Here is a 142356-nt window from a genome sequence, read left to right as displayed (position 1 = left end):
CAACAGTTTCGCCAGTCTCGTGTTCATTTTTGGTGTTGATCAATCAACAAGGGTAGCTAGACTGCCGAGCGAGTTTCAATTTATACTGAAAGCGCGGACGTGATGGAAAACATCCCCTAAAAACATAAAATTGATCTTACCTAGATCATGACCAAAGAAACAACGCGCGGACCTAAAAGAAACACTCACTCACTTTTTTATGCTACCCATTCTTATTCTAAAATTTTTTTCATTAATCACTTCAATAGACTATCCACATACGCAAAGCAATCCAATCTAACCCCAAATATACACCTCAAACACCAAAAAAGACATCATTTTAATCGACTATCCATACCAACGTACATGAGCACTTACAAACACAAACACATACCCTCACATTTTTTAAAAAAGAGTTCGTGTTTATATTCACACTACTCTACTTACACACATTGGCAAATCGATCGTTATTTCTTTTCTAGAGTATTGGGTAGCCCTGAAAAGGGCTGCTTTTTTTGTTTGCTATGGCAGTCTTTTTTTAGTTTCTAAGAATGCGATGTCCTCTGAGGATAGACTTTCTGGCGATAGGTCTGCTTCTTCGGAAAGAGAAGAAGAACTCTTTGGTGTCGATACGACAATCGACAAAGCCTCTGTCAGGTTCAGGTTGCTGCTGCTGTTGTTGTTGTTGTTGCTGCTGTTGTTGTTGCTGCTGCTGCTGCTGTCTCTGAAGTCTGTACTTCTCTGTCCATTCTTCTTTTTCCCTGTTCACTTCTTCTCTGAAGAGCTCTTCTATCAGGTCTTCAGTGACTTTTAGCATTCTCACATTCTCTATCTCTTCTGGCTTCGGTATCAGACTGTATCTGACCCTATGCAAATTCACGTAGGCTTCGTTGAGCTTAGCTAGTTTGGAGCACATCTTCGTAGGAGGATAAGTCGACAGTGGATGGTTAGACTGGAAACAAACCGGTTCTTAAAGTCAAAGCGCGGACGTGAAGGAAAACATCCCCCACACGGTTTTCGAGTCGCAACGTTCAGTGAGTGTTATGGGAGGGATAGTAAGAAATGAAAGAGCATCAATCCAACATTCTTATAGCTAAACAAACCACAAAGGCATTTTTTTTTTCAAAACACAACATTTTTTTATTCAATAATCACTTAACACTAAACAACAACTCTAACATATTTTAAACAATAATCCAACATGATAACATCAAACATTTTTTTCTTCAAAACATCAAACATTTTTCTTCAAATACAGTCTACTTTAAACAGGGCTGACAACGTTGTAAATGAAATTGTGATTTCCACTGTTGGAAATCATTAGGCCATTGATTGACACTACGTTTCCTAGCTTGAGACAAAAGATAAGCATAATGGTCACAAAACCATCGATCTACTTTCACATCATTTCTAGAAGAAGAACGAGGATCAAAATGAGTCACTAAATGTTCTAAGGAATAGCCCAGGCTGCGATGATGCAGAAAATACACACAATATTGTCCACACACCAAGGAATCTGTGCCTTGTAATTTCACATTATTGAATCGGGTGGTCTGAGCATTTCTTCTCATAAAGTCGATGATATCGTCTTCCAAAGGGGGCAATCCATACGAATCGAAATATTCCACACATCCTTCTTTAGGAAAGTAAACGGCTACCCAGTGGGTTCCTGGGAGATGACTGTCGTCCGTGTTGATCACGTAAGCTTGATGGTCTTGAGGTTTGCGATGAGGGAGTTCATCTTTAGCACAGACGACAGGATTCCAAGAAGCCGTATACGAACTGTGGTTCAAAAGGTAATAAAGTTCCCAGGTATCCATTGTTTTGTGTTTTTTTCTTCTTCACAGGTAATAATAAGTCGTCAATTCGATCCTGACTTTTTGCTTGAAAATGTCTGACAAATAACCGTTTCTTCGTTTTGTCTCCTCAGTGTGATTCAGGAGAGCTTCGATACGATGGATCTCTTGAGTGGTTAATGGTGGACAAGAATGTTCACGCAAGTCTTTATACCACTGATGCAACACGTCTTCGTCCGAGATGAGACTCCAAGCTTCGTCCAGATACTCGTCCAATTTTTCTTCTTGACTCAACATCAGGCATTTATCGTGTTGAATTTGACTGGGATGAGCGTTTTGACATCCATAGCAATTTTTCTTGATCAATTCCGTCATCTTTTCGACCAAGTGTTTGGCAAAACAGGAGACTAAATGGGCTTCTTGTTCTGGCCATCTTGACTTCATCATGATCACTTCTTCTTCCACAGTCTCCTTACATTCCATGTCCAAAGTTTCTCCACTAGGTAAAGAGGGATAACAGTCTTCCATAGCTTCTAATAGTCTAGAATGGCTTCTCTCAAACTGTTGATTTCTATCGTATTGTCAAATTCTGCATACAGGATGACGTTCAACGTTGGATAAGCAGGGTCTCGGTTTGCAAACTGAATTTCCATACGAATCTGGCCTGATTTTATAGGGTGGAAATGTCCCTCGTCGCTGCCTTGGTCTGGAGTGAAATCGAAAGCCCACAAAGCATAGCCTCCTGCATAATCCTCGTATGTAATCCAGTGACTGGTCTTGGTCCCTAACTGTCCCGTGGCTTCGTACAGGGACAAGTACGATCTCAAGTAATTGTTCTGGGCAAAGTTAGGCTCAAAGGGTCGGGTACACAAGGTCTTGCCGTCGCGACTGACTTCGATCTTGGACACGCTAGAGTGTCGAAACTCAAAAGGATTTTGATCGTGGGTTCCATTGAAAGCTGAATTCCTGACGATACCAACAATCAAACGTTTGGGTAACTGTCCTTGGAACAGATGATCTTCGATCATGGGTCGCTGTCCAATAGGAATGGTGAACGTTTTCACTTCCACGCGTCGTATGGGATACTTGGCGGTCGTTCTGCTCAACGTCTGACTGACGTCGTTTCCCACTTTAGGTAACACTTCCACACGACGCACGTAGAGTCGGGCTTCTTGGATGACAGTTTTGTAGTCATTGGCATGGGCCATCAAATGGAAAGTGGCACTGCTGCGATTCAATCTCAGACGGATATCCACCCCGTTCAGCAAATACTTTTCTTGTAACCACATGTCCAAATGCAAACGATCCATCAGTTCTAAACTTCGCCCTTGCAGAATTTTCTGTCGTCGAGCTATAAATCCCGCATTGTGAGGATTGTCATCTTCTGGTGCAATAGCTAGGTCGTTAAACGTACCTACACCTGCCGTGTCAGGTTTCCATACCACGCAAGCATCCAGATGAGTATTCTTGGCTTCTTTTCCGTACGTCAAGAGATTTTCCAGGTAGGCGCGATAAGGGTAAGTATCCATGCTGCTTCTGACTAGCTTGTTATTCAAGTACAAGTCCACTTCGCTCAACAAGGAATGCATGAAATTGTTGACAGGAGCTACTCTAGCATCGCCTCCTGGATTGGTGTTGTCCGTTTTGATCACTTTCACTTTCAAGTACAAGTAACTGCTATTCAGATAGATGTAATCTTCGGGCTGTCCTTTGATTTCAAACTCGATGGGAGCGGAATCGGTCAGTGAGGAGACGGGGTGAAATTCCACCCATTGGGATTCTTGCATCGTCATCATGGTGGGGGGCATGGCAAACATATCCAGTTCCGTCTTGGAACAAGCGCAAGACTCTCGGTGCATCATTTTTTTCTGTGTCTCAATAATCGAAAACGTCTAAGTCTCGAACGGTTCTTCTTTTCTTGGCCTTTCTAGCTTGAAGTCCGGTGAAAGGGTGTTTTCTTCGTCGTCTCTTTCTACCATGTCCTTGCTGAATGCCTGACTCGGTAGCGTGCAGGGCATTTATAGGTGTGTCTCGTCGGCCCAAAAGGTCTTTGCCCGTTTGCAGCAAGACATTTTTGCAAATAGTGAGGATGTACAAATTCGCGGTGGACATGGTAAGTGTTTCCACCTTCCTCGTCAGCGTTCGTGGCAGAATCTACTTTGAAAGGAATGACACGCAGTAACGATACGGAGGTGTGTCCCACCACGTTATGCTCCACCACATCGGAATACACGAACATCAAATTCAGTCCTTGGTTCAGTTCTACCGGGGCACGAAATAACTTGCTAAAATACTCGTTGTCGTAAATGACTGGCAATTCGTTTTTCTTGAGCATGGCCATTCTCATGTCCATGTCTCCGCCCAACATGTCAAACAATTCAGGACAAAATGAAATGGACATGACTTTACTCCGTTCAAATTTCATCAAGAAGCGACGAGCTGCTTTGTGGTACTCCATGGTGACACTTTTTTGGGCATGCTCCAAAGCTTTCAGAAACACGACATTAAACCTGGAGCTTATGGTGCTGACCAAATGTTGACCACTAAAATAATAGCCTGGGGGAATAAACAAGTTGTAGGTCCACGTTTGAGATTGGTCATCATAGGTTTTATTGTCATATTTGACATTATTCAAGTACTTTTGCATTTGCTCGTCATGAACTTCCACGTTAAAAAAAATTTTGATTGGGAAGGACATTGAGGACTTGGGTCGGGTGAATGATTTCCACTAAAGCCACTTCCCAATGGGCTTCGTGATCTAACGGGATGGCCTGAGGTAATTTGGCCGTGTAACAGCACAACGTGTTGTGGGGTAACACCTCCATGGAACTGTCACTGGGTAAGGTTAAGTAAAATTGGCTTTGGTGACTCATAATTCCAGAGTTCTGTGGCTGTCCGAGGGGTTATTACTGGACGTCAGAGGTGTGTCTCCGCCCAAAATGGGATTCTGGTTGTGGTTGGACTGGTGACTGGCACTGACACTGGCACTGGACACAAGGTTCCCGTGGTTCCCGTTCGAGGAGAATTTCAGGGAGGGATTGGGAAGCAGGTAACCGATGCAACTGCTCAATAAAATGGTCCACAATTGTTTGTCTCCTTGTTGCAAACTCAAATTCGCAATGGCTGCCCCGATGACACAATACACCACGAAGATTTGGCAGAAAAAGACGATTTGCATTTTAGGCACACGTTCTCCACACCACACCCACAAGGGTTGTTTTTGTAAATCTTGCACAGAAGAACTAGGGGAAGAAGGAGTGGTCGACGTAGCTGCGTCTGATGTGTGAAAGGGCATGATGGTCACTTCTTTTTATAGTCGATGACTTGCGAAGCGTCGATCCAAGAATCAAAACTGGGTGGATATCCTTTCCAACGTACTTTGACTTCTTTGACACGTCGTTTGCCCACTTTATGGGTTCTGCGTTCGAGAATGCTTTCGATGTCATACACGTCGTCTTCTTTTTTGGTGACACGTTGTAACTCGGGCAAATAAAACGTTCCTTTGAGCACTTCTCCGTTCATGTCTTCCAATTTATAGACGGCAGGATGACGGCCATGCACTCGTCCAGTGACGCGAAACAGTTCGGTCGTCCAGTTAGGTAAGTAACCTTTATCGAAAGTGCGTTTGGTTTTGCCAATGCGTACCCAATCTCCTACGGCCAACTCTCCACTTTTCTTGGGACAGCCCTCGTCGGGGACGTACCAAACAGGCGCTCAAACACCAACACTTCGTTGTCGGGAGTCACGTCTTGCGGGGCACGTCCGATGCTTCGATGGTAAGATTGGTTGTACGCTTTCATCAGGTGCGGTAAGATGTCGATGTACTTCAGAGTGTGGTGATGCGTAAAATATTTCCACATGCGTTCTTTCAAAGTGCGTTGAAAACGTTCCACGATACTGGCTTTGGTTTCGGGATTCTCGGTGGTAAAAAAATGAATGTCACGTTTCTTTAATTCTTTTTGGAAAGCTTGGTTCAGAAATTCGGTGCCTTTGTCCGTTTGCCATCGAAGAGGGTGACGACCGCTTTGTTTCAGCACTCGTTGCAGGGCTCGCACTAACTCGCTGCTCGATTTGGAAGTCAAGGGCACGACCCAGGCAAATTTGGAAAAGACGTCGATGACACAAAACAAATATTTGTAGCCACGATTGTAGCTGGCCAAATGAGAGACATCGGCTAAATCGGCTTGCCATTGATGATCGATGCCTTCCACTCGGGTGCGACTTCTGGCAAACTTGCGTCGAATGGGTTTGTGTAAAGTGTAGGTAGCTTGTTCTTGTAACCATCGTTGCACCTGAGGTAAACGGAGACTTTTCAGTCGAGTTTTGGCAGCACGATACAATTTTTGAACTCCTGCGTAACCTGCAGGATGCGAGGGATCGTAGTAAATGCTGTCTAAGACTTTTTCCATTTTTTTTTTTATTTTTTGTGTTGGTTGGTTGGTGTGTTAATAAGGCACCCACTCTTGGAAGAGGCTACTCTTTTTCTCTTGGGGTACTTTCTTGGATTGCAATGCTTTGCGTGTGCGACCGGCAATAGGTGTTGAAGAGGAGGAGGATGTCTGAGCGGGGGATATCGGTTCTTGTTTCACTTCTGTCTTCACTTTCTTTTTCTCTTGTGATGAAGAAGGGGTGGCCATCATCTTTTTAATCCATCCAATTCTGGAGGTAGGTGGTGTTGTTAACTTGCGTACTTTTTCTGGTGGAGTTTGAAACCCTTCTTCTTCTTCTTCTTTTCCTTTTTCTGTCTTGGTCACTGGTACTGGTGGTACTGGTACTGGTACTGGTGATGGTGCTGGACTTTTCATCAAGGTCTTAAAATCTTTCCGAGTGGGTAGAGCTGTTTCGTCTAAAGCTTTCTGGTGAAAGAGTTGCAGTCGTTGCAAAAGTTGACCGTACTTTTGCGATTTTTCTGTTTCGGACAAATCTTGGCGATCCATCAAGGACTGCAATTCGTGTTGTAACTGGGACATCTCGCTCAAATTGGGATTGGGAGGTAAATGCGGGGTGCGTTGTTCTTGCCACCGATGGTATTCCATCCATCGTTTGTAAGGCACTAAAGCTAGTTTTCGTCCTTCCATGGGGTTGTCAGGGGTCGATTCTGAGATCTTGGGACTTCCGATGGCCTTTTTATCTTGCTCCCACCAGTCCTCCCAACATGGTTCCCAAGACTCCTTTCAGTATGGGGCCTAACAAGAGGGGCAAAATGCCTCCACGTTGCACTAACATCTTCTTCTTTTGACGAATGGGAATTTTCTTTCGAACCATTTGGCAGAGAACGTGACGATGTTTGCTTAAGCATTGTTTCTGGTGTTCGGACAAAGGGATCGTGCCTTTCAAGACGTTCAAACAACATTCGCACACGGTATCGATGACCTCTTTGGAGGCTGATTGAATGAGTTTTTTTCGTAGAGGTGAAGAAGCTTTGGACAGGACAGATAACATGTCCCCATGTCTGACTAAACGTGGTGGTAGTCCTTTCCTTTTCTTTCCTTGGGGTTTTCTGGAGGGTGACATCTTTGAGTCTTCAGGAGCACCAAAAAAACACTGATACCCCCGACTTGGTCACACACCTTTTTTATACTGGAACGCGTCGCCACTGATTGTCTTTACGTCGTATCAGTTTGAGGACAGGCATCACACGTCGTGCAGGGGTACGCAACGGACTAAATCGAGCCAGTTCTTGCTTGGACAAATCCAGTAAACTTTGTAACATGCCCGATCTTTCATGGACTTTGATTTTGGGAGAAGGTACTTTGTGATCAGCAGCCACTGCCACTAAATTGGAGGGTCCTGCCACTGGGGAAGTTCTTTTTGGGGTCATCAACGGAGAAGTTCTTGGTGTGATCAACGTCTCCAAGTACTCTTCAGTTCCTGGTGTCATCAACGGAGAAGTGGATAAACATGAGGCTGCCGGAGACACAGTCACCGACGTGGCAGGTCGTGGTTTGCAAGTGTAAGGTTGCGTCCTGGCCGAAGTGCCTCTCTTGCGACTAGTTTTCTTCTGTGGACTTTTCTTTTTCTGGGGACTTTTTCTCTGTTTCTTTTTCTGGGGGCTTCTTTTCTTTTTCCGGGGTGGTATCTGGTAAGAGGAGGGTCCAGCCACTGGAGAAGTTCTCCTTGGGGACCTGGTATTTTTCTTTTTCTTCTTGGGGCTTCGTTGGACTTTTTTCTTGGGGATAACTTTGGGGGCATTAGGATCCCATCTTAAGAGAGAGCGAATGATGACCCCTCCTAGAGTACCACTCCCTCCAGGTTTCAAAATGATTTGTTTTTTGGTTTGAGTGTCGATGCGGGGATCAGCCAGTTGGGCGAAAGCGACTTTGTTTCGATCGAAAAAGCGTTTGGTTTGATGAGGAATCTGAATGATTCCTTGGAGTATTTGACGTGCCGTCACCGTGAACCATCGTAAGACTTCTTTGAGACTAGCTTCTAAGACACGAGCTCGTGTTTGTGGATTTTTTTCTCGACTGATGCCATACAAGGCACGAATCAATTTGACGGGAAGATGCGACTGAAGGGACGTCATGTTCACACTGTGTGTGAGACAGACGAAAAGGGTCTGAGGTTTTTATAGATTTTTTTTATGGGGAGTAAAATGAAGTCGAGGACGGAGACGTGTACAGGACAGGCCCTCCGTCTTGGCACCAGTGGTGAAACAAGTGGGTACGAAATCGCAAATCCTCGGGGGTCGTAGGTTTCAAATCGACGAGTAAATAGGCGTGTGGAGTTTGAGTGGCATCGTCGTACGCCTGAGTCAGCCAAGGCGTTCCTAACTGTTTGGCTAAGACTTGCACTTGCGATTTATCTCGAGGGCTTTTAAACAAGACCACGTAATGCGCATTGAGACTGATGGTGCGATGGGCTTTACTTTGTTGAAACAAATTTTGGGTGATGTAAACGACACTGGCATTACGGTGATGCCCTTTGCGCGTGAACTACAGTTTAATTTCTTCTTCGTCTTCTCCTAACATGTCGTCGAAATTGACCAAATTGGTTTGACGGGAGTCAGAGACGATGCCGTCGTCTTCTTTAGGAATGCCTTCCACAAACACGATGGAATCGCCTTGACTTTCTCGCAAGAGGCTGTACGCCGATTGCCACTCTTTGTAACACCACACGATCCGTTGAGGGGGTAGATCGATCAAATGATGTTTATGTTCGATCAAACGTTTGACGAATTCGGTTTTGCCTGAACCGCTAGGTCCAGCAATGAGCATGTTAAAGGGATGGCGAAGATACAAAGCCTCCCAAGTGGCACGATCTAAGTGTTCATCGATGACTTTGACAGTAGAGGAAGAGGGAGCAAAGACAGCAGAGGTAGCCATAGTGTGAGAAATGTCACTTGTGACACGAAAACAAACAAGACAAGAGTTTATATACTTTTTTCAGAACACGTTTATTGAATGTTTCAAACATGAATACGAAAGACAAAAATACATAAAAGCCAAAGACTTAAGTACAAGAATAAAAGGCACATGATAACCATTAACGTGGAATAAACACAAGTGTCTGTACAACAACATGTTTTGGGTAATGTTCTAACCAGTTCTATAGTAGGGGGTAGTAAGGTCACACAAGTGTCCTCCCGAAAGGGCCTTTCAGGCCTGTCCACGACAGTTCCGTCCTGGGTGACAGGTTCTTCTGGCACCGTCACTAACACGGGTTGAAAAGTAACTTTTTTCCTTGAACAACTCTCGTGCATACTGGGCCACTTCTTGGGTCCAAGCCTCAAAACCCCATTCTTTCCAGGCACGGACATCTGTCCAATGGGGATGTAAGTCACAAGCTACACACACATCGTCATACACGTCTTGGGTCGCTAAAAGTTGACGAATCTTTTTTTCCTGTTGAGGTCGAGATGTATCCAGATGAAACCGCAAGGCTTTGAGCAAAAGGAGTTTTTCGTGACCGTTTAAGGCCATTGAGGTGGTAAGTACTGATCGTAAAGAGTCCACAAAGAATCGGCTGGTAAACGAAATCCCAGGAAACAAGTCACTAAGACACACACCACTTGTCGTCCAAAATTGAATGGATACAGTTCTTGTAATAATCGATGGTAATGATCCACGGTTTGAATATGGTCGTTGAGTTCCTTCCACGGAATCTGTTCAATGACATGTGACATAAGTCGTGGCATGGCAGCCTGTTTTTATATTCTCTTTTTTTCGGATGCAATACACGTACTTTCTAGCCAGAGATCTTCGTTCTCCAGTAGGGAATTTAAATGTTACATACTGTAACCGAAACGTCAGAGTTCGTTTAGAAGTTTCGTCTTCCGCTAAGCAGATTCCACGTAACAAATGTTGGTAATCCTTTAACTCGTCTTCCTCAATAGGTTGCAGTAAGTGAATGTCGAAGTAACCAAATTTATGAACATGTACATCATTGGCGACCTCAAAGTTTTGAACAATGTCTGACCACTGAAACAATTTCTGACGAATCAGTTTTCTTATACCATTCAGGTACCAGTGGTTAAAGATCTGGTGACGTAACAGATGCAATTGTTCTTTACGTTTGACTTGTATTTTGAACAGTTCTCGGTAAATCCTTTCTCTCAACTCCTCAGGCAAGCCCAAAATGTTCTCTTGTAAAGTATCCATAAGTATATACACTGTTTTTGGAATCGTTGGGTGGCCAATAGCCTCGTTTACCTTTGTGCCTGATGTAATATCCACTCATAATCAGTCTTCTTATACTTTGGAACAGAGCATAATTTAAAAACGGTTGAATAACTTTGCGTTTGCGTTTCACTTGTATTTTGATCAGTTCTCGGTAAATGCGTTCTCTCAACTCCACAGGCAAAGCACGAATGTTCTCTAGCAAAGTATCCATGAATAGGTCATACTAAATCCTCTTTGGTCTGACACAAGACATGTACTGTTTGCACAGACATGGTTTCAATTCATTGTCGAATCTAAATCATTTAGTTACTAATTTACACGTTACAATTCGTTCAGAAGTTTCCTCTTTCACCAAGTCGACATTGTGTTCAAGATGTTGGTAATTCGTTCACTCTTCCTCTGGAATTCGATGCAGTACGTTTACAATGTAGTAAATAGAATCGTCCATACCGAACCATTCCTTTTTAAAACCAGGGGGTCGTTGATCAATGTCCAATGGAACACTTTCAACTCAATCAGTCCTTGTATAGCCTGAAGGTACCAGTGGTTCAAACACCGGTGACGTAACGGATGCAATTGTTCTTTACGTTTCACTTGTATTTTCACCAGCTCTCGGTAAATGCGTTCTCTCAACTCCACAGGCAAAGCACGAATCTTCTCTTGTAAAGTATCCATGAACAGATTATGGTAAGTTACTTCAATGTCTCGGTCCCACTAAGGGTAAGTAATGACAATTCGGTGACCATCGAGCATGTTCTACGTAGGCCGAATCTTGCGGTTCCCAGTGGTGAAGTGACACACCGCAACTGAAGCACTTGACTTTATCTCCTTCACCCAAGTAGAAAAATCCGGATCTGGCTAATTCTTCGGGGGTCGGTCCTCCCAGATACTTAGGCCATTTTCCTTTGAACGATTGAAGACGATTTTCAAAGTCACAGTATTCCGACAAATGCACAGGAAACGAATATTCGTCTTTCACAGGTTCGTTTCGATGAGGGTTGGGTGACATGGACAGGAGTTTGCTCAGGGCTGGATGACATCCATAGGGTGGGAGACGTGAATGTTGACATCCACAGTCACCATGAAACCCAGTAAAGAGTCCACGAGGACGAGCGGCATCACTTTCGCATCCCTCAGGTTTGACACGCGCAGCATCACTTTCCATGATAGGGGTCGTGAGAACAAAGTTCCCATGATGCTTTACGGCATAGCTCAGGTCACAACGTACAGCATCGTACCCATCGCAAGGCTCACAATCGCATTCCACTTCCGAAGCCTCACACTTGAATTGTGCCTTTCTAAACAACTTGTTTTGTGTTTCTCTGAAAGTATTCATCTTGTTTGCTCGGTCTTGGTAGTCCCAATGAAATATCGATCTTGACCATAGCCCCCTTTTTATACTAGTCGCAATGCAGTCTTCAGCTTGTACATCTTTCCTTTTTTACGTTTTTTATGTCCTGTTCTGGAAGGTACCGTCTCTAAGGTACCGTCAACATTGTACCGTAGTGTGATGGGTGGAAAGGCCATAGAAAGGTAAGGGCAATGCGGACACCATCGAGTATGTTCCAGAATAGCTGAATCTTTATAGATACATAGATCCATTCGTAACTTCAGTCCGCAAGCGAAACACTGTACCTCGCATCCCAATCCTGACTCAGGTCCCAAGTAGACAAATCCTGTTCTAGCTAAAACATGCGAAGAAGGTAATCCTTCCCTATCCGTAATCCATTTCTGAAACGTGTCCAATCGACGGGCACAATCACAATAGTCAGGTAAGAAGACTGGAAAATGGTAGGGTTTGAACTTGGAGTCCTCATCGGGTTTCTCACTCGATTCTTGCTGTGGCGAAGTCATCCTTCTAGCGGGTGACTATCCTCTTACAACCAATGTTTTATACCAACATGTCCATACGGCAAAGTAAAGTGGTTGGGCAGTCGCACTCGCTTCTGGTACACGATTTGATAGACGTTTTCCAAGGGCCGACTGACGATGTGATGAGTGGGTAAACGTACAATCTTGTTTGGTTGATAGGTGGTCACTTTAAAGTTTCCATCCTCTCCCGATTGCAAGGCTTCTTTCAATACCCCAAAGTTGACCACTCGACTGGTACAATAATTCAAAGGCAGTCCTTTCACTTTGCACGTCGTGTGCACTTCTCCTTGTTTGTCATGGTATTCGTAGCCGTAATTTTTGGGACCACCACTGACGAAACTTAGAATCTTGTCGTCGGGATGCTCGTCTGTCCAGGCTCCTAAACGGTCTCCTTCGATGTCAGGGTGCTGTTGACTTGGGTGAAGGATGTAAATGCAACTGTCCGTGTCAAAGTACAGGACACGTTCCCCTAACAGTTCTAAAGCTTCGTACAATTTTAAGCGAGCATGAGCTGTCACGTAAGCCGCAATGATGACATTTCCAAAAGGGTCGTCTTGTACAAAGTCCAGATCTTCTTCGTAATTGACCAAGATCAAATTCTCTCCAACGACGTCCACGTATTTCATGTATTTGGTTTTGTCGTGAATCATCTGGAAGTAGCGGGAAGGTTCTGTCAAATATTCCGTCTTGGGTAAACACGGTCGTTGTGCCATTTTACCCCACAAGCAATTTAACATCACTTTGGCAAACGATCGCCTGCCTTCGTTTTTCTCGATGTGGTCTAAAGAGATGCCTTCTTGTTCGTAGTATTTCTCTTTGAATTGTATTTGGTCTTCGGGAGTGTGACACCAGGACGGATAACCGCTGGCTTCTTGCTTCAGTTTCAAAAAGGCATCAACGTAGTCAGCGAAAATGCCTTTCTGACTGGGGTCACCCTTGTGGTATTGTTGTGTCTTGGGAAAGTGGCAAATTTCGTACACTTCTAACAGTTGGTATCCCATGTCCAGAGCTTTGAACAATTCTACGCTGACCCAGGTTCCCGTCAAGGCACGTTTTTCCTGGCTGTGCTGGCAAGGCTGGTCTTGGTTGCACGTTTCGGCACAAGTACGGCACAAGGGAAACATCAGTTTGCCTTGACAATGGTGAGGTAAGACGGGATGGTATAGGTTCGTGGGAGGCAAAACTTTACACTTGATCAAGCCTTCGTATTGTCGAATGTTTTTCAGGTCGATGTGTTCCGTCAACAATTGCGGGTGCCCTACAGGAAAGCGACAATATTTGCACACGTAGGGATACAGCGAACACACGTCCAAGTATTTGATTTCTTCTCCTTTCTCTTCGTCGGCTTGGTACAGCAAACAGGTGGCATTGGTCCTTCCTCCGTACAAACTATCCCTCTGGTTCAGCGGGTCCATGAACTGGTAACTTTCCACGAGACGTTTAAACTCGGGATCGGTTTTCATACTGTGATCGTACTCGTGTTCCCACATTTCCACCACTTGGTATCCTTGGTGTTCTAACTTTAGGCGTCGCTGACAAGTGTCCTGGTACAAGTCTTCCATGGTTCGTTGCAAAAACTGATTTTTAGTGCCACGGTCAGGGTAACAGACGGGACATCCGTGAAATAAGCAACCGTTAAACTCGTACACGATCTTGGGGTTTTCTAAGTCCCAGCCATCGACCGAATACGTTCCGATGGTCTTTTCGCCCCCTCCGTTGCGGGCATGCTGAATCCATTTGTCTTCCTTGTCGCACAAGTAATGTAACCAACGTAGGGCTTTGACCGAGTATTGACGTTTGACATAGTGGGTCGATTGAGGACTGATGACAGCCACGGTCTTTTCTGGCATGAATCGTTGTCGATACACTAAGGAATACGCTTTGGCAATGGTGCAAGCTTCTTTCAAAGGATCGACCCCTCCGTGTTCCATGAACAGTTCTCGAAATTTTCCACAGCAACGCCGTAAAATGTCCACGTCGGAATGACAATACTTTAGCATTTCTTCCTGAAAGTCGAAAGGGTCCGAGGCGTGAGCCTGGTACCAAGCGTAGAAAGCTTCTCGTTGTTCGGTACGCATGTTGTCAGGGTCGTAATAGTGAGCCTCAGGTAAATGGGGTAGAACGGCGTGTTGATTGGCTTCCGTATTGAAAAAGTGTGGAAAGTGCCCTTTAGCCATTTCTGTCATTCCAAACGTTTTAGGCATTCGACTCAAAGGCATGGCCAAGTAACTCATCGAATCTTTAAACTGCACTTGTCCCACTTGCATGAAAATGATTTTGGCTCCGTTCAAAGTAACTTTAGGACGCTCGGTGCCTTGTTCCGTTTAGTATCTCAAAAGAAACTGTCCATCGTATCCGGAGAAATTGTGAGCCATCACCGTGGCATGACGATGACAATCTCCGTAACGTTCGATGTCCTCTTGGCTCCACGTCTTGTCGATGGGGTCTAAGACCCATCGAGCGAAATCGGCTAGAGTGTTCGGTCCCCGAAAGATTTTTTCACGTCCTCCAGGAATCTTGCTGCAGTGAGGGCAATGACTGAAGATAGGTTCTTGAATGCACTTCTCGCACGCTCGATGAGCCACGCAGAAATTAGGAATGTGAATGCCAGTCTCTTGCATGCATTCGAAATCGAAAAATATGAAATTTCCTTTCTTCTTTTCACCGTCCTATTTCTCTGGTGGGGGTTGGTATTTTTGCACGTAGCATTGGTGTTCCAAGTCCACGATGTGGTGACAAATGTGACATTTTTTCTTTCCTCGACATACGTGTGCCTTGGCAGTATTGGTACATATGCCTTGTCCACACGTAGGGCACAATCTCAGGAGTTGACAAGCACATTTCTTCTGTGAACCTTGTTTTTTCAGATGTTGTTGGTAACAGGTAGGGCTGACAAACGTGCGCAGACAAGTTGAACAAGGCACTGGTTCTTCGCTCAGACAGGGTGGAGAGGCCAAACATCCTGAGCATTTCAATCGACAATGCTTGTGTTGCTCTCGATTATTATAACCATAATCACATTTCTCACAATAATAAATATATCCCAGGAATCCGGTGATAGTGGTAATGGTATCGAAATGGTCATCGTGATAATAAACATGAATGTATTTTCCGTCCTTAAAATCTTGGCCTCGAAACAACAGAGGCCCGCGCACTTCTTGAGGGTGCACTTTCAAGGTGTAGCGTGGAGCTAGGACATCTTGCAATTTTTGCATTTCAGGAATGGCACAGGGTGTGTCTTTGGACAGGCCAGCTTGTTGCAACAGGAGTTCTGCTTCGTTTCGTTGTTTGGCTCGGTCCGATTGTCGAATAGTTTTCCAGGCTCTTTTCCATTCTGCCGTGTCGTTCTTGGTTAGTCCCACCACGATGGCTCGAGCTAAACACATCTGGTCCTGAGGGTTGTTAATTTGGACGAGACTCTTTTTGGTGCTGCGAAGGTCGTCCACCAATAACATCTTTTTGCGTCCAGTCCCTTGAGGAGGAGAGACGTGGGTCATGTCCAATGTGGCTTTACCATCGGTGATGTCAAACTGGTCATTAGATTGTTGTACGTGTTGAATCTTGTCCATGACTTTGGAAGCGGTCAATTCTGCAGGGCTGCTAAACTCGATCCAAACAGAGGATTTCAATCGGTCGTGTTGTATGGAAAGTCTCAAGCGATCGTCTTCTTTGGGTTGACATTGTCGCTTGAGTGCAGTGAGCAACGAATCCCACACCCCAGTGATAAACCCTTCTGCTTTCTCTAACGGTACTTCAGCCTTGAAATCTTTAAACTTCACCGTGTATTTGTAAGCCGTGGTTCTAAATTTTCTAGAGGAGCGCTTTTCCGTCTCTCGAATGGAATAGTATTTTTCAGGGTTGACTAAGGGTAGCGAACTTGGTTTAGAGGGTTCAAATTCTGGTTCACTCATGTCCTCTTCAAAATCACTGGCATGAATTTGTGCCAAGATTTCAGCCCTGGTACGAGGCGATAGATCACGTTTCTGCCTCTTACTTTCTTCTTCTTCCTTCTTCTCGAATGAATAGGATCGTTTCATCTTGAGTGCAAAACGTCAAATGACTCAAGTTCAAACACCATAGACTAATTTATAGTCATGGCAGACCAGCGTATATAAAAAGGGTGTGTGTCTTGTCCTTTCACTATTCATTTCACTCTCTAACCGAGCACAACGATGGAAGAGACTAGCCAAATCGAACGTTTCGTCAGAGCTTTGCGAGGGGTCATTAGAAAATTCTCTTCAGACCAGCCCACGGACTACTCTCCTACCTTTCGAGATAAAAGTGAAGATACTTGCTATATCTGTCAGAAGAAAGGACATTGGTCTTCAGAGTGTCCAGACCGTCAAAAAAGATAAAAAACAGGGGCTAAAAAAGACAAAAGTCAAGATACCTGTTATTATTGTAAAGAAAAAGGACATTGGTCTCCAGATTGCCCAATAAAGAAACAAGAGGAGTCAGAAGAAAAGAGAAATTCTTCAGAAAAAGAGAGGGATTCTTCGGAAGAAGAGAGGGATTTTTCAGAGGAAGAAAGCAGACAAGTGAAGAAAAAGAAACAGGAGAAGAAAAGAAGAAGGGAAGAAAGTGAGGAGGAAAAAGAGTGTGACGGTGAAGAAATTTAAAAAACAGAGACACTAAACAAGGAGACAGAAGAAGTCAATGAACTTTTTATTAAAGTGTTCTGTTGTGAATTGTGAATTGGATTGTAACAATGGATAAAAGAATAAATTAATGATATAAGGTAAGTGTCTTTGAGTTATGATTTTAAAATAAGAACGTACACTCACGCACTCATGCACAGAGACGTACTATAGGGGGTAAAATGGGCTGTTTAATATTTTTTTTGAGTTATTGGCAAATTGAAATTGTATATCTTTTCGAGAAATGTGGCTGGCCCTGAAAAGGGCCTTTTTTCTTTTTGGTGTAGGGGTGAGTTTAAGCAATCAACTTTAACTGCCTTAAGCCTTTGCCACGACCAAGGCCTACTTCTGGACTGCGTAATGTTGATAATGATGATGATTGGGTTGAAATGACTAAGGGTGGTACGGTAGGCTTAGTCACAGGGTTGACGTGTGTAGCTCGGGAAGGTCGTATTCTCTTCGGTCGTAATAAAGAAGTCTGATACATTTGTTTCAGACTTCTTAACTCCGCTAAAATGTCCAACAGTACCGTGACCGTTTGATTTTCACCCTCTTGTTTCTTTGCTGCTACTTCTTCTTCTTGCTGTTGTTGCTGTTGTTTTTTTCTTACCTCTTCTTCTTGCTGCTGTTGCTGTAGGAGAAAAGCTTGTTCCGCTTCCTTTTGTCGTTGTATAAATTTCTCCAATTCTTCTTTCTGTCTCTGTCTAAAATTCTCCACTTGCGGTAATGAAGAAGGTAACGAAGGTTCCGGAACAAATTCTTGCGAGGTAAGAAAATCCACAAAATCCCAATTCACCTCTTCTGAAAGTAAGTCCGGGTTCCCTTGGGCAGTCTCCCCTGTTGGTGCACCCCAATGGATCGTTTTCTGAATTTCCGTCATGTTGAATCACTGTCGCATAGATTGACTGTACACAAGCACTAGCGAATCTATATAGACCAAGTGACGTCACAGACTGCTCTCTTCGGATTGGATGTGGGCTGACTGAATTTTGTAACGCGTGTTCGGATTGGTGAATGAACTCAATCCGTTTCAATCCTTCCTCTACCTATAAATAAGCGCAGTTCACTGCATTGATTCACCTGTTCTCGTCGCTTCAAGATGTGGACCACAGTGGAATCATCCACCCTTGTGTCTTCCATGATGTTTAGGACGGACATGCTCATGTATGTCCGGTCCAAGTGGACCGTTGTCCACAGGACAAACACCAGCCTGTGGATACGTAGGATCTACGTTGAAAGACAAGGATGCCTGAAAAGAGTGCTGATTTACGGGCCAACAGTGAGACGCAGCCTAAGGACAAGAAGAAGACCAATGCGGTGCCCTTTATGTTAATGAATACATTAACATAAACCCAAAGGCCCTTTTCAGGGCCACCCATATTTCTCGAAAAGAGAATGACTTTTCAATTGCCTACCCCTTTTTTAAATTTAAAGTTAAATTTAAATTTAAAAATTTTTTAAAAAAAAAATCCCATGTTCAATTCCCCTTGTCTCTAAACAAGCCCAAACTCTATTCCCCATGTTAAATTCCCCTTGAGGCTAAAACGACCCAAGACTATTTCTCCATGTTAAATTCCCCTTGAGGCTAAAACGACCCACGATTTTTCTCCATGTTAAATTTCCATTGAGGCTAAAACGACCCAGGGGTCTCTGTAATGCTAATTCCCATTGAGGCTAAAGTGACCCTATTCACTACTAATGTAGACGTGTTTCGTTGACGCGTACAGCCTTATGCGACGGTATGTATTTCTCACAATGGCAACGACAGAAGTACTTATGCGGCCATTTTCTAAATATTTTCACAAAACGGACAAGTTCTATCAAGAAGTTGTAAACTTTACTGAAGCAATCTTCAGCTGTAGAGATATGTAGAAATAAAAACTATTCTTTCTTCCTGTCCGTTTTAATGGATGGAATGGCCTTATGTACTGAATGTTTCAGAATTATTTTTATCACATAGCGTCATGCTAGGCTAGAATATACTATATTTCATGTTATAGATTATATAGATGAACAGACAAGCTGAATTCAGTTATGTTGTACGCATGAAATGATCAGCAATGTTCGAGATTTCATAATCCATTACAGTTATTCTTGTCGAAGAAAGATTCAGGCACGAACGTAATTCTTACAACAACAAACCGGTACAGTTATTCGTATACAAGAATGTAATGTGCAAGGAAGTTAGCTCGAGAAAACCTGCTTCGTTTTAAATTAATCATAATTATTTTGTTCCTTCATTTGTTTGGCGTTGAACAACAAGTCAGCACATGAAGGGTTATATCACGCCGAGAGAAATGGAGTAAGGGGGCGCTCAACAGTTATTATGTACTTTTGAGAGAGTGACGTATGTAAGATGAAGTTGTTTGCATTTAAACATGCACAATGGAGAGAATGTTGACATACCTCAGAAGTGAAGGGGGACGGTCTAGGGACTAGGGGAGTTCCATGTTAAAAAGGCAATATCCACTCTGGGGACTATGGAAAATTTAACATGGGAGAAAAAAATATCCACTCTGGGGACAAGGAAATTTAACATGGGAGAAAAAATATCCATTCTAGGGACAAGGGGAATTGAACATGGGAGAAAAAAATATCCATTCTAGGGACAAGGGGAATTGAACATGGGAGAAAAAAAATATCCATTCTAGGGACAAGGGGAAATTAACATGGGATTTTTTTTTAAAAAAAAAAAAAAAAAAAAAAAAAGAGGGTTGGCAATTGAAAGTCAATCTCTTTTCGAGACCTATGAATGGCCCTGAAAAGGGCCTTTGGATTTATGTTAATATGCCCTTAACATAAAGGGCATCTGCGGCATCTTCTTGTCCTCAAGCTGCGTCTTACTCGAGGGCCATAAATCAGTGTCCTCTTGAGGCAACCTTGTCTCTCCACGTACACTCTTCGTATCCACAGACTGGTGTCTGACTTGTGGACAACTGTCCACTTGGATCGGACATACATTAGCATGTCCGTTCTAAACATCATTGAAGAAACAAGGGTGGATGATTCCACTGTGGTCCACATCTTGAGGCGCCGAGAATAGGTGAATCAATGCAGTGAACTGCGCTTATTTATAGGGGTAGGAAGGATTGAAATGGATTGAGTTCATTCACCAATCCAAACACGCGTTACAAAATTCAGTCAGTCCACATCCAATCCGAAGAGAACAGTCTGTGACGTCACGTGGTCTATATAGATTCGCTAGCGTCTGTGTACAGTCAATCGATGCGAGACAGTGATTCAACATGACGGAAACTCAGAAAACGATCCTTTCGGGTGCACCAGCAGTGGAGACCGCCCAAGGGAACCCGGACTTACTTTCAGAAGAGGTACATTGGGATTTTGTGGATTTTCTTACCTCGCAAGAATTTGTTCCGGAACCTTCGTCACCTTCATTACCACAATTGGAGAATTTTAGACAGAGACAGAAAGGAGAATTGGAGAAATTTATACAACGACAAAAGGAAGCGGAACAAGCTTTTCTCCTACAGCAACAGCAGCAAGAAGAAGAGGTAAGAAAAAAACAACAACAAGAAGTAGCAGCAAAGAAACAAGAGGGTGAAAATCAAACGGTCACGCTACTGTTGGACATTTTAGCGGAGTTAAGAAATCTGAAACAAATGTATCAGACTTCTTTATTACGACCGAAGAGAATACGACCTTCCCGAGCTAAACACGTCAACCTTTGTGACTAAGCCTACCGTACCACCCTTTGTCATTTCAACCAAATCATCATCATCAACAGTACGCATTCCAGAAGTAGGCCCTGGCCGTGGCAAAGGCTTAAGACAGTTAAAGTTGATTGCTTAAACTCACCCCTACACCAAAAACCAAAGGCCCTTTTCAGGGCCACCCACTTCTCTCGAAAAGAGATAGACTTTCAATTGCCAATAACTCAAAAATCAACACAAAAAAACATTTTACCCCTATAGTACGTGTATATGAGTGCGTGAGTGTAGCTTCTTATTTAACATCAAAACTCAAAGACACTTACCTTATATAATTAATGTATTCTTTTATCAATAGTTACAATCCAATTCACAATTCACAACAGAGCACTTTAAAAAAGTTCATACACTTCTTCTGTCTCATTGTTTACTCTCTCTGTTTTTTTTTAATTTCTTCACCGTCACAGTCTTTTCCTCCTCTTCCTCCTCACTTTCTTCCCTTCTTCTTTTCTTCTCCTGTTTCTTTTTCTTCACCTGTCTGCTTTCTTCCTCTGAAGAATCCCTCTCTTCTTCTGAAGAATCCCTCTTTTCTTCTGACTCCTCTTGTTTCTTTATTGGGCAATCTGGAGACCAATGTCCTTTTTCTTGACAATAATAACAGGTATCTTGACTTTTGTCTTTTCTAGCCCCTGTTTTTCTTTTTCGACGGTCTGGACACTCTGAAGACCAATGCCCTTTCTTCTGACAGATATAGCAAGTATCTTCACTTTTATCTCGAAAGGAAGGAGAGTAGTCTGTCGGCTGGTCTGAAGAAAATTTTCTAATGACCCCTCGCAAGCTCTGATGAAACGTTCGATTTGGCTAGTCTCTTCCATCGTTGTGCTCGGTTAGAGAGTGAAATGAATAGTGAAAGGACAAGACACACGCCCTTTATATACGCTGGTCTGCCATGACTATAAATTAGTCTATGGTGTTCAAACTTGAGTCATTTGACTTTCTGCACTCAAGATGAAACGATCCAATTCATTCGAGAAGAAAGAAGAAGAAAGTAAGAGGCAGAAACGTGATCTATCGCCTCGTACCAGGGCTGAAATCTTGGCACAAATTCATGCCAGTGATTTTGAAGAGGACATGAGTGAACCAGAATCCGAACCCTCTAAACAAAGTTCACCACCCTTAGTCAACCCTGAAAAGTACTATGACATTCGAGAGACGGAAAAGCGCTCCTCTAGAAAATTTAGAACCACGGCTTACAAATACACGGTGAAGTTTAAAGATTTCAAGGCTGAAGTACCGTTAGAGAAAGCAGAAGGGTTCATCACCGGGGTGTGGGATTCTTTGCTCACCACACTCAAGCGACAATGTCAACCCAAAGAAGACGATCGCTTGAGACTTTCCATACAACACGACGGTTTGAAATCCCCTGTTTGGATCGAGTTTAGCACCCCTGCAGAATTGACTGCTTCCAAAGTCATGGACAAGATTCAACACGTACAACAATCCAATGACCAGTTTGACATGACCGATGGAAAAGCCACACTGGACATGACCCACGTCTCTCCTCCTCAAGGGACCGGACAACGCAATAAGGTGTTATTGGTGAACGACCTTCGCATCACCAAAACGAGCCTCGTCCAAATTCACAACCCTCAAGACCAGATGTGCTTAGCCAGGGCTATCGTGGTGGGACGAACCTATGCCAACAAGAACGACGCGGTAGAATGGAAAAGAGCCTGGGAGAACATTCGAAAACCGAACCGACCCAAACAACGAAGTGAAGCAGAACACCTGTTACAACAAGCTGGCCTGTCCAAAGAAGCACCCTGTGGCATTCCTGAGATGCAAAAATTGCAAGATGTCCTAGCTCCACGATACACCTTCAAAGTGTACACTCAAGAAATGCGCAGGCCTCTGTTGTTTCGAGGGAAAGACTTTAAGGACGGAAAATACATTCATGTCTATTATCACGATGAACATTTCGATACCATTACCAGTATCAACGGATTCCTAGGATACAAATATTACTGTGAGAAATGTGACCATGGTTATAATAATCGAGAGCAACACAAACATTGTGGATTGAAATGCTCAGGATGTTTGGCCTCTCCACCCTGTCTGAGCGAAGGTCCAGTGCATTGTTCAACTTGTCTGCGCACGTTTGTCAGAACTGCCTGTTACCAACAACATCTGAAGACGCAAGGTTCACCGCAGAAATGTGCTTGTCAACTGCTGAGATTGTGCCCTACGTGTGGACAAGGCATACGTACCAATAATGCCAAGGCACACGTATGTTCAGGAAAGAAAAAATGTCACATTTGTCACCACATCGTGGACTTGGAACACCAATCCTACGTGCAAAAATACCAACCCCCACCAGAGAAAGAGGATGGACACAAGAAGAAAGGGAATTTCATCTTTTTCGATTTTGAATGCATGCAAGAGACTGGCATTCACATTCCTAATTTCTGCGTGGCTCATCGAGCGTGCGAGAAGTGCATTCAAGAACCTATCTTCAGTCATTGCCCTCACTGCAGCAAGATTCCTGGAGGACGTGAAAAAATCTTTCGGGGACCGAACACTCTAGCCGATTTCGCTCGATGGGTCTTAGACCCCATCGACAAGACGTGGAGCCAAGAGGACATCGAACGTTACGGAGATTGTCATCGTCATGCCACGGTGATGGCTCACAATTTCTCCGGATACGATGGACAGTTTCTTTTGAGATACTAAACGGAACAAGGCACCGAGCGTCCTAAAGTTACTTTGAACGGAGCCAAAATCATTTTCATGTAAGTGGGACAAGTACAGTTTAAAGATTCGATGAGTTACTTGGCCATGCCTTTGAGCCGAATGCCTAAAACGTTTGGAATGACAGAAATGGCTAAAGGGTACTTTCCACACTTTTTCAATACGGAAGCCAATCAACACGCCGTTCTACCCCATTTACCTGAGGCTCACTATTACGACCCTGACAACATGCGTACCGAACAACGAGAGCTTTCTACGCTTGGTACCAGGCTCACGCCTCGGACCCTTTCGACTTTCAGGAAGAAATGTTAAAGTATTGTCGTTCCGACGTGGACATTTTACGACGTTGCTGTGGAAAATTTCGAGAACTGTTCATGGAACACGGAGGGGTCGATCCTTTGAAAGAAGCTTGCACCATTGCCAAAGCGTGTTCCTTAGTGTACCGGCAACGATTCATGCCTGAAAACACCGTAGCTGTCATCAGTCCTCAAACGACCCACTATGTCAAACGTCAATACTCGGTCAAAGCCCTACGCTGGTTACATTACTTGTGCGACAAGGAAGACAAGTGGATTCAGCATGCCCGCAACGGAGGGGGCGAAAAGACCATCGGAACGCATTCCGTCGATGGCTGGGACTTAGAAAACCCCAAGATCGTGTACGAGTTTAACGGTTGCTTATTTCACGGATGTCACGTTTGTTACCCTGACCGTGGCACTAAAAATCAGTTTTTACAACGAACCATGGAAGACTTGTACCAGGCCACTTGTCAGCGACGCCTAAAGTTAGAACACCAAGGATACCAAGTGGTGGAAATGTGGGAACACGAATACGATCACCGTTTGAAAACCGATCCCGAGTTTAAACGCCTCGTGGAAAGTTACCAGTTCATGGACACCCTGAACCCGAGGGATAGTTTGTACGGAGGTAGAACCAATGCCACCTGTTTGCTGTACCAAGCCGACGAAGAGAAAGGAGAAGAAATCAAATACTTGGACGTGTGTTCGCTGTATCCCTACGTGTGCAAATATTGTCACTTTCCTGCAGGGCACCCACAATTGCTGACGGAACACATCGACCTGAAAAACATTCGACAATACGTAGGCTTGATCAAGTGCAAAGTATTGCCTCCCACGAACCTATACCATCCCGTCTTACCTCACCATTGTCAAGGCAAACTGATGTTTCCTTTGTGTCGTACTTGTGCCGAAACGTGCAACCAAGATCAACCTTGTCAGCACACTCAGGAAGAACGGGCTTTGACGGGAACCTGGGTCAGTGTAGAATTGTTCAAAGCTCTGCACATGGGATACCAACTGTTAGAAGTGTCCGAAATTTGCCACTTTCCCAAGACACAACAATACCACAAGGGTGACCCCAGTCAGAAAGGCATTATCGCCGACTACGTGGAGGCCTTTTTGAAAATGAAACAAGAAGCCAGCGGCTATCCTTCTTGGTGTCACACTCCCGAAGACCAAATATAATTCAAAGAGAAATACTATCAACAAGAAGGCATCACTTTAGATCACATCGAGAAAAAGGAAGGCAGGCGATTGTTTGCCAAAGTGATGTTAAATTGCTTGTGGGGTAAAATGGCACAACGACCGTGTTTACCCAAGACGGAATATTTGACAGAACCTTCCCGCTACTTCCAGATGATTCACGACAAAACCAAATACATGACACACGTGGACGTCGTTCGTGAGGATTTGATCTTGGTCAATTACGAAGAAGATCTGGACTTTGTACAAGACGACCCCTTTGGAAATGTCATCATTGCGGCTTACGTGACAGCTCATGCTCGCTTAAAATTGTACGAAGCTTTAGAACTGTTAGGGGAACGCGTCCTGTACTTTGACACGGACAGTTGCATTTACATCCATCACCCGAGTCAACATCACCCTGACATTGAAGGAGACCGTTTAGGAGCCTGGACAGACGAGCATCCCGACGACAAGATTCTAAGTTTCGTCAGTGGCGGTCCAACAAATTACGGCTACGAATACCGGGACCCACAAGGAGAAGTGCACACGCAGTGCAAAGTGAAAGGATTGAATCTGAATTATTGTACCAGTCGAGTGGTCAACTTTGGGGTACTGAAAGAAGCCTTGCAATCCGGAGAGGATGAACACTTTAACGTGACCACCTATCAACCGAACAAGATTGTACGTTTACCCACTCACCACATCGTCAGTCGGCCCTTGGAAAAAGTCTATCAAATCGTGTACCAGAAGCGAGTGCGACTTCCCAATCATTTCACCTTACCGTATGGACACGTCGGTATTGGTCTGTATATAAAAAGGAACTCTAGGCAAGATCGATAGTTCATTGTGACTACCAAGACCAAGCGAACAAGATGAATACTTTCAGAGAAACACAAAACAAGTTTAGAAAGGCACAATTCAAGTGTGGGGTTTCTGAAGTGGAATGCGATTGTGAACCTTGCGATGGGTACGATGCTGTATGTTGTGACCTTAGCGATGCCGTAAAGCATCATGGGAACTTTGTTCTCACTACCCCTATCATGGAAAGTGATGCTGTGTGTGCGAAACCTGAGGGATGCGAAAGCGATGCCGCTCGTCCTCTTGGACATTTTACTGGGTTTCGTTTTAAAGGTGGATGTTCACCTTCACGTCTACCCGCTACGGATGTCATCCAGCCCTGAGCAAACTCCTGTCCATGTCACCCAACCCTCATCGAAACGAACCTGTGAAAGACGAATATTCGTTTCCTGTGCATTTGTCGGAATACTGCGACTTTGAAAATCGTCTTCAATCGTTCAAAGGAAAATGGCCTAAGTATCTGGGAGGACCGACCCCCGAAGAATTAGCCAGAGCCGGATTGTTCTACTTGGGCGAAGGAGATAAAGTCAGGTGCTTCAGTTGCGGTGTGTCACTTCACCACTGGGAACCGCAAGATTCGGCCTACGTAGAACATGCTCGATGGTCACCGAATTGTCATTACTTACCTTTAGTGGGACCGAGACATTGAAGTAACTTACCATGTCGTTGACGAAGAAGAAACGAGATTGGTTAGGAGTCAAATGTTGGACATCACCGAGACCAGTATTTAAACTTCATTTCAAAAACGATATTGAATCATTACCTAAAGAACTGCAAGAGAAGATTTACAAAGAAGTTTGGCAGGGGTTTGCCAGAGTGAAATCTCAATGGGTCACTGTAGAACTTTTGTGCCGAGAAATTCACAAGAGGAAAGTGAAAAAAGTCAACCAGTGTGTTAGATTTCTCTGGGTGAAGTGTGCATTCGTCCTATTATATCACTCTAGACCGTTTACATCAAAAGAGTTCAATGAGATTCTTGGACGTTACCCTGAATGGCAGTAGTCAGAAATTACTTACTATGTGGATTACTTTTGCTCTAGGAGAAGATTGTGAATTGTACGGACTGACCTATTCATGGATACTTTACAAGAGAACATTCGTGCTTTGCCTGTGGAGTTGAGAACTGGTCAAAATACAAGTGAAACGTAAAGAACAGTTGCATCCGTTACGTCACCAGATCTTTAACCACTGGTACCTGAATGGTATAAAAGAACTGATTCGTCAGAAATTGTTTGAGTGGTCAGACCTTGTTAGTGAGTTAGTGAATGAACGAAATGTTCGTCATTTTGGTTACTTCGAGATTCACCTAGAGCAATGCATTGAGGAAGACGAGTTAAAGGATTACCAACATATGTTACGTGGAATCTGCTTAGTGGAAGAGAAAACTTCTAATCGAAGTTTGGACTGTAGGTTACAGTATTCTCGATTTCCAACTGGAGGACGAAGATGTCTGGGTAGAATGTACGTGTATTGATTCCGAAAAAAAGAGAGTATAAAATCAGGAATCCATGCCACGGCTTATGTCACAAGTGATTGAACAGATTCCGTGGAAGGAACTCAATGACCATATTCAAACCGTGGATCATTACCATCAATTATTACAAGAACTGTATCCAATCAATTTGGGACGACGCATAGTGTGTGTCTTAGTGACTTGTTTTCTGGGATTTCGTTTACCAGCCGATTCCTTGTGGACTCTTTACGAACAATACTTACCATCCGAATGGCCTTAAATGGTCACGAAAGACTTCTTTTGCTCAAAGCCTTGCGTTTTCATCTGGATACTTCTCGACCTCTATGGGAAAAAAAGATTCGTCAACTTTTAGCTACCCAAGACGTGTATGACGATGTGTGTGTAGCTTGTGACTTACACCCCCATTGGACAGATGTCCGTGACTGGAAAAATTGGGGTTTTGATGCTTGGACCCAAGAAGTGGCCCAGTATGCACGAGAGTTGTTCAAGGAAAAAAGTTACTTTTCAACCTGTGTTAGTGACAGTGCCAGAAGAACCCTTCACCCAAGACAGGACTGTAGTGGACATGCCTGAAAGACCCAAGAAGTGGCCCATAATGCTAAAGAGTGGTGATCCTACATTCAAGCGTCCAAGGAAAAAAGTCACTCTTAAGCCCGTGTTAGTGACAGTACCAGAAGAACCCGTCACCGAGAACAACCACTCGCTTCAGGACAGGACTGTCATGGACATTCCTGAAAGACCATTCCGGGAGGACACTTGTGTGACAATACCTCATGTAGAGATTGTAAGAACATTACACACTGTCCCTAGGACATCTTGGTTACCCAAAACAATACCTCATGTAGAGACTGTAAGAACATTACACACTGTCCCTAGGACATCTTGGTTACCCAAAACATGTTCTACAGAGACTTGTTTATATTCCACTTTGATCGTTTTGATGTGTTTTTTATTGCTGTACATAACTATTTGGCTTTTATGTATTTTTGTCTTTCGTATTCATGTTTAAAACATTCAATAAGCGTGTCCTGAAAAAAAATTATATAAACTCTTGTCTTGTTTGTTTTCGTGTCACAAGTGACATTCCTAACACTATGGCTACCTCTGCTGTCTCTGCTCCCTCTTCCTCTACTGTCAAAGTCATCGACGAACACTTAGATCGTGCCACTTGGGAGGCTTTGTATCTTCGCCATCCCTTTAACATGCTCATTGCCGGACCTAGCGGTTCAGGCAAAACCGAATTCGTCAAACGTTTGATCGAACATAAACATCATTTGATCGATCGACCACCTCAGCGGATCGTGTGGTGTTACAAAGAGTGGCAATCGGCGTACAGTCTCTTGCGAGAAAGTCAAGGCGATTCCATCGTGTTTGTGGAAGGCATTCCTAAAGAAGACGACGGCATCGTCTCTGACTCCCGTCAAACCAATTTGGTCATTTTCGACGACATGTTAGGAGAAGACGAAGAAGAAATTAAACTGTGGTTCACGCGCAAAGGGCATCACCGTAATGCCAGTGTCGTTTACATCACCCAAAATTTGTTTCAACAAAGTAAAGACAATCGCACCATCAGTCTCAATGCGCATTACGTGGTCTTGTTTAAAAGCACTCGAGATAAATCGCAAGTGCAAGTCTTAGCCAAACAGTTAGGAACGCCTTGGCTGACTCAGGCGTACGACGATGCCACTCAAACGCCACACGCCTATTTACTCGTCGATTTGAAACCTACGACCCCGGATGATTTGCGATTTCGTACCCACTTGTTTCACCACTGGTGCCAAGACGGAGGGCCTGTCCTGTACAAAACTCCGTCCTCGACTTAATTTCACTCCACAAAAAAAATCTATAAAAACCTCAGACCCTTTTAGTCTGTCTCACACACATTTTGAACATGACGTCCCTTCAGTCGCATCTTCCCGTCAAATTGATTCGTGCCTTGTATGGCATCAGTCGAGAAAAAAATCCACGATGGTTCACGGTGACGGCACGTCAATTACTCCAAGGAATCATTCAGATTCCTCATCAAACCAAACGCTTTTTTGATCGAAACAAAGTCGGTTTGACCCAACTGGCCGATCCTCGCATCGACACTCAAACCAAAAAACAAATCATTCTGAAACCTGGAGGGAGCGGTACTCTAGGAGAGATCATCATTCGCTCTCTCTTAAGATGGGGTCCAAATGCCCCCAAACTTGTCCCCAAGAAGAAAGACCAACGAAGCTCCAAGAAGAAGAAGAAAAAGACCAGGTCCCCAAGGAGAACTTCTCCAGTGGCGGGACCCTCCTCTTACCAGACACCACCCCGGAAAAAGAAAAGAAGCCCCCAGAAAAAGAAACAGAGAAAAAGTCCCCAGAAAAAGAAAAGCCCACAGAAGAAAACTAGTCGCAAGAGAGGCACTTCGGCCAGGACGCAACCTTACACTCGCAAACCACGACCTGCCACGGCGGTGACTGCGTCTCCGGCAGCCTCACGTTCATCCACTTCACCGTTGATGACACCAAGAACTGAAGAGTACTTGGAGACGTTGATCACACCAAGAACTTCTCCGTTGATGACCCCAAGAACTTCCCCAATGGCAGGACCTTCCAATTTAGTGGCAGTGGCTGCTGCTCACAAAGTACCTCGTCCCAAAATCAAAGTCCAAGAAAGATCGGGCATGTTACAAAGTTTACTGGATTTGTCCGTTGCGTACCCCTGCACGACGTGTCATGCCTGTCCTGAAGTTGATACGACGTAAAGACAAACAGTGGCGACGTGTTCCAGTATAAAAAAGGCCTGTGACCAAGTCGGGGTATCCGTGTTTTTGGTGCTGAAGACTCAAAGATGTCACCCTCCAGAAAACATCCCTCTTCTAAACAGCCCCAAGGAAAGAAAAGTAAAGGTCTCCCTCCTCGTTTAGTCAAACATGGGGACATGTTATCTGTCCTGTCCAAAGCTTCTCCACCCCTACGAAAAAAACTCATTCAGTCAGCCTCCAAAGAGGTCATCGATACCGTGTGCGAATGCTGTTTGAACGTCTTGAAAGGCACGATCCCTTTGTCCAAACACCAGAAACAATGCTTAGGCAAACATCGTCACGTTCTTCGCCAAATGGTTCAAAAGAAAATTCCCATTCGTCAAAAGAAGAAGATGTTGGTCCAACGTGGAGGCATTTTACCCCTCTTGTTAGGTCCCTTACTGAAAGGAGTCTTGGGAACCATGTTGGGAGGACTGGTGAGAGCAAGATATAAAGGTCCTCGGAAGTCCCAAGATCTCAGAATCGAACCCTGACAACCCCATGGAAGGACGAAAACTAGCTTTAGTGCCTTACAAACGATGGATGGTATAACATCGTTGGCAAGAACAACGCACCCCGCATTTACCTCCCAATCCCCATTTGAGCGAGATGTCCCAGTTACAACACGAATTGCAGTCCTTGATGGATCGCCAAGATTTGTCTGAAACAGAAAAATCGCAAAAGTACGGTCAACTCTTGCAACGACTGCAACTCTTTCACCAGAAAGCTTTAGACGAAACAGCTCTACCCACTCTGAAAGATTTTAAGACCTTGATGAAAAGTCCAGCACCATCATCACTACCACCGCCACTACTACCATCCCCAGGGGTCACCAGAGATGCTACCCCACGAAGACCTGAGGAAGAAGAGATGCGAGAAGTGTTTCAAACACCGTCAGCAGCTCCCATTTCAAGTAAGATCGCAGCATCCTTGTTGACCCAGTCACCCACACCCCAACGAGAAGAAGTGAAAGCTTGGGTTAAAAAGATGATGTCCACTCCTCCTTCGACAGAAGTGAAAAAGAAAGAAGGGAAACCAGAAGTGAAAAAAGAAAAGAAGACCAAAGCCATTCCATTGCCACCTCCACCACTACCTTCGACTTCTACTCCCGTAGCCCATCGGACACGTAAATCCGTTTCCAAACCACCCTTCCGTCCCACCCAAAGTAGCATCACCGAAGAGTGGGTGACTTATTAACACATAAAAAATGGAAAATGTGTTAGCTAGCATTTACTACGATCCCTCGCATCCTGCAGGTTACGCAGGAGTTCAAAAATTGTATCGTGCTGCCAAAACTCGACTGAAAAGTCTCCGTTTACCTCAAGTGCAACGATGGTTACAAGAACAAGCTACCTACACTTTACACAAACCCATTCGACGCAAGTTTGCCAGAAGTCGCACCCGAGTGGAAGGCATCGATCATCAATGGCAAGCCGATTTAGCCGATGTCTCTCATTTGGCCAGCTACAATCGTGGCTACAAATATTTGTTTTGTGTCATCGACGTCTTTTCCAAATTTGCCTGGGTCGTGCCCTTGACTTCCAAATCGAGCAGCGAGTTAGTGCGAGCCCTGCAACGAGTGTTGAAACAAAGCGGTCGTCACCCTCTTCGATGGCAAACGGACAAAGGCACCGAATTTCTGAACCAAGCTTTCCAAAAAGAATTAAAGAAACGTGACATTCATTTTTTTACCACCGAGAATCCCGAAACCAAAGCCAGCATCGTGGAACGTTTTCAACGCACTGTGAAAGAACGCATGTGGAAATATTTTACGCATCACCACACTCTGAAGTACATCGACATCTTACCGCACCTGGTGCAAGCGTACAACCAATCTTACCATCGAAGCATCGGACGTGCCCCGCAAGAAGTGACTCCCGACAACGAAGTGTTGGTGTTTGAGCGCCTGTTTGGTACGTCCCCGACGAGGGCTGTCCCCAAGAAAAGTGGAGACTTGACCGTAGGAGATTGGGTGCGCATTGGCAAAACCAAACGCAGTTTTGACAAGGGTTACTTACCTAACTGGACGACCGAATTGTTTCGTGTCACTGGACGAGTGCATGGCCGTCATCCTGCCGTCTATAAATTGGAAGACATGAACGGAGAAGTGCTCAAAGGAACGTTTTATTTGCCCGAGTTACAACGTGTCACCAAAAAAGAAGACGACGTGTACGACATCGAAAGCATTCTCGAACGCAGAACCCATAAAGTGGGCAAACGACGTGTCAAAGAAGTCAAAGTACGTTGGAAAGGATATCCACCCAGTTTTGATTCTTGGATCGACGCTTCGCAAGTCATCGACTATAAAAAGAAGTGACCATCATGCCCTTTCACACAGACGCAGCTACGTCGACGACTCCTTCACCCAGTTCTTCTCTGCAAGATTTACAAAAACAACCTTTGTGGGTGTGGTGTGGAGAACGTGTGCCTAAAACGCAAATCGTCTTTTTCTGCCAAATCTTCGTGGTGCATTGTGTCATCGGGGCAGCCATCGCCAATTTGAGTTTGCAACAAGGAGACAAACAATTGTGGACCATTTTATTGAGCAGTTGCATCGGTTACCTCCTTCCCAATCCCTCCCTGAAATTCTCCTCGAACGGGAACCACGGAAACCTTGTGTCCAGTGCCAGTGCCAGTCACCACTCCAACAACAACCACAACCAGAACCCCATTTTGAGCGGAGACACGCCTCTGACGTCCAGTAACCCCTCGGACAGCCACAGAACTCTGGAATTATGAGTCACCAAAACCAATTTTACTTAACCTTACCCAGCGACAGTTCCATGGAGGTGTTTCCCCACAACACGTTGTGCTGTTACACGACCAAATTACCTCAGGCCATCCCATTAGATCACGAAGCCCATTGGGAAGTGGCTTTGGTAGAAATGATTCACCCAACACAAATCAAAAACATCACTGAAACTCAAAACACTTTTGACGTCGAATTTCTGGACCCAACAGTGCAGCAAACCATGATGACCACTTCTCAACATAAGTCACTTCCCAAGACCCCAATACCCCGCAGCAGCAGTGACCCATCTCCTCCATTTTACGTTTATCACTTTAAAATTAACTCAGGCCAATATTTTAGTGGTCAACATCTGGTGGAGGTCATCTCTGACAAATTCTATGCAGCATTTGACAAAGTTCTGACCGGACTAAAAAAACGTGTCACCATTGAGTACCATAAGCTGTCTCACCGTCTACTCATCAAATTTGAAAGTGAGGATAGAAGTATACGTATCAAATTTTGCCCTGAATTGTATGACATTTTGGGTGGAGACCTCAATATGGTCACGGATAAGCACTCCAAAAAGATTGAGAAAGCAGAGATTGACAACAACGGGCATTTTGCGAGGTATTTTCGTTTCCCGGTAGAACTGAACCAGGGACTGAATTTGATCTTTGTGTACTCCGATGTGGTGGAGTACAACGTGGTGGGACACACCTCTGTGCCGTAACTGCGTGTCATTCCTTTCAAAGTGGATTCTGCCACGAACACTGACGAGGAAGGTGGAAACACTAACCATGTTCACCGCGAATTTGTACATCCTCACTATTTGCCTGTCAGTAAGTCTTATTTGGACACGGTCAACATTGCTATAAAAGGAGATCTGGGACAAAATATTCCATTCACCAAAGGAAAAGTCACGGTGAAACTCCATTTTCGAAAACGGTTCTCTCACGACTCGTAAGTCATGTATCCAGTGTACCGAGGGGTTGCTCGACAGCGAGGACACAGTTTAGGAGATATGTTAAAATCGGCCTTTCGTTCGGTGGCCCCGGTGTTGAAACCGATGGTGACACGCGGATTGCACGCCTTGAAAGATGCGGCACTGACGCAAGGCAAAGAATTTCTCCAAAATGTCATCATCGACAAACAAAACCCTAAAGAAGCCTTCATGAGGGCAGGCAAAAATGTCTTGCTACAAACGGGTAAAGACCTTTTGGGCCGACGAGACACACCTATAAATGCCCTGCACGCTACCGAGTCAGGCATTCAGCAAGGACAAGGCAGAAAGAGACGACGATGAAAACACCCTTTCACCAGACTTCACACGTCTAAAGCTAGAAAGGCCAAGAAAAGAAGAACAGTCCGAGACTTAGATGTTTTCGATTATTGAGACACAGCAACAACAAAAAATGATGCACCGAGAGTCTTGCGCCTGTTCCAAGTCGGAACTGGATCTGTTTGCCATGCCCCCCACCATGATGACGATGCAAAAATCCCAGTGGGTGAAATTCCATCCCGTCTCCTCATTGACGGATTCCGCTCCCATCGAGTTTGAAATCAAGGGACAGCCCGAAGATTACATCGATCTGAATAGTAGTTACTTGTACTTGAAAGTCAAAGTTCTAGATAAGGGAGGAGATTCTATAAGCGGCGAAGAGAAAGTAGCTCCCGTCAACAATTTCATGCATTCCTTGTTCAGCTCAGTGGACTTGTACTTGAACAACAAACTGGTCAGTAGCAGCATGGATACTTACCCTTACCGTGCCTACCTGGAAAATCTCTTGACGTATGGAATAGATGCCAAGAACACCCATCTCAATGCTTGCCTACTATGGGAACCTGACGAAGCGGGCGATTTTGATAAAACAGGTATTAGTGATGACCCAAAAAAAAGCAGACACCAATGAGGGATTTGTAGAACGAAGAAACAAAATATTAAACGGAAAGAGTTTAGAACTGATGGATCGTTTGCATTTGGACATGTGGTTGCAAGAGAAATATTTGCTGAACAGTGTAAATGTTCGCTTGAGACTGAATCGTAACAGTGCTGCTTTCCATTTGTTCGCTGATGCTGATGCTACTACTGGTGGCAATCCTAAAAGCAAAATCGAGGAGGCCAAACTCTACGTACGACGCGTGGAAGTCTTATCTAGAGTGGGAAACGACATCAGTCAAACGTTGAGCAGAACGACCGCCAAGTATCCCATCCGCCGCGTGGAAGTGAAAACGTTCACCATTCCCCGTAACCATCAAACCATAATCGAAGCTCATCTGTTCCAAGGACAGTTACCCAAGCGTTTAATCCTTGGCATGGTCCTGAATTCAGCCTTCAACGGAGACTTCAATGAAAATCCTTTCAACTTTCAACACTTCAACGTGAAGAAAATCGAAGTCTGTCGCGATGGCAAAACGTTGTGTACCCGACCCTTTGAGCCTAACTTTACCCAGAACAATTACTTGAGATCCTACTTGTCCCTGTACGAAGCCACCGGACAATTAGGAACCAACACCAGTCACGGTATTACGTACGACGATTACGCAGGAGGCTACGCTTTGTGGGCTTTTGATTTCACCCCTGACCAGGGCAGCGACGAGGGACATTTTCACCCTATAAAATCAGGCCAGATTCGTGTGGAACTTCAGTTTGCAGACCCAACCCCTGATGTAACGGTGAACGTCATCCTGTATGCAGAATTCTATAATACCATAGAAATCAACAGTTTGAGAGAAGTCATTCTAGACTATTAGAAGCCATGGAAGACTGTTATCCCTCTTTACCTAGTGGAGAAACTTTGGAGATGGAATGTGAGGAGACCATGGAAGAAGAAGAATCCCAAAACGAAGAAGTTATCATGATGAAGTCAAGATGGCCAGAACAAGAAGCCCATTTAGTCTCCTGTTTTGCTACATTCCTGACAGATGTAATGAAAGAATTGATCAAGGAAGAGTGCTATGGATGTCACAACGATCATCCCAGTCAAATTCAACACGACAAATGTCTGATGTTGAGCCAAGAAGAAAAATTGAACGAATATCTGGACAAAGCTTGGGGTGTCATCGAGATAGAATTCGTGTTGAACGAGTGGTATAAAGGCTTGGATAAACATTCTTCTCCTCCATTAACGTCTCTGGAGTGCCGTCGCATCGAATCTCTCTTTGACCAGAATAAGAAGTCGGAGCCAAACGCCTTTTACTTGTCAGACATTTTCAAGCAAAAAGTCAGGATCGAATTGATGACTTATCATTACCTGTGCAGAAAAAAAAACAACACAAATCAATGGATACCTGCGAACTTTATTACCTTTTGAACCACAGTTCGTACACGGCTTCTTGGAATCCTGTCGTCTGAGCTAAAGATGAACTCCCTCATCGCAAACCTCAAGACCATCTAGCTTATGTGATCAACACGGACGACAGTCATCTCCCAGGAACCCACTGGGTAGCCGTTTACTTTCCTCAAGAAGGATGTGTGGAATATTTCGATTCGTACGGATTGCCTCCTTTGGAAGACGATATCATTGACTTTATGAGAAGAAATGCTGAGACCACCCGGTTCAATAATGTGAAATTACAAGGCACAGATTCCTTGGTGTGTTGACAATATTGTGTGTATTTTCTGCATCATCGCAGCCTGGGCTATTCCTTAGAACATTTAGTGACTCATTTTGATCCTCGTTCTTCTTCTAGAAACGATGTGAAAGTAGATCGATGGTTTTGTGACCATTATGCTTATCTTTTGTCTCAAGCTAGGAAACATAGTGTCCATCAATGGCCTAATGACTTCCAACAATGGAAATCACAATTTCATTCACAACGTTGTCAGCCCTGTTTAAAGTTGAGCGTTAATTGAAAAAAATGTTTGTGATTTGAAAAAAATGTTTGCTGTTATATTGTTGGATTATTGTTAAAAATGTTAGAGTTGTTGTTTAGTGTCAAGTGATTCTGAATTAAAAAAATGTTGTGTTTTGAAAAAAAATGCCTTTGTCATTTGTTTGGCTATAAGAATGTTGATACATGCTCTTTGACTTCTTACTATCTCTCTCATGACACTCATTGAACGTTGCGGCTCGAAAACCGTGGAGGGATGTTTTCCTTCACGTCCGCGCTTTGACTTTAAAGCCGGGGTAGTTTACAGTCTAACCATCCATTGTCGACTCATCCTCCTACGAAGATGTGCTCCAAACTAGCTAAGCTAAACGAAGCCTACGTGAATTTGCATAGGGTCAGACACAGTCTGATACCGAAGCCAGAAGAGATAGAGAATGTGAGAATGTTAAAAGTCACTGAAGACCTGATAGAAGAGCTCTTCAGAGAAGAAGTGAACAGGGAGAAAGAAGAATGGACAGAGAAGTACAGACTTCAGAGACAGCAGCAACAGCAACAACAACAACAGCAGCAGCAGCAGCAACCTGAACCTGACAGAGGCTTTGTCGATTGTCGTATCGACACCAAAGAGTTCTTCTTCTCTTTCCGAAGAAGCAGACCTGTCGTCAGAAAGTCTATCCTCAGAGGACATCGCATTCTTAGAAACTAAAAGATTGCCATAGCAAACAAAAAAACAGCCCTTTTCAGGGCTACCCAATACTCTAGAAAAGAAATAACAATCCATTTGCCAAAGTGTGTAGGTAGAGTAGTGTGAATATAAACACTAACTCTTTTTTATAGTGTGAGTGTATGTGTTTGTGTATAAGATTGTGTGTTTGTAAGTGCTCACGTACGTTGGTGTGGATAGTAGATTAAGATCATGTTTTTGTTTGTTTTTTTTTTGCTGTTTGATGTGTGGGGAGAGTAGATTTGGGGTTTGATTGATTTGCGTATGTGGATAGTATATTGAAGTGATTAATGAAAATTTTTAAATTAGTAATGGGTAGTATAAAAAAGTGAGTGAGTGTTTCTTTTAGGTCCGCGCGTTTGTTTGGTACTGATCTAGGTAATATCAATTTTGTTTTAAGGGGATGTTTTCCATCACGTCCGCGCTTTCACTATAAATTGAAACTCGCTGGGCAGTCTAGCTACCCTGTTCATTCGTTAACAAGACAATGAATACCAGAATAAGCAAACTTCTTGAACTCCAGATACATCTGGAATATGTCAGGCGCCTGTTAAATGAATTGGCCGCGGAGGCCATAGTAGAAGAGGAAAGAATAAAGAAGGAAGAGGAGGAGAGAAGACAGAGGGAAGAGGAGGAAAAGAAAATAGGAGAGAGGATGGCTTACAAGATACCAGAGACAGAGGATTGGGGTGCTGAAGCCAATCATCCTCCCTCTGCGCTCTCAAGAATAAAAGTAAAAGGAGACTGGGGAAGAAGATGTGTGTGTGGTGCCAGGCCTGGAAGGTGCCATCATTAACCAGGTGTCACTGGAGTTCAAAAAAACAAACAGCCCTTTTCAGGGCTACCCAATACTCTAGAAAAGAAATAACAATCCATTTGCCAATGTGTGTATGTAGAGTAGTGTGAATATAAACACTGACTGTTTTTTAATAGTGTGAGTGTTTGTGTTTGTAAGCGCTGACGTAGGTTTGTGTGGATAGTAGATTTGGGTTTCATTTTAATGCTTTGCGTGTGTAAATAGTAGATTAGGGGTTAGTTTATTGATGATTCACGTATGTGGACAGTAGATCATATGAAATGAGAAAAAAGTAGGGATGTTTTCCTTCACGTCCGCGCGTTGTTTGGTTATGATTTAGGTAATATCAATTTTATGTCTTAGGGGGATGTTTTCCATCACGTCCGCGCTTTCACTATAAGAACCCACAGTATTCGTCGTTCAAACCATTCTACAAAGAATAAAAAGAAGATGGCTTCGAACCAGCTTAATAAAATGAAAACATTGCAAGACGTCCTGGACAATTTGGGTATGATGGAGCAAATGTTAGTGAGGTTAAACGAGGATCACTATTCTTATAGCCCCCATCGAGTGAAGATGGAGATTAACAACTTAAGAAAAGTAAAGGAAATGATAAGTGCTGTGATGAAAGAAATAAAGGATGAGAAGGAGGATGAAGAGGAAAGGATAAGGATAAGAGCATGGAATGAAAAAATTGAAAAAGAAGAAGAAAATGAGAAGAGGAAGAAAGAAGAGGAGGAGAAGAAGAAAGAAGAGAAAAAAGGAAGAAAAGAAAGAAAAGAAGAGAAAGCGTGTAGGACAGAAAATAAGAAGTTGGTGGAGAAATAGAAGAAATTAGAAGCAGAAGAAACCCAAAGGCCCTTTTCAGGGCCACCAACGTCTCTTGAAAAGATATTGACTTTCAATTGCCAACCCTCTTTTTTGTTTTTTTATTTTAAAAAAACAAAAAAATAAACAAATCCCATGTTAATTTCCCCTTGTCCCTAGAATGGATATTTTTTTCTCCCATGTTCAATTCCCCTTGTCCCTAGAATGGATATTTTTTCTCCCATGTTCAATTCCCCTTGTCCCTAGAATGGATATTTTTTCTCCCATGTTAAATTCCCTTGTCCCCAGAGTGGATATTTTTTCTCCCATGTTAAATTTTCCATAGTCCCCAGAGTGGATATTGCCTTTTTAACATGGAACTCCCCTAGTCCCTAGACCGTCCCCCTTCACTACTTACCTCTATGTTACATTAAGGTAATGTGGATGATATTTCTTTGGATATTGTACTTTTGGAAATTGTACATCATCTAAGCACACTAACTAAAATGACTGCTCCCTTGTGCTAAAAAATCAGCCTGAATTAGTCTAAAGTACACCATCCATAGCAGCTATTAAAAGAGGGAAAATTAATTTTGCCAAACTAGACAACACCATCTTCTGAAAGTGCAATGAATGAATTACCAAATATATCAAATGTACAAAAGGTTATCGGCTGTTTTTTATACATTTTACCTCTGAAGTTCAGGAAGTGACAATGACCAAGTGGAGCTAGCACGTTTTTGAAAGGTGCACATCTGGAGTAAGGCCAATCTATATACTCTATAACCCATAGTACACCCATCAATCATACACCAAGATAAAGGAAATTAAAGGTTCTTTGAATTATGCCTAAGATATACAAGTTTTTTTTTAAATAGCCAGTATAACTAGTGAGGAAAGCCAGGGAAATTCTTTTTCTTTAAAATTCTAACCCTATGCAAAATACGAAACTGTAGAGCGCTACCGTAAAACACATTTTTTTAAAAAAATATATGCAATTATTTTGTTTTATTTTCATATCATTATGTATGATGCTCTGAATAAAATGGTACATTAATATTGATGCCAAGAATGAAAAAAAACTAATTATACTAATTTTGCTCCTGCTTACATAATTTGCCAAGAAACATGTTTGTGTGAGTAGTGACCTTAATTATGGGGAATATGAAGTCTTATAATATAGGAATAGAGTCAATTTATATTTAAAACTGTTGCAGTAAGAATTAGAACTATATAGTGAAAATGTTTCTTTTCATTTATTTGCAATGAAATAAAAAAATATGATGAGAAAGAAAATTCGATTCTTCCATATTAAACAATAGGCAAATATTTTACACTTTGACCTTTGACCTTTATGAACCAGATCTGTTCCATCCCTTTTCAAACTGTAAAATTTATTGTTGATTTCTCATAAATAATTCTGGCTAGTTTCATGTTCCTTCATTCTGCATAACATTGGTTGCTATGTTTACAAAGTGTAATGTGCATTTTTAAAATAGCTCACTTTTATCGGGTGGGGTGGGTGGGCTGGACTTGTTAGATACTCTGACACTCATAAATATTGTTCTGTGGGGGGAAATAATGGAGAATTATTCAAAAGGACTGTTTTGATGCTTGCGACTTAAATGTTTCAGTCATACAATCAAAATTAAATCATACAATAATAATACCTATGTTCTCTTTAAGGGGGCGCTCACCAGTTATTATATACTTTTGAGAGAGTAACGTATGTAAGGTGAAGTTGTTTGCATTTAAAACATGCACAATGGAGAGAATGTTGACATACCTGTATGCTACATTATGGTAATGTGGATGATATTTCTTTGGATATTGTACTTTTGGAAATTGTACATGATCTAAGCACACTGCTAACTAGAACGACTGCTCCCTTGTGCTAAACAATCAGTCTGAATTAGTCTAAATTACACTATCCATAGCAGCTATTAAAATAGGGAAAATGAATTTTGCCAGACTAGTCAATACCAGCTTCTGAAAGTGCAATGAATGAATTGCCAAATATATGATGTGTAAAAAAAAGTTATCGGCTCTTTTTTTGTACAGTTTATCTCTAAAGTTCAGGAAGTGAAAATGACCAAGTGGAGCTAGCACGTTTTTGAAAGGTGCACATCTCGAGTAAGACCAAACTCTGTACTCTATAACCCATACTACACCCATCAATCATAAGCCAAAATAAAAGGTTCTTTGAATTATACAAGGTTTCCTTTTTTTTAAATGCCAGTATAACCAGTGAGGAAAGCCAGTGAAATTATTTTTCTTTAAAATTCTAACCCTATGCAAAATACGAAAGCGTAGAGCGCCACCTAAAGGACCTGGTTGAGAGCCCGACATGATAGCCTCTAAGCCACCATGGCTCGTAGGTTAAAATCTACGTTAAAGGCGTCTGTGTTTGTCTCAAACGTCCATATTCTCCATAACATGAGCACAGTATGAATATGAACACAGTATGAATATGAAAACAGTATGAATATGAACACAGTAGAATATGAAGGTCAATCCTAAATAAGCACGTCCTACTCAAGATTTAAAGCCGAATGGGAATAAACTGTTGCTACAGAATCCGGACGGAAAGTCTCGATAGTGTCTATGTACTTAAAATTTCAGCTTAAATTTTCTCCCAAGGTTCAGTAATTTCGTTACGAGATTGTCTTGAATCGTTATCTCTAATAATTATATACAGCATGCATCATAAACAATAGTTCCTCCTTCTAGTCATATAGCTATTTCATGACATTTTGCCATTTGCTTTCATTTAAGCCTCTTCTTTGTTATTGATACGTTTGCTTCTCTGTTCCAGAAAGTAATATGTATCGCTTTAATCGTGTCACTTTTATTTTGTGTGTGTATCTGTGCATGTTCTTTATTATCTCTCGATGGAGACTTTCTGTAAGACTTTTTGCTTTAGAACTTTGCTGTTGAACTTTACTGTATGACTTTACAGTGGAATTTTACTATAGGAATTTACTGTATGACTTTGCTATCTATTTATTTAATCTATCTATCTATCTATCTATCTATCTATCTATCTATCTATCTACCTACCTACCTACCTACTTACCTACCTACCTAGACTATTTTGATGAAAATTGTGGTGCATTGTCGGAAATGTACTCGTCTGGAATTGCATAGTATGCAAACCGTACTCTTAATTTCTGTACGACTACATATAACGTGGTGTCTTCCATATTACCAGTTTTAAAGAAATTTGAAAAGTAATCGTCTCTGATCAAATAGCTGTTATCTTCAAACAGAAATAGATAAATTCCCATTATGGCCTTTGGATTCTTTATGTTGACCTGGCTGATACTTTCTGCACGTTGAGCATTTAAGATGTATTTGGTAATTACTTCATTCATTCCTGACCCATACAAGACAGCCCTTTATCTCGTCGGGCAACCTTCATTTCCAATGTGTGGTGAACTTGCAGCATGTCATAGTTAGGTCAATGTCTGCGAAAAATAGCACCATTGTGTACAATTAGCTTATCTCTGACATTGAAGTGCCATTGTATCTGTACTGACTATTTTTGGTCAATCCATTCATAATAAGTTTCTGTAGCTTCTGTTGACTCAGTTTTAGTTGGTGTACAAGTTTGAAATCTCCCTTAATCCTTGCTGGCTAAGCGTAAGCTTGCCAAAGTGTTCTCCCCTAGTCTGCACCAATCTGATTTTGCTACAAATGAAAAAACAAAGCTGGTGAAATCATGCCAGTGGAATTATTTTCATGGTTTGTTTCGAAATAATTATAAGGTTACATAGGAATGGCCATGTGTACGATCTATATGCCGTTGTAAACACCCCCTCTCGCCCTTTATAAAGGATGAGGGTTGATTGTCGGATTGTACCTTTCTTCAAGGTGTCCGCTTTATTCGGTTCTCGTTATCTAGGAGATATCGTCCTCGGTGTTATTGCCCGGATCGAGTAAACTTATAGGCAGAATAAATAGAGATCTGAGCAGATATATAGAACAGAACGACTCTAGCCCCCGTATATAGAAAGTCAAAATTTAATCAATTACATAAACAATGGTGATAACACAATACATTAGGAAGAGACACTTCCTTTTGGAATAAATCTTTCACCGAATTTCAAAACACAAATATATTTATAAAAATAGCTGATCTGTTTTACCGATAGAATTAGTTCATCATACGATCGAATGAACAATCGAAGTCGTCGCCTTGTACAATTGCATAACCTGCTTATCTCTCGTTCACTCCAATTTCACCTGTAGCTGTTCTCTGTCCTTTCCTTCTTTACCTTTTTCTCTCCCAACCTCCCTACTGTCTCGCCTCTTTTCGGTCCTCAGACTTTGTGTGGGTAGGTGGGTACGTAAGCATGTAGATACACATATATGGGATACGTTAGTGCCAAGGTACATCTGAGGATACTTCTGGGAATCCGTCTGAGGAGCTATTTTCCCCTTTTTTGCTTTCGAGCGTTGTTCGTTTATACCGCAAATATTGTGTCCGTCGACCATCCAGACATCCGGTCCCTTGAACAAATGTTTACGAGAGAATTTCTTCCAAATTTACTCTCGGAGTCCCCTGTACCTTTACTCTTGCAGCAAAGCTTAGACTAATTAGATTTTTCGATTGGGGGGGGGGGAGGAATATTTTTTTTTAAACAGCTAGGAAATTTCGTATGGGATACACGCCCCTATTTAGCGTAACCAATCAGAATTAAATATATTTACCGCCTTTTATCTAGGCGCCAAAATAGGTGTCAACTTCACCTAGGTCTTCGAATAACGGTTTCTGGAATAATAAATATTACTTATTTGTGCCTGAAAAACATAAAGTAATATTATATCATGCAATAATTTCCAAACTTAACTCATTTTTACATTGCATGTCTAGCTCAAAAATGAACGGTTCTAATTTTGATAAATGTAAAAGCCTTGCAGCCTCTCCATACTATATATACTTGTTCATAATAATGACGTATTTTGTATCAAATGATGGATAATATAATATATTAAAATTTTACCTCATCGTGAAGAAAAAAGCGAGAACCCGACCGGGTGTACGCACTGTCGGCAAATAAGAAAAGATCTAAATGCACTAGTTGTACGGTCCATCTACCTACAGTATATATCACAACCTCAGTCTCACCGCAAATTAATCATCTTTTTAAAGTATAAATAGAACTCGTGAATGATATATTTAAAATATGTGACAAAAATATAGTTAGTTGAACATGATTAAATCTTCGAAGTTTAGTGCCCGCCCATTTCATTTCATATGGATCGAAAGACAGTTACCTATTTGTATAATTTGGTTCATTTGTCCGACCTCCATTTAAGCCAAATTTAATTTAATTTTAAATTTAAGCCAAATGTAGTTTATTTATAGAAAGCTGAGATGCCTTTCTAGGGTGAGACAGACCAGAAATCACCCCACAGCTAGATTATAATACAAATAAAAATAGACAAATGAAAAGAGAAAAGAGCAGTATGGCTTTAGACATTTTAGAATACACAGGCTGACTTGGGTTTTTGACACTATCACAGACTAAGGTGTATGACACTATCACTAACATGGGTGTTTGATACTATCACTGACTTTTTGTAATTTTTTTTTATATAAAGATTTAAATGAATAATTATGCAATGTTCCATTTTTGCCGACTCTAGAAGTCCGTTATATTAAAACATTCCAATTCTTAAGATGCAAAATGAAAGACTCTTCTTTCATAGTAATGCTTGAAACAAAACATTGAGAGAACAGTGAAGGAAATGATCGTTGATTGCCTGACTTTATTTATGTCGGCTTCAGTTGGAACCGATGTGTAGATAGGACTGTCACCGCGACTTTCTGAAATATCGCGCAACAGCCCAGACCACTACAGCGCTTTGTATCACAATTATAGGTTACTGCATTTGTATGGGAAAATATGAACGAGTTTTTTTTTGGATATAAATACTGCACAACCTTGGGAGTGCAGTATATCCATCTGACAAAACGAGTTCATATTTTCCCATACAAATGCAGTAACCTTTTTTATATGCTCATTTTCTTATTCTACATAATGCTTAATTATATTCAAAAAATACGCTACAAGAAACAAAGTAACTGAATGTATGTCGTATTCCAAACTAAATACACAAGCGCAGATTTATCATTACACAACAGCAACATTATTACTGTGCACATAAATGCGCCCAGATAAATTTGAACTTAGTCGCGCGCTCGACATAACTTTCGAAAGAAAATGGCGTGTCTAGTCAAAATTTAAATTTGGAGTCATATTGTGAATGAATGCGCATTGCAACAACTTTTCCATCTGATTTGGAATGAATAGATTTTGGTAATATTTTCGATTCTACGAAATTTCGTGATTATGGATTGGATTTATATGTGACAATTCCGCATGAAATACATTGGATTGATGAAGTGAGGGAGAAAGCGTGTTTACATATGCAAATGTGTTTCTGTTTCTTTCATTGAATGTTTGAAATCATAATGTGGGAAAAATATGAAGTTTTTCAATTGCAATAGCAATTATCAAAAAGATGCCATGAAATGTAATGCTTATTCCATTTTGAGTGCAGCAAGGAGGATGTAATTGCATTTATATTCGAAATTACAGTACAATTTCTAAATGTATAATCAAGATTGAGAACCTGTGACATGACTCATGTAATTCGGATTTGCAGAACTAAGAAAGTACATTTTGAGGAAATTCAGGATATAAAACTGTAAGTATATTTTTTGCCATTCTTATTACCAGCTAAAGAAGACAGTTTACCCTTGTCACTTGTATGTTATTTGTAAGGGCCCTTTCTGGATTCAACTGTATAGCTAACCTAAATCAAAAATATTGTATCAGAAAGTTCAGGCGAAATGTGCCAAAGCAGTTGGAATGTGGCAGCCCACGAAACATCTGCTTTACTTCATTCAGAAACAAATTTAATCAACCAAAAAGTAAAGCGTCTACTACGCGATTGTACATGATTTTTTTACAAATCAAAAGTGCTTGCGTCTGCGTCTGTTTTTTTTTTACACTAGAAAGTAGTTCCTTTATGCACGTGAATGCAATTTGAAGGTGTGCGATATCTTAAAATATTGAACGATTCTGACAATGTAAAGTTAACGGAGAATAAAATGAGCATATAATAATTTGTGTTACATCTACATCGTGTAATTTGAATATCCCTTTCATGTCTTGGTTCTAGTTGTGTCCTAACAGGAAAGAGTCACGTAAGCATAGCAGCCCCATTCCTGGAGGAACACATTTTTGTCTTCCTTTAAATGCTGCGCTTGCATGTCCACTAGCAGACCATGATATCCTGCATCTGCCATCGTAGATTGTAAGGTGCGAACTGGCACAAATGTTGTATTGACATCACTTTCAATACAAGCCTTTCTGAATCGTAGATGATCTAGTCCTTCTGTTGTAACACCATAGTAAAGACTCCAGTCTTTGCAGTCCCTCTCCATTTGTTTCCTTTCAACCAACATGAGAACTAGTTACTTGAAATGGTCCTCATCTCTAAGGTTCTTTGGTGCAAAATCCACCCCTTTACTGCACTGACTCACGATTTTATGTCATGTGATACTGCAGCACATGACATATCTATGTTCCCCAAGTTCTCGTCGTCTGCTAAATGTCCCATATTTTTTTTATGCAGTTGTCTATTTCCAATCAGACAGGATAAAATATTATGAAGCACGAAGTCGGCATGATGGCACAGGAGAAATAGTAGATCAGTATATTCACCATCCTAGTCGGTTATACCATGAACAGTACATGTCGCTGCAGTCTGCACTATACACTGAACTGCTTCTCCTGCAAAATGGACTGTTTCACATCAATTTTTCTCCATCTTTGGACTCAGCACATATCTGTCAAGTCCCATAATCGGATTAGCTTATAGTCAACATTCATTTAACAACTCGAAGAGAATTAGACGCCTCATTACCCATGATATGCGTTGCAAAAGTGATAATCTCCCAAGAACGTATTGCACTGACTCACGTGGTTGCCCCTCCATAGCACAATCCGCAAGGAACTATATTGCATCAGCAATTGCCGGTTTTGAGACCCTCTCGGGAGACCATATGAGTGAAATTAGAAGTTTGGTCACTGCCTAAGTCAAAGGGAGATACCTTCAACATATCTCTAAATAATCTGTTTGCTGCGACTGCCAGTAGTTGGAGCAGTAACTTGGGATCCACTCAATCGCGTCTCCGTATACATTTACCGCAGTTTTTATATCCAGATTCACTGTCTGTTGATTTTTTTATTTGTTTACATCCTGACCTGTCATGAACTCTAAAACATTCATTTATATTCGGGTCTATCAACGTTTGCAATGGCATCTGCTGTCACTCCCTCTCAATATGGTATTAAAAGGGATCATGTACAAATGGATTCCAATCTCAGAGGAAATCAATTGTCTAAGTACGCTTTTATGATCCCTTTATATTCTTGTTCTCTCGCCCTATTTATGTTGTTTGCATGTCTGTTAGTCAACACCGGTTATTATAGTAGTGCTGACGGCTGATCAGGCCGGCACTATAAACAGCCAGTTTGGATGCAAAGTGTTGATACATATGTGATCGATCACGAGTTGGAGAGGTACAGTTAGAATTCCAGTACTCGATGCATGGGTAATAACATGCCCAACCGTTGCAATCTTAAGGTCAGCATCACGCTCTAATAAAATCGTCTTCAACAAAATTTCTTTACTTTTAGAGGCTTATGCAAGATACTTTTCTACTGGCAATATTTCAGAGTTTTGTTGAAGCGAAAGACTTTACATCACATTTAAACAATTTAGCGGCTATCTTAATGGTGATATTTTCTGCTTTAGAATCTTAATACTTTGGGCGTTGGCAAAAGTCTTACAAAGTGGAAAGCGGTGCTCTTACAATATTAGGCACACCTTTGGCTTCTGTATTAATTGATGATTCGAAATGCTGCTGTCATTTCTTGGTATATCAACTTTGCTATAAGTATCTTCTCTACAGAACGTCATTTTTTCACAAGATCTGAAACTCTGATCTGATCATCATCGATCTCTTCTAGAATCTGAGCAACCTTGAGGAAGTATTCTGGTAGTCTAAAATATTCAGATTTTGAGGCCAAATTTATTTGGACATCGTTTCCCCATTTTAAAATTTGTATCGCAGGACTGGTGGTATATTCTATTAGCAAAACGTCGGTCCTGTACATAATGAAGCCTGCTCATTATTTCATTTGTCCAGTTGTGTCTCGTTCTTTATGAATTAGCCCTATTTTACTTTGGAAATCAATTGATCAAATGGGAAAAAAAATTAAAAACCAATTTTTTTCCCCGCAGGTCTATGTAATTTGGTCACAAAACAAACATTTTTCATTGAAATTGGACTGAAGACTGTGTGCGTTGATTGCTATAAACATTTTTAGCAAATAGGATTTCTTATTTTCTTTTGTCCCACTAAATGACAGTATCATTGAAGTAAAGACGATGTCACTTCTCTTGCAGTAATGGTAAGGGATGAGTCAAAACATTATTTAGACCCTAACGGCCTTTTTCACGTAGACCCTAACGGCCTGGATGGTTATTTGCACGTTGTTTAGGGGCTCATTACGTATAATACAGTTTACCTTTTTCAAACAAATGTACTTGACAGTCAGTAATTCAAGAGCCATTAGAAAACACGATAAAGCATGTAAGGGGAAAACCCGAAAAAAATATGAAAATATTTCACTTTCAAGTGCGCTGATTCTGACAACTCAAGAATAAAAGGTTTTTTTACAGCTGCACGAAATCTGTGGCAAAGAAACATTTAGCATTGTGGCGCTTACTCGTCTCCGGTATGATTAGTTCAAGTGAAAAGGTGTAAAAATAGCGATATTTGGCCATGTACACACCAATATTCTATACACACGTCAGTAGGCACAAATACAAATATGTAACATGTCTTCAACTGTATTTATGCCATCTGGTTGATAAATTTGAAGGAATAAGTTGGGGCTGGGGCTGGAGTTTGATAGGGTTAGTAGGTAACTGACGTTATCATAGAATTTCCGCGAGGGATAAATTCTACTCTGGAGGCAAACATAATCCCACAGCGACTTTTTCCCGTGGGAAATACAGACTTTCACTAGCCGGGGAGGAAAGTCTACTTTAGGTCCAGGCGGTGAAAATCGGCTCAGGTATAAAAATACTTTGCAAGACTTGACTTGTAATTTGTGCTATTTATTTATGACAAATCATATTCTTTTTAAACTTGTTTGAGGCCCAATTCAAAACCAGGACAATGTTTTTAACCTAATCTGTGGAGAGCAAGTTCTCGTTTATAAAACGTTCGCGTTACAGACTCTGTTCCATGTTATTTTTTTACTATTTTTGTACTGCAGTACCTGGCTTTAGGGGAACATCGGCCTCAAGCCAGATTCACGCATGGCTTCGACATTGCTTGTTTCGCTCTGTAGCGCGGTGTTGCTAGACTCCTGTCATGTTACAATACCCTCGACTCCATTTATCATTCCTTTTCCTATAAATCATACATATCTTGAGTTCTTAAACAATAATTTCTTGATTCTGCATCGAGTGGGAGCGTCAAACAGTTAAGATATACAGCCCAGCCGGAAATCAATAAGCATTTCGAAAAGTTTGTATCATTGAAACCTTGATTGCATTATATTACAACTGAGGTAGATACATGCGTCCATACTACCCGGTATGAAATATAGTCTACTATTAACTTACAACTTTAAGACCAACAGTGAATTATTATGTTTGTACACCTTATATTGCAAAGAAACTGCCCGTGCATAATAAATAAAAATAATGATCACTGAAAAATTGTTTTCAGCACTGTCTCTAGTGTATGCAAAAGAACAGAGCACAAAGTTATATCTCTCCCTAATAAAAGATTTGTTCTAGAAAATGTAGCCTGACGCTCAGGGTGGTAAGTGATGAATTTCCGATATAACTAACACCAGATGCAGCTATAGCTTTAAAATTGTATCAAAGAACAACTTAAATTGAGCTTACACGTCAATATTTTCAGTATCAGGATGGACCGTTTTGTTGCTCATGACACATTGCGGGAGCAACTTATGTTTTAGGTAAAATGCATATAGATGTCTGAAATTCATTGCAAAGGCAAAACAACGCTGCAATGATTCCAGCAAAGGCAGGGCAACGCTGCAATGATTCCAGCAGATCTGAATCACAAAATGGTTTCTCTAACCTTACATCAAGCTGAGCCACAACTACAATGGCTGACAACAGAATGAGCATTTGCCCAGTACGCCGACAAAGAAAACGCAAGAAAGATTTACTTCAGTTGAGGATTCTGACTCCGATTATATTGTTACAACGCAATTCAACAAGAATACTTTGAGCAAAACCTTCTTTTGATCATGGAAATTTCACGAAATAGGTTATATCTTCCCTCCAGTGCATGTTCTTTATTAGTGTCTTGAACTATGGGTCACACCTCGAGCTAACATTCATTCAGGTTTAATTTGTGAAGTTTCGAAGGAAACTTCGCAGATACGATTATTCCACCAGTCTTCACTTTGGACACGAATTTGTTAAATTGTGCCAGGCAGTCGAAAGTAAACAAATACAGCGGCAACTAAATTTTAAAGGGAATTCTGCCGAGAAGAGTGGAGGCAATTTCTGACGATGAAAATTAACTGTGTGGACCAACAAGATGATACAACACTTGAAAGCCTTATCAACACACTCAGGTTGAGAGGACAGGCAGAACACCGAATTTTGTGTTGGGGGAACGTAAACCTAAACGTAAACCAACTTGACAATTTCAGAAAGACAAACTGAAACAAGAACTAGTCTAAACAACTACGCGTGGGAATTCAAAATGCAAGCATTTGATTAGTTCAATGACATTTGAAGGTCAGATAATTCTTCCTTAACGAGATTACATTAAAGTAATACTATTTGGATTAATAATTATGTTGACTTCGGTGTTATCGCGATAACACATAAGCACTATACAAGTTTCGTTGGGAATACCTTAGAACACTTTTCGGATTAGTGAGAAATTGATTGTACATTTCTAGGATTATGAGGATTAAATTCTGGGAATTAAAACAATCGTGATATGAATGTCAATCCATAGGAGTAAATAAAATCACATTTCCGACAGACAGAATGTCGACAAATGTTGATCTATCAAATGACCCAGCAAAATATCCAACAACAGCGCCCGAAGGCATTTTAATCCAGAAACGGAATGATTACTGCATTTATCTAAATCAAATAACTCAAATATCACAACTAAATAACTACAGCCAGATGAATGAAAATCGGCATCACTAAATCTCCCACACCTAGACCTTGCAAAATTGCATTGTGTTTGGCGCTTTGCTGTGTTCCAGCCTTTTAGCTCTGGCGCCTTGAATTTGTCGGGTATCGGTTCATCATGGTTATCTTGCTGTATCGCGTTGAGATTTTGTCGTCTTGACGCAATTTTGATTTGTTAAGCTGCCGTTTTGTTTTTGTTTTTTGTTGGTTTATTTGGTTGTTTTTCTGTTGCATCCTCTTTTGTTCATATGCGCATTTGATATCATCCGTAATGGTTAAGCAAAATTAATATTACATTGTATTGCCGTATAGCGAATTGCAAATGACGATCCGAAATTACTTGCCAACCAAACAAATTTTAAGCGCCAACTCAACAAGTTATCACCTTGTCGCCCTTGTTTTGTTGGGTACTTGAAGCATTTGTCGGGTTGTCGCTTCTTCGCAATATTTTGTTTGGTTGTCTCTTTTCTGAAGAGCCACTTTATTGCTTTATTGCCGCGACAATACGACAAAAACAACCCGGCAGAAATCGGCCACCATACGGAGGCACCTTCAATGTACCTCAAAGTTATACGATAACTACCGTATGGACAGTCGGAACAATACAGAAACAAAATTGTGAATTTGTAATGGGCTAAGGTCACAATATTTCATTCAACATTGGATAACATTTTGACTTTGCTTTCTGTATCTCTGATGATGATAAAATCTGTCTCAAATTATACGAAAGATTTGATATTGCAATAATTTAAATTAAGCTGCAGTAGCTGCAGGTGTTAACTTGTTATAGATATAGATGTGATTCATTATGGCCATTAAACATCTCCGAGAGCAGGGTTACCTCGAACTTTCGCTCTCGATTATAAAGCAATGATGATATCTGTTATCACAAGTCTTACTGGTAACAATGAATGACAGTGGTGTCTCTGTTGTAAAGAAACGATGGTATTCTGTGTGTCGTTTTGTGATTATTAAGTTCAGTGCAGTTAAGAGGGAAAATCATGTATTGCATAGTATCACGATAAAGGCTAAAACACCGTTAAAACAATTCAATTTGAGAAATTCATAATGTATAAAACACGTTCTTGTGTGTGTATGGGTGTATGCTTTTGTGTGTGTATGGGTGTATGCTTTTGTTTGTGTATGGGTGTATGCTTTTGTGCGTGTACCTGTGAGCCTGTTGTGGACCTTGCTCATAGAAATCGTTGCACGACAAGCCTCCGCTATCGTTTTCACCGTTATCTGAACCTTGAGTGATAACATGTACAGGGTAAACTCGTTTTTTTTCATGCGTGAAAACAAGATTGTAATTAATCAGATTTTGTTGTTAAAATATTTAAAAACTAAAACAATTTTGAACGTTCACTTGCTACTGTGACCTACATGTATGGATATTTATGAAATAGATCACTTTAAAAAAAAACTTATAGAAAGGAATTGTTTCGCTTTATTACACACAGGAAGCGCCGCAAAGTTAAAAATGAAACCTCAAATGAAACACTCACTTTCACTTCAGAAATGTTTAGGTGAAGGATTAAGTAATATTTAGTGGAGTGTGGAATGTGTATCTTATACATGTCCGCACGTACGTACGTCCGTCCGTCCGTCATGTACGTACGTCAGTCCCGCATCTTGTGCACAAGATATTTCATGGATTTCAGATCTTGGCCAAACTTGTGAACTGGTACTGCATATCGTTGAGTATTCACTTGTGTCGAGTAAATAATTTCTTTGTTTTTGGAAACTGCTTATATTCGATCTCCTAAAGTTAATATGCCTTTGAAACCACTGGATTGGTGATTACTCTTGTTTCGGATCCGTAACTGGGATGAAAATGAAAGCAAATCACTTAATTTTCTTGCTTTTGCTCCATGTTCAGTATCAAAATGTATCATCAATTAACGTAAGTCACTGGTTTCCGAAAACATTATCTTCATATTTTGTGTGTGTGTAGGATAGCATTTGAAATGCATGGTCTGATTATAATTGGGATTCAGTCACGAATATCTGACCCTGTCATTAAAAAAAAAACCACAGAAATGAGTTAGTTACACTTGGCATAAGTGTAATATGCATGTTTAATTATAAGTTTTGCACTTTAGAAAGCAAAACGAACAGTCGTGAAATAATAACACATCACTTTTACGGTGACAATACACGACAATACACGACAAGAAAAGTATCGAGCCCAGCAGTGAGCTTCTTATTTTGCGCTTTAGCGATGACTTCAGCCAAGCTACATTTTGTGTTCTGCAATTGAATCCAGATACGCAGGTCAACAGAAACGTAATAAATTTACGAAATAAGAAAATCAGATCGTAATGGGCTTAACTCGCCATTTTACAGTTTTTCTTCGAAAGGTCGCTAGTTTCTATTCATAAATCTCTTGATCGAACAAGCATAGTTAAGAACCCATTTAAAGATGCACCGAGACTAGGATTCCATTCAATGTGCGTAGTCATTTGTGACTTAGATTGTTTTCATATGGAATAGATTTACGAATATAAAATTAATGTTAGTATATATATATATATATATATATATATATATATATATATATATATATATATATATATATATATATATATATATATATATATATTGCAAGCAATAACTTGTACATTTTTGCATTAATGCAAATCCACGATTCAGAAGTAATACGTGTCTAGAGACCAGACCTCATATACTCTTTTCGGACTTACTTCTGTACGTTTTCCTATAAAAGTTTCCAAATAAAAGAATTAAAGAGAATGCATATAAAATAACAGCAATATTGTAACCAGCTGGGAAGTTACATTCCACGCATAGGTTGATTCCAGTATGAATGATGACAGCCAAGAATTGCGCCTGAAAGAAGAAAGAAACGTACTATTTGGAAGTGCCAACAAAAATAATTAATGGTCGATAAAGTAAGTTGGGGTTGGGGCCGAAGAGGTCCTCATTTTGTATAAGGAAGTAGAGCATCGTTGGGGCTGAATATGCATTCAAACCTGCCGTTAAGTATCGCTTTCAAAAATTGTCCAATATGAGCAGACTGCACTTGTATACATATAAATACATCTGAATATAATTGGAAAGAACACGTATTAAGAGTTTTTAGCTCATGAAAAGCACTTAATTAGTTATAAAACCTGCATACTTTTCCAGTATTATTGTAAATTCGTTTAAACAGAATACATATCATATCATTGATAACATGGCCATATGTTGCAACTAGGTTTATAATAATAATGCAAGCCCACTTATAATTTGAAGGGAGTAATCTGCCAATATATAAGACGTAATATTGCCTGTCCGGCACGTGAACATGAAGATTATTATACATCGGTTTGTCTGATGTTTGCATACTTTACTGGGACAGATTGGTGGGGAGGAGGGTTTCCAGAATTTCCGGACGACCCCCCCCCCACCCATTGTGCTAAACACACACACACACAGAAATTTAGAGCCACTTGTCACTTGAAATTTGAAAATCGTTTTATTCTTGCGCACGTTTGTTGGTTATCATACACACTCTGAGTAAGTAGACACAGACTTTTGCTTTGGTAACCTTCAAGGAAAGTCAGGGCCCTTTTGAAATTTGTTGCTTTCCAACCCCAACACTTGACCTGATCCAGCCCTACCTTATACCCCCAAAATGCACCTTTGGTCAAACAGTCTTTGGAACAGCTTGTATTTGAACCGTAGGAAAGCAAGAAATAGCTCAAGTGAAGCAAGAAATTTGGAATATCATATGAAAGCTATATATGAAACCCACCAGAGCTGCAATTAAAGACAGTATGTTATTATATTTTAGACAAACAACCTAATCTTAATCCAAACGAATACAAAACTGTTCTCCAATTGCTTCTCACTGCTACCACTCGCAGACTTCATGCAGAAACACCTCCTCGAATTTTTCAAGGAATTTGCACAAACTATCAGAATTTATAGAAATGTTAAGCCTTGAACCAGCTATTCTGCAATTTGTATTCAACTTGTATTGCTAACTATTTATATTTCGCCAATTTTCAACGCAAAAATGAATGTAACAAAAATATTTTATTGCCACTTTAGAAAATTACAGAAAAGAGAAAATGTGAATGAAATTGCATGAAACAGAGTGTTCACTGCATGTTCTATCCAAAAGAGTTATTACTTTGTTTTCCATCCATGAAATCAATACAAATTTAAAATAATTCTCTTCTTTCAGGTTTGTAACTTATGCAAATCCGAAGCTCGGTGCAAAAACTGAATCAAAAGGACTTGTTTGCAAATACAAAGAATATAATGATTCGCCGGTACATGGTTGTAAAATGTCGAATTTTGAATAAGTATTAAACCTTAAAGTTGAATAGATTGAGCATTAAAACTTTATCACATTTAATCCAGAAAAGTCTGTGTGAAGGGTCACTTCGACCTTTCTTCTTTTCTCTCCCCCCCCCCCCCATGTCAGTGTTAAATTTGAAAGGCCAGCAGCATCTACGACTCACTGAGATTTGACCGGGGCACCGCAACGCTATCCTGAGAAAGTAAACATTTAAGCTACCAACCACAACCGCTTGATAGGAACCCATGTCAAACAGAAGTCGATATGCAACGTAGTTCAGAGGTCTAGTCGAAAGAAATGATTATCCTGGGAAAATTTAGGAACCGCTGCGTACGATTGGTCAGAGTAAATTAAGGCGTACACTTTGAAAGTAATGTGAATTTAAGGTGAAGACCTTGGTCGAAATTCTTTAGCCCGAAAATTTCTGAGAGAGGTGAAGTTTTGCTCCGAGGGAGCCTAAAAAGAATAGTGCTTTCCTCGTTAAACAAAAAAAGGGGACCAGGTGGCTGTCTTGTAAGAAAAGACAGGTTTTAGTGCTAGGACGCACAATTTCCGAAAGAGAGCAACATTAAGGTTTTAGTGCTAGGACGCACAATTTCCGAAAGAGAACAACATTAAGGTACGCAATTTTAATTTTTCCCGTAATTTTCTATCTTTGATTGTTTGTTTTATGCAAATGCGTTTGATATGACTAGGATTAACATCATGCATCGTTTATTCAGTTTCATGGAAATCTGTTGATGCTAGATTTGTAATGCAATTATGTCTTTAATTTTACAGTTACTTGTTCATTGATAGAATTGACGGATTCCGTGCGATTCAAAATTTTATATGTGTAAGATTTCATAGGATTATATGAAATAATTTCCTTTGTCTGTTAGGACGATACTGATTATCGTGCGTTAACGATAATCGCACATTTATATCTGATTTTTTAATGTTTAAATAATCTTATAGGTTAGGGATTGCTGTGAGCTAGAATTTTGTGAATTTTATGCAACAGTAATCGAGCATGTGGTAACGTAGTTCAAGAGATAAGGTAATGTTAGATATTCCGCTCACGTGTTAATTTATGGTCGGTCGCTGTGAAGCTAGAGTGATGATCTATCGAATAGGTCAGATTTTTTGCAATGTTTGGATAGCTAGTTATGCTTCTGAGTAACGTAAGTGAGAGAATTTTATGTACATATAGGAAGTGATACGTACAGAAATTTTAGGGGTAATTTTGTTATTTAAGGTAACAGCTTTCTGGGAGAGACGGGACAGTACGAAGACGGAAGTCCGGAAGGAGATGACGTGTTCAGAATAAAAGACTAGGAAGTCCAGAAAGTTATGAAGCATTCAAAATAGGAAGACTAGAGAGAATAGGAGAACGTGTGATACACGGGTCAAGAGAGGAAGATGATGCAGTCAGTCGTGGGGGCATTGCGCTCTTTTCACCTCCCGTTATTATGATGAAATAAATCCAAATTAGACACTGCTATTAAATTATGTTAACATAACTTAGGTTGAATTGGAGTTGCCGCTGATAATTGTTATTGATTAAAATTTGTTAGTTTTTCTTGTCTAAGAGGACTCGTATTGCATTATTTCTTCCCAGTAGTCTTGCTCAGTTCTTTGTTGATGTTCTATCTATCCACTCACACCGGGCCATAAAATCGAAGGAAGTCATCCCCTAGATAACGACAGCCAATTCCAATTAACCACCCCTCTTACTAAGAGGGCGAAGTTACAAAGGTCCAGAAACTTAACATTACTTCTTTAGCAAAAACTGGAGGTCATTGCTTGCATAAGTTTATTTTTATGTGTGCTAACTTAAGTGACACGGGTGAATGCAACAATGTCATGGAACTATAATATATGTAAGTAAAATAAAGCTCGATTGAGCATGAAAAGGACATGTCTGTATTTTATTTATCCTTCCCAGACCCCGTTTTATGTATATGGACTTTTGTGTTGGGGTTGGAGTTCAAAGCGAATTTCCTATCGAAAATACGAAAATAGGCGAAACTTCGCGGCAGCCACATAGGTTAGTCGCTTTAAACAGATGATAGAAAAGTTAAGCGACACTGTATTGAATTCTACCTTCGTGATGTTGATAAGTAAATATAGTATTGAATTACACCTGTCTCATGTTTATAAGTAGACGTCATATTGAATCCTGCCTGCCAGATGTCGATAAGTAGACATTCTATTGAATTATACATGTCTCATGTTGATAACTAGTCAAAGAACAGTCAAAACATAAATGCTCACTACAAATACACAACGCAAGAGCATCGTCTGATTCAAATCGAAACACTTATCATTCAAAAGGGTAGGAATGGTCAGTGAGGTCTTTGTGTGTGTGTTTGTCTGTGTGTGTGATTTAAATTTTCAACGTTGCTTTAACAATTTTCCAATCATATCGTTAGGATGTATGCAGTGTGGCAGTTTAAAGTGATGTCTAGTACTGGGGTATCATGCCGCAGACATGTAGCATGATGTCATATTATCCTGACACCAGGTCAACCAGTCCTAACACTATCCTCTTAATGCTGAGCGCCTAGCGAGGCAGCTGTTAGTACCAGTTTTAGAAGTCTTTGGTATGACTCAGCCGGTGTTCTAACCCACCACCTCCCGCATCCGGGGTGGACGCTCAAACCACTAGGCCACCGGAGCGGTCGGAATGGTCAGTGAAATATCGAAATAGAAAATAACATGTAAGACATTTCTACCTGCATATATCCCTTCTGCAGTGGTGATTTCAAATGTGAACACGCTCATCTAATTTTACATATATGCAAACATGTTTGTAATTACTATGACCTACTTTGCTAAAAGTTAGTAATGACAACATATTATTTAGCGATAGGACTGAGAAATGGTAAGTTGTAATTTCGGACCTTCGATAGAATACAATGCAGTCCGATTCAGGTAAGTTGTAATTTAGGACCTTCAATAGAATACAGTGCAGTCCGATTCAGGTAAATTATAATTTCGGACCTTCAGTAGAATACAATGCAGTCCGATTCAGGTAAATTATAATTTCGGACCTTCAGTAGAATACAATGCAGTCCGATTCAGGAAAGTTGTAATTTCGGACCTTCAATAGAATACAATGCAATCCGATTCAGGTAAGTTGTAATTTCGGACCTTCGATAGAATTCAATGCAGTCCGATTCAGATAAATTATAATTTCGGACCTTCGATAGAATATAATGCAGTCCGATTAAGGGAAGTTGTAATTTCGGACCTTCGATAGAATACAATGCAGTCCGATTCAGGTAAGTTGTAATTTCGGACCTTCGATAGAATTCAATGCAGTCCGATTCAGGTAAGTTGTAATTTCGGACCTTCGATAGAATTCAATGCAGTCCGATTCAGATAAATTATAATTTCGGACCTTCGATAGAATATAATGCAGTCCGATTAAGGGAAGTTGTAATTTCGGACCTTCGATAGAATACAATGCAGTCCGATTCAGGTAAGTTGTAATTTCGGACCTTCGATAGAATTCAATGCAGTCCGATTCAGGTAAGTTGTAATTTCGGACCTTCAGTAGAATACAATGCAGTCCGATTCAGGTAAGTTGTAATTTCGGACCTTCAGTAGAATATAATGCAGTCCTATTCAGGTAAGTTGTAATTTCGAACCTTCAGTAGAATACAATACAGTCCGATTCAGGTAAGTTGTAATTTCGGACCTTCGATATAATACAATGCACGCGTATTTTCCCAAATGTTTGCTGCTATCATTATTTTTTTCTCCAACAAATCAGTTTTTAACTCGAACTAATCCTCCTCCATAATCCCCCTTCCTTTGTTTAGTAATTTATATACTGTGTTGGACACATGCGAACAAGCGCTGTAAAATCCATGCTTGATTTTTTGAGGCAAAAAGCGGATAAGATGAATTATCTGAAGCAAAGTATTGTTCTGTTCCACTTAAATCACATATTTTTTAAAGACTGCTGATTTCGACAATTGGTTGAGATGCATGCTAAGAAAGCGAAATGGGGTATATTATAATTCATAAAAACGATTCTTGTCGGGTACACTATCCTCTTTATGTTGTGTGCTTTATAGTTAGCCTTTCTCTTCACACACTCTCTTATTTATATCGTTCGTACTGCATACATCACTCTCCTAGTAGAGCCACCCTTTTTTGCTTGCAACTCATATAGACAGTCTAATAAAGAAATACTGTTTTGTTTCAAGAAATGAAATCAGTGCATAAATAACCACATCTTAATCTCCAATCCACATCTCAAACGAGAAATCAACACGAGACTAACCCCGGGGTCAAACGGTCGGTGCATGCATGGGAGTTGTTTACCTGCCTCACTTGCGAGCAGTTTGAAGAAATACAATATCGTAGAATAAGTTCAGATCGCCTCCTTTCATTTCTTTATGTCTACATGTATGACTTAGAGACCCGCTCCCCGCAAGCTGATATATTTTAAACGGAAAAGCAAAATTTAGTTGTGTTTAAAAATTACGTATACCTTTACCGGTATTGACTAAACGACAACGCCCGTATAACTCTGTTTAACACACACACACACACACACACACACACACATAGGGTTTTCATGCGGCCTAGGAACAAGTCATCGTTCGCACTGACTTTGTTTATGTTACTCTGTTTATCAAATAAATGTGCTTCTTTTGAAGTTTAAGTTTAAGTTTTTAAATATTAACAACATATTAACAACTAAAAAATAATTATGTTATTTAGAAATACCTTTTGGTTTTTACTATTTCAAATATTAATTATGTTACTTAATGAACTATGCGGCCCGCGACAATGTGTAAATTTGTGTATGCGGCACTTGCACTGGAAAGTTTGCCCACCTCTGGCTTAAGGTCACTGTTCATTTCTGACCATCAAACAGTAAATTTAAAACCTCCATTCGAACAAAAAAAAAGAAACAAAACAAACGATATGTAAGATACATACCATCTGCAACCGAGTGAGGTATTTTTTCCACCACAAATATTTCTGCATTTCCGGTCCAGCTGCGGTAAGACCATAGTAGGAATACATAATGATGTGGACAAAAGTGTTCAACATTGCTAGAAACCAAGCTGAAAATAAAAAGCAGACAATAAAATAATGGCGTCATGTTAGGAGTGAGTGTCAATTCACCTTGATCTTTCGAAGAACCTACACAAATAAGACACTATATTTACAGTCACTAGCTGGTCGTCTGGCGCGTCTTGGAAAGGATTGCAATAAAGTTGTACATGTTACTTAGGAAACACTGTGCATCTTAACTCATTGTTGTTTATCAAGGTTTTTGTGGCTCTTTTAACGCACGTCAACTTATTACGTTTATTTAGTGCCGATGAAATTGAGGTAGAACAACAGGAAAACACGACGTTAACCGATATGAGTTGTGAAGTGGGGCACTTTAGCCTCAATGGGAATTAGCATTAAAAACACCCCTGGGTCACTTTAGCCTCAATGGGAAATTTAACATTACGAAAACACCTGGGTCACTTTAGCCTCAAGGGGAATTTAACATGGGAAAATATTTTGGGTCTGTTGAGCCTCAAGGGGAATTGAACATGGAAAATAATCTTGGGTCTGTTGAGCCTCAAGGGGAATTGAACATGGAAAATAATCTTGGGTCTGTTGAGCCTCAAGGGGAATTGAACATAGGGAATAAATCGTGGGACTGTCTAGGGACAAGGGGAATTGAACAGGGGATTTTTTTTAAAAATAAAAAATAATGGGGTAGGCAATTGAAAGTCTATCTCTTTTCGAGAGATGTGGGTGGCCCTGAAAAGGGCCTTTGGGTTTATATATGCCCTTAACATAAAGGGCATCTGTGACTTCTTCTTGTCCTTAGGCTTCGTCTCACTGTAGGACCGTAAATCAGGACTCTTTTGAGGCATCCTTGCCTCTCCACGTAAATCCTACGTATCAATAGGTTGCTGGCGGTCCTATGGACAACTGTCCATTCGGATCGGACATACATCGGTATGTCCGTCCTGAACATCATTGTTGACACAAGGGTGGAAAATTCAACGTCAGTCCACACGCTGAGGCGACGAGAACAGGTAAATCAATGCAGTGAACTGCACTTATTTATAGGTAGAGAAAGGATTGAAACGGATTGAGTTCATTGACCAATCCAAACACGCGTTACAAAATTCAGTCAGCTCGCATCCAATCCGAAGAGAACAGTCTGTGACGTCACGTGGTCTATATAGATTCGCTAGCTCCTGTGCGCTGTCAATCCATGCGACAGTGATTCAACATGACGGAAACTCAGAAAACGATCAATTGGGGTGCACCAGCAGTGGAGACTACACAAGGGAACCCGGACTTACTTTCAGAAGAGGTGAATTGGGATTTTGTGGATTTTCTTACCTCGCAAGAATTTGTTCCGGAACCTTCGTCACCTTCATTACCACACGTGGAGAATTTTAGACAGAGACAGAAAGAAGAATTGGAGAAATTTATACAACGACAAAAGGAAGCGGAACAAGCTTTTCTTTTACAGCAACAACAGAAAGAAGAGGTAAGAAAAAAACAACAAGAAGAAGCAGCAGCAAAGAAACAAGAGGGTGAAAATCAAACGGTCACGGTACTGTTAGACACTTTAGCGGAGTTAAGAAGTCTGAAATAAATGTATCAGACTTCTTTATCACGACCGAAGAGAATACGACCTTCCCGAGCTAAACACGCCAACCCTGTGACTAAGCCTACCGTACCACCCTTAGTGATTTCAACCAAACCATCATCATCAGAAGTAGGCCTCGGCCGTGGCAAAGGCTTAAGGCAGTTAAAGTTGATTGCTTAAACTCACCCCTACACCAAAAACCAAAGGCCCTTTTCAGGGCCACCCACTTCTCTCGAAAAGAGATAGACTTTCAATTGCCAATAACTCAAAATTAAAAAAAAAAACATTTTACCCCTATAGTACGTGTATATGACTGCGTGAGTGTAGCTTCTTATTTAAAATCAAAACTCAAAGACACTTACCTTTTTATACCTAATTTATTCTTTTATAAATAGTTACAATCCAATTCACAATTCACAACAGAGTACTTTAAAAAGTACATTCACTTCTTCTGTCTCACTGTTTAGTCTCTCTGTTTTTTAAATTTCTTCACCGTCACAGTCTTTTCCTCTCTTCCTCCTCACTTTCTTCCTTTCTTCTTTTCTTCTCCTGTTTCTTTTTCTTTGCCTGGCTGCTTTCTTCCTCTGAAGAAACCCTCCTTTGAAGAAGAATCCCTCTTTTCTTCTGACTCCTCTTGTTTCTTTTTTGGGCAATCTGGAGACCAATGTCCTTTTTCTTGACAATAATAACAGGTATCTTGGCTTTTGTCTCTTTTAACCCCTGTTTTTCTTTTTTGACGGTCTGGACACTCTGAAGACCAATGCCCTTTCTACTAACAGATATAGCAAGTATCTTCACTTTTATCTCGAAAAGAAGGAGAGTAGTCCGAAGGCTGGTCTGAAGAGAATTTTCTAATGACCCCTCGCAAAGCTCTGATGAAACGTTCGATTTGGCTAGTCTCTTCTATCGTTGTGCTCGGTTAGAGAGTGAAATGAATAGTGAAAGGACAAGACACACACCCTTTTATATACGCTGGTCTGCCATGACTATAAATTAGTCCATGCTGTTTAAATTTTAGTCATTTGACGTTTTTCACTCAAGATGAAACGATCCAATTCATTTGAAAAGAAAGAAGAAAGTAAGAGGCAGAAACGTGATCTATCGCCTCGTACCAGAGCTCAAGTCTTGGCACAAATTCATGCCAGTGATTTTGAAGAGGACATGAGTGAACCAGAATCCAAACACTCTAAACAAAGTTCACCACCCTTAGTTAACCCTGAAAAGTACTATTCCATTCGAGAGACAGAAAAGCGCTCCTCTAGAAAATTTAGAACCACGGCTTACAAATACACGGTGAAGTTTAAAGATTTCAAGGCCGAAGTACCGTTAGAGAAAGCAGAAGGGTTCATCACCGGGGTGTGGGATTCTTTACTCACCACACTCAAGCGACAATGTCAACCCAAAGAAGACGATCGCTTGAGACTTTCCATACAACACGACGGTTTGAAATCCCCTGTTTGGATCGAGTTTAGCAGCCCTGCAGAATTGACCGCTTCCAAAGTCATGGACAAGATTCAACACGTGCAACAATCCAATGACCAGTTTGACATCACCGATGGAAAAGCCACATTGGACATGACCCACGTCTCTCCTCCTCAAGGGACTGGCTGCAGAAAGATCTTATTGGTGAACGACCTTCGCAGCACCAAAAAGAGTCTTGTCCGAATTAACAACCCTCAAGACCAGATGTGTTTAGCCAGGGCCATCGTGGTGGGACGAACCTATGCTAACAAGAATGACACGGCAGAATGGAAAAGAGCCTGGAAAACTATTCGACAATCGGACTGAGCCAAACAACGAAGTGAAGCAGAACTCCTGTTACAACAAGCCGGACTGTCCAAAGACACAACCTGTGGCATTCCTGAAATGCAAACATTGCAAGATGTCCTAGCTCCACGATACACCTTGAAAGTGCACCCTCAAGAAATGCGTGGGCCTCTGTTGTTTCGAGGGAAAGACTTTAAGGATGGAAAATACATTCATGTCTATTATCACGATGACCATTTCGATACCATTACCAGTATCACCGGATTCCAGGGATATGTTTATGACTGAGAAATGTGACTATGGCTATAACAATCGAGAACAACACAAACATTGTGGATCGAAATGCTCAGGATGTTTGGCCTCTCCACCCTGTCTGAACGATGTGCAAGAACCAGTGCATTGTTCTGCTTGTCTGCGCACGTTTGTCAGCCCTGCCTGTTACCAACAACATTTGAAGACGCAAGGTTCACAGCAGAAATGTGCTTGTCAACTGCTGGGATTGTGCCCTACGTGTGGACAAGGCATACGTACCAATGATGCCAAGGCACACGTATGTTCAGGAAAGAAAAAATGTCACATTTGTCACCACATCGTGGACTTGGAACACCAATGCTACGTGCAAAAATACCAATCCCAACCAGAGAAAGAGGATGGACACTAGAAGAAAGGCAATTTCATCTTTTTCGATTTCGAATGCATGCAAGAGACCGGTATTCACATTCCTAATTTCTGCGTGGCTCATCGAGCGTGCGAGAAGTGCATTCAGGAATCTATCTTCAGTCATTGCCCTCACTGCAGTAAGATTCCCGGAGGGCGTGAAAAAATCTTTCGGGGACCGAACACGCTAGCCGATTTTGCACAATGGGTCTTAGACCCCATCGACAAGACATGGAGCCAAGAGGACATCGAACGTTACGGAGATTGTCATCGTCATGCCACAGTGATGGCTCACAATTTCTCTGGATAGGATGGACAGTTTCTTCTCAGATACTATACGGAACAAGGCACCGAGCGTCCTAAAGTCACTTTGAACGGAGCCAAAATTATTTTCATGCAAGTGGGACAAGTACAGTTTAAAGATTCGATCAGTTACTTGGCCATGCCTTTGAGCCGAATGCCTAAAACATTTGGAATGACAGAAATGGCTAAAGGGTACTATCCACACTTTTTCAATACGGAAGCCAATCAACACGCCGTTCTACCCCAGTTACCTGAGGCTCACTATTACGACCCTGACAACATGCGTACCGAACAACGAGAAGCTTTCTACGCTTGGTACCAGGCTTACGCCTCGGACCCTTTCGACTTTCAGGAAGAAATGTTAAAGTATTGTCGTTCCGACGTGGACATTTTACGACGTTGCTGTGGAAAATTTCGAGAACTGTTCATGGAACACGGAGGGGTCGATCCTTTGAAAGAAGCTTGCACCATTGCCAAAGCGTGTTCCTTAGTGTACCGGCAACGATTCATGCCTGAAAAGACCGTGGCTGTCATCAGTCCTCAAACGACCAACTATGTCAAACGTCAATACTCGGTCAAAGCCCTACGCTGGTTACATTACTTGTGCGACAAGGAAGACAAATGGATTCAGCATGCCCGCAACGGAGGGGGCGAAAAGACCATTGGAACGCATTCGGTCGATGGCTGGGACTTAGAAAACCCCAAGATCGTGTACGAGTTTAACGGTTGCTTATTTCACGGATGTCCCGTCTGTTATCCTGACCGTGGCACTAAAAATCAGTTTTTACAACGAACCATGGAAGACTTGTACCAGGCCACTTGTCAGCGACGCCTAAAGTTAGAACAGGAAGGATACCAAGTGGTGGAAATGTGGGAACACGAATACGATCACCGTTTGAAAACTGATCCCGAATTTAAACGCCTCGTGGAAAGTTACCAGTTCATGGACCCGTTGAACCCGAGGGATAGTTTGTACGGAGGAAGGACCAATGCCACCTGTTTGCTGTACCAAGCCGACGAAGAGAAAGGAGAAGAAATCAAATACTTGGACGTGTGTTCGCTGTATCCCTACGTATGCAAATATTGTCGCTTTCCTGCAGGGCACCCACAATTGTTCACCGAACACATCGACCTGAAAAACATTCGACAATACGAAGGCTTGATCAAGTGCAAGGTTTTGCCTCCCAAGGACTTGTACCATCTCGTGTTACCTCACCATTGCCAAGGCAAACTGATGTTTCCTTTGTGCCGAACTTGTGCCGAAACGTGCAACCAAGATCAACCTTGTCAGCACACCCAGGAAGAACGGGCCTTGACCGGAACCTGGGTCAGCGTAGAATTGTTCAAAGCTCTGGACATGGGATATCAGCTGTTAGAAGTGTACGAAATTTGTCACTTTCCCAAGACACAACAATACCACAAGGGTGACCCCACGCAGAAAGGCATTTTCGCTGACTACGTGGATGCCTTTTTGAAACTGAAACAAGAAGCCAGTGGCTATCCTTCCTGGTGTCAAACTCCCGAAGACCAAAAGACATTCAAAGAGAAATACTGGGCACAAGAAGGCATTACTTTAGATCACATCGAGAAAAACGAAGCCAGGCGATCGTTTGCCAAAGTGATGTAAAATTGCTTGTGGGGTAAAATGGCACAACGTCCGTGTTTACCCAAGACGGAGTATTTGACAGAACCTTCCCGCTACTTTCAGATGATTCACGACAAAAGCAAATTCATGAAACACGTGGACGTCGTTCGCGAGGATTTGATCTTGGTCAATTACGAAGAAGATCTGGACTTTGTACAAGACGACCCTTTTGGAAATGTCATCATTGCGGCTTACGTGATAGCTCATGCTCGCTTAAAATTGTACGAAGCTTTAGAACTGTTAGGGGAACGCGTCCTGTACTTTGACACGGACAGTTGCATTTAGATCGATCACCCGAGTCAACAGCACCCTAACATCGAAGGAGACCGTTTAGGAGCCTGGACAGACGAGCATCCCGACGACAAGATTCTAAGTTTCGTCAGTGGCGGTCCAAAAAATTACGGCTACGAATACCGGGACCCACAAGGAGGAGTACAGACGAAGTGTAAAGTGAAAGGATTGACTCTGAATTATCGTACCAGTCGTGTGGTCAGCTTTGGGGTATTGAAAGAAGCCTTGCAATCTGGAGAGGATGAACACTTTAAAGTGACCACCTATCAACCCAACAAGATTGTACGTTTACCCACTCACCACATCGTCAGTCGACCCTTGGAAAAAGTCTATCAAATTGTGTACCAGAAGGGAGTGCGACTTCCCAATCATTTCACCTTGCCGTATGGACACGCCGGTATTGGTCTGTATATAAAAAGGAACCCTAGGCAAGATCGATAGTTCATTGTGACTACCAAGACCAAGTGAACAAGATGGATACTTTCAGAGAAACACAAAACAAGTTTAGAAAGGCACAATTCAAGTTTGGGGCTTCTGAAGTGGAATGCGATTGTGAGCCTTGCGATGGGAACGATGCTGTACGCTATGACATCAGTGATGTCGTAAAGCATCATGGGAACTTTGTTCTCACTACCCCTATCATGGAAAGTGATGCTGTGCGTGTCAAACCTGTGGGATGCGAAAGCGATGCCGCTCGTCCTCTTGGACACTTTACTGGGTTTCGTTTTAAAGGTGGATGTTCACCTTCACGTTTACCCCCCTACGGAGGTCATCCAGCCCTGAGCAAACTCCTGTCCATGTCACCCAACCCTCATCGAAACGAACCTGTGAAAGACGAATATTCGTTCCCTGTACGTTTGTCGGAATACTGCGACTTTGAAAATCGTCTTCAATCGTTCAAAGGAAAATGGGCTAAGTATCTGAGAGGACCGATCCCCGAAGAATTAGCCAGAGCCGGATTGTTCTACTTGGGCGAAGGAGATAAAGTCAAGTGCTTCAGTTGCGGTGTGTCACTTCACCACTGGGAACCACAAGATTCGGCCTACGTAGAACATGCTCGATGGTCACCGAATTGTCATTACTTACCCTTAGTGGGACCGAGACATTGAAGTAACTTACCATAATCTGTTCATGGATACTTTACAAGAGAACATTCGCACTTTGCCTGTGGAGTTGAGAGAAAGGATTTACCGAGAGCTGATCAAAATACAAGTGAAACGTAAAGAACAATTGCATCCGTTACGTCACCAGATGTTTAATCACTGGTACCTGAATGCTATAAAAGGACTGATTCAGTTGAAAGTGTTCTATTGGACAGACATTGATCAACAACCCCCTGGTTTTAAAAAGGATTCGTTTGCTATTAATGATTCTATCTACTACCATGTAAACTTACTGCATCGAATTCCAGAGGAAGAGTTAACGAATTACCGACATCTTTTACACAATGTCAACTTAGTGAAAGAGGAAACTTCTGAACGAATTGTAATGTGTAAATTAGTGACTAAACGATTTAAATTTGGCACTGAACGGTACATTTCTTGTGTTAGAAAGAGGATTTAGTATGACCTATTCATGGATACTTTGCTAGAGAACATTCGTGCTTTGCCTGTGGAGTTGAGAGAACGCATTTACCGAGAGCTGGTCAAAATACGAGTCAAACGTAAAGAACAGTTGCATCCGTTACGTCACCAGATCTTTAACCACTGGTACCTGAATGGTATAAGAGAACTGATTCGTCAGAAATTGTTTCAGTGGTCAGACCTTGTTCAATACTTCCAGGGCCCCGATGATCCACGTGTTCATCATTTTGGTTACTTCGAGATTCACTTAGTGCAACGCATTGAGGAAGACAAGTTAAAGGATTACCAACATATTTTACGTGGAATCTACTTAGCGGAAGAAGAAACTTCTAAACAAACTCTGACGTTTCGGTTACAGTATGCAAGATTTAGATTCCCCACTGGAGAACGAAGATCTCTGGCTAGAAAGTACGTGTATTGCTTCCGAAACAAAGAGACTATAAAAACAGGCTGCCATGCCACGACTTATGTCACATGTAATTCAACAGATTCCGTGGAAGGAACTCAATGACCATATTCAAACCGTGGATCATTACCATCGATTATTAGAAGAACTGTATCCATTTAATTTGGGTCGACAAGTGGTGTGTGTCTTAGTGACTTGTTTTCTAGGATATCGTTTACCACCCGATTCCTTGTGGACTCTTTACGGTCAGTACTTACCAACCCAATGGCCTTAAATGGTCACGAAAGACTCCTTTTGCTCAAAGCCTTGCGTTTTCATCTGGATACTTCTCGACCTCTACGGGAAAAAAAGATTCGTCAACTTTTAGCTACCCAAGACGTGTATGACGATGTGTGTGTAGCTTGTGACCTACACCCCCATTGGACAGATGTCCGTGCCTGGAAAGAATGGGATTTTGAGGCTTGGACCCAAGAAGTGGCCCAGTATGCACGAGAGTTGTTCAAGGAAAAAAGTCACTTTTCAACCAGTGTTAGTGACGGTGCCAGAAGAACCCATCACCCAGGACAGGACTGTCGTGGACATGCGTGAAAGACCCTTTCGGGAGGACACTTGTGTGACCTTACCCCCTATAGAACTGGTCAGAACATTACCCAAAACATGTTGTACAGACACTTGTTTCCATTCCACGTTGATCGTTTTGATGTGTTTTTTATTCCTGTACATAACTATTTGGCTTTTATGTATTTTTGTCTTTCGTGTTGTTCATATTTGAAACATTCAATAAACGTGTCCTGAAAAAAGTATATAAACTCTCGTCTTGTCTGTTTTCGTGTCACAAGTGACATTCCTAACACTATGGCTACCTCTGCTGTCTCTGCTCCCTCTTCCTCTACTGTCAAAGTCATCGACGAACACTTAGATCGTGCCAGTTGGGAGGCTTTGTATCTTCGCCATCCCTTTAACATGCTCATTGCTGGACCTAGCGGTTCAGGCAAAACCGAATTCGTCAAACGCTTGATCGAACATAAACATCATTTGATCGATCGTCCACCTCAACGCATCGTGTGGTGTTACAAAGAGTGGCAATCGGCGTACAGCCTCTTGCGAGAAAGTCAAGGCGATTCCATCGTGTTTGTGGAAGGCATTCCTAAAGAAGACGAGGCATTGTCTCTGACTCCCGTCAAACCCATTTGGTCATTTTTCACGACATGTTAGGAGAAGACGAAGAAGAAATTAAACTGTGGTTCACGCGCAAAAGGCATCATCGTAATGCCAGTGTCGTTTACATTACTCAAAATTTGTTTCAACAAAGTAAAGCCCATCGCACCATCAGTCTCAATGCGCATTACGTGGTCTTGTTTAAAAGCCCTCGAGATAAATCGCAAGTGCAAGTCTTAGCCAAACAGTTAGCGACACCTTGGCTGACTCAGGCGTACGACGATGCCACTCAAACTCAACACGCCTATTTACGTGTCGATTTGAAACCTACGACCCCCGATAATTTGCGATTTCGTACCCACTTGTTTCACCACTGGCGCCAAGACGGAGGGCCTGTCCTGTACACGTCTCCGTCCTCGACTTAACTTCATTCCACAAAAAAAAAAAATATATATAAAAACCTCAGACACTTTTCGTCTGTCTCACACACATTTTGAACATGACGTCCCTTCAGTCGCATCTTCCCGTCAAATTGATTCGTGCCTTGTATGGCATCAGTCGAGAAAAAAATCCACAAACACGAGCTCGTGTCATAGAAGCTAGTCTCAAAGAAGTCTTACGATGGTTCACGGTGACGGCACGTCATTTACTCCAAGGAATCATTCAGATTCTTCATCAACCCAAACGCTTTGTGATCGAAACAAAGTCGCTTTGACCCAACTGGCCGATCCTCGCATCGACACTCAAACCAAAAAACAAATCATTTTGAAACCTGGAGGGAGCGGTACTCTAGGAGGGGTCATCATTCGCTCTCTCTTAAGATGGGATCCTAATGCTTCCAAACTTCTCCCCAAGAAAAAAGTCAAACGACGCTCCAAGAAGAAGAAAAAGAGACACGGTGGCAAGGCCAAGTCTCCAAGGAGACTCGTGTCTCCAAGAACTTCTCCAGTGGCGGGACCCTCCTCTTACCAGTCACCACCCCGGAAAAAGAAAAGCACCCAGAGAAAGAAACAGAGAAAAAGTCCCCAGAAAAAGAAAAGTCCACAGAAGAAAACCAGTCGCAAGAAAAGCACTTCGGCCAGGACGCAACCTTACACTCACAAACCAAGACCAGAAACGGCGGTGACTGCGTCTCCGGTAGCCTCAGGTTCATTCACTTCTCCGTTGATGTCACCAAGAACTGAAGAGTACTTGGAGACGTTGATCACACCAAGAACTTCTCCGTTGATGACCCCAAGAACTTCTCCAGTGGCAGGACCCTCCAATTTAGTGGCAGTGCCCGCTGCTCACAAAGTACCTTCTCCCAAAATCAAAGTCCAAGAAAGATCGGGCATGTTACAAAGTTTACTGGATTTGTCCAAGCAAGAACTGGCTCGATTTAGTCCATTACGTACCCCTGCACGACGTGGCATGCCTGTCCTGAAGTTGATACGACGTAAAGACAATCAGTGGCGACGCGTTCCAGTATAAAAAAGGCCTGTGACTAAGTAGGGGTATCAGTGTTTTTGGTGCTGAAGACTCAAAGATGTCATCCTCCAGAAAACATCCCTCTTCTAAACAACCCCAAGGAAAGAAAAGGAAAGGACTGCCTCCTCGTTTAGTCAAACATGGGGACATGTTATCTGTCCTGTCCAAAGCTTCTCCACCCCTACGAAAAAACTCATTCAATCAGCCTCCAAAGAGGTCATCGATACCGTGTGCGAATGTTGTTTGAACGTCTTGAAAAGCACGATCCCTTTGTCCAAACACCAGAAACAATGCTTAGGCAAACATCGTCAAGTTCTTCGCCAAATGGTTCAAAAGAAAATCCCCCTTCGTCAAAAGAAGAAGATGTTGGTCCAACGTGGAGGCATTTTACCCCTCTTGTTAGGTCCATTGCTGAAAGGAGTCTTGGGAACCATGTTGGGAGGACTGGTGGGAGCAAGATAAAAAGGCCCTCTGAAGTCCCAAGATCTCAGAATCGACCCCTGACAACCCCATGGAAGGACGAAAACTAGCTTTAGTACCTTACAAACGATGGATGGAATACCATCGTTGGCAAGAACAACGCACCCCGCATTTACCTCCCAATCCCCATTTGAACGAGATGTCCCAGTTACAACACGAATTGCAGTCCTTGATGGATCGCCAAGATTTGTCCGAAACAGAAAAATCGCAAAAGTACGGTCAACTCTTGCAACGACTGCAACTCTTTCACCAGAAAGCCTCAGACGAAACAGCTCTTCCCACTCTGAAAGATTTTAAGATCTTGATGAAAAGTCCAGCACCATCACCAGTACCACCACCACCACTACCAGTGACCAAGACAGAAAAAGGAGAAGAAGAAGAAGAGTTTCAAACTCCACCAGAAGAAGTACGAAAGTTAGCAACACCACCTACCTCCAGAATTGGATGGATTAAAAAGATGATGGCCATCCCTTCTTCATCACAAGAGAAAAAGAAAGTGAAGACAGAAGTGAAGACAGAAGTGAAACAAGAACCGATATCCCCTGTTCCGACATCCTCCTCTGCGACACCTATTACCGGTCGCACACGCAAAGCATTGCAATCCAAGAAAGTACCCCAAGAGAAAAAGAGTAGCATCTTCCAAGAGTGGGTGCCTTATTAACACACAAACAAAAAATGGAAAAAGTGTTAGCCAGCATTTACTACGATCCCTCCCATCCTGCAGGTTACGCAGGAGTTCAAAAATTGTATCGTGCTGCCAAAACTCGACTGAAAAGTCTCCGTTTACCTCAAGTGCAACGATGGTTACAAGAACAAGCTACTTACACTTTACACAAACCCATTCGACGCAAGTTTTCCAGAAGTCGCACCCGAGTGGAAGGCATCGATCATCAATGGCAAGCCGATTTAGCCGATGTCTCTCATTTGGCCAGCTACAATCGCGACTACAAATATTTGTTTTGTGTCATCGACGTTTTTTCCAAATTTGCCTGGGTCGTACCCTTGACTTCCAAATCGAGCAGCGAGCTAGTGCGAGCCCTGCAACGAGTGTTGAAAGAAAGCGGTCGTCACCCTCTTTGATGGCAAACGGACAAAGGCACCGAATTTCTGAACCAAGCTTTCCAAAAAGAATTAAAGAAACGTGACATTCATTTTTTTTACCACCGAGAATCCTGAAACCAAAGCCAGCATCGTGGAACGTTTTCAACGTACTTTGAAAGAACGCATGTGGAAATATTTTACGCATCACCACACTCTGAAGTACATCGACATCCTACCGCACCTGGTGCAAGCGTACAACCAATCTTACCATCGAAGCATTGGACGTGCCCCGCAAGAAGTGACTCCCGAGAACGAACTGCTGGTGTTTGAGCGCCTGTTTGGTACGTCCCCGACGAGGGCTGTCCCCAAGAAAAGTGGAGTGTTGGCCGTAGGAGACTGGGTACGCATTGGCAAAACCAAACGCACTTTCGACAAAGGTTACTTACCTAACTGGACCACCGAATTGTTTCGTGTCACTGGACGAGTGCATGGCTGTCATCCTGCCGTCTATAAATTGGAAGACATGAACGGAGAAGTGCTCAAAGGAACGTTTTATTTGCCCGAGTTACAACGTGTCACCAAAAAAGAAGACGACGTGTACGACATCGAAAGCATTCTTGAACGCAGAACCCGTAAAGTGGGCAAACGACGTGTCAAAGAAGTCAAAGTACGTTGGAAAGGATATCCACCCAGTTTTGATTCTTGGATCGACGCTTCGCAAGTCATCGACTATAAAAAGAAGTGACCATCATGCCCTTTCACACAGACGCAGCTACGTCGACCACTCCTTCACCCAGCTCTTCTCTGAAAGATTTACAGAAACAACCCTTGTGGGTGTGGTGTGGAGAACGTGTGCCTAAAAGGCAAATCGTCTTTTTCTGCCAAATCTTCGTGGTGTATTGTGTCATCGGTGCAGTCATTGCCAATTTGAGTTTGTAACAAGGAGACAAGGGGCCCCGAGTGGCCGAGTGGTCTAAAGCGCTCACCGTTCCGGATCACTGCCATCTCACCTCTGTCTGCGTGGGTTCGAGTCCAAGGCTCGGCTAGCGTGGGTACGTGGGAAAGCCTGCCAGTAGCTTCTCGTGGGTCGGTGGTTCTTCCCTGGGTTTTCCAGGGTTCTTCCTCCACCAGCTATACTGGCCGCCATGTATAGCCTATCTTCTGCTGAAAAATGGCGTTAAACCCTAGATCAACAACAACAACAACAACAACAAGGAGACAAACAATTGTGGACCATTTTATTGAGCAGTTGCATCGGTTATCTGCTTCCCAATCCCTCCCTGAAATTCTCTTCCAACGTGAACAACGGGAGCCTTGTGTAGAGTGCCAGTGTCAGTCACCACTCCAATAACAACAACAACCCTATTTTGGGCGGAGACACGCCTCTGACGTCCAGTAACCCCTCAAACAGCCACAGAACTCTGGAATTATGAGTCACCAAAACCAATTTTACTTAACCTTACCCAGTGACAGTTCCATGGAGGTGTTTCCCAAGAACACGTTGTGCTGTTACACGGCCAAATTACCTCAGACCATCCCATTAGATCACGAAGCCCATTGGGAAGTGGCTTTAGTAGAAATCATTCACCCGACCCAAGTCCTCAATATCCTTCCCAATCAAAATTCTTTTGACGTGGAAGTTTATGACGAGCAAATGCAACAGTACTTGGATACCCATGGCAAATATAACATCAAAACCCCTGGCACACAAAATCAAAAGTACACCACCTATCACTTGTTCGTTCCCCCCAGGCTATTATTTTAGTGGTCAACATTTGGTAAGTACCATAGCCTCCAGGTTTAATGTCGTGTTTCTGAAAGCTTTGGAAAGTGTCAAAAAAAGTGTCACCCTGGAATACCACAAAGCAGCTCGTCGCTTCTTGATGAAATTTGACGGGAGTAAAATCGTGTCCATTTTATTTTGTCCTGAATTGTTTGACATGTTGGGCGGAGACATGGACATGAGAATGGCCATGCTCAAGAAAAACGAATTACCAATCATTTACGACAACGAGTCTTTTAGCAAGTTATTTCGTGCCCCGGTAGAACTGAACCAAGGACTGAATTTGATGTTTGTGTACTCCGATGTGGTGGAGTGCAACGTGGTGGGACACACCTCTGTGCCGTTACTGCGTGTCATTCCTTTCAAAGTGGATTCTGCCACGACCACTGACGAGGAAGGTGGAAACACTAACCACGTTCACCGCGAATTTGTACATCCTCACTATTTGCCTGTGAGTAAGTCTTATTTGGACACGGTCAACATTGCTATAAAAGGAGATCTGGGACAAAATATTCCATTCACCAAAGGGAAAGTCACGGTGAAACTCCATTTTCGAAAACGGTTCTCTCACGACTCGTAAGTCATGTATCCAGCGTACCGAGGGGTTGCTCGACAGCGAGGACACAGTTTAGGAGATATGTTAAAATCGGCCTTTCGTTCGGTGGTCCCGGTGTTGAAACCGATGGTGACACGCGGATTGCACGCCTTGAAAGATGCCGCACTGACACAAGGCAAAGAATTTCTCCAAAATGTCATCATCGACAAACAAAACCCTAAAGAAGCCTTCATCAGGGCAGGCAAAAATGTCTTGCTGCAAACGGGCAAAGACCTTTTGGATCGACGAGAAACACCTATAAATGCCCTGCACGCTACCGAGTCAGGCATTCAGCAAGGACAAGGCAGAATGAGACGACGAAGAAAATACCCTTTCACCAGACTTCACACGTCTAAAGCTAGAAAGGCAAAGAAAAGAAGAACCGTTCGAGACTTAGACGTTTTCGATTATTAAGACACAGAGATAAATGATACACCGAGAGTCTTGCGCTTGTTCCAAGTCGGAACTGGATCTGTTTGCCATGCCCCCCACGACGATGACGATGCAAGAATCTCAGCGGGTGAAATTTCATCCCGTCTCCTCTTTGACGGATTCCGCTCTCATCGAGTTTGAAATCAAAGGACAGCCCGAAGATTACATCGATCTGAATAGCAGTTACCTGTATTTGAAAGTGAAAGTGATCAAAACGGACAACACCAATCCAGGAGGCGATGCTAGAGTAGCTCCTGTCAACAATTTCATGCATTCCTTTTTCAGCGAAGTGGACTTGTACTTGAATAACAAACTGGTCAGCAGCAGCATGGATATTTACCCATATCGTGCCTACCTGGAAAATCTCTTGACGTACGGAAAAGAAGCCAAGAATACTCATCTGGATGTTTGCGTGGTATGGAAACCTGACACGGCAGGTGTAGCCACGTTTAGCGACACAGTCCTGACAGAAGATGACAATCCTCACAATGTGGGGTTTAACGACCGTCGTAAGAAAATTCTGCAAGGGCGAAGTTTAGAACTGATGGATCGTTTGCATTTGGACATGTGGTTACAAGAAAAGTATTTGCTGAACGGGGTGGATATCCGTCTGAGACTGAATCGTAACAGTGCCGCTTTCCATTTGATGGCCCATGCCAATGAATACAAAACTATCATTCAAGAAGCCCGACTTTACGTGCGTCGTGTGGAAGTGTTACCTAAAGTGGGAAACGACGTCAGTCAGACGTTGAGCAGAACGACCGCCAAGTATCCGATACGACGCGTAGAAGTGAAAACGTTCACCATTCCCGCTGGACAGCGATCTATGATCGAAGATCATCTGTTCCAATGACAGTTACCCAAGCGTTTGATTGTTGGTATCGTCAGGAATTCAGCCTTGAACGGAACCCACGATCAAAATCCTTTTGAGTTTCAACATACAATGTGTCCAAGATCGAAGTCAGTCGCGACGGCAAGACCTTGTGTACCCGACCCTTTGAGCCTAACTTTGGTGTCGCGAAGAATTATTTGAGATCGTACTTGTCCCTGTACGAAGCCACCGGTCAGTTAGGAACCAACACCAGTCACAGTATTTCGTACGACGATTATGCAGGAGGCTATGCTTTGTGGGGTTTTGATTTCACTCCAGACCAAGGCAGCGACAAGGGACATTTCCACCCTATAAAATCGGGTCAGATTCGTGTGGAACTTCAGTTTGCAAATCCACCTCCACATCACACAGTGAACGTCCTACTGTATGCAGAATTTGACAATACCATAGCAATCAACAGTTTGAGAGAAATCATTCTAGATTATTAGAAGCCATGGAAGACTGTTATCCCTCTTTACCTAGTGGAGAAACTTTGAAGATGGAATGTGAGGAGACCGTGGAAGAAGAAGAAGAAGAATCCCAAGACGAAGAAGTTATCATGATGAAGTCAAGATGGCCAGAACAAGAAGCCTATTTAGTCTCCTGTTTTGCAACAGTCCTGGCAGATATAATGAAAGAATTGATCAAGGAAGAGTGCTATGGATGTCACAACGATCATCCCAGTCAAATTCAACACGACAAATGTCTGATGTTAAGTCAAGAAGAAAAATTGGACGAATATCTGGACAAAGCTTGGGATCACATCGAGATAGAATTCGTGTTGAACGAGTGGTATAAAGGCTTGGATAAACATTCTTTTCCTCCATTAACGTCTCTGGAGTGCCGTCGCATCGAATCTCTCTTTGACCAGAGTAAGAAGTCGGATCTAAAGGCCTTTTACTTGTCAGACATTTTCAAGCAAAAAGTCAGGATCGAATTGATCACTTATCATTACCTGTGAAGAAGAAAACCACACAAATCAATGGATACCTGGGAACTTTATTACCTTTTGAACCACAGCTCGTACACGGCTTCTTGGAATCCTGTCGTCTGTGCTAAAGATGAACTCCCTCATTGTAAACCTCAAGACCATCTAGCTTATGTGATCAACACGGACGACAGTCATCTCCCAGGAACCCACTGGGTAGCCGTCTACTTTCCTCAAGAAGGATGTGTGGAATATTTCGATTTGTATGGATTGCCCCCTTTGGAAGACGATATCATTGACTTTATGAGAAGAAATGCTCAGACCACCCGATTCAATAATGTGAAATTACAAGGCACAGATTCCTTGGTTTGTGGACAGTACTGTGTGTATTTTCTGCATCATCGCAGCCTGGGCTATTCTTTAGAACATTTAGCGACTCATTTTGATCCTCGTCCTTCTTCTAGAAACGATGTGAAAGTAGATCAATGGTTTTGTGACCATTATGCTTATCTTTTGTCTCAAGCTAGGAAACGTAGTGTCCATCAATGGCCTAATGACTTCCAGCAGTGGAAATCACAATTTTATTCACAACGTTGTCAACCCTGTTTAAAGTAGAGTGATAATTGAAAAAAATGTTTGTAATTAGAAAAAAATGTTTGATGTTATATTGTTGAATTATTATTATTAAAAATGTTATAGTTGTTTGTTAGTATTAAGTGATTTTGAATAAAAAATGTTGTGTTTTGACAAAAATGCCTTTGTCTTTTGTTTGGCTATAAGAGTTTTGATTCATGCTCTTTGACTTCTTACTATCCCTCTCATGGCACTCATTGAAAGTTCCGGCTCGAAAACCGTGTAGGGATGTTTTCCTTCACGTCCGCGCTTTGACTTTAAAGCCGGGGTAGCCTCCAGTCTAACCATCCATTGTCGACTCATCCTCCTATGAAGATGTGCTCCAAACTAGCTAAGCTAAACGAAGCCTACGTGAATTTGCATAGGGTCAGACACAGTCTGATACCGAAGCCAGAAGAGATAGAGAATGTGAGAATGCTAAAAGTCACTGAAGACCTGATAGAAGAGCTCTTCAGAGAAGAAGTGAACAGGGAGAAAGAAGAATGGACAGAGAACTACAGACTTCAGAAACAGCAGAGAGAGCAGCAACAGCAGCAACAGCAGCAGCAACCTGAACCTGACAGAGGCTTTGTCGATTGTCGTATCGACACCAAAGAGTTCTTCTTCTCTTTCCGAAGAAGCAGACCTATCGTCAGAAAGTCTATCGTCAGAGGACATCGCATTCTTAGAAACTAAAAGATTGCCATAGCAAACAAATAAAACAGCCCTTTTCACGGCTACCCAATACTCTAGAAAAGAAATAACAATTGATTTACCAATGTGTGTATGTAGAGTAGTGTGAATATAAACACTGACTCTTTTTTATAGTGTGAGTGTATGTGTTTGTGTATATGATTGTGTGTAAGTGCTCACGTAATTTTGTGTGGATAGTAGATCATGATCATGTTTTTTGTTTGCTGTTTGACGTGTGGGGAGAGTAGATTTGGGGTTTGATTGCATTGCGTATGTGGATAGTATATTGAAGTGATTAATGAAAATTTTTAAATTAGTAATGGGTAGTATAAAAAAGTGAGTGAGTGTTTCTTTTAGGTCGGCGCGTTGTTTGGTCATGATCTAGGTAATATCAATTTTGTTTTAGGGGGATGTTTTCCTTCACGTGCGCGCTTTTAGTATAAATTGAAAATCGCTGGGCAGTCTAGCTACGCTGTTCATTCGTTAACAAGACAATGAATACCAGAACTGTAAAGCTTCTAGAACTCCAGATGCACCTGGAATATGCCAGGCGCATACTAAATGAACTGGCCGCGGAGGCCATTGTCGAAGAGGGAAGGATGAAAGAGGAGGAGGAAAGAAGAAAAAAAGAAGAGGAGGAAAAGGAGAGAGGAAATTTCAGAATCCCAGAGACAGAAAATTGGGATTCTGAAGCCACTTATCCCGCCTCTGCTCTCCCCCAAAAAGGAGTGAAAAGAGACTGGGGAAGAAGATGTGTGTGTGGTGCCAGGCCTGGAAGGTGCCATCATTAACCAGGTGCCATGGAGTTAAAAAACAAACAGCCCTTTTCAGGGCTATCCAAACCTTTGGAAAAGAAATAGTGATCGATTTGCCAATGTGTGTGTATGTAGAGTAGTGTAAATATAAACGCTGACTCTTTTTTATTTGTGTGTGTGTGTGTGTGTGTGTGTGTGTGTGTGTGTGTGTGTTTGTAAGCGATCACGTACGTTTGTGTGGATAGTAGATTATTGGGTTATGTAAGAGCTTAAGTTGGTTTGTGTGATAGTAGATTAGGATTTCATTTTAATGCTTTGCGTTTGTGCATAGTAGATTTGGGGTTAGTTTATTGCTGCTTCACGTATGTGGATAGTAGATAATATGAAATGAGAAAGGTAGGGGATATTTTCCTTCACGTCCGCGCTTTAACTATAAAACTAACAGTGTTTGCCATTGGAGCCCATTCCACGGAAGAAGCAAACAAGAAGATGCCAGCAGCTTCAGCTTTGTATAACAACCTTATGGGAAGTTGGTATTGGATGGTGGATGGATTGAATGTAGCAGAAAGGCTCGAACAGGAATGGAGGCATGCACTGACAAAAGACTTCGTCTCAAGACAAGTAGCCAGCCTCCACTTAGCCATCGATATTGTGAAAGAAATGATAGAGGATGAGGAGAAGAGAATCAGAGGTTTCATTAACCCACCGTATGTGAAAGTGGGCAAGTTGAAAGAAGCAATAGTTTATGTGACGAGTGTAAGGTGTTTATTAGAAGATATTGTAGAATGGACAGATTGGTCTTTTGTGAAGTGGGGCTTAGACAAGCTTAAGAAAGCGGAAGAAGTAATGAGGAAAGTGCTGACCGAAGAGGTCAAGAACATCAAAGAAAAGTGGTCTAAGGAAAGAAAAGAAGAAGAAAATAGAAAGAGAACAGAAAACTTAGACAAACTCAACCATAACTCGATACGAATACAGGAGAAATTCAGAGCGCTAGGCCATCCTGACTGGATGCCAGAGACGAAGGAGAAGAAGAAAGGAATTTTAGGAAAGATAAGGGGATGGTGGAAGAAGTGGCGGAGTTAGAAGAAGAAGAAGAAACCCAAATGCCCTTTTCAGGGCCACCCACATCTCTCGAAAAGAGATAGACTTTCAATTGCCTACCCCATTTTTTTATTTTTAAAAAAATCCCCTGTTCAATTCCTCTTGTCCCTAGACAGTCCCACGATTTATTCCCTATGTTCAATTCCCCTTGAGGCTCAACAGACCCAAGATTATTTTCCATGTTCAATTCCCCTTGAGGCTCAACAGACCCAAAATATTTTCCCATGTTAAATTCCCCTTGAGGCTAAAGTGACCCAGGTGTTTTCGTAATGTTAAATTTCCCATTGAGGCTAAAGTGACCCAGGGGTGTTTTTAATGCTAATTCCCATTAAGGCTAAAGTGCCCCACTTCACTACTGATATATGCTGGTTAATTGACATGATTGATTATTGGTCACCGCTAAAGCTGCTGTAATCATTAGGTTCGATCAAACGGACACTACTACGTTGTACTAACTGTGGCAAGCATAGTCGGAAGTTGCATCAGGTCTACAAGACACTCTAGCCAATTGTTATAGTGCCTTAATGATTAATATTGATATCTGTTTTGCTGCACATCGAACCGGATTTCAAGGTTCAAGTTTTTGTGTAAAAGTTAATATAGATAAACAACCCTTTTCATAATATCTAGGATTTTAATTTATAATATAATATCATGATCCAGTGAGACTCTAGAAGGTCCAAAACATTAAAGAAGACTGAGAGACAAAGAATTAGAAAAGCAAAACACAGGCATCGGAGAAAAGCTAATACTCACATTGTCCCCCTGCTACAAATTTCACTCCTAACCACCAGTTAAAAAGCATGGTAGAGTGGTGGTATACGTGTATGAAACTGATGGGCTTCTTTCTCAGTATAAGAAACACCTTAAAAGCATAATAACACGAAGTTAACAAAATGCACAGCAGATCCTCTCCATCTAAAGTTATTTTCTTGTTCCTGGCATTTTCGGATCTTAATTAAACCCCGAACCTTACAATCTTGGGATTATTTGCAACGATTCTTTTGACGTGGACAGAATAGAATTTTCACGAGAAATAGTCCCAGAGGAGTAAAGTTTGTACACAAGTCACACACACACACACACACACACAGATATATATATATATATATATATATATATATATATATATATATATATATATATATATATATATATATATATATATATATATGTATGTATGTATGTATGTATGTATGTATGTATGTATGTATGTATATATATATATATATATATATATATATATATATATATATATATATATATATATATATATATAGATAGATAGTTTGGACTATTTGGTCTTGTTATATAAGTAACAGAAAAAGCGAAAACTAGCATGTTTCAAATTTTGTAAACTTAAACAAATAATTAATTTCAATAGATTAAAAAAGTGAAGATTTAAAAAGAACTTACAGTATTGTGAATTAATTACCAAATGGTCCTAAAAGTTATAGCATAAGTCCAAACGAATGAAGTTCAAATTGAATTCCAGTGGTATGTATTCCAAATACGTTCCAAAATTAAATATGTTGATGTGCCAGTAGTCTCTAATGAGCCAATGTGCGAGTGGTGGATTGTGTCGATGTGTTAACATCTTCTGATGTATGACAATAATATAATCCAAAACGCTTTTGTCTGAATTCACTATAATTCCAAATTAATGTTTCTTTCGAGGAATATTATTGAGCACTTTATAATTCAAGTGAATAATAATTTGAATAAATAAATCCAGCCAAATTAAAAACTGAACATAACAATACGAATGGAATGTGTATGCTTCATATGTTCAGGCAAGAATGAATAATCCCAGTATAAACCAAATTATATGTCCCTCTACTTAACTTAGGTCACCATTACCTGTTAAGACTCTATCACTTTATAGAAACTTTCCATTCTGGAAGATTCTAAGGTCAGAATCAAGACTGTATCTTTAACTCAGATCGAAATAAACATGTTTACTACTAATAATGATCTGGATATTTTATCAATTATCATAAAGGAATATTAGCTATATATTATATTGTGTACAAAATACAAAGATACGTAGACATATAAGGACAAATACATGCATCCTGAAAATAGAATTACAGATGACTGTATCAATGACATATTAATTAGTAATTCTTTACTACTTGTTATGCCCCTGCATTGTATTTACTCTACGTTCGATGAAATACGGTTAATTTGATCAAATACCCAACAGAAATGTAGGAATAGATTCTACTCACCGTATCAACAAGTTCTATAATTTTGGAGAAGAAATACCACCAACAAACTTTTGCCATCTGGAACAAAGAAATATTTCACTATATGCTACTGCGAAGAACAACAAATATTTTTAGTCTACAGCAAAGTGTTAAGTATATATATATATATATATATATATATATATATATATATATATATATATATATATATATATATATATATATATAATGTGTATTATTTTCACAATAATGGCTTTTGAAAGGAGCAATTAGTTGACGACATTTTTATGTTAATAGCGCATGATAGTAAGTTCGCATAAAGTTCCAAGGTTGAGGTATGTTATAGGTCAGGTAAACATCACGTGAGCTAAATCCAGGACATGAGTGCTGAAAACCCAAGACGACCTAATTTATGATCAGTCGGTGTTCGAACAGCTGATCTGTTTACCGATAGAATGATTTCGAAATACAGAGATAATTCATTCAAGCCTAGTATTGCATTCTCTCTAATGCGTATTGGTATTCTATATTAGAGAATTATTTCATAGAATTAGGCATTTTAAGTAGTACTATCAGTTTTGGAAGAATTATATTGAGAGGATTTTAATTTATTTAATTTAATTATTCGTTGGAATTATGGAATTACAATGCTTTAGTATTTATTTAAAGACTGTTTGGATATATAATCGATGTACCGAATGACAGCAAATTCATTTAAAGACAATATGGAATTATAACAGTAATTTTTCTGTATTGTTCATACAGCTTTACAATACAGACTGTCATCTGGAATACATGTGTCTCTCATTCAGATTACTTGAAACTTTTGGAAATGATAGAACATTTAGGACTTCAGGGTTTCGTCCACCATACTGCAAGTTATTTTTGCTTCTTTCACTTTATATTTGCGGAAAATAAATTAGATCTTCAATTATACAACACTTATTAGTTCTGCTCTTTCGTTTTATTTATTTTAAGACCATAGATTCGTAGCAAGAGAAACAGACCAATATTGTATACAGTTCTTAGTTTGCCTCCACAGAGTTCATCCCCTCTGACACTTCCTATATATGAACCCAGGAGGATCGGTCAAAATAATAAGATTGCTACGCACATCTACAGCCCACTTAAATATTCAAGTTCTTCGTTGTTATGAATCTATCCGAGTACAAAATGAACTCGGACTACTGACTCTAATTTTGAAGGAGAATTTGCAGTGTTTAGTAAAGAAATGCGCATATACGTGCAAATTCACGGACAAGCAGAATATTTCTCTAAAACACTTTTAACCGAAACTATAAAAAGTATGCGATAACACTGACAATACTTCACTGGTCGTTTTAGTTCGCATTAAAAATGTACAGTACAACACAAATTGTATACATGTACACAAAAAGGATATAATAATGACTTCATCACCTGCAACGATGCAAGACCAGTCTAAATGCACATAAAAGAAGAAGAAGAAAAAAAAACGTTGTATTCTTGCAGAATAATGTGACGATTATCATCTACTTCGATATCACTGGTAATTGATGTCTATTATTTTAGAAATCTAGTGAGAACATTCTAAGAGAAGTTACCCTTATGGCGAGTGAATCGGTGGAATAGTCAACAGGCTGGCACACGTAACTATATCCTGCAAGGTATGAACACGTGACCAACTGAAAAGGAAGACATTTGTCTTTTGTAAATTCAGATTCGTATCTTTGTTGTTGTTAATTCGGTCTATTATCGTTATTTGCAAAACAGAACGAGCAAGGTGAAAAAGAAAGGAAAAAGGTGCAAAATCTTAAAAGAAAATCAGCAAGTACAACTAACCGTATCACTGTGCTATATAAACCAATCGACGCCATGTGACAGCTATGGTCTGCCACTGAGAATCACTCCATTGCAGAGTGTAATTAAAATTATACGACCATAAAACAATAGCAAAGGTATTCACTTAAAAATAATCTAATTTATAGATTTCAGTATCGATGGGTTAACGACAATGAGTCAAACACGCATACAAGGCTCTGATGTCAGCATGCTGTCATGCGTGAGTACATGACCAAACATTATGCGCACCCAAATACACACCTCTACAAGAACAACAAAATTGATTATATCACGTGACCTTTAACCTAACAATTGTTTTCAAGCGGGACTGTCGTGTACAGTGAAACGTTACTCACCAAATGGTGTCCGTTCATTAACAAACCAACTAATGGAAAATTGCACGAAATGTTGTTAATGCTAAACAAATCTAACAAATAAATTGTTTTGATCCATGCTAGTATTTAACAAAACTCAAGAGTATGCATTAACTGATGGGGTGTTTTTTTATTACTGTGTTAATCACAATATAATATACAACCTACATACAGACTCACCATCTAGGCACAACAATTATTTCACAGAACACGTTCTGGGCATAAATATAAAACAATATTCACCTCATAGAACATGTATACAGACATAAGGACCAAACCTAAGTTATAGAGCACGAGGAACTCGAACATTTGGAAGGGCTTCTGCTGCTTCATCAGCTTAGGTCCTTGCCAGAGTGTTATCAGGTACATCATGAAGATACTGAAGACGGGCCATGGAGACTCCATTAGAGGCCAGTTTTGAACTCTAGGATCTGTGGAATATAAAAACCGTGTAGTCAAATATATGTCCTAGATCAATGTTCTTTCTACTTCTTTTTATATTTTGGGGTGGGGGGACTCTGGGCTCCTGATGTTTAATCTTTTCGGACCTCACAGATATCATTTTAACAATATTCATTAAAACTGATCTCGAAATGTCTTTCGGTCGAATTCTCTGAAAAACTTGCATTTGTTAGCAATTCAGGTAAATAAATAGATAAATAGACAATCGTGCAAGCAAAGAAACTACAAAGAAGTAGATCCTGGTAGAGACTTGATGCCAGAGGAACGATGTGATATGATTACTTTTGGTTTCAAACATTGTCGAAAATGGGACATGGAGCTGCGGTTAAAATGTATTGATTCAAATGACTTCAAGAACGGACAAAGGCCACAAGCTTTAATAACTTCTTACCATTCTTTTCTCAGTTCAAGTGGACAGCATGTATTCACATCATCCATTGAAGGTAAATGCCTTTGTAATTTTAATATTGTCGCCATGTTGCAGGGTTCACAGATGACAATAGTACGCGAATATTCAAGTAGTCATCCATGCAGGGTCATACCAATGTTTTGCCACACTTCACGAATGACGAAAATTTACATCACGCAAGGATTGAACTCTCTACTATTAATGGAATACATCGTGTCCGCTTGAAGAGGTCAAAACGGTCGAACCGCGTGTAAAAAGAGCTGTCTATAAAAATTTTCAGGACGCTTGTATAAATACATATTTGTATGCAGCACCATTTACCATTCGCGATATCTGACAACAACTACAACGGATTATTTAATGAAGCATTATCATTGCAGGTATACAGGATTATTTGCATGCCAAAGAGAAACGATTGAGTGTGTGTGTGTGTGTGTGTGTGTGTGTGTGTGATTTGGATTTTTAACGTAGCTTTAACAATTTTTCAGTCATATCGCTACGATGTATGCAGTGTGACAGTTTATAGTGATGTCTAGCACTAAGGCATCATGTCGCAGACATCTAGCATAATGTCCCATCCAGTCACATTATTCTGACACTAACCTCTTAATGCTGAGCGCCAAGCGAGGCAGCTGTTAGTACCATTTTGTAAGTCTTTGGTATGACTTGGCCGGGGATCGAACCCATGACCTCCCGCATCCAAGCCGGACGCTGTAACCACTAGGCCACTGGCGCGGTCAATGAATGACTTTTACAATTGACCTTTACAAAGTCAAATTGACGTTTACAATTGTCACCCTGTTTCAGTGCTGTTCTATCGTTTAAAAAAAAACATTATTCAGACACATCCTTGTAGCATAAAATAGTGCAAATTCTGACAAAATTTAAACCTCATCTAATGAATATACGTGCAATGATTATACGTGCACGAAGACCAGATATCACAGATTTTATGAGCTTTAATTGTTTTGTCAATAAGATAAGGGTGCCCTTCTTTTGCTTGTATAATTGTTTTTGTATAACAAAAAGAGATATAATAAAAAGAGATGTGAAGAAAAAGAAAGTAAATTATTGAGCTAATTGAGATGGGGTATATCAAAGTGTTGATCAAAAAATAAACAGAAAAAATAAACAGGAAACGCCATCTATGGCTATTACTGTTTAAATAATCTCTCTCCTTCCCGTCCCCTTCTCTCGTTAAGAATACATGTGCCTCTTTCTTTTTCTCCTGAATCAGCGAATGTCAGTTGAAATTTAAATTTGTAAATAATGATTGACGTCATATTCTTTTTATATAAGATTGCTGCAACATTCTATAATTTCTTATTTTAAACTGAACTTCAATTTTTGAGTTTCATTTATGCTAACCTCTAACAAATAAAAATCAAACTTTTCGTAAAATTAGCATACATTGTAATCCCAGAATTCAATCGCATGTATTGTAAACCAAAACCAACATTACACTTAAAAACTTGTGTGTTTAAAGAAATTCCAAAGCAAGCTGTGAAGTGTCGAATTTTGAATTACAAAAATTTTAAAGTCGAATGCATTTAGCAATTAAAGTCTTATCATAGTTAAGCCAGAGAAATCTTTTGTGAAAGGTCACTTCGAACTTTCGTCGTTCATCTCCCCCCATGTCAGTGTAAACTTCAAAGGAACAATATTTCCGACCCACTGAGACTGACGGGGGTATCTTTAAACGGTCTTTAGAAGCAAACATTTGAGCTACCAACCTTAAACGCTTGGCAGGAACCTATGTCCACTTATCATATTTTCATAGGGAAAATTGTCACGCACTGTCGCTTACAGATTATGAGTTGTCTAAATCTGATGAAAGAAATTATTATTTTTTTTGGAAAGATTAGGGACCCTTGCCTACGATTGGGTAGATAAATTCGGGCATACACTTTAGAACAATCTGGCTTTCAAGTGACGACCCTAGTGTAAATTCTTTAGTCTGAAATTTTCTAGAAGGGGAAACTTAGTCGACTCCGTGGAAGCCTAAAGATTAGTGCTTTCCTCGTGAAACAAGAAAGGGACCAGTTGGTCGTCGCGTAAAAAGAAAGGCATGTTTAGTGCTTGGACACCAAAGTCCTGGAAGAAAAGCAGCGACGAGGTAAACAATTTTAGTTTCACGTAATATTCTATTATTTGATTGCTTGTTTTACGCAAATGTGTTTGCTGTGACTAGGTTTCTATACTATGTATCGTTTATTCAGTTCATGGAAATGTGTTGATGTTAGAGTTGTTATGCAGCTTGCTTTATTCAATTTCATGAAAATATGTTGATGCCAGAGTTATTATGCGATATATTTTATTCAATTTCATTGAAAGTGTTCATGATAGAATTGCTATGCAATTTACCTTTTTTAATTATACAGTTATTAGTTCATTGGTAGAACTGATTGCATGCCATCCAAATGTTCATATGTGTAGGATTTCATATGGATATGAAAAAACTCTTTGTTGTTAGGACGATACAGATCATCGTGAATTAACGATACTTACCTAATTATATCTGATTTTGTAATGCTTGGATAATCTTGTAGTTAAGGAATGCCGTGAGTTACATTTCTTTCGAATTTCATGCAATAGTGATCGAACATGTAGTAGCATATGTATATTAATACGGTAATACTTAGTAGTCGTTCACGTGGTAATTTAAGGCTTGCCGCTGGAAAGCGAGGTCAATGTCCTACCATACTAAGTCAGAATTTACTCGATGTGTGGATAGCCACAGGCTCTGAATAACTTTAAGGGAATTGTATGTACATTTAAATAATAGGTATACAGTATTATGGGGTAAATTTGTCCTTTAATGTACAGCTTTCTGAGAGAAGGACGAGACAGTCCGAAGACAGGAGTACGGAAAAAGAAAGAAAGAAGGGGCGAGGTCAGAATAGAAGGACCAGGAAGTTCGTGAAGGGGCAGAACATAGAGTTCAGGAAGGATGAACTAGGAGACGTTGATATACGGTCAAAGTGAATGAAGGTGATGCAATCAGTCCTGGACATTGCGCTCTCTTCACCTCTCGTTATGATGATGTACAAAATCCAAATTGGACACACCTGTTAAATTCTACTTATATAATCTAACTTGAATTTGAATTACCGTTTTAATTTGTCCTGATTAAATTTGTTATTTTCTTGTCAAAGGGGGCTCGTATTGTTTATTTCTTCTCAGTATTCTCGCTCAGTTCTCTGTTGAAATTCCATTATTCTTTCACTCCCGTCGGGCTATAATATCAAGGGAGGTCATCCTCTGGATAACGCCAGCCAAACCCAATTAATCACCCCACTTTATGAGAGGGCGACGTTACACAAGCCACCTTTATTGGTGCATATGTCGTTCATTGCTAACAAATAATGTGCTTCTCATGTCTACATCTCATTCCATTTTTAAATACAGAATGCACATGCACACATATAAATAAAAATGACGAAAACAGGTTGTATCTACCTCTTCGCAAATAGAGCATTTATTTATAGATACTAATGCGTAAGTATTGTAACAAACGTTTCGTTATAAATTTGTACCTTTGCAACACTAGAGGTGATAAAGCAAGAATAACTAAAGAAGAACCCAAGAATGAAAATGCATGCGATATAAAATTCTAAAAAGGGAAAAGAAACAACAGATTTGTGGACATATGAAATATATTCCTAGTCACGAATACAATTATTCTTTTGTTTACAAATTCAGACATTCTTTGTCTAATCTATCATAAACTTGATAAAACAAATCCACAGAACATCGCCATGTTGTTTTGCTGTTGTTGAAAGTGTATAACACGCCTTCGATATGAGAAAACAACATGCTATATGGTAGCAAAGTTTTAAATTGTAACCCCGTTTTAACAAAATATGTAAATGTTCTGATGTGGAATTCCTCAAAAGTTCAACTTTGTGGACGATACAATATTAGTGAATTTTTGTGTGGTTCTTGTGTATGATTATACGCGTCTAGCCATCCTGTTAAAATTCTTCTACAGGTCTATTGCTACTTCAGTAATGTTAAAAGTCACAAACGGTGTTATACCCTCGCAAACGTAATATAAAAATCTAAATAGACTTCATACCGTCTCCAATAGTTGTAAACGTTAAATAGTTGAGAAGTTTTAAATAACTAACAAATATTGCACCAAAAGAATAAATAATAAATCGCTGATATTTTAGACAAAAATAAATCACACTATTAGAAAAAGGGATCACTTCATAGATTTGAAAAATGTTACGAAAGAAAAGCTCGATATTACTCTCTTGACATTCCTTGGTAGCTCGGCTTTCAGACTATACTAATTATATATTTGATTGATCTTCGTTTAAAATCCATGTTAGCAGTACACTGTTTACTTTGACCCGTTTTTAAAACTAGATGAAGTAGTTTTTATTTGTGATATGATAATTCTTTGCAAATATAAAGACATCCGTTTAAAAAGAAACTAATATTTAAATACTTTTATAACCGTTTGGTGTTCAAAATGAAAGTTGTTAACTTTACAGCTTAAAAAAGAAAAGAAAAAGAAAACAACAACAAAAATAAAAACAGTTCAGATGTGTGTGCGGACAATTATTTGTGCATTTTCTTCATCAACGAAGCTTTGGATTCCCTCTAGCCCATGTAGGAACTTATTCTGCATATGATTTCCAAAGAAAAGATGAAAAAATCTTTTGGTGGTTTATTTGATCATTACGGCTATCTTTTTTGTTTAGATCGACAGCGTAATTTAAGTAAATGGCAAAACAAAATGTCATAGAACTTCGAATATGCAACTCATTAACCAAAGCTGTCAACCATATACATGTATTCACTCTTTAATGGTCATACTGTCTTGCACTTTCTCCGATAATTATATCTCCACTGACAAATACACATTCTACATGTGGTGATGATTGCCTTAGTCTTCAGTTTATGTTATTTATATGTAGATGTAAAAGAAGTACATTAGAGTACTGATTTAGGATTTTGTGATTTTATTTTATTATATTCATTTAAGTCTATGTATATGTCTCTGTCTGTTTGATTGTCAAGAAATGAGACTGATGCATTCCTTGTCTTTGACAAACCTGATTCAATGTTGTAGGTTCGTTCCTAAAATAAGATCAACCTCTTTATCTGTCTGTAAATATATAATCTGAATTTCCACGTACCTTCCAAGTTTTAAATATAGAGAATAAAGGTAGAATCTTACCTCTGAATGTCCATTGTTTTCCCCAGTTCCAATAAATTTATATTACCTATCATTAAGATTAATTGTCCGACTCTCCTTTACGGTTCATTTCCCTAAAGGATTTTACTGTCCCAAACGTAATGTTAAACTCCCGTAACCGCCATTAATTCCAAAAGACCCCTTATTGCCACCATATACTACTTTGATTTCAGGTTAAAAACAACAAATATCTTGTTCTATAGTGCTATATAAGTTGACCACATTTTTAGCAAATATCTGATAAAATTTATGGAGCCGATTTTGTAAATATTTGTACCCTGTGTAATGAACATTTATATCCGGTCAACAAGAAAATCGTGGGATTCTTTCCGATGTGCATATAAATTACTTTACTGTTAATTCTACTGAAATTACTACCTTTAGGATACTGTAAAATAAGGGTAACATGCGCATTAGACAAAACCGGAATCTCTTGAACATAGAACACACGGGGCCTTTTCAAATCATTCGTATTTTTCTAATGATTGTTCAATACCAACTGGAATGACCGTTTATCTAATTTATCCTGTTTTCATTCGGCCTATTTCTTTCCACCTATTTCTTCACTCTGTATTTCCTTCTTCTTTTAGGGATCATTATGTAATACGGTGTTAAATCTTGTTGATTAACCTAAATATTGAAACTTCACAATCGTTTCACTATTGATATGCGCCAGTGCAAAATATAGTCTTAAATTCTTTCCAAAGTAAGCGTATACGATTCATAACCCAAATGTACAGTATCATAAGAATACGGGCATTTCGATTCAGCAGCCAATACACAGTCGTTGGCTAATATAAAGGCGTGTAATAAATTTGCAATGAATCAGATATTCTCCCTAATCTGTGCTCATTCCTAAAATAAAATCTTAAAATGCAGTGGATGTTGTTCAAAATTTTATTTTTAGAAACTCTCTCTTTCTTTTTACATACCTCCTTTTGACATTGCCCACTCAATCAGTTCCTTGCCTATACTCATCATGTTTGTGAATCTCTGGCACATATAACTGACTGAAAAATAAATTAGAGTATAATGACACCAATAAAGAACAGAACTTTATTGATATGACGTATGCAAAAAGCACATAGTCAATATATTATATAACTCATAACCATGACATTGTTACATAAATAAAATGAGGAATGGCGATAGAAACCTGCGTTCACATGAATCATCGATCGATCGAGAGAGAGATCAATAGTATCTTTCTAACAACAGAAACCCAGTTTTTTTTCTTTCTTTCGCAATCGGCTTTATGTTCTCTTTCTTGTTTGTCTTGTCTCACTCTGTTTTGTAATAGCCTTCGACAATGTCGACAATGCTTAGGATAGTTAGTACATACATACATACATACATACATACATACCTACCTACCTAACTACCTACCTACCTACCTACATACATACATACAGACAGACAGACAGACGTGTGTAAGTGTACAATATATTAATGTATGTGAATATAAAACTAGATAATGTCAAAAGATACCAATATTTCCATATAGATACATTCAAGTAGATTAGTGTACGTGTAGAAACTCGTTTATGGACTAAATCGATTTTATTACCCAGGTTTATCGATTGATTGTTATCGACCGATGTACAGATCGTTGTTCTTAAATATCCATTTTGCGCATGAATATATGAGGTGAGTTTGGGCGAGGTCATAATGTGAAATGTTTGCTAAGCTCCAGCTATAATATCATGTATGAGCTATAATCTACTGCCTTGGAAATATTACTGCGGCCATGTGTTTGATGTCTACAGATTACCGTGGGTTAGAGTTAATCCCTTACGCAATGTTACAGTGACCAGCCACAAGTCCGGAATCGTGAGTTGATGAAGCCGACCGCCCCATCATTTGACAACGGAAGCCCGCGGGGTGAACGAGGCGTGTTCTTATCCGTACCCCGTTGACAGACAGCGAGGTGGACATTGTCTGCTGAGTTTGATCTGATTGGTTCACAGCGATATCCAATCAGAAATTGAGATAGAGGGAGTGATTACAATTCGACGCGAATTATACTTTGAGAACTTCTAAATGAATTTAGTTTATCCTAGACATATTGCTGACAATAGGGTTACTCCGAGTAAGCCACTCGTAATTTGGCGGTAAAACTTTGAGGCATATTTTAAGGAAAGAAAAAGCTTCGAAAAAGTCATTAAGTTATTTGCTCGATTTTTGCAGAATATTACGGCATCGTAATTGTAATTATTTGCAGTATGTATACTTAATTACTAGCATAGTTTAGTAAGTAGGATTGTCTTTGTAGTGTTTCATTTACATCCGTATTTGAGTAAATTACGTAGAGATTCGTGTAGGTATTAGCTTGAGGTCAGAATTAATTTTGTAGTTCGGTTTTTGATTACTTCGTAGTAAACCAGTCCCTTTATTAATGTGTTAGGTTAGAATTTACACACGCTTGAATTGTGAATTTGCAAAATGGGTGAAGTATGTAAGATTAGTTACTGGTTGTATGCATCTATCAGAGCATGGATATTTGAATGTTTGTGCACTTTCTATCAGTTTTAATGTAAAGAAATGTATCTTATTATTGTGATATTGTTTAGTATAACAGGATTAAGAATATGTATTGATGAGACAGAATTTATTGATGTGTGTATACGAAGTAATTGATACCGTGCTGTAGTATGAAGTTTGTTTACCATACAAGAATGTATGGGTATCTAAATGTGAATGAATGCGTGACCGAAGAAATGTAATAACCGTGATCTGATGATTTTCTGAGTGTAGTGTGAGATGAGATGGCTATGGAAAAATATTGTACCGTCCTTGCGTTTTCACAGGAAGCCTTTATGGGGACACCGAACTTCGGGTTCAATTGAGTCCCGGGTCTTCAAGAGTTGTAGACGGAAGTGAGACTAGCTGAAACAGTTGGAAGTCTAGTCGGTGGAGAAAAGGTGGAGTAGGAGCAAAAGGGTTCTGGAGGAGAAAGTGGAGGAGGATGAGAAAGTGCATCGAGGAGGAGGAAAAGAATTTGGATAAAGTCGGGTAGGAAGAGGAGAAGGAATTGGGAGAAATAGGAGAAGAATACCACAGATGAGTAGAATAGAAGGACAGGTAGAAATCGATATCACTGATAATCAGGTGATGTAATAGGCTATTAAAGGGTCGAACGGAAGGAGTGCAATTGGGGATTTGAATCATTTGATTATTGAATTGTTGTTAAATTGTTATTCATTGAGTTTCATCCTTTTTGTATATTTAACCATCTAACCATCGGCATTGCTGACTGTGGGCTCGGAGCTTTACATCTATCTTTCACTAGTTTAACTTCCAACCAAAAACGAGCCTGGGTGGGACTTCTATAATAGTTTAAATAAAATATTGGGAGCACCCCACTCCAAACATAAAAATCCTCACAGATAACAACCTCTTGATAACGACATGTAAGGAAAATATTTTTAGTTAACTGCTATATTAAGTCTATAGAATAAAATCAGATTATAATACACTCCGATTTTATTATGCACTCTTATTTGTCTCATTACTAGAAATAGTATTTACTTTGATTTTGTGTCATAATCCATAATTATTATATGCATTGACTTATCCCGTAATTCGAATTTATTACATACTCTAATTCGTCCCATAGACTTGAAATTGACTGTTACTGGCGGTCTTAGAACGTTTTACACCATAATGTCATAGATCTATTCAGGTGCATCATGACATAATGGCGGTCTTAGAATGCTTTACACCATATGTCATGGCTCTATTCAGGTGCGTCATGATATAATGGCGGTCTTAGAACATTTTACACCATAATGTCATGGATCTATTCAGGTGCATTATGAGATAATGGCGGTCTTAGAATGTTTTACACCATAATGTCATGGATCTATTCAGGTGCGTCATGACATAATGGCGGTCTTAGAATGTTTTACACCATAATGTCATGGATCTATTCAGGTGCGTCATGATATAATGGCGGTCTTAGAACGTTTTACACCATAATGTCATGGATCTATTCGGGTGCATTATGACATAATGGCGGTCTTAGAACGTTTTACACCATAATGTCATGGATCTATTCTGGTGCATTATGACATAATGGCGGTCTTAGAATGTTTTACACCATAATGTCATGGATCTATTCAGGCGCGTCATGACATAATGGCGGTCTTAGAACGTTTTACACCATAATGTCATGGATCTATTCAAGCGCGTCATGACATAATGGCGGTCTTAGAACGTTTTACACCATAATGTCATGGATCTATTCAGGTGCGTCATGACATAATGGCGGTCTTAGAACGTTTTACACCATAATGTCATGGATCTATTCTGGTGCATTATGACATAATGGCGGTCTTAGAACGTTTTACACCATAATGTCATGGATCTATTCAGGTGCGTCATGACATAATGGCGGTCTTAGAATGTTTTACACCATAATGTCATGGATCTATTCAGGTGCGTCATGACATAATGGCGGTCTTAGAACGTTTTACACCATAATGTCATGGATCTATTCTGGTGCATCATGACATAATGGCGGTCTTAGAATGTTTTACACCATATGTCATGGATCTATTCAGGTGCATTATGACATAATGGCGGTCTTAGAATGTTTTACACCATAATGTCATGGATCTATTCAGGTGCGTCATGACATAATGGCGGTCTTAGAACGTTTTACACCATAATGTCATGGATCTATTCTGGTGCATTATGACATAATGGCGGTCTTAGAACGTTTTACACCATAATGTCATGGATCTATTTTGGTGCATTATGACATAATGGCGGTCTTACAATGTTTTACACCATAATGTCATGGATCTATTCAGGTGCGTCATGACATAATGGCGGTCTTAGAACGTTTTACACCATAATGTCATGGATCTATTCTGGTGCATTATGACATAATGGCGGTCTTAGAACGTTTTACACCATAATGTCATGGATCTATTCAGGTGCGTCATGACATAATGGCGGTCTTAGAATGTTTTACACCATAATGTCATGGATCTATTCTGGTGCATTATGACATAATGGCGGTCTTAGAATGCTTTACACCATATGTCATGGATCTATTCAGGTGCGTCATGATATAATGGCGGTTTTAGAACGTTTTACACCATAATGTCATGGATCTATTCAGGTGCGTCATGACATAATGGCGGTCTTAGAACGTTTTACACCATAATGTCATGGATCTATTCAGGTGCACTATGACATAATGGCAGTCTTAGAATGTTTTACACCATATGTCATGGATCTATTCAGGTGCGTCATGATATGATGGCGGTCTTAGAACATTTTACACCATAATGTCATGGATCTATTTTGGTGCATTATGACATAATGGCGGTCTTACAATGTTTTACACCATAATGTCATGGATCTATTCAGGTGCATCATGACATAATGGCGGTCTTAGAATGTTTTACACCATAATGTCATGGATCTATTCAGGTGCATTATGACATAATGGCGGTCTTACAATGTTTTACACCATAATGTCATGGATCTATTCAGGTGCATCATGACATAATGGCGGTCTTAGAATGTTTTACACCATAATGTCATGGATCTATTCAGGTGCATCATGACATAATGGCGGTCTTAGAATGTTTTACACCATATGTCATGGATCTATTCAGGTGCATCATGACATAATGGCGGTCTTAGAATGTTTTACACCATAATGTCATGGATCTATTCGGGTACGTCATGACATAATGGCGGTCTTAGAATGTTTTACACCATAATGTCATGGATCTATTCAGGTGCGTCATGACATAATGGCGGTCTTAGAACGTTTTACACCATAATGTCATGGATCTATTCTGGTGCATTATGACATAATGGCGGTCTTAGAATTTTTTACACCATAATGTCATGGATCTATTCAGGTGCGTCATGACATAATGGCGGTCTTAGAATGTTTTACACCATAATGTCATGGATCTATTCGGGTGCGTCATGACATAATGGCGATCTTAGAATGTTTTACACCATAATGTCATGGATCTATACAGGTACAGCATGACATAATGGCGGTCTTAGAACGTTTTACATCATAATGTCGCTGATCTATTCAGGTGCGTCATGCAGTGGCGTCACTAGGGTTGGTGTCACCCAGTGCGATAACTCATGGTCTCACCTCCATGGACTTCCTTCCTGCACAAAAATCTGCCATGATCTAGGGGTTTGGATTTCGGTGCATCCTTTCCTATTAAACTTACCAAAAACTTTGTAACCACCCCCGTCCCCGCACTAGTCTATGCTTACCTTGTGGCTATATGTGGGTATTAAATGTATGGTTTATAATTCGTAGGGTAGGAAATGCATATGCTTGTTGTTGTTGATGAGAGTTTACTATATCGAGAAGTTAACAACTATGGATGTGTATGCATGTTTCAGAAGTCTTTGATAATATTGTTATTGTTATATCGCAATTATTTGTAGAACCAAGCGTGTAAGGAATATTTAGACATGAGTGTGCGAGTTTATCTGATACTGTATTTGCCATTATTCTGATGATAGGTCAGTGAGAGTGTGTTTAATCGTCCCGAGATTAGAGCAAGCAGACTAGATTATACGTCCATTCTAACTAATTCCACAGGAAGCTTTCCAGGTGGGAGCAAGAGGTGACACCCGAGAATCGGAGAGAAGGATGATACTTTGAGAATACGTAGGTCTACTATGACTTTAGCAGTTTGGGCTGGGACGTAGTATCGGACGAGAGTGTGTGGAAGAGAGTTCCGGTAGTGCTAGGAGACCAAGGAGTCGAGAGTACTAAGGTACAAAAGGAGAGAAACAAGAGGCAGACAGATGAGTAACAGAGTCAACACTCAAGGGAAACACACTCTCTTAAGACTTTAATTTCATATGAGGACATTAATTGGCAACTGTGATTAGGTCATTGTTTGCTCTTGTCGAAGAATTACGTGTGAGATATTGTCGATCAAAATAGTTGAATACGTTGATATTTTATTAAATTGTTATACCTTTCACCTTGAGTCTTTGATTCACCTACACCTCTGACATTGCTGACGGGGGGCTCGGAGCTAGATATAATTATCGTAGGAGGCACGTGACAGCCAGCATGGAGCGGTTGCCTCGGTGTGCCTTGTGAAGAGGCGCTAATGGTGGCAGGGGATAGTTTTGTAAATTGGCCCCTGTCAAATATCTTAACTTAAGGCTATTATGTGACTTTTTCAGCTATCATTGTTTACTAATTAAAGCAATGGATAGATCTGTGAAATAGGTGTTTCGGGCTTATGTTGTTCTTGAAACTGATGTCAGACAAGTACACCTTCCATAGTTACCCTGCAGTATGTAGATGGTGAAATACCAATAGTCGGCTAGGAAGAAGAGCTAGCCTCCCATAGCAGTAAACACATGGGTTTGGGGGAAGTAGAATATCTAAAATACGGCTTGGATGACAACTGTTTCCAATTGCATCAGCCTATTTAGTAAACACTGTTTTGCAAAATTATCATCTAGGAAAAGGGCTTGTGTTTGCACTGTGGGCATCACATGGTGTCAAAAATTACGTTCGGTCGTGAAAATTGCAGGTATAAATTTGGAGTTGTGGTGCATAAACTTCTTCTGCTATGAACTGCCATTGACTTCTCTGGTCAAGTGGATAATATTCTCATGCTTTGTTTAAATACAGGTATCCAAAAATATGGACCTTTTTGACCTCACTTGTGCATTTTAATTTTTATGATTTTTTTTAAATACTAGGCCGGTGATTGCAGCTTTAAATTTGTGCATAAAAACTGTCCTCTGCCCCCAAGACGTGCTCATAGTACCGTTAAACAACAATCAAGCATATGCTAAAAGGAACCACGAAACACGGCTAAACAGGAAATGGGAAGGTTGTGAAATATTACATTTCTTACTTCCTACCATAAAGCACATTAATGAAAACAGAACGATAATGGAATGTTCGTGGGTGGAACAAGGCATGAATCTTATTAGCTTTACTCCGATGATCGATAACCTTGTTTACAAAGGGGTGTAGGCATGTGTATTTGATCGATAACACTGTTTACAAGGGGGTGTAGGCGTGTGTATTTGTCGTCCTGATTATGATATTTTGGCAGAGCGATTTCTTTTTTTAAGTGTAGTAGTGTTGAGTGTGAACTAATACGTAGTTAAATGAAATAATATTACATTGCTTTTATTATTCACGTTTATACTTGATATTACTTACACTTTATTTTATTAGTACCTAAGCAACATCTTTCGTTCTTACAATTATTCGTTAACATTTGCGGATATGTACAAATGAGACGGTCTTGGCTAAATAGAAAAGTTAGGAGGAAAGAAAAAGAAAGGAATGATATATAACAATTAAAATAATTTATGATAAAATTATCACAATATAAATTTGGATGTCACGTGTATACAAAGCTGCCATTACGCACTTGAAGTTATCATTTATATGCATGATTTTTCTTTTTGAATACGAGCTGCATGTTGCAAATAACACCCCAGTCATAACAGTACTTACAAATACACCACACAGTCATATCAGTACTTCCAAATACACCGCACAGACATACCAGTACTTCTAAATACACCTCACAGTCATACCAGTACGTGAAACACACACCGGTCATACCTGTACTTGTAAACACACCACAGTCATACCAGTACTTGAAACACACCCCGGTCGTACCAGTACTTCCAAATACACCACACAGTCATACCAGTACTTGAAACACCCACCGGTCATACATGTACTTGTAAGCACACCACACAGTCTTACTAGTACTTGTAAACACACAACACAGTCATAACAGTACTTGTAAACACACACACCACACAACCATATCAGTACTTGTAAACACACCATACAGTCATACCAATACTTGTAAACACCCCAGTCATACTAGTACTTGTAAACACACCACAGTCATACCAGTACTTGTAAATACACCACAGTCATACCAGTACTTAAAACAGCCCCCAGTCATACCAGTACTTGTAAACACACCACACAGTCATACCAGTACTTGTAAATACACCACAGTCATACCAGTACTTAAAACAGCCCCCAGTCATACCAGTACTTGTAAACACACCACACAGTCATACCAGTACTTAAAACACACCCCAAGCAAATCAGTACTTGTAAACCCACCATATAGTCATACCAGTATTTGCAAATGCACTACCCAATCATACCATTTCTTCCAAACACACCACATAGTCATACCAGTATCTGTAAATACATCACAGTCATGTTGGTACTTTAAATAACACTACAGTGATGCCAGTACTACTAAATACGACACACAGTCATACCAGTACTTGAAAATACACCATACAGTCATACCAGTACTTAAAAAACACCTAAGTCATATCAGTACTTGCAAACTCATCATACAGTCATACCAGTACTTGCAAACATACCACACAGTCATATCAGTACTTGCAAACTCATCACACAGTCATATCAGTACTTGCAAACATACCACACAGTCATATCAATACTTGTAAACACACCACACAGTCATACCAATACTTGCATGCATACCACACAGTCATACCATTACTTGCAAACTCACCACACAGTCATACCAGTACTTGCAAACTCACCATACAGACATATCAGTACTTGCAAACTCATCATAGTCATACCATTACTTGCATGCATACCACACAGTCATACCAATACTTGCATGCATACCACACAGTCATACCAGTACTTGCAAACTCACCGTACAGACATATCAGTACTTGCAAACTCATCATAGTCATACCATTACTTGCATGCATACCACACAGTCATACCAATACTTGCATGCATACCACACAGTCATACCAGTACTTGCAAACTCACCGTACAGACATATCAGTACTTGCAAACATACCACAATCATATCAATACTTGTAAACACACCACACAGTCATACCAATACTTGCATGCATACCACACAGTCATACCAGTACTTGCAAACTCACCACACAGTCATACCAGTACTTGCAAACTCACCATACAGCCATCCAATACTCGCATTATACAATATAATTGATCTTCTTACTCCTGTCCTTGTCACTAAATCAAGATCAAAAGACTGCATAATACAGGTGAGAGAAAAAAAAAATCCCAGCAACTACATTTCGCTTACTTCAATTGTCTCTGAAATTTAAAAACTACAGAATGTATTTATGGAGCACGGATGACACACCACAGTGCCTGAACCCTGACCGCCATGCAGAACATAAAGACAATTCACTCTGATGCGCATGTGTAGGTGCAATACAAAACGACAACATATTTTATAACTCATGACAAGATAATATATGCATAAAAACAAACTGTTATCTAATGACGTTGGTAAACAACGCCACTGTTAAACATACGGGTTTAACCGCTGTGTCAGCTTCAATTTAAGTTTTTATTTTAGTAAATTTTGTATTGAAATTTGGTGAATAAAGATGAAAAGTTAACAAGTACAGTGCAAGAGGAGCGGACGCTCAACCTGGACAGCAGTTTGGCATAATGATAAAAAAAAAACTGCAGCAATCAACGGAATTGTTCTTACAACATTCTTTGTGAATAAAATTATATTTATTTTTATTTGCCGCAAAAGTGGCAATTGGCCTGCTTTATTTTCATTATTGATTTTATTGTCAACGATCGCATTGTCTCCTAGAGCCCAAAACATCGGGACGTCACGTTTTCATTTCATTTCGTTACCTCGCCCCCACCCTACCGTACCCCCACCAAAAACTGGTTTGACTTTCCATTTGGTGATACATGCTAACGTCACTACGTCGGCTTACTGTAGTGGGTTTACGAGCCCACTGGTGTATGTTTAGAAAACAAAGGTGTAAAGTATTATTTTATATTTTCGTAACGAACGATAGAAGGAAGAATAAAAATCGAAGATTGCAACAGACTAATGCCACCAGCCATTGACTTTACAATTTGTGCCATGGATAGATAAACCTGGCGATATATTTTTTTTTTCAACCAATTTTGGTGCTGATGACATGGTTTGAGAATTAGAGTTGCCGAAAGGAAGTTGGTTGCACATGACTGAATGATGAATGATGGTGAGAACCATAGGCATGCTATACTGGAAGCGTAAAATATATGGCGGAGGGGGTACAACGTAGACGTAAGCATACACACAGGGCAAGATTTGTAGGTGATTATAATTGATACATGTATGGAAGATATAAACACTTGTATTACCTTTAAATTTATTTTAATACACATTACTGGTGAGAAAGTTATTTACCTTCGATTTTTCTATCGATCGCATATGTGAACATAATAATAATAATAATAATAATAATAATAATAATAATAATAAAACTAAAAAAACATCGTTCACTGTATAAATGGACATTTCACTCAAGCTCTCTATGAAATAGAGAAGAAAATCGTAGACACAGCAATATTATTTCATGTGTCAAAATACCGATTAGCATTAAGAAATGTTTCAGATTTACCCAGAGATGAAATAAAGAGTAAAATTGAACAAAACTTAAATTTATCGCTTATGAATTTAAACATTTGGTAGTGATAGCAAAATTCGTAATGTGCTAGAACATGTCAGTCAGTGATTAGCATAGGTCAGAAGAAATATAAAACATGAAGATGAGTAACGGTAAGCAGAAAGTGCAAATATATCCAGTTTTAATTTTAGAACACCCGAATACTTGCTTAAATTACCCGTTTTAGCTGATCTTGCACGATCTCAAATTTAGAAATTATTCCTTGGTGAAGAAAATAGAAAAAGAGTGTACCTACCTTTCAAAAGCTAGTACAGGTCACCGACTTGTAACTAGGCTGTATCCACGCCACGTGCGGTTTTGTTTACCGTGTATATCACGGGGAGTGTGAACGAATCTGACCACCAAGTTTAACTCGGGTTGTAAGTACTCGTTTCTGTCTTGCATACTACATTGGTACACGTGACGTATTATAGTTGCATAACCTGTTGTTATACAACTAGTATACATCACTACATCACGTGTACCATATATACATGCAAGAGAGAGAGAGAGAGAGAGAGAGAGAGTAATTCACAAGTGTGCCAATTATTATTTATGCACCGACGAAACTCTTTGAAAATAATATTTTTCCAACGCATAAGTGGTACTTAATGAACATGTAAATCAATTGTGGAAGCTGTAATTTCTTACCTAACATAGTTTGTCATTTAGAACGATGGAAAAGACCGCAGTGTAGAACAATTGAAAAGACAATGTGTTGCTCTCATAGTCTGGCTATCATAGTTCTAGTGGGTTCACGGATGACAGTGTGCTCTTAAGCGCTCACAGTCATCTCACCTTTATCTTCACTGGTTCGAGCCTCGGGCTCAGTCATTTTGGGTAAATGAGAAGACTTGCCGGTAGCTTCCCGGGGGTCGGTGGTTCTTACAAGTTTTTCCCCTGGTTCTTCCTCGACCAGTTTTACTGGCCGACGTGTATAGCATATATTACCCTGTGAAACGGCGTTAAACCCAAAACAACAACAACTCATAGGTCTAGAATAACAATAGAAACGGAATCACATTCTTATGCTGAATGTTCCATAACTCTTAAAAATGAAAAGTACAAACCAGAGGTATTTCATTTTTATTAACAAAATTGATCAAATTGTTAAATCTTTTTATTTTTCGCCTTTGATTAACCCACAATCACTATATGACCACCAAAATTATATATATATATATATATATATATATATATATATATATATATATATATATATATATATATATATATATATATATATATATATATATATGTGTGTGTGTGTGTGTGTGTGTGTGTGTGTGTGCGTGTGTGTGTGTGTGTGCTACACTTCACTGACGGACTCAGTCCAACTAATCTATCAGACCTCACACATGTATACACACCAGCAAGATACTTATGCTCCTCTTCTGACAATCGTATACTCATTATTCCCACTACGAAAGCGAAGTCATATGGACAGCGTTCTTTTGCATACCATGGCCCAGCAACGTGGAATGAATTGACCACTGAACTTAGACACAAAGACACAGTGATCCCATTCAAGAGTGCTCTTAAAACTCACTTATTTCGACTGCAAGAACAAACTTAAAGACCTAATAATGTTTCCAACCTTAAATATTTTCAACATGTTTTTATGTTTTCTAATTTCATGGTGTTTATTTTTTGTAATAATATCATTATATTTGTTTTTTTACGTTATAGGCGTTGTCTAATGTTGTAAAGCGCTTAGAGCTTCTAAAGATTAGGCGCTATACAAAGTCCTCATTATTATTATTATTATTATTATTAACTGTAACTGTACAAAACTACACAACATTAACAATTAATGTGAATGGAATATACACAAATTAATATTAGTATTGGATCAGTTGTGCATGATATATCCAGGTGTGTGTGTGTGTGTGTGTGTGTGTGTGTGTGTGTGTTTTAAAGTGTGTTGTCTATGTTCACCGAGTTTACCGAGTTTATTTTTCAAATTTTTCATGTTAACTGTAGTATGACAAACATCATCTAGTGCTGTGATAACATGATCCCTCTCCCACGGTATTTGAAGTGGTCCCTGAAAGTAAAGGTCTAAGTAAGTCCACATTCTTTAAAATAAGTTATATATATATATATATATATATATATATATATATATATATATATATATATATATATATATATATATATATATATATATATATATATATATATATATATATATATATATATATATATATATATATATATATATATATATATATATATGTATGTATGTATGTATGTATGTATGTATGTATGTATGTATGTATGTACCGTTGACATCTACGGTAAGAGAACAAATTCCTCATTTTAAGACTTCTGATTTCCAGTTATTCATGTTTTCAGCCATGGCGCAAAATTTGTGAACATATCTGACACTTCAGTATACATGATCAACATATCTGACAACAACATAGCCATATCATCAGATCTGACCTCTCCATTGACATGATCAACATACATCGTGTCTATGGAGTTTTCAGATATGTTTGATCATGTATATGGACCTGTCAGCTCCAAAGAAATCGAGCTTTACCCTTTGGAATGAAAGTTTGCAAGCTTTCGCACTGTTGAAAGTATTTAGAACAAAAAATGAAACACCGCAGAAGAAACACTTGTCAAGAAAAAAGTGTAATAAAGTTATCGAAATGTTTGCACGCAAAAGTTGATGTAGGACGGAATATTTCAGGCTTAAGCGAAAATCAATCGCGCATGCGTGTAATTTTGACGGGGGAGGGATCGCCCCATCCCAACCCCTTTCCCCAAGGAAAAAGAAGATGGCAGATAGTAAAAATGAGATTTATGTACCAAAACGTTGTTATTCTTAGTTCATGCAATAACTTGCTCTGCCAGCGACAAGATTAAATAACATTTTGTCCCCATAATACGTGTGAATATGTTTTGATCGGTATTCAGTTCTTTAACCAGGGTTGTACACGTCTTCAGTGTCCGTTATATAGTAATGATAAATCTGACTATTCCATAACAAATAACGGCTAATTTATTGACTTGTTCTTGATATAGAGTCCGTAAATTACCTTGATAATGTATGCCCCAAGTTTATTAAGTTTTGTTCGTGAGGGAGATCAAAACTAGATTGCATCGGTTGGTTCATCTATTTCACACATTTGGTTACAGTTCGTAATCATTTAATTCATTAAATTAAAACTCAGTTTAAGTATGCTCTTAGATTATGTAGATTGTTGTTATGGGATTTAACGCCATTTTTCAGCACACGATAGGCTATATATGGCGGCAAGTATTAATGGTGGAGGAAGAACCCGGGAAAACCCCGGAAAGAACCACCGACCCACGAGAAGCTACTGGCATGCTTTCTCACATATCTACATTGGCTGAATCTTGGACTCGAACCGGCGCAGACAGAGGTGAGATGGCAGTGATCCGTAACGGCGAACGCTTTAGACCACTCGGCCACTCGGGGCCCCAGATTATGTAGAAAGGAAGGCTTAAAACATAGAGCAGACACGCTTGCAGATAAATTAAAAACTTTAGACCAACGTGAATTCTGGAAACAAGTTAAAGAAAATACAACAATTTCCAATAGGCTACCAATTTGCATTGACGGAAGCCATGTCCAAAATAGCACATGCAACATGTGGAAAAATCACTTTGAAGCCTTACTCAATATTGCTATGATTGGATTAAGGATTGTGTTCTTTCATCATTCAAGGCCCCTTACTCAGTATGGCTATGATTGGATTAAGGATTGTGTTCTTTCATCATTCAAGGCCCCTTACTCAATATCACTATGATTGGATTAAGGATTGTGTTCTTTCATCATTCAAGGCCCCTTACTCAATATGGCTATGATTGGATTAAGGATTGTGTTCTTTCATCATTCAAGGCCCCTTACTCAATATGGCTATGATTGGATAAAGGATTGTGTTCTTTCATCATTCAAGGCCCCTTACTCAATATGGCTATGATTGGATTAAGAATTGTGTTCTTTCATCATTCAAGGCCCCTGCTAGTTTTATTGAACTAATCAGATTATTTGAGATCCAACGCCCCAAAGCTATACAAAGAGGGTAAATGTCTAGGATCAGATTTTTTCATATGTGGAACATTTTAAATTTCAGAGAGTAGACTTCATGTCATTTTGATGATTGTATTTAATTGTATGTTTGTACATAACTTTGTTCCAGAAGATTTCAGAAACGTTACAGTTATCTCACTACTGAGAAGTAAAATTGGTAACCTCACGGACAGAAAGAATTATAGAACAATATCTCTTGCTTCAATTATTTCAAAAAGATTTGAATATATTATATTACAGTGATGTAAAGTCACAATTTTCGATAATCAATTTGGTTTTGAAAAACAGAATTCAACAGAGTTATGCCTCTATGCCTTTAAGGAAACTGTCAACTATCATGTAGAACTGTGACAGCATGTTTTTAGACGCTAATAAGGCATTTGATGGGGTTAGTCGTTGGGTACTATTTAAAATGTTGCTTAATGGGTGAATTTTCGTGACATCACTAAATCGGAATATTACTTATTTATTTCATCATTTGTGAATCAGTATTGCACATAAGTTACATAAAGAGCCATTCTTTGACAATTTCTAAGAAATTTCCATAAACTTGATTAATATTCAAATACCCGTCTACGTAGTTTATACTCTAGTTAGATGGAATAGCAAACAGTTGTACTGTGTGCGTTGGAGAAGTATAGTATCCAGCTCATTCCATGTAACCTATAGGGAGTAGCAGGTAGGTGTCCTTTCCCCTTTTTTATTTAATATATACAAAGACGAGTTAGACTGTGAACTGGTCATTGTCACGTGGGTTACAGTAGACACCAAATGTTTCATTTCATAACAATTTTATTTTTGCTGTCATTGATAACTCCTTCTATCGCACGTTTAAAGAAATTTTAAAGATATGTGAACAATACGTATATATCATCTATAATACACAAAAATCTATATGCATGGTCTTTCATTAAACTTCTTTCAAATTACAATCTCCTCCCTCTGTACCTCTTTTCGGCCATGGTCTTACATATGTCAACAGTTATACCTATTTGGGTCGTGTTTTAAAATCCAATCGGTCAGATGATGAAGATATGATGAGAAACTGCATATTTTTGTGTACTCAAGCCAACATGCATGTACGTAAATTTAGAAACTGTTCCTTGAATATAAAATATTAAATTATTCAAATCTTATTGCTGCACAATGTATGGCGCTTTTCTGTGGACATATTTTAGTGAATGTATGAAAAGAAAACTAGTTATTGGTTATAATAATAGTCTTTGTTTTCTATTAAGCCTTCCAAGATGGAACAGCGTCTGTAACATGTTTGTAAACTATAATGTATTCAATTTTGAAGAAGTCATAAGAAAGTATTTGTTTTCAATGACGACAAGAATATCGAATAATAAAAATTGTGTTTTAAAATCGCTGTTGAACTATTACTTTCTCAACTGACATATTTGCTTAATTACCAAAAATCAAATGTTAAGCTGTTTCTTATTTCAACATAAAGGTGGCATCTTCAGTCTCTTGCCATTAAAACAGTTCGATATCAATACCGTCACAACCATTAACCTTAAAATATCAAAGTGCCTTTTATCTCATAGATATAAAAGTTCTTTAAGTTTTCTTTCATAATACGATGATGAATTTTTGATGGATTTCGGAGCTCATTTACCAGGAAGTGTCTCAGGTATTGTATGATTCAGCCCCATCATTTCATCCTAGCAAGTTAATGACAATCACTTGGAAATAGGTCATTGTTCCTGGCGCCAGTCCGGTTACGGATGATGTGTGTAGCATTTTACAGCCTCGGTTAGAAACTATCATGACGTTTACGTAAACTTCTATACTATGTGCGGTCCCGCGGAATGGAAACGTTTGCTGAATACCGCCATTGAATTCTGAGGTCCATTTCAAAGTCACACCAGAAGTGGTCACATTTACTACTGAGAGAGTTGACGGATATTGTGGCATCTCTAAAGTATGACAAATGGACATCAAGAAGATAGTTTCGTTAAAGAAACAAGCGACGTGCTGATCATACCAAATACAGCTTACACATAGTAGAGGATGTAACCTTGAGACAATCCCCATTTTAATCTTGGCTTTACAACGCGATGATTAGGGACATATTTCCAACACGATTTCACTCTCGTATACGTATTTGGGTTCTGCAGAAACGTTCGCAAGGTTATTTTTGGTGCCAAACACAATGTCGTGTACAACAGCGAGGCCAAAACAACGATTCAATCTGGCATGATAGTATCCTTGCTCACGGTAAAGTTGTTACGTTTGGCTGCTGACAATGACCACGTTTAACATCTACGATTTCATTCCTCACGATGATCACAGATTCGATACAAAGCAACATTCTGTGAGAACTTTCATACCAAATAAATTCCAAACAAGGTATCAGCGCACGGAATCAAGTGTTTGTGGCATTGCAAACAGAATAATTAAGGCGACCAACAAGAAAGTCTAATGATATTTGCAAAACTGTGTCCAATGTCTCGCTGAGGTTGAACGACCAACAAGAACTTTCCCAAAACATTCTGCTTGACTTCAACATGTATTTTAAAGCAAGCGTAGGAGGGGCTGCCAGTGACGCAGATTATAGATGTATCCCCGTGATTCCCTCTAATAAGACTTTTTGGAGGATTCAAGTAGCGGAATAAGAGTCACGTGGCGCGCTTGTGGAGAACTTGTAGTTGATTTCGCAAACATGTCGTATTTTGAAAACTCGTAGTAGAAACTCTTTCACGTTTTAAATAAAATGTCGCACCGGCGTAAACTTGTCACGTTGATCCAGTGCCAACTCAAAATGATCTCGGCCTCGATGAAAAACACCTGAATTCATTAGAAGCTTTTCTCAGACACGTTATCCAGCTCCTTACAGATGTTGACACCGACACAATTGCTCAAACCAGCCATAACTCAACGTCGCGGAATAATTCGTAACTTGTCCGACATCTTCGCACACAGATAAAGTCATCCGGCACGTCCGCTGAAACTCCGCTTCCCCAATGAAGTATTGTTCTTTTAAAACATTAAAAAGTATATAAAATGCCAAGAAGACAAGGAGACTTCGTACCGCGGAAATGGAGCCTTTATGACGTATCGTCAATCTATTGTTAGAAGTCTTTAATTTTGTTTCGTCTTGTCTATCACATGGTTCAATGGCTGGTGTTTTGTTGTTTATTTTTTCTTTCCATAGCTTGATCTATGTCAAATTATTATCCTTTAAAATCTTACGCACTGGAGCATTATCAGGTCTGTTTAGAAACTGTATAGTCGCTGAGTAGTTAGTTTTACTGGATTATTTAAATTTACAAGTTGGTTATTTAAGTGTAAGTCCTAGTTTATTGATTGACAATATGTTTTTTTTCTAATTTTCTGTTGTTTTCTCCAAAGACTTAAAAGTAAGATCAACCATGACCTCTTAAGAATATCGCGCACCTTATTTGAATATATTGTGTAGGCATTTAGAGGAAATCTATTATTTTCCTTCTTCACCTTTATTGCTGTTGTTTACGACAGCTCTTGCTGTTTGCTTTGCTCATCACATAATAAGAAACACAGTCACCATGGAAAACATTTCCAACATTCAGAGACACTATCAACCAAGAATAATAGTTGCCTGTATAGATCGCTGTTTTGTTTAGATTGTAGTTGTTTATGCAAACTGTGCAATAATTTTTCTAAGTGAGGAGAACTTTAGATATATCCTACACGCATTCAGTATCACTACTTTCTTGCTTGTCTTTATTTACTATCATACATACTTTGACTTTCTTCATGTACGTTTCAAGATTATAGAAACCGTCAAGAATTTTAAGACATTTTTATTTATTTTATATCGTTGATGAAACATAATATATCATTTAGTTCATTTAACATATTGCAATAACCTACATTAAATTCTTTTCTTCGAAATGAACGGGTAGTTTATCATTTCTGTTATAAATTGAATTGATAAAACTGATTTCTCTCTTAGCTTATGTTATCATTGTATAACTTTCTATGCAGCGTAAATTGAAACAGCTGATATTTAAACAGCTATGATTTATCGATTACTGTTTCACCTATATTATTGAAGGTGCTTTATAATACTTGTTACCTCCATTTTCATAACAAACTTGTGTTATAAGGTTCTCCGAAATTTCTTTCTCCTTTAAAGTCTGTTCTAGCTCCTCAATATCTTTACTCCAAATATTCTTCATTTTCTGACTGCATTCTTTATCTCACTGTATATTTTATGCTTAGAAACTAATGCAACTCCTCGTGGTTAATATCATAATCAGCTATCTCCCTGCCTATCGGGTCGACAATAATGTTCAACTTATAGAGCAAACGCTACTAGCTCATCGTGTTTTTTAAACAAATTTGTGAATCTACGTACCTATAAAGCTTTTGTGACAAACTCCAGTAAAGTTCTGCCAGAGCTATTAAATGTCAGACGGATGATAAATCCTGATGTTATTTCTTCGACTCTTAAACATGCAGCTGCTCTCCCATATGCAGCTGTGGCTATGGTGACACCCACGCAGCTCAGAGTTATATATGCTACTTTACATTTATTCCTAATACTTCAGAAATGTTCGATCTTTCTAACCAAATGATCCTAAATTACTATGATATCTTACGCTCTTAAACTAATACCGTTCTCATTGTGCAATGTACGATACAAGGATAGTATAGCTGACTTATCTCACCCACTTATATGCAGGGAATAGATAGATTTAGCAATGGCGATTGTAAAACAAGAATTTATAATAGATTCATCAATCTATCTTAGCGGTTCTTGAATGGTCTTAAATTTAACAGTTTATTTAGGTTTCTTTTCACGATAAAAATGTACTTTTACCAAGGTCAATTAATCTTATTTTGCACCTTGTGCTATTAAATTATAGTGTCTGGTAGGATAGGATCTCACGTTTTATCAAGTAGCCAATTGAAGAATGACTAAATGGAATCGGAATAATCGGTTTTATTATGACTTTTTCGAATTCTAATTACGCTGGTGAACCTATTGACATCACAAATTACTTTTGTATTCATCTTGTAACTGACTATGCAAACTACGTTAAACCGTGTTAAAAATGTTATTGGCCCCACTTACTATGTATTACTGTAAAGCGTCAGAATATTTTATTGAGAATACAATTAGACTGTATCATTGGTAGAATAACTTAGTTAAATGGTTGCTCTTGTACACATCTAGAACAGTCACCATTATTAAACATTAAAGTAGTAAAAAATAACATTTGTTCCGCTGACTAACCAGTAAAGGATAATGTATGTACTTGTTTTAATTTGACTTTCAGCAGCACGTTTGAAGTAATGGGTACTTTTTGTTGCTCTTATCTTATCCTTTTGCTTTCTTTCTTGTAAATGCATGTAAACGATTCCGATACTAATTTTAGCTCAGCGCATAATATTTGTTGTGCAGTTACCTTCTCTGGTAATTTGTCAATCTTAAATACTTCTATATTTTTGTTTCCTTGACCTTCCATTGTTTTCAAGGTGATAAGGTACATGCAGATATGATTTTTTTTTAAAGGTAAGAACAAATTAACATATACTATTTTTAATCTAACTTTTATAACGACTTAAACGCGTCTTAAAGCTATGTTAAATGTAGCCGCAATAAAGTTTGAGTGGTATAAAGTATATTGAAAATAAAAGAAGTGAGATTTAAAAGACAAGCTAAGACAAGTTTTGGAATTGTCAAAGGAGGAAAACATTTGAGTTTAATGGTACTTGATATTCAAAATCGTGCGCGTAGAAGTATTACAAAAATTATATAGAGAAAAAGAGAGTTTCGCATTGAACACATGAATTTAATGAACAGAGCAAAGAAGCCACAATGATACGAATTTCATAGTCATTTACTTTAAAGTATTTAAACAAAGCATTACGTTAACTAGAGCGTTAAAATTACTTTGTAAACCCTTCTGGTATTAGTGATGATGATCGTGTTACTATTTGTGAGATTTCGATTTATATGACCTGGAACAGAAAATGAAATGTTTTTACTGGATGAACATACAATACACGAAGGTTTGTGAAAACATATCTTAACAAAATACTAAATGCCAGTCAAAAAAAAAAAACAGAGAAGGGAGCATTATAGAAACGCCAAGCTTCCAAAGCTGCCAACTTTTTTACTGATGTTATTTACAACAAGAAGTTTAAGTCTGTTTTATCTATAATTTATCGTTCTTTAAAGACTCGACTACATAACAGATAAGCTCTAGTAAAAACAGTTGTTACAAGTGTTGTCAGAGGTACAAATTTAGCAGTTTCCATTACAAATTTATTGAAAACCTTTTTATTGTTTTGTTTCTAATACTAAGTTGACTTTTTAAAAATTCACACTCATACACATTTATTGGTGATAAAGGTAATCTTAATAAAAACCCTGTAAAGTATATAATATAACCTGATGTCATGTATTCTTTTTTAACTCTATGTGTAATTTATTCAAACAATCAATTGGTAGAAATTTCCTTATCAAAGATCTTATTACTAGGAAGACGACATATGATGATAAAACAATTCCATCGGTAGAACATAGATTCTTCACTGGATTTAGAGGCTATTTTGATGCTGTGGCATATGAAATCAGACGTTGTAAATGTAACGTAATAACAAATCGATCGAGGACAAAAGGAATAATTTCAGCAAAGAGAGATATGCTACTAAGCAAGTTAAACTGAAAGAAGAATGCTGAAATCGTAAAAAAACACATTTTAAAAAGATTTGGAGACAAAAATTAGAGACAATGGAGAAAACATAAATTCAAAAGTTACAAATGTTGCCATTTAAAGAAAGGTTGAAACAATTAGTTTGGAGGAAATTTGCGACAACCTTCACTATTATTATCAGTGCAGGTACCGACTCTATATTTCTTCATAACAAACTGGGGAAAATTAAAGAAATAGAGGAGAAACAAGTGATGGTGGTGGTAAATGTTACAAAACGTTATTGCTAGACAAAATTAAACGAAGCATGTAATGCCAGCTATTTATTTCAGTTACCCATAAAGGAAGTAGCAGAATTATTTGGTGTCATTCGAAGATTTAAAACGGAGCGTTTGGAAACGGTTGGAAACTTTTTCTTGGTTCTGAAAATGTCATTCTGCTGCATTCACTGGCTTCTTGTTTTAATTATTTTCATATGTGTAAACACAGAAAGAGAATGGTTATAAATAAGAACCCTTTTAAAAAAAACAAATTAAACAAGCGCCTACAACCATCATCGTCATTAGAAATAATCGTTAGCTTCTATCATGTGCCTCAGTAGATGCATGACAAAGCTAGTTACGCGTATCAAATAAAAAATTAATATTTGATCAATTTGTTGACCTCGTTCCGAAATGTTATCAGTCAGCATCTTAGGCAGCAGACCTGACAACACTAACTAATAATACAAATAAGACAAACACTGCTTTAATATTATTGGTATATATTTTCATGTAAAAATGAAGTTATGTGTTTAAATGTTTTGTTTTTTTTTAAATCCACCACCGACGGCTCCAGAGGATGAAGAGTTAATTCCGTTCATCTCAGATCACAGTCAATGAGTAAACCTAAATTTTGGCCCCTGTTTGATCTACGACTTTATAACCCGTACAGAAGCCATTAAGCAGCAAATTCTACACGAATCTAGCAAGAATACATGAATACATGAAGTGAAGTGTTTAAATCCATACCTATTACCATATATACAACATGCAAACGCATTACGTGTCTCGACGTTAACGTCCGCAACAAAAGGTTGCTAAAAATTAACGTTGCAATCGAGGGTACGATGTTTGCACTTTTAGTTTGCTTTCGTCTTCTTACAGCTCGACATTTGGCCCCACAGTGGCCTCTACAATGGTCATGACACTAACCGACGCAAAGTTCCTGAATCGATATCATTTCAGATCAATATGTCCGTTTGGTGTCTTCCCACAAGCACCTGTGAAGATAGGTGTGCTTTACATGCACTTATAAGTTACTGTATTTGTATAGGAAAATAAGAACGAGCTTTTCGGATGTAAATACTGCACGACCTTGGGAGTGCAGTATATCTATCCGACAAAACGAGTTCATATTTTCCCATACAAACGCAGTAACCTTTTTATTATATGCTCATTTTCTTATTCTACCTAATGCTTAATTACATTAACAAAATACACTACAAGAAACAAAGTAACTGAATGTATGCCGTATTCCAAACTAAATACACAAGCGCAGATTCATCATTAAACAACAACATTATTACTGCGCACATAACTCCGCCCAGATAAATATGAACTTAGTCGCGCTCGACATAACTTATGAAAGACAATGGCGTGTCTAGTTAAAATTGAGTCATATTGTGAATGAATGCGCATTGCAACAACTTTTCCATTTGATCTGGAATGAATAGATTTCGGTATTTTTTTTTGATTCTACGAAATTTCATGAGTGTGGACTGGATTTATTTGTGACAAATCCAAATGAAATACATAGGATTGAAGAAGCGAGGGAGAAGCGTGTTGACATCTGCAAATGTGTTTCTGTTTCTGTCAATGAATGTTTGAAATCATAATGTGGGGAAATATGAATTCTTTCAATTGCAGTTTTCAAAAAGACACTATGGAATTTAATGCTTATTTCATTTTGAGTGCAGTAAGGAGGAAAACAATTGCACTTATATTCGAAATTACAGTACAATTTCGAAATGTGTAATCAAGATTGAGAACCTATGACATGGCTCATGTAATTCTGATTTGCAGAACTATGAAAGAACATTTTGAGGAAATTCAGGATGTAAAACTGTAAGTATATTTTTTCCCATTCTTTTTACCAGCTACAGAAGACAGTATATGACTTGTCACTTGTGAGTCATTTGTAAGGACCCTTTCTTGCGTCTACTGTACAGCTAGCCTAAATCCGAAACATTGTATCAAACAAGTTAACGCGGAATGTGCCAAAGCAGTTGGTTTGTGCCACGAAACATCTGCTTTACTTCATTCAGGAACAAATTTAATCAACCAAAACGTAAAGCGCCTACTACGCGAGTGTGCATGATTTGTTTACAAATCAAAAGTGCTGGCGTCTGCGTAAATTGTTTGTTTACAATAGAATGTAGTTCCTTTATGCACGCGAATGCAATATGAAGGTGTACAATATCGTAAAATACTGAACGATTCTGACAATGTAAAGTCAACGGGAATAAAATGAGCACATAATAATTTCCCTTATATACAACTAATAAGAATTTTCTTCTGGATACATTTTATCCTCGGTTTGCATTCGGAATATTTTCACTTTTTCTATTATAATAAATAGCTATAATAATATCGTGTCAACGAACCAGTGCATTGCAATGAATAATCTGTACCGTGTATTTTGTTTGTTTTAAAAATATGTTTCTGTCTACAATCAAGGCGCACACACGCAATTATATATATATATATATATATATATATATATATATATATATATATATATATATATATATATATATATATATATATATATATATATGTATGTATGTATGTATGTATGTGTGTGTGTGTGTGTGTGTGTGTGTGTGTGTGTGTGTTTCTGCATCAGAATCATCCCTATATTAATACCACATGAAATCATGCATTCTTAACACCTCTGGCATTTACGAATGAGAAAAACGGAAATAAAGTCGAAGGCGTCTTGAATCAAAATTTTACCTCATGGCTAATCATTCGAATGTGTCTTGAATAAAAAATTTACCCCATGGCCAATCATTCAAATGTGTTTTGAATCAAAATTTTACCCCATGGCCAATCATTTCAAACTGCTAAATGCTTCTGCAAGCTCAGTATAAAAGTATCACGTGCCAAGTATTATCTTATGGATTCAGTACACATACGGCTATAATATACTTTTGAATACACACAAAAGCGTTCTTTAATTTTTATATTTCTTTTATTTTAAACTTTTTTCGAATGTTCTCTGAAATATGTAAAATAAAGTTACTAGGAGGAGCATATATTAACCAATGTTCCGTATTTTGTGAATAATAGAATAGAATATTATGAAGCAAAAGAAATATTAAAAGCCACATTGTGGAATACAAACTAAGGACATGTCCGGCATAATCCTTAACACGTTTATATATATGTCAGCTTTAAGAAAGAACACAATGTACATAATAGATACAAAAACACGTGTAATTGACACACATTACTGCTAACATAAAGTATTACAAAAGCCCAAACATCAAAAATACACATAGGTATGATTATTTAATATATACACCACTTTCTTAATTTACTTTTTAACATGACATAATTTCACGTTTAACTTTAAAATTTATTTTCAAATGAATCTTAACCAAAGCGAATCTTCAAGACGTCTACTCGGTGACGCGCTGAAAATAATGTTTGCAAAATTGTCTTTTATTTATGGACTCTCTCGCGGATCTATGCAAAAACGATTTTAAATAGTTGTCCGTAGATCCTTAATCGGTATCCTTTTCTCTGACCGTTGCAACTCTCTCTCTCTCTCTCTCTCTCTCTCTCTCTCTCTCTCTCTCTCTCTCTTCTGATCTTGTCTATATTCTTTTCAGTCTCAGAAATAACCATCAAATTAGGCTTTGCTTCATTTTTCTTGGTCAATCTCTACATACTGTGGCTGATCATCCGAATGTATGTTCATGTAAATCTGAAAAACAGTAAAATATTCAATAAACTTGTGCCCTCCTTGTTGGTTTAATCAATTCTTTTGTATATCAGGTGAGTGTAAACGAGACAGTGAGTACGCATATATTTGTGTGTGCTGCAATATAGTGTCATGTGATTGAACGTAGGAAGTCATAGACGTCAACGTGTAACTTCATAACTCACGATTTATGGACTTCTTGAATTAAATAATAATAAAACGAAAGAAATATTCGTTCTTCATTATGAAAATATTATTTTATCATTTTAAATTTACATTTACATTATTCGATTAATAAATAAAATAACTAAATAAATTTTTCATCAGCATACGTATGCTTATATCTGGAAGGTTTAAGAGTGATCTTTTGACGATATTCTCGTAGATCAATTGATGAAATAAGTACTTATTCATCACAAAAGTTGATTACAATGCATGTGTTTATCGAGTAAGATTGTTATTTTGCCTGATAAATGTCTTGAAAGGTGTCTTTGTGTACATAAAAACAAGGGGAGAAGGGTAGAGAAACACAGCGGCTCCGACTGCAGCAAAGTCAACTGAAATTCTCTGCTTATTGGTAAACTGTATTGCGATGGTAGATGACAAGATAAATGGGTGATTTCATCTGAATCCTTCCCCAGGGTGGAAAGTTAAAATTAACTTATTGTTTCATTGAGTAGGTTCAGTTTCATATGTTACACATTAGCCGACATTCAACTTTTAAGTTAACCATTTAACAACACTAACCCTATGGTCTCCGTGATGCTGAAAAAAAATTTGACGGTAAAACACTACGTACAGAGTCAAAACTGACGCGTCATGGGTGCTCACCACTTCAAAAATGTGCGCATGAACGTGACTTATTATTTTTAAAAAATTATATCAAACTCAAATTTGGTGAGTATTTCACTTTGTCGACTGTTTGAAAACATCTTTGATATAAACAGTTGTATTCATAGTTTAAGATGTTAGCTTCTATCTGATTACATATATTTACGGTTGAGAAGGAAGGTTACAGGGTGTAAAAGCTTTACATAAGTGTTTGTTTTAAACCCATATCGCCGTTAAAAAACTGTAGAATGTAACCTATCTTTTAAAATACCCAATTCAGGAAATCAAGAAGTACAATTCTTTTATATGAAGTCCTGGAACCTTGGAGATCAAACTTACGCTAACCATCAGGTCATCTATCGTTTGAATTCAACGAATCTTGGTAACGTTATGATACCGAAACCGACATCATGAGAACAGGGGGATAACTCATATAAACGAAGTCGTGGTGCTATGATAATCAAACTCATTCAAGGTGTGCAAAATTTTGTCGAAATCCAAAACTCTTATTAAAGTCGGTCTGAGGAAATAAAAGGAGGACATATCATTAGGGACCGCAACTACTTTAACAAAGTAATGGACTGCTGACAATTAAGCGCTTTTGAATCCTTTCAGCAGCAAGCCAAAAATTGGTTAATTCCAATAATTCCCAGTAAAGTTATGTTTCGGAAACCAAACTTTTGACAGACATACGGACAGATGGACAGAAGGATTGACAAAGAAACAAACATATTTGCTATAGGGCTCCACCAACTTGGTCCTAATAATTGGTGTATGTTGTTTACTTCAGCAGAGTATCCAGCTCTGCTGAAAATATTTATTTGGTTATGTCTGTTATTTAATCGTTTTAATACACATCATTAACAAGATTTAACAAATATAGAACGTATACGGCAATGTTTTATGTAGTTATCTACCTGCGAATCCTCCAGCATTCGCTGCAAACGTAAACAAATATCAGCAAAACTTGGGCGACTCTCTGGTCGCTCAATCCAGCACTGAAGCATCATTGCGTACCTGTGAGGGAAGACACGCGATTGCACTCAGATACCCAAGCCAGTCATGAAGTATATAATATTAGTATATCACGTTATGGAATGTGCTTACTTTTAAACTCATGATTACATCATATTATCAAGAAAATAATGGCTGCTAATTTTCATTAAAAGCTTGAGTCATTTCAAAACATATTGGTGGAGAAGTATGCGGGGTCATCACCAGATTAAGTGAGAAAAAAAAATCTTGTCACGTGAAAACATGTTGCAAAAGATTGAAATTATTTTGAAAATTCTAAAATATCATTGTGGAAATGTCAATCAGGCCAAGAATTAAAACTGAAACAACATAGCTATAAAAATCGAAACATTTGTCATTAATGTCACCCTAAATTTGCTGTAACCTTAGCCCATGGCTAATCAAGATATATGTTATGCCTAAAAGAGGAAGTAGTAATCTCAGAGTGTTTCAGTCTTCTTCAGGGTAAGTCAATACTTATTTTAATTCAGTAGGATTTATAATAATTTTGGTTAAATAATATTCATATATTACCTATATAAATTATTTTTGCCGCCATCAGGAATTTGCAATTGTTTTTTATAGGTATGTTCTAGAGACACAAGGCCAAATGACAATTAAAATTTTCTTTAATCCAAATCAGATAAAATATGCACTGATAAGCAAAACAAAATTGTCATAAATAAAACCTCAAAGAAACTCAATATATACAATTGTGTTACAAGGAACATAACGTACGCTCTTTGTACATTTAAATAAATAGCATACAGCTATTCCCAATGGTTCAAAGAACATTACTATGTATAATATTTGGATTCCATACTTTTGCACCATAATAAAAATAGCCTTAATATTCCATATTCGCTGACGTTTCTTCGTGTGTTCACAAATTAATTAACTGCTAGGTGATCAATAAATAATGATGATCCCGTACGGACATTTTCGACTTTGAGTTTTATCTTCTCAAAAACTTTACACTTAAGTATTTAACAATCGAATCAACCTCATTAAGAGAGAATCTTTAGAAATGTACAAGTTACTCACAATGCCCCATCACAGTAACGCGGTCGACGCAGGCGGTATCCTTGTTTCAGCAGATTGATGAATTGCCTTGTCTCCATTCCGTGATATGGAGTTCCACCAAATGTCACTATCTCCCACAACAGTATGCCATAGGACCATCTGACAAACATAGGTGACAAAAGAAAATCCCTAAGTCATTCCACAACACAAATTGCTAAATCTCTTTATGACCATAAAAAAATGTCATTGATTACAAGTAAAGTTTCTTAGAAGAAAAAATTGTAAGTTCTGTTGAATTGCATTCTAGAAAATTTTCTCAGCACATAGTAATCAAGAAGTTGTTTAAATGTTTAATACAATTGACTGATTTATATACGGGGCTGAGAAAATTCACATATTATTAATATCATGAACAAGACAAATTCAAATGGGACACGGCTCATATCTGTGACGAAAATTAACTTAAGCATAACATTTCGGGGCCTACTTTTTTGTATGCCTGTATTCATGTTTCGTTCAGTGAATACTTTCTCTTTTCATTCGTTTGGATATAAAACTGAATATCAGTTTCTAGCCTCTGCACTTTTTTTATCCTTTTAAGAGTTTCAATTCTCTACTGTTGTTTTCTTTACGGTACCAAAGATTTGTTACTTTTAACATATGTAATGCCTCCTGGAACTTGTTACTTTTAACTATTACCAGAACTATAGCACACGTGAACGTTACATGACAAAGGAATTTAATTATATTCGATGTCATTTAAACGAATATGTAAAAATGTCCAGAATGTAAACAATTATAAACTTACACGTCACTCTGAGTTGAGTATGTATTACTGAACAACGATTCTAGTGCAAGCCATCGGACAGGAACACGTGTCTGAAAAGATACATACTTTAGATGTATCCATAAAAAACACACTATAACCTACAATAATTACATGTTCACTTCTAAAAAGATAGGACAAATTATTATAAATAATAACCTTAAGATCATCTCACTTCGACGGTAAGGATAATTTCCCTTGGTACAATAAAATGAATGACAGTTCAAAACAAATATCGTCGAGGAAGAGAATAACACTGGTGGAAATGGAAGAAACTGTACATATGTATTCAAAAATAAGTTCTGGTAATGTAAATTTTACAGATTTATTGTACGTTCATAATACTTACATGGGATGTTTTAATATACATATCTTCATTCTTTGACAGGCCAAAGTCGGCTACTTTGGCTACTAGGTTCTCGTCCAGCAGAATGTTCCTTGCCGCTAGGTCTCTGTGGATAATCTGTCACAATAAACTTTGAGATAAGATTATTTAAATCTCATAATAAATCCTTAATTACACGCTTCTCAAATAAATGTAAATTCGTTTAGCAATACTGGGGATCTTAAATCCTTAAGCCAAGGAATATTAAGAACGATTGCAGAATGTGTCGAGAAAATAACTATTTGAAATATGACGCGATTTCTGTGGTGAAGGACTCACATTTGTACAGCAGATGAACATATAACTATCCTCTTCTGGAAACAGAACCAAACAAAAAACAACATATGTTGTATCATATGCACAATTCTGATGAAAATTTAGAAGGAACCAAAATGCAGTAATGGAGTCTTTGTATAAGACAGCAAAATTTGATAATCAATTCCTGTACAGCAGTAATAATGAGATTAAGGAAAGCTGAAATTCACTAAATTCTAATTTATGTTTTCAATCAAGAATTTCAGTAAGCTATTTGTGATTTATCACTGAAAAGTAAATGTTAACAAGAATAGTATGCGCAATCTCTCTGAAAAGTACACATTTAAAGAGCTATACAATAAAAAATAGATATGTTATAGGCACTGGCGTCAACTTATGTTTGTTTGTGCTATTGTTGACTTCGATGGGGTGGGGTGATTTTTTTATTATTTTAAAATTAGTACATATTAGGTTTCTCATCTATAAATGGCTATCAGACAGTGGTTTTAGAAGGGGCTGGGAAGACACTGAATACACTAGCATTGTTCCCTTTTTAATAAAGCAATGATCATTAGCTAAACTTCTAAAACTGGAAAGCAGATAGTCTATAACACACACAGGCTATGTACAGTACTCATGCGTAGGCGATATCTTCTTTTGATTCAGAGGAAGGTTTCAGAGTGAGGAAATTACAAAACAGTTGCCGAATGGTAGGTCTAGTTAGATTTATTTAGACTGTACCTGTCTCTCTGCCAAGTGCGCCATACCCCAAGCCACGTCCAGGGCAAACTTTAGCAATACGGTCTGGGGCAGAGGACAGAAGGTCTTGTAATTCACGTAGAGGTTTTTCTTGGACTTCCGGCTTCTCCGCAAGTAGGTCCTTAGGTCCCCCATCATAGCGTATTCCATGGCAACGTATAGTGTGCCTGCGATATGATTAAAGATCATTCTAGATGTCGTATCATGAAATATGAACTTTCTAAAAGTTGAGACTCGAAAAGAGAAGAAGCTGGTATGCATATTTAATCAATTCAGAAAACAAAATATTGAATTTAAAAAAATCTATCCTGAAAACATTCCAGATTTATCTCATGAATCATAATTGCGTCTTAAATAATAAAAAAAATGTGTAGTTTAAAGATCAAGTACATTATAGCGATAAACTAATTTTAATAGCGATAAGAAATTGAAAATGATGATGCCAATTATAAGTTGCTTTGATACTTTTTCAAGACAAGTGATTTTTATTAATCTTTTTACTGTTGTCTGTGTGAAAATAAACAACAAAACTGAGGAAAGGCGTCAAATGTTAACAAATTAAATCATAGCACGTAATCCATATTTTTCTTACCGCCTATGCAGCAGGAACCGACAAGGCAAACCACATTTGGATGCTTTCCCACTTTCTTCAGAATAAATAACTCGTTCATAAAATCGGTCTTGTCTTTTTCGGACGAATTCGCTACAAAAGGCAACAAAAAAGAAAATCCCTTCACCAATTTCAATTACATAAAAGTGAAAATATTCAATTTTAGACCTCAACTTTTTAATATATTTTTTTAAATTTTTTTTATTTTTTAATATATATTTTTAATATATATTTTAATCCTTTTTCATAGTGGAAAAACTGTATAAGTATTATGCATTTAATATTCAGAAAGTGCTTTAATATAAACCGAAGATTAACGTTTTGGGCGAAAAAAACCCAGACATATGCTTCCATTTTAGGAGTCGAATCCTCACATGACAAATCTGAACATGAAAGTCCTATACTAAATTCGTGATATTCCTTACATACATACATACATACATACATACATACATACATACTGTGTGTGTGTGTGTGTGTGTGTGTGTGTGTGTGTTCATGACAGTACAGACCTTTTAGAGACTTCACAGCCACGGGGATTTGATGATCTCCTATGATCTTGACATATCCCTTTCTGACTTGTCCGAACTGTCCGTGTCCAAGCTTCTCATTGGTCAATATCAAGTTAGATTTGAGGATGTCCCACGGTCCTAGCTGGACTTGTTCGTAGGCATGCGGCTCGACCTCAGGAATCTCCATCCGCTGAAGAAAATAGTTCGTTGTTTGCGTTATTGAGTGCAATAACCACTCGTATAGTATTGGTAGTGTAGATATTAATGGTGTTCATGTGTGTATATGTATGTACCTTGGATTCAGAGTGACCTAGTGAAACGTCTAGAATAGAAACCACTAATGCATACGTTCTTTTTATATATGGTAGAATTCACTGCATGGTTATTGCACATAATTACCCAATGGTATGTGATGCTTTCAAACAAATATACCAGGTACATGGATGCACGGACTTCTAGTGTTTCAGCTTTTGTTGTGTTTGTGTTCCCTTGATGAAGCGTTTATGCGTAACATAAAACCAGCATGCACAAAACTTATGCTGGGGAACAGTTATAATTGTATATATATATATATATATATATATATATATATATATATATATATATATATATATATATATATATATATATATATATATATATATTGTACGCAAAACAACCAACAAATAGTTAATACAAGCGGTTGTTTCATATTAACTGTCTTTAAAACTTCATTATGAGAAACGTACCGTTGTGAGTCTGTACAGTCTGCTGACCAAGTCAATGCGCTTTGGGCGTATGAATACAAAGTAGATAACCGTGATGGATAGAGCTAGCACGAGAAGAACGATGAAGACAACCAGCACAGGGACTAAGTAACGTTTTGATTGCAATTTCTTCGTCTCGACAGCGTGTGTATTTTGTACGCCTAGAAAAAAAAACAAAACATAACTGTTTAGGAGTTTTAATGGGAAATCTATCTATATGGAATTCAGCAAGAAGGCTTGGACATTGTGCCAGAGACCAGAAAGCAGAAGTGATATACATTCCACAGAAATTTCAAAGATTAAAGAGACAATTATTACGTTCCGACCAACTAGCTTTATGAATAGAAGCAAGCTTCCAAATTTTGATTGCGTTTCTTAAATTTGTAAAGTGACTGCGGATCAAAGAATCAACTACATATGTAAGAATTGCTTTTAAAGTCAAGGAACAAATACTTCCAATCACTTTATTTTTTAAAGTAAGAAAAAATATTTAAAAAAGAATTGCCGATCCAATGAGTCTGCTGAAGAAACTGTGTCGTGACGAAAAACGTATTGGACAGATTGATTATTGCAAAAATAAAGTGCTTTTACCACGACGATGTGGATGACACCAGTATTATTATTATTACTTCTATGCTTGGAACAACATGCTTTGGCGAATAACTCACCACTGTTAGCGACTGTTGCAGTAGAACAGTTCTTTCCTTCCCACCCGCTCTCACATCCACTGGGACATGTTCCCGTGATGACGTCACAGAAGGCACCATCTTTGCAATGCCCACATGCAAACTTACAGTCAACGCCGTAAAGGCCATTTTTACATTCTAGAACAGAGTTTGATGACAAATCATTTGATTTTTTAAAATGAGTTTTCTGCTGAAATATTTAATTATATGATACCGACGAAATTAGAAAAATTAATGCCAAGAAAAAAATCACAGGATCTCAGTCTGTAAGTTTGTTGCTCAAGGAAAGTTAAATGATCGTTTTCATAACGAGATTAGAGTGCTACTCTGCCTTTTATTTTATCTTACACATAATTGTTAATAATATTAGAGTGGAATTTTTTAATTTTAGGCATGACGTTTGCAAAGTTTACAAATAACAGAAAATAAAGTTTGCATAAGATGTTCAAAATAAGACATTTTTTTTTGTATTCAAACACTGACCATCTGTGCAACGAATCCCGTGCCATCCAGATTGGCAACCCTGTGTACAGATTCCGGTGATTGGATCACATGACTTGTTTAAACAGGACCCGCATTTTAAGCTACAGTCCGCACCGTATGTATAGTCATCACATCCTGGAGAGTAACAACAATTGTAAAGTTAAAATAGTTTAAAAACTTATATCGAAACACAATTTCAAGGAACATTTTTAAACTAAAAAGAACTGCTTGTAACAAACCGATTCCACTAAATAAATAATTTGTAGAAAATGGGGTATTTACTGACGTTTTTCTCCTTAACACTTTTCTCGATTTAATTTCCGAATTCGACAACTTTTTCGATGCATAGAATGTGTCCATATGTGTAAACTCTTCGCCTGTGAAAGCTGTAATTGTCGGTACCTGTGCCATTTTAGTCTGTACTGGTTATGCCAGAAGATGACAATCAGCTTAAGGTGTATCGAAGCTTTTAGAAGGTTTGAATTTTAGTTTTGAATATAATTAGATTTATATTAGATATGAAAGGCATACGTCTTAACAGTTTCTCTGATTATCTTGATAACAGCTAGAATTTACGCCATGATTTAATTACAGATAATTTGCGTAGTGAGAAGATGTAGGCTATCGGGTAGTTTGCACATAAACGATATCCCTATAGACTGGTTCCAGATAAACGATATCCCTATAGACTGGTTCCAGAAAAACGATATCCATATAGACTGGTTCCAGATAAACGATATCCCTATAGACTGGTTCCAGCTAAACGATATCCCTATAGACTGGTTCCAGATAAACGATATCCCTATAGACTGGTTCCTCGTGAATCTCTATAACCCTAATTCATCCTAATTATGTATCAAATTGTTTATCATTATTGCTCTGTGTAATTTCTCAAACAGTTCCAAAACAAACTTTACGGCAGCAGCTAATCGTCGACAGTTTGAATGCGATCCACTGAAATCACAACTATATCAACCATGGTGAATTTTGTCGTTCTTACTATCCACGCCATTGATCGAAATTAATTGGATGGATCTTTAAAACTGCTAGGGAATTTAAATAAACGTTTGGTGTATATTTCAATTCACTAAGCATACACAGGAACACGTGAAAATAAAAGTTTGTTTCCTTCTGAGAATGAGCATTAAATATTTTCCAGAATGATAGATGGTTGTAAATAAAGGAATTGATTTGAACCTAACAAGATAAATTCAGTAAAAGTGATTTGTTTTCTTAAATACTGTTTCAAATATCATATCAACATTATTATACGACAATTTTGCCAGCAGATTTCAATTACTTTGTTAGGCTTGTTAAAAACCAGTTGTTCCTTCAACTGGAATTTCTTAAATATTTATTGCGTCTTCCTATTTACCATATTATGGTTTAGGTACTCATATTAGTTCTAATTAATTACAATGTATATTTCTGCTGTGCTTATTTTGAAGTCAGATGACCTTAATACATGGTGCGATGACCAAACCTTGTACATAAATCTCAAGCCGGAAACAGTAAGACCCATGCAGGCAACAACAATATAAAACACATAGGTTATAAACCTCTTTATGAACAATTAATTTCATAAGCAAAATACATACAAATTATGTATAAAGAAAAAATAATTGCATGACAAAATGAAGACATTGAAATAATATCCCACTGAAAGAATAAAATGGACAAGAAGATTCAAGCCGCCTCTCTTTAGCACGACAAGCGACTTGTTACCACTACACTACTGACCCTGAAATAATCAGATGGTTACAAAATGAGTTTTTTCAGCCGAAAGAGACTGTCACTTGCATTCTCTATACCATTTTTGTGTTTGCAAATTTATATTGAAGTTTTGAGAAAAGTTTTGAATGAATATTAATGCGTTAACCATCATATTTTCCTTGATACTGCAACAGTTAAACAATACAGCAATGACAGTTGAAGGTTTAACAAGAATACGGTATATCACTATGCATCTGACCTAAATAGTAGCAATGCTGTCATAATAATAATAATAATAATAATAATAATGACAATAATAATAACTATAATAATGAGGACTTTGTACAGCGCCTAATCTTTAGAGGCTCTAAGCGCATTACAACCTTAGACAACACCTAAAAACACATAAATAATGATATGATTACAAAAACAAACACCATGAAATTAGAAAACAGAAAACGTACTGAAAATATTTAAAGTAAGGAAACTTTATTAGTTCTTTAAGTCTGTTCTTGCAGTCGAAATAGGTGAGGTTTAAAAGCGCTCTTGAATGAGATCAGTGTGTCTTTATGTCTAATTATAAATAGGTATAAACAATTAACCAACTGCCAGAGTATGAACTCTTTCTCTTCAGCTTGTGACAACTTCTGCCGCACAATAAGTATCAAGAAGACTGAGGTGATGCACCAAACTACACCAGAAAAGGCTTTACTAGAGTCTACCATCACAGTAAATGGCCGAACCTTCCAGGCAGTGTACAAGTTCACCAATCATGGCAGCACACTGTCCCGTGCAGTCCACGTCGATGATGAAGTCAACGCCAGAATTGCGAAAGCATGTGTGGCCTTTGGCAGACTACGCGCAAATGTGTGGGAACACAAAGGCATCAGTTTACAACTAAAACTTAAGGTCTACAAAGTGGTTTTGTTGCCAACCCTGTTGTATGCTTGAAAAACATTCACCGTGTACAGACGCCAAAACCAAGAAGCTAAACTATGTTCACGTAGATGTCTGAGGAATCTGAAGAGGATACGATGGCAGGACAAGGTCCACACGCTGCTGATGAAATTACACTTGAGATAGTTAGGTATTGTCACCGGGATGTCAAAAAAAGGATTACCAATGAAGACCTTCTGCGGCAAGCTGAAGGAAGGAAGGCGATCTCGATAAGGTCAGAAGAAACACTTCAAAGATTTCATCATACCATCCCTGAAATACTTCAACATTGACCCAGAGTCTTGGGAAGATCCCGCAAAAGATCTCTACACCTGGGACAGTCCCATCCGTACTTGAGCTACAGAGTATATGAAAACTGCCGAGTCAGTGCAGAAGGACAATGAACACTATAGTGCGAAGGCGCTTGAGTCTGTGCTCCCATGTACATCTACAGGGATTGTTTCAATTTTGGTTTTAACTGTTTTCGACTTTGTCATTTTCTGGTGAAGTTTCAAAAACCCAAAAATTAAATATTTTTTTTAGGTGGCAGATGATCAAACACTTTTACCTATTTGTAGTTACAATACTGAAATTTAGATAGTGCTATTAGACAATGCATAATTTCTGCAGTGCTTATTGGAAGTAATGTGGCAACAAAATGGTGTAAAAACCATGTACTGCCATCAACCTTAATCCTATGCTACTCCTTTTTGCATGTGGTTATCATTTTCTTCTTTTGTTTACTTATTGAAATGACAGAAGGCATAAAAAGAGTAAGAGATGGTAATCAAACTTTAAAATACGGACGTTATAGCACATTTTCCTACCGTTGCTACATAAGCTTCCAGTCCAGCCTGGCGCACACCCGTTCAAGCATGTACCGTTTACATAATGACAACTTCCGCCTTCACAATTTCCACAGTTCTCTTTGCACTGCTCGCCATATTTTCCAGTTGGACAAACTTTAATGAAAAGAAAAATATTGCGATTCATTCAACACAATTTGCATAAGTTTATATTGCTGTAAATCTAAATAAGAGTATGCATTGTATCTCCCCAACCTTTGTTTTGTCTGTGTTTTGTGTCAGTTCTTTTTTGGAATGCGAGCACATACATTATTCGATGTCACATTTACATATCTTCCTTGATCCCGAATCACTGGTAAGTTCTTAATTTTAGACTCCAAATTAAACACAATACATATGGATATTTTTACATGTGCTACATTTGTCGAACATGAAAAGAAATCAATATTATACCAATTCTAGCATTACTGTAAATCCACCTTTATTTCGAGTTAAATTACACAAAAATCAAAAGTTCTGAATTTTGTATTAAGGTCGAGTTTTGTGCCCGGGGTATTTCTAACTATCGATAGTTCGAGACAAACGTTCTTAAACCCAAATATTGTATATTATCCACCTTTCTTCAGGTAAAAAAATACAACAACACTTTCTCATGTATGTGTTTTCAATGCTTTCAATGATTTATTGTATAGCCCTTTGTCCCAAACATTTAAAGTTTATTTTCAGAATCAACGACTCCCTTCTCCGTTACATGTGGATTAAAATACCTCCATCTAGAAAAGAGTAGGAAAGTGTCTTGATTGAAACGCAGAAATTGATTCCACTCATTTAACCCCTTGATTACACTAGGTTCTGTTCATGGCATGAGTGGGTGAAAATGGATCTGCTCCCGTGCCTCAGGTCTGCTTGCCATCGAAAGTGCATGTGTTTCTTCAACCTCTAAATAGGCTAATTCATACCACCTTCATAAGAAAATGGATGGTGTGAAAACATTTAAATAAGTAGCTGGAAATTTATATCAAAATCTATCCAGACCAACCCTGCATGCAGCGGTCTCCGGTCCACCCAGGTTGGCAGCCCTCTAGGCAGCTTCCTGTGACGTGATGGCAAGTCTGGTTTCCAGCGCAGTGGCAGCAGAAGAAAGCACAGTCGATCCCGTAGTTACCCATAGGACATACTGCAAGGAGACATACATTACTCCTTAGTTCATAACTGGGGCTATTAGGGCATTCTTGACTATCCACGATATGTCATTGAGAAATTTAACGCAGCAGAGTACTAAAGGCTTATATTGGTAGACTTCAGATAATGTAATAAATTAAACAATATTAAGAGGTAGTGCTTGCAAAAGATTTGTACAAAGAGCAGGGAAACAGGAGAAATCCCATCCTTTACAAGCCAATGCTATCAAATTCTGTCATAAATATTCCATAAAATAAATATTCAAAAACATTCCTTCATCCAATCTCCTACTAGTTTAAACTTTCATTATATTTCTGCAGCTTTATCAAAATATGTCATCAGATGTTAATAAAAACAGTGTACAATGTTGACTTGTTACTTTCTGTATCGAACTTGATCAGGTGAGACGATTTTGTGTGTGTGTTTCAAGAATATACTTCTTGTTACCTGTGTCACACCTGTGTCCCATCCATCCTGGCGTACAGCCGTTCACGCAGTTACCGCTGATGGAGTTACATGGCTTTCCCTGCCGGCAATGACCACACCGCTGACTGCAGTCTTGGCCGAAACTATAGAGGTCGCAAGCTGCATAAATATATTGAAATTTATCGATATCTAGAAGAGGAATACTGTCATTCTAAATGGTGGTATTTAATTAGAGAACAATTTAATTCAACTTACAAGGTATAGTTAGAAAACAATATTATCAAATCCGTAAGATGGTTCTCAGTTATGTTTATCAAAAGGTAACCAATCAAAGTAATTACTAATATTACTTTGGAAAAACGAAGTTTTTGAAGTACATTCTGACAACTCTATCGAACAATGACTAATACTGATATTTTCTGACAAACCATTGAAAAATAATGTTCAGTTCGTGAACCCACCCGTATCACACTTCTCCCCCTGCAGTCCAGCCTCACACCCATCCGGACACTTCCCACTAACAGTGTCACACTGCTGGTCATCCTTACAGTGACCACAGGTTATCTGACAGTCCTTACCGTACCTATAGTCGGAACACTCTGAAAAAAAGAATTAGGCGGTTTATTTTTGTGCAGGACTTTAACTTGAAATAACGAGAATAAAAAAAGCCGTTTTCATACTTGTGTGCCAGTGCGAGTACAAGTATAAAGACATGAAAATCAAAAATATTCTGTTAGTCATAATAAACACCATTTCGAATGCCCAACATCTGTAATGTATTTTGTAGTCATAATACGCTTCATTATTCGATTTATTCAATTTATATATTAAAGAGATAAGACATGTATGCGACGAAACAAAGCAATTTTACGAAACGATGTTATGTCCTCACTTTCAGTGCAGTTTCGACCCTGCCACCCTGGCAGACATCCTCCCATGCAATCCCCAGTTTGAAGGTCACAACCGGACACGCACATGGATGGGCAAGTCTTGTCGCACATGGTACCAAAGTAGCCTAAGGGACAATCTGTAAGTAAATTGGGATTTTGATAAAGCTTTTCACATTTTGAATATTGACTAGAAATTCCTTGATATGCAACCTAAAGATTCTAGGTGTACTTCAGAAGGAAAAGAAATATAAACATTTATGTTTTTAAGTCTAATAGAAAATTGTATGTAGACAAACTTGACGTTGTTTTAACTCTGTATAAACACACGTTTACAAAGTAAAGTATGTAAAGTCACACTTATAATTTAAAAAAATTAGAACGTGCTAATAATTCACAAATACTCATAAAAGATTTCGGATACCGTCATAGATTGGTTAGACGGTGTCTCCCAACTATTATTTTTTAACTGACCCATCTAGAAAACGAAATTGTTCTGATTAGTCATTTTGCACCTGTATTTCTTTAACGCAAGCTCTCATAGTTTTGAACATGTTTGCACTGACTGAAATAAGACTGTTATATTTGCGAATACCTCATGAACATTGGATGAAGAAAAAAAACATGAAATCAGTGGCGTCACTCGGGTTGGTGTCACCCAGTGCGGTAGCTCATGGTGTCACCCCCATGGTCCTCCTTCCGTAACAGACCATACAGAATCCTTAGTAATGTCATTTTGGTGTCACCCCCTCTGATGGTGTCAGCCGGTGCAGTCCGCACCCCCCGCATCCCCCTAGCGACGCCACTGCTGTGCCTGCTAGTCATGTATTTAACTATGATCGGTTATCCGCTTATGAAATCCGACTAGACCGAGCAGTGTGTGCTCTGTAAAATTTGCAATTTTTCATTTTGGTGTCACCCCTCTGAGATGGTGTCACCCCGGTGCGGTCCGCACACCCCCCCCCCCCCGCGACGCCACTGCATGAAATTAATACATGCTTGAACAGACACACTACGTTTACTCTGTTTGCTCGACTATGTCAAGTAAGCTGATGTCCAGCACGCAGATAGGTTACAAGTCACACGTATTGTATAGCTGGCGATCGAACTGGTTAGCAGTCCATTTGAACCTGTTAATCCATTTCAAGATACCCTCACTCTATGTGATATTCAGCCACGAAGGCATACACAAACTTCGTTTACAAGAAGATGATGAGGAATCCAAGAATAGTGACGTATTTAACTAATGTGATTTGATTGTAATGTCCACGAGTAGATAGTAGTGTATCAAATAAGCCCTGCAACAGCCTCAATACAAGACACACGGTTCTAATTATATGGAAAAAATGGGAACCAGCCTGGAAAGGGTGAATATAAAAAGGAGTATATGTGGGTTTGGCTCACCAGGATTGGTTAATAATGTAAGTTATGTTTTGGAAAAAGAATCTTTTGAGAGCTTATCCTAGTTGTAGGTGGACAAAAATAGAGACATTGTTTTATTGCTGGAATTCTCAGTCCTTTAACAGTCCTGAGTCTGGAACGCTCATTACTAAAATTAGCACCTGTCTCTTTGGTGCGGAATTGAAAGCACATGTTTCAAACACATGCAGGTCCAGAAAATGCCACGGCTCATATCCTTTCCTCTACACAAAAGATGACATCCAGGTCTCATCTATACTGAGAAATACAGGTTTGATCATAAGCACTCAGAAATTTTGTTATTGAATTTTTAATATCATGGTGTTTGCATAGGTTTGCTATGGGAACTTGATTAGTACCGTGTTTCCTACCGTCCTATTTAGCTCCAAATGATTCTTTGCTGAATTCCGGTTATCAAGGATTCGCTGAGGAGCAGACGATTTCAAAGTCGCCATGCGGTTGATATTGCAGTTCTCCGGTGTATGAAAACAGATTAAATAAGAGAATACATAATGACTTTTGATAAGTGGATAATAAGACCGAAAAGGTAGGTGCGGGGGTGGGGGTGGGGGCACTGCTCACTAACAAAGAACTTTGCTTTACAGCGCACTAATGTTCGGGACATGTTAAAAATCCCCGAATATCGCCAGGTCTCCGTTACATTCCAGACAACAAAAGGCCATCAAAAGCTAATTTGACGCTTTTTATTATTATTTTTAAAACCAAAGATAGATGGGGAAATATACGAATTGGTCATACTGTCTTCTGTTGCTTACATGTATTTTTCTCACAAATTTAATGTAAAGAAATACATGTCACATTTTTGGTTTTATGTCTCTTTCAAACAAGTTGAATGTACCTGTAGACGATGGATATACTGTATAACCGAGGTCTCTTGCTAAATTAGATTTGATAGTCCTTGACATTCAATGATATGCTCGCGTTTCATCGCATCTTGAAAGCACATGGACTTTAACTTTTTAAAAAAACATGTCATTGTAACAGACAATATCAGCCCCTCCCAATACTTGTGTCATTAAGACAATTGCAATTCAATGCTTACAACACTTATGAAGTGAGATATGAAAATACTTTAAACTTGGAGTTATGAATTGAATGGAAGTGGGAAGAATGGAGTTCGGTCATGTTACATAATGACCACTTCAACAGGGCTACGTCAATTCATTAGCTGAGCTGCTTGAATGACATGTGACACTGTATTTTACAACGGATGAGGAAGTAGCCGCTTTGGCGAGCCTCTTCTATTTGTGGCGTGTCAGCTAGTTTAGACAGAGGATCCATTTCCCTCCAATCTGTCAGATCATTTGCAGGCCAGGCACGTGCGAGTACTATTGCAACATCTCAATTTACTTTGTATCTTAGGACGGAAATCAAATATGATATATCACCTCATTTTATCGACGAAAAGACTCTTTAACAAGTAATGTTTAATATTGTTGAAATCTATTCAGATATGTCGATTATTTGTAAAACTATATATATATATATATATATATATATATATATATATATATATATAGAGAGAGAGAGAGAGAGAGAGAGAGAGAGAGAGAGAGAGAGAGAGAGAGAGAGAGAGAGAGATGCTTGAATATTCTTCTTCTTCAAGAGTACCTTAAAGCAACTAAAATATGACATTTAGCAGGTAATGTACAGCGTGTGTAGGATACTACAGTGGGCCTCAAATGCTTTCATTATATTTACCTACTCTTGGACGGTTATGGGGTAGATCTCCCAAAATGTTAGTCATAAATTACGTTAAGAAAGTATACGATGCGTTAAAAATATCATCAAGAAAGTGAACATGACAATATATCACCAGAGAACCACAAAAACAAATTACTTCTGTAAGAGACTAAAAACCGAATGTATATGAGGTACATAGCATGAGCAAATTAATTTTTTTTTCAGGAATGACACTTACATAACAAATTAGAATACAAGAACGGTACATATATTCTATGAAACGAAAATGGAATATACATAAATGGAAGATCGTGCATCGAAGTACAAGATAATGATTGTCAACTAAGGTTATAGTTCATGTTATATTCAGTGTTATATTCAATGTTCATCATTGTACAAAATGGACCTCTGTGCTGTCCTAAACACAGCTATCTGTTTTATTTGCCTGTAGCTTCAAAATACTTTGTATATGTTCGACAACATTTTAAAATGAGTTCATTAGTAACTTATTTTATTGTTATATAATACTACTTGTGGTAAAAGTCAAAATGCATGTACATAATTTTCTCATATCTCAAACACTTTTGCCTATGCCCTACAGTTTAATTCTCTTTCTTCTCTGTTGTCCACTGCGTCATAACCTCCTTAGTTAAATCGAGTGAGAAAGCTTTATTTATTTCTAAATGGTCATCCTCCAGGAGGTATAAATAGTGTAAGTGTACTATCTTGCCCTCCAGGAGGCATACATCGTGTACGTATACGATCTTGTCCTCCAGAAGGTGTACATAGTGTAAGTATACGATCTTGTCCTCCATGAGCCATACATCGTATAAATTTACTGTCTTGTCCTCCATGAAGTATACTTTGTGTAAGCATACCATCTTGTCCTCCATGATGTAGTGTAACGTCTTGTCGTCCATGAGGTATATATACATCATGTAAGTATACTGTATTGTCCTCCATGAGTTATACATCGTGTAAGTAAATTTGAATGTCCTCCTTGAGACACGCATCGTGTAAGTATAATATCGTGTCCTCCATCAGTTATACACAATGTAAATATACCATCTTGTCCTCCATGATGAATACATTGTGTAATAAGTGTACTATCTTGTCCTCCATGAGGCGCACGTCGTGTTAAGTGTACTATATTATCCTCCATGAGGCATTCACCGAGTAAGTATGATATCATATCCTCCATGAGGTATACACCGTGTAAGTATAACACATTGTCCTCCATGTGGAATGCATCTTGTAAATATACAATCTTGTCCGCCATGAGTTATAGATCGTATAAGTATACCATCTTGTCCTCCATGAGGTATACATCGTGTAAGTATGTTGTTTTGAATTGCTAAACATGATAGGATTAGATCTGTGCCATAGGTCTGTGTCTCAAAGATTGATATGTTAAAGAATGTTTTGTTTTATTTTAGAGTTTGTTCGCTACATATCACATGTAATGAAAATAGTTAGGATTTTTATTGTACTTGGGGTTCATTCATGAATGATATCGTTAATCTTTGTAATGAGGACTTACATTTGGTCTGTTGTATGACCTTACATTTGGTCTGTTGTATGACCTTATATTTGGTATGTTGTATGACCTTACAGTTGATCTGTTGTATGACCTTACATTTGGTCTGTTGTATGACCTTACATTTGATCTGTTGCATGACCTTACAGTTGAGCTGTTGTATAACCTTACATTTGGTCTGTTGTATGACCTTACATTTGGTCTGTTGTATGACCTTACATTTGGTCTGTTGTATGACCTTACAGTTGATCTGTTGTATGACCTTACATTTGGTCTGTTTTATGACCTTACAGTTGATCTGTTGCAAGGTCTTACGGTGATCTGTTGTGTGGTCCTACTTGACAAGCCTCAATTCGTTTTAATGAAACACTGGTGGTATATGAATGATGAGCATACACACTATTCATATGTACATAAATCATCACAAAACGTCAATAAGATAGTGTGACTACCAATTTCGATTTTGCTTCAAGCTTCTTCAGGAACAAAATATTTTGAAAGAAACGGACGAAGTCTATATATTTATCAACAATTACGTTATTGACATAACATCATTACATTATGACATTATTATCATAATCTACTAATATAAAGGGATGGGAAAGATACATGCGTCTCTAAGGAAAACTGAACCAGTGAAACCACAATATAGAAACGAACAGTCCTACAGACTATTATATGTGTGTGTGTGTGTGTGTGTGTGTGTGTGTTCGCTCGTGTGTATGTGCAACACATCAATGCTTTAGTATTGAGGCAAATGGGATATAAAGTATCTTTCCGATGAATAAATTAAGTAACATTCTTTAATCAATATATATGGTCTCCATGCACAATATCAATTGTGCAAACCTGTGGATCCATACGAGCTTTGATATGAAAGCGGTGATCTTTCTTACACTCTGAAACTTGTTGAGGTGTTTGTCCACAATGTTGGATATTGTGGTTTTTTTTACAGGTTATCAAAAAAATTACTTTATTTGATATACGGTCAGTGTTATAACGTATAGAAAACAATTCTTATGTATAGGAGTTTCTGTAATATTTGTACATTAAGAAATCCTACATCAGTTATATTGAGATGACGAAAAAGATCTTATATAGAAACACCCACATATGTATTTATGCCTTTCTTTCTGTGTGTCCCGCTTGCCAAACAAAAGGTCGCGAGTTCGAAATTCGCGATGGAATCCCAATTTATTTTATAAACTTTTTTGTATTTCAATGTTCACACATTCTTTTAAACTCACTCATCCCAGAGTTTTTTGGGGGTTTTTTTTAAACTTTTTTATTTTTATTTTAATATGTTCTTTTTATCACTCCCATCCTAGGGCGGGTAATCCGTCTGCCAAACATGAGATCGCGAGTTCGAAACATGCTGCGGTATCCCAATTTTTTAAATAATATTTCGGCTTTTAATGTTGAAACTTTCTTTTAAACTCGGTCATCCCATTTTTTTTTCTTCTCATTCCCGTCCTAGGACAGGCAATTAACATAGTCTTTTGTGTTTTCTGTTTGATTTTGATAAAAAAAATCTTGCTCATTCCAAGGTCTTCTAGAAGGATGAATCGGCTTGCTTTTGTCAAGTATTCTTACGCTGTTTTTATTTGAAAAGTTCAGGAGACAACAATAATTATTAATTGCAAGGCTATTAGGTAATAAAGGATTATATTGTATTATGAAAGGATTTTTTTTGTGTGCATATTCTACTGTGTTTGATTCAGCATTTGCATACCTAGGATGGTTCCTGCTATGAAAAAATGTTGTTAATTCATTCACCGAATTTTGTAATTGACAATCATCGAAAATGATGCATCGGCTTTCTTCCGTCTGACAACAAGGTATACCGTTTTCCATGGCCTGTGATGACAAGATAAATACTCAAAATACTACAGATATAAACCATTGAAAAGCGCCAAAAAAATATGTCAAAGTATTCAATCGCCGATTCAACAGTTTCCTGCTCTCCTTAATATGACATATTAATATAGCTTTCATTTGTATGACAAACTCTGAATACCATTCATGAAAAGATAAATGTACCGTGTACATTTTTTAAAAAAAGCTCATGGATTCGTTGAAATTATGCTTTCTTTTCCAAGAAGAAATAAATGTGTGACCTAACACGACAGATGTATTGAACCAAAACCCGAATACCCACAAACCAAAACGTACGTTGATGTATGTTATGCCAATTGATAATTGACGGCGTTGCTTTCAGTAACAAACTCGTATACCACATCAGCAAGGGAACTTCAAGTGATGGGAGAACAGACTGCTATGGACGAGGTTTATGTTATAAAGCAAGTTACAAACAGAAATATCCAATCTACACAGTGGTAAAGATCAAACACATTCGATCATTCATCAGTAATACAATGATTCGCAAAGGGCTTCCTATACTGAAATGGTTATTATTTACTATTCTTGACGAGTTCATGATTTCGCAATTTCTCTATGGTTGAGAGCAAAACAACAAAGAATATTGGCCTGGACAGAATGTACTTACAGTAGTTGAAATTCTTGTCCTTTAGTAAATATTGGCTGAATTTTTGTTTCCAAAATCATGAAAATTATAACCCAAAGAAGATGGGAAAAGTCTTACCTGAACGTGTCATGCTTGTCACTGTATGCTGTGTTGAAGTAAAAACCAACATATAAAACACGAATTTATCCATTTCGTTTCTCATAACACACAAAAGTTAGAAATTATCCGTTATGTTGAAAATTCAGAAACAAAATAACGACTGAGAATCTCAGCCAGTCCCGATCGCATGCCCCTGATCGGAGAGAGAACGTTTAGACTCAATGACCAACTTCCTTTAGAAAGTGTCGCAATAAACTTAATGAGGGTATTCGTGCAGCAATGCAACTTGAGAAGAAAGTACCGTACATTTCAAAGAAGAAGAATATTCATTAACTGAAACAAGCTATTAAAATGTTTAAGCTTCATAAATATTTGTCACTTTTTTATGAAGCTGTTTAATGCAAGAAACAAAATGAGTGTACATTTTGACATGTATTCATTTCCATTCAATGGGACAAGACGTTCACCCGTTCGCCTCAGCAAATGACTGGCGTGGTTAATATCAAGCTATAAGGACTTATCGAAGGATTCATTCAAAGAATAAGAAATAATGATCCGAATTGTTTAAACATCTGCCTAATACTTTTAGACAAACACACCATGTTGTCTTATGCTGCTCGTTTATTAAACGTTCAACCAGACACCACATATTTGTACTGCAAATACACAATGAAAATCTAAAGACAGTTCAATCCGGATTAAATTCAGGAGACCAGAAAATTATTAATTAACCTGATTTCCTGATAAATGGTTCTGTTATCTATCTGTAATTACAGTCAGAAAACGATACAGTCGAACATAATTACTCTAAACAACAAAGATGTAGTGAATTGTAATCGACATTACTGAATTTATTTCTTGTAATTTAATGTTCAATATCAAATTATAGTATAACAATTTATTTTAATTTTACGCAAAGACTTCAAATAAGTACAAGAATTAAATGCTTTTAACTTAATATAAAAAAACATTAAAGTAAATTGAGAGTATATTATAATTCCTTGGTGTAGCAAACAAAGAACCTAAGCTTTAATTATGGCACGAAAGGTTATCTCTTTCTCTTTTAGTATCATGGGACTTTTGCTCAAACCATCACCTGACTTACAAATTTCCTTGAGTTGATGTAGGTTTCCGTACTAGGACTAGGTTATTTGGAAAGACCGGGTATCAAACAATAAAAATAAATAATGCATGAGAATGTAATGTTTATTTACTTATTTATTCACATCGAACAGGATTTGTGTTTTTTAAAGCCAAGTTCAAGCTGTACGTGCAGTTAATGTTTTAGATATGCAAGGTTAGGTTAGAAATGATTTCAAAGTGGTCGACCTGTACATATGCCATCGGCACACAAATCTTTCCTTCTAGTCATTTGTATTTGTAATGAGATTGCTGCTGAAGTGGACTTACAGCCACTTCAACACCAATATGAAATTTTGAAGTATTTTGGTTGCAATATATGATGTTTACTGGATAATGTTTTCTCTGTTAAGACCTTCTTTCCAAAACTTGGTCTTTTAAATAATCCAGATACGGTTAACTGTACTACATCTCTGTTGCATGAAATTTCATCCTAAGGCGCTACAATTGGCAAAAATTATAAATTGATGTTGGTTGGTACTTGACAATCATTTGCCGATTTTCAATCAAATTTCATTAGCAGCAAAATAACGTTCGAAAAGGGGGATACTGTTCTTTTAGGTCTTTAAATTTGTGGTTGTAGCAACCACTAAATCCGGAAAAATTCGTACTCCACTGAAAAAAAGAGTTGACAGTATATTATTCTTGTAACTATTAGTGTGTCCCAAAATGGTACTTTATCAAATTGGGAAATGAGTAAAGGCGATGTCCGTATTACAGTATGCATTTCTGGTTGTTATTGGTGGTGGTGGTGGCTTAAGGCCATTTTTCAGCTTATTAAAGACTGTTCAAGACGGCCATTTTATCTCGCCGAGAACACGGGAAAACTCCGGGAAGAACCGATCCGCTGGAAGTTACGGGCAAGATTTATCACAAGCCCAAGTTGCCCAAGCCCGTGACTCGAACCCACGCTGAGAGAGGTGAGATGTCAGGACTTATAAAATCGAATTCATATGGTTGATAACTTAAAATTACCTGAATTGGGTGCAGACGCTGATTTAAGGGTTTGAATAGAAAGGAAAAACGTGTTATAAAAGATGAATACACATTTAAAGGAAACTGGTACTACAAAAGATGAGTTTTCCAAACGTACATTTCATTTTTGAACATGCTGTATGCCACGACCTTGTGATTGATAGCTATCAAACAGCAATGTGTCTTTTGTTTAGACAGTACTTTTGCTTAATTTTTTAACCTACTGAGATAAAAGAATCTAAAGTTTTTGTCCATACACTGTTTTTTTTTTATGACAATTGTCCAATGGCTGAAATCATTATATTGGCAGCTGCTGCCACAGTACATACATACATAGACAAATAACATCCATCCATCCATACACGCATACACGCCTGCACGTATGCACATACATACATACATACATACATATGCATGCATGCATACATACATACATACATACATACATACATACATACATACATACATACATACGTACGTACATACATACAATATGATGGTGGTGATCACATGACATAAATGATCTTACTAGGCGCACGGTATCCGGAAGACACACAACGCATTGTAAGATCTCCAGGAAGACCGACATCCTCTGGTTTTTATTAAATGTGATAAATTATCCACTCCTTTGTTCTTCCATTATTTCCCTTCCTTTCTTCTCAGTTGGGTCAAACACTGGTCGCCCACATCAGTATGGAGTCGTGTGAGTGTTTAAAGGCAGTTGGTTTGTTGACCTGTTTAAAGTGGCTAGCGTTGTATCATTTCTTATTAAAAATGATGAGTCAGCGATTATTTTTCCCCTAGCACTATAAACTTCGACGATTGATAGAGAATCATAGTATCATTTAAAGAGCTAGTGATGCATGTTGAAACCACAGAGTTTGAATACATGCTGTTCATTCAAATCTAACTTATTACTATCTTCACCAATATTCCTTGCTGCAGACTTCATTGATGTATCCAATGATTGATTGATTGATTGATTGATTGAAACTATTCCTGATACTTAGTATCAAAATATCTAGCTATTCAGCTCCTAAAGTTTCTGCCATTATCGTTGGTCATTTTGATAACATTTATAAGTAACATAATCCACTCTCTACATTGATTCTCTCTCTCTCTCTCTCTCTCTCTCTCTCACACACACACACACACACACACACACACACACACACACAAGTTCGTACTCAAGCCAGTGACTAGTGCTTTATATAATTTTCCAGTACGTCTCATCTAGGGGCCCCGGTTGGCTGAGTGGTCTAAAGCGCTCGCCTTTGCCGATCACTACCGTCTCACTTCTGTCAGTGTGAGTTCGAGTTTTGGGCTTGGTCAAGGTGGGTATCTGAGAACGCTTGCCATGTGGTTCTTACCGGGGTTACCTGGGTTCTTCCTCCACCAGTTATTCTGGCCGCCATGTATAGCTACCTATCGTATGTTGAAAGCCCCCGAGAAAACAACAACGTCTCACCTTATCATTACATCAAAGGACCATTGATCAAGTTTCTTTCCGGTGGTAAGCAGATACTCTCTTTACTTGCATGATCATTTAACACTGAATAATGTTAACACATTTTTGGCAATTAGTATCCAGGTCTAATGGCTGATCAATGATCAAGCTTAAGTAAAGGATAAGTATAAACTAGTGTTTTCGTCCAAATTGTAGAGTCA

General features: G+C 39.0%; 2 protein-coding genes across 7 annotated transcripts; both read right to left on the bottom strand.

Moving 5' to 3' along the window:
• Positions 1–53699: 53699 nt before the first annotated feature.
• Positions 53700–92071, bottom strand: LOC149806385 (very long chain fatty acid elongase 4-like). The gene is made up of 7 exons (XM_089973384.1): positions 91998–92071; positions 85229–85416; positions 84374–84454; positions 82812–82868; positions 81337–81445; positions 60341–60468; positions 53700–53937 (listed from the first exon to the last, which is right to left on the bottom strand). The coding sequence occupies exons 1-7, from the start codon at positions 92065–92067 to the stop codon at positions 53770–53772; spliced, it is 801 nt and encodes a 266-aa protein (XP_089829510.1). The 5' UTR covers positions 92068–92071; the 3' UTR covers positions 53700–53769.
• A 20377-nt stretch (positions 92072–112448) lies between these two features.
• LOC149806384 (uncharacterized) lies at positions 112449–138811 on the bottom strand. 6 transcript variants are annotated; one of them, XR_016420112.1, is made up of 18 exons: positions 138592–138811; positions 131335–131469; positions 130904–131041; positions 130464–130601; positions 129874–130011; positions 128856–128990; positions 125380–125514; positions 124879–125034; positions 124193–124371; positions 123465–123654; positions 122935–123045; positions 122325–122509; positions 121293–121406; positions 120926–120996; positions 120139–120276; positions 118998–119097; positions 117132–117252; positions 112449–117097 (listed from the first exon to the last, which is right to left on the bottom strand). XR_016420112.1 is itself a non-coding variant. In XM_089952454.1 (17 exons), the coding sequence occupies exons 1-17, from the start codon at positions 138674–138676 to the stop codon at positions 117190–117192; spliced, it is 2211 nt and encodes a 736-aa protein (XP_089808580.1). In that variant the 5' UTR covers positions 138677–138811; the 3' UTR covers positions 112449–117189. The 6 variants fall into 6 exon arrangements, 4 of the variants coding, with proteins under 4 accessions (XP_089808580.1, XP_089808592.1, XP_089808610.1 ...); XR_016420114.1 differs by having other exon boundaries at positions 112449–117093; XM_089952454.1 differs by having other exon boundaries at positions 112449–117252.
• Positions 138812–142356: the final 3545 nt, after the last annotated feature.

Source organism: Sinohyriopsis cumingii, chromosome 1 (genome assembly GCF_028554795.1).
Source record: "Sinohyriopsis cumingii isolate HCF-2022 chromosome 1, ASM2855479v2, whole genome shotgun sequence".
In the NCBI taxonomy this organism is placed as follows: domain Eukaryota; kingdom Metazoa; phylum Mollusca; class Bivalvia; order Unionida; family Unionidae; genus Sinohyriopsis; species Sinohyriopsis cumingii.
The sequence above is the reverse complement of the archived record's forward strand: the minus strand, read 5'-3'. Positions and strand labels throughout refer to the sequence as shown.

Coding starts and splice junctions, on each gene's coding strand:
- LOC149806385 (XM_089973384.1), bottom strand. CDS start 92,067: ATGTGCCAGAGATTCACAAACATGATGAGTATAGGCAAGGAACTGATT. Junction 60,469..81,336: donor ATTTGTAGCAGGGGGACAAT/GTGAGTATTAGC, acceptor TTTTATTTTCAG/CTTGGTTTCTAGCAATGTTG. Junction 53,938..60,340: donor ACCTCACTCGGTTGCAGATG/GTATGTATCTTA, acceptor TTCTTCTTTCAG/GCGCAATTCTTGGCTGTCAT.
- LOC149806384 (XM_089952454.1), bottom strand. CDS start 138,676: ATGAGAAACGAAATGGATAAATTCGTGTTTTATATGTTGGTTTTTACT. Junction 121,407..122,324: donor CGCACTTGGCAGAGAGACAG/GTACAGTCTAAA, acceptor TTATTGTGACAG/ATTATCCACAGAGACCTAGC. Junction 120,997..121,292: donor TGTATATTAAAACATCCCAT/GTAAGTATTATG, acceptor GTATCTTTTCAG/ACACGTGTTCCTGTCCGATG.